Here is a 122,716-nt window from a genome sequence, read left to right as displayed (position 1 = left end):
GTCTCCTTTCCCGGTTTGCTCTCTCGTTCGCGGAACCCCGAGCAAGCAGGTCTCCTTCCCTGCGGTTTGCTGGGTGGCTCCGGGAACGCGAGAGCAAACCGCGGCGAAGCTGGTCTCCTTTCCCGGTTTGCTCTCTCGTTCGCGGAACCCCGAGCAAGCAGGTCTCCTTCCCTGCGGTTTGCTGGGCGGCTCCGGGAACGCGAGAGCAAACCGCGGCGAAGCTGGTCTCCTTTCCCGGTTTGCTCTCTCGTTCGCGGAACCCCGAGCAAGCAGGTCTCCTTCCCTGTGGTTTGCTGGGTGGCTCCGGGAACGCGAGAGCAAACCGCGGCGAAGCTGGTCTCCTTTCCCGGTTTGCTCTCTCGTTCGCGGAACCCCGAGCAAGCAGGTCTCCTTCCCTGCGGTTTGCTGGGTGGCTCCGGGAACGCGAGAGCAAACCGCGGCGAAGCTGGTCTCCTTTCCCGGTTTGCTCTCTCATTCGCGGAACCCCGAGCAAGCAGGTCTCCTTCCCTGCGGTTTGCTGGGTGGCTCCGGGAACGCGAGAGCAAACCGCGGCGAAGCTGGTCTCCTTTCCCGGTTTGCTCTCGCGTTCCCGGAACCCCCCTTGAAGCCGCCCAACAGCGCTGCAGTGTGGCCACATCTAACACCACTTGCAGCGCTGGTTGCTGTAAGTGTGGCCACTCTGCAGCGCTGGCCCTATACAGCTGTACTAATACAGCTGTAACAACCAGCGCTGCAAAATTTTAGATGTAGACATGGATCCTCTGTTTCTCGCCCTGAGCTTTTATGCAGTGTTTCTGTGCTGTGTCAAAGAGCTGCTGTGTTCCACCCCAGAGAGGGCTGCAGATGTGCAATTTGTAGAGTGCTTTAGGACCATTCCAGGGGAACGGTGCTCTAGAAATGGAGGCTCCAGAGCCTTGAACTCAGGTATTTGTAGGGCAGGGAAGGAGGAGCTCAGTTAAGCTCCACATCTGCCCTGTTAATTGTTTGGGGCTTAAACAAGCCACTGCCACTCCTGCGTTTCAGTTCTCATGGAGGAGATGGGGAGGGAGGGGTTTACTGCTGTGGGGCTGAGCCTACTGCCTAGAGCCCTGATCCTGATAAGGGGCAGTATGTAGAGGGCAGGGGACCCAGGTGTTGGAGGGTGAGAGCCAGTGAGATTACCCAGTCAATGTGATTCCAGCAGCCTGGGGGCTAACAAGGATCTCCTCATCTCCACTCACTCCTCTTTCCTCCTTCCCGTTCTCTCCATCCCATATTCCATGGGCACAGGCAAGGAAGGTCCTAGGTCCTCGCATCCGGCCCCTGCTGTCTTTGGCAATCCATCTTACAGCCCCATTCAGAAACTTACCAAGCTCTGTCTTCAAACTAGTCAGGCTGTTTGTCCCCACAGCTCCTCATGGGAGGCTTGGCCGATAGTTAGAAACTGTGACACTTTTTGCTTCTCTCCCCTCATCTCTCTTTCCTCCCTTGCTATCCCATCAAACTGTGTCGGCACTGGAGGCTGCACTAGTTAACTGTATTTGTACCAAAGCTGTGCGTGGCGCAGCCATGCACATACACTACATTCCTATCATAACCTCCGGGTCTGTCTATCCCCCTCTTGGTGTAGGGAGACCCCTGTGACGGGGTCTGAACCCAGTGTAGGGTCCTGCTCTGTTTTCCAATAGCTTCTCCTTCTGCTCAGCCCTGCAGGAAGCAAGTATGGAGGGGCAGAGGTGCTGGGAGTCCCCCCAGGCCAATGCCAGATGTAGCAACATGCTACCCGCACTGTCCCAAGGACAGAACCCGTGCCACCTACCCTCAAGATGTCCTCCAGTGGTCTAAACCCATCTCCAGCATCATCTTTGCTCAGTAGCGTCCCGAGCTTCTGCTTCTCCTAGAAGAACCAGGGCCGTTTGCTTGGTGTTTATTGGGTCTCTCTTGCTGGATGGACTGGACCTGAGTTTCTCATTGCACTGCCTCTGGCGGGGGCAGGTGGTGCGCTATGGACACCAGGGGCCATGCAGGAATAAGGAGCTGCTCACCATGGATCTCCAACCCTCTGGGGAATTCTGAGTCCCAGTTCTCCCAGGCTGGAGCCTTTACCCTCCCTCCCCCCACACAGAAACAAATCATGTCCCTGGACTGCACTGGACCTGGATCTTAGCAGGATCAAAGCAATAGAAAACTGGATGTGGGATCCACTGCTTGGTACGGTTCTTCCCTTCCCACCTGTTTCCAGAAGCTGCGTCCCTCCTGCATCCTGTCTGGGAGCGGGGCTGGGCCATGCCGCAGGAGCACAGCTCGGGGACAGGACCTGCTTGGAGTATCTGTGGTTCTGAAGGTCGGTTATGGCTTGTGAGCCTCAGTGTGGGACCCTGGCTGCTGAGGTTCAGATTGTGTCTGCCTGGGCTCACTAACTCTGACCCACAGGGCGGGGACAAGCATTGCTTACTGACTCCTGAATTCAGAGCACAAGGGGTCCCCGGATGGAGCCAGCCAGACTTGCTGAGTGAGCTTTGGGGCAAGGCTAATTGCTGGGCAAAGACTCTCAAGCCCCAATTCCCTGGTAACTAGATAATCCGTGACCCCATGGGGGAATATGGAAGGGGAGACAACAGCAAACCAGCCTCTGTGACAGGGTCATGGGCTGACCCTCGGGACTGATGAAAGCAAGGGTGTGCTGGCAGGGGAGGGGCTGTTGCCTAGGCTGCCCCTTTTCTGTAGCTACCTCCAGAGCTCTGGAGGTGTCCAGCCAGCACTTTTCCTAGATTCGTACAGGCCGTCAGCCTCCCATCCCAGCCGCCCTCCTGGGCACTGTGCCTCACTCAGCCTGCTCTAGCTGGCTTCATTCTCCAGATGGTCAGATGCTGTCCCAAGTCTTACAGACGTGGTGCGGGACAGACCCCCTGGCTTGCGGGGTGGGGGGCAAGAATGGCTGGCTGGGGTGCCCCCTTTCCCGTGCCCATGATGGCAGTTGTCCCGATTGGCACTGAACACACAATGCTGTTGATTGTATGGACTGAAAGGGGCACTGGCACTTCAAACCTACCATGTGCTGGATCGATGCAAGGTGCAGAGCTCGTCTCTTGGAAGCCACCTGCCCTCAGCCCTTTTGGTATCGTGGCTGCTGTCAACCAGGGATGGAAGGAGACTGGGCAAACGCCCTCCCAGCTGGCTGCTTTAGTGACCATGTGCCTTCGCTCGCATGTCGCAGTGTGTGTGAGAGAGATGGGGCCCATGGTCCAGTACGCGAGATTAGCAGCATTAACAGTATTCGGAGGTGAGGAAATGCTCCGCCTGTCTGAGTGGGATTAGCAGAGTGCCGCTTTGTAGGCATAAGGGATTGTCGCCTCCTCCCGGTGTTAATGCAGGGTCCCACAGGGATGTCACTGGCAGCAGCCACCTGGCACAGTTCAGACAGTGAGCTGCTGTGGCCATGCAGCTGGAGGAAGGCCCGTCTGCTCCAACCTGCTTGGAAGTGGAGTCTTCTCTGTGACACGCTGCCTGAGGCAGCTGTAGACTCCAGGCATGCTGCTGCTTCGGGTCAGGGACAGCCATGTCACCCAGAGGATGCCCATCCCTCTGATCTCCCCTGCCTTCTCTGCCTACCTACTTCCCCACCGCCTACCTCTCCGTGCCCTGGGGAGATGAGGCAGGGCAGCTTTCCCTCCTGTCTCCCCTAGCATCACAGTGTGCTAGCCACATGGGGTGCGCAGGATGGGGAAAGGTCGGGCAGTTGTGACCCGCCACTCATAGTAATAATTCCAGTTGCGGGTTGGTGCAATCCTGTCTCTTCCTTCTCGTTCCTTAAACGGGTTCAGAAAAAGCAACCAAAGGGCCTCCTCCCATGCTGGGGAGTTTGACATGAAACTCCTGTCCGCATGGGTGTCCGTGGCAGGGCTTGCTCCAAAGAGAGCAGCTGGGCATGCCAGAGTCTTATCCTAAGATTGTAACAAGTGACGACAGTGCACTTTAATAGAGCATGCTTCTTGGGGCGCTTTAACATTACCAGTCACTTTGGGGGGCACTAGGTTGCTTCTGGATGCCAGTTTGTGTGGCACCAGGGCTTGGCGCCCCCTCTCTGGGTAAGAAAGTCCTGTGTGTCTCTTTGGAATAATCAGGAGGTGAGTGTTACGGGCGAGGAACGGTTCTCCAGTCCTCTCTCTTCCTGTAATGTTCCCAAACGCTGGGTCATGGGAAGATTTTAGATAGGTCGCCACATCCAGGGCTGGACCCTAGGTGAACATATCCTTCTCCCTGCCCGGTGCAGAGGGGGGCCCTGTGGAGGGGGTAGGTGTCACAGACAAACCTTCCCTGCCCTCACCCCACAGAGGCAGCTCCTGTCACATGGGTCTGGGCCTGGCTCTCTACTCCAGGCACTGTGACCCTGTGCACTAGCTCGCAACACTTGGAGTGGGGAGCAAGACCCAACCCTGTGGGACAGGAGCCACTGCTGGGGAGAGGGAGTGCAGGGCAGACTTGGTCTCCGGCCCCTCCCCCAGGACCTTCCCACACACAAGGCTGGGATTCCAGTTGCGGTGCTGGGGCAGAGGGTGTATAAATGTGCCGGTACGTCACCAAAAAAAAAGAAACTACAGTTGGTGGATCACCCCAGGGAAGAGTTTAGGAACCATGGCTGTAATGCACTTTTAATGGACAACAAGTCCTTGTTCAGGCTGCTAATTAGGGTTTGTGTCCTTTGCAACATAACCTGGATGTTACTACATGGTTAGCCTCTCTTTAAAACTGCTCCACCCACCGGGAGAGCTGCTCCAGTCCAAAGGCATGAATGCAACACATGCAGCTTCTCTCTCTGCGCACTCACGTAAGCACATACACACACTCTGAAACAGTCTGGCACACTCTTGCATGCATACTCTTATTCACACACACAAGCAAAGCAGATTCGCAATCAAACCACTGGTGCTAAGGCTTGCAAAGGGAGGAGGCTGGGCCATGAGGGCGGGGAGCATTTCCAGGGCTCCACTTTCTCCTCGAATCAGGCAATAAACATGTTTTGTTTCGTTCTGTGTGGACAAAGTTTGTGTTGTCCAGCCACCAAGTGAACTCCTGGGCCAGAAAGCATCACATGGCTATCTCGACTGCTCCACGTTTCCCATCGATATCTCAACATGGCTAGCGTGTGTGTGTTCGTTAATCTCTTTTCGAGTGTTCTTCGTGTTGTATAACCAGATGGGTTTGTATAGGGAGTGCGTGTGTGTACGTGTGTAGCATAGAGAGGTCTGGCCAGTAGAATCTGTCACGGGCCACCTAATCATAAGAGGTGTGCCTGTTTAACTGGGACAATGTCCCAGGACCAATGCATTTCAAACCATGGCTAAAAGTCAGTGAGTCTGTGGAAATGGCATCATGTTTAAACCCTTTGCTACAGCTGCCAGATGTGACATGCTGTCAACCAGCATTCAGGACACAGTCTGCGATCTCTTTGTTCCCTGAAGGTGGCTTCCTGGATCCAAATGACCGTGCTATCATTTCCCCAAGCCCGACCTTCTGGGTATCTTTTCAAAACAAGAGGTGAAAGGGAAGCAGATCTCTCCCAGCCTGAGAGCTCCCCTTGGGAAGCTGGCATGTCTCTTTCCTGACGAGGGTCAGTTCCAGTGAAGAGGATTCTGCTGTATGCACACACGCACATGCAAGTATAGTCTGGCTGTAGCTCCTGACTTCATGATGGTGTCTTTGCAGAGACATTGCTAGTTTAATCTCGACCACCATCCAGATTCACAGGGTGACAGGAGTCAGCAGCCAGGCAGATATTTTGCAATTTAATTAAGTGTTCCTGAGATGCCAGCTGTACTCGTTGGATTTCACACCCTTAATAAAACCTATATTTATACATGTCAGAGTGCCTCTTCCATCTCTGGGGGCCTGAAGGGCATGTGGACAGGTATGTAGGGGGTCTAGGCAGTGAATTTGTTTGCCAGTGTGTACATGCCGCTCTGGGAATGTGTGTTTATGTGGGATGGGTGTGGGCACATGGTTTTGGGTTGTTAGAAAAGCAGGCGTATGTTTATACGGGGGGGGTGCAGTTGTGTATTGTGTGTAGGGTCAGGGGTATGAGTGTGTGGAGTGTGTTGCTTTGTGTGTGGAACTGCAGGTGCACATGCTCTGAGTAGAGCTGTGAGTGTGTGCAGGGGTGTGAGTGTGGTGGTGAATGTTTGGGGCCGAGAGTGCGTGGGGATCATCTTGGCACTGTGCCTACCCAGGAGTGTGGCTGACGGAGGAGGAACCTGACTGCATGTGAAACAGATCCAGCATACGGCTGGGGGTTAACCCTGCTCTGCGGGGTCCAGGTCAGATGCTGTTTAATGATCCAGCTTTGTCTTCATTGGGGGGAGGGGGGAGGATGATTCCTACAGGCATTTCCCAGGGCAGGACGCAGGAGGCTCCCTCCTGTCCCTGGTAAGACCCAGGGGCTTCTCGTGTCCAGTTTACAAGCAGGTCTCCCAGTTATTCGTTGCCAGTGTAAGTAATTTAGGACTCGACTTCTGCTCTCGCCCAGTGAAAACAGACACATGAGAGAGTACCTACGACACGGCTGACACTGCTCCTGTTAGGGGAGACTGGGATGGGCATGTCTGGGAGCTGCCCCAGTCTTTTCCCCATAGCACTTCACCTGGGCCTGGGAGAGCAGGGCTCTCCCTAGGCCACTTCCTTCTGGGAGAGGTTGGGACTGGAGCACCTGGGAGCTTCCCCTGTCCAGTGCGCCACAGTGTTGTTGCAGTAACCACCATCTGTGCAAAGCCCGAGGCACTGGCAGGATTGGCTGTTGCATTTTTTACCCTTCTCATTCAGCGCCTGGGCTGACAGGAAAAGCCAGAAAAGCTCTGAGTCACCTCCCAGGGCGAATCCTTCCCTAGAGACAGATGGTTCCTGGGTCCAAACCCCAAAAGATAGTTGTGCCTGTAATACCAATGGAGGAAGTGGAGAATGACTCCACCCCACCCATCTTCCTGCTTGCTGGGAGCTGCTCCCTGCAGCTGCAAGAGCGGAACCACAGTCTGTAACAGGAGAGTTGTAAAATCCCTGCTAGGGCCTTTTCCCTGCTCTTTAGGTTTTGCCCCATAGCTGTGATGGTCACTGTTTATGAATGATGTTATCTTAGCTCCTAGCACCCATCGTAAGGGATCAGATCGTCACTCTGCGCGGTGCTGGGTGTACATGACAAAAAGATGGTCCCTACTTCAAACAGGACCTTCCAAACATAAAGATTGCCGAGAAGCCATATTTCCTGCCCCTTGGCCTGTCCCCCCACCCCCCCGAATCCACCACTGTCGGTCGTCACTGCTCGTTTTGTTAAGCATCTTAACAATTCACCAGCTCCAGAGGGCAGGAACCTTGCTTGTGTAGGTCTGTGAAGCCCAATGCACCCTCTTACGGTGCTGTCGTGATACCGATGATCGCTGTGGCCATGAGGAAATAGCAGGAGGGCCTCGCAGATAGCTGGCCCTGCTGATCCGTGCAGACTCTCCAATTTATGCTTAATGGTGCCATATGATTTTGTGATATGCCACCAGCCTGCACAGCACAGGCATGTTAGTAAAGTTCTTTCAGCAAGTGTCTGAGCCTCATCCAGTGGCGTGAAACTGGCAGGCAATCAGAATCAGCCTCTCTGGCCCAGATCCTCCAAGGGATTTAGGTTCCTAACAGCCGTAGATTTCCATTGACTTTGAGGCTCTGGGCCTTTTTGCACAGGAGTAACTTTTGCAGTGCTAATGGAGCAGCTGTCTCTTGCTTTCCTCTCCCTCTCCTTCTCTGTGGTTTCACCATCCCAGCTTGTTTTTGGCAGCTTGCCCAGCTGTAGGGGCGGTGGGATGGGCCAGAGCTGCAGGAAGTTGCAGCTGCAACGAAACAGCCAGAGAGAAGCTGTCAGAGAGCGAACTAAAACCACGGAAAGGAAAGGGCACAGGGCAACATTTAACAGCTGCCAGGGACAGCAGAGATACAACGGCATGCAGTGACAGGTGGGGAAGAGCAATTCCAAATGGACCCAAGGCTGTGGGACTAATACACAGCAGCCGCCTGAGAAATCACTGTAGGTAACTTTTGACCTTCCAGAATCTCGTTTTTCCTCAGTCCCCATTCTCTGAGCTGGCCTGGTCCCTGCTCCCGCTAGTCCCAGCACAGAGCGGCTCAGAAGCCAGAGCCCTGATTTCCTGCATCTGCGGCTTTCCCTGGTGCGCTGGGTTCTGAGCAAGGGGCTGGTTTTGAGCGGAAGTGACTGCTGTGTTTCTGCTCTGGTGGCAGGACCGAGCACGACAGGATGAGCAGGAAGTTGGTTCGTCTCTCCTAGGCGATGACAATGGGGTCTGTGGGGTTCATGGCAGCAGTGACCTCTGTGCTGATCCTCGTGGGGTTGCCCTGAGCAGAGGCTGACAGAGAAAGTCCCCAAGCCGGTGGATCTGGGACATTGTTGACCCCGTTTGGGTTTCATCCCAAACATACCCCTCCCAGAGCAGCATCCCTGCTCAGCTGTTGATAAACAGCCGGGACCCCCGGCAGTGGGCTTCACAGCACCCTGCCTTTAAATTCAGTGGGTCCACTGAGCTACAGGAGCATAGGGGACAGGAAAATGTGTCCGTGAAGTGGGGTGGGCTTGGAGCACTGGCCCTGGAGTCCGGACTCCTGGGTTCTAGTCCCAGCTTTGCTAATAAGTGTCTAGTGGTTACCATAAGGGACTTGAAAGCCAGACCTTCTGGGTTCTATTTCAGCTCTGTTATGGGCCTGCTCTGTGCCTCAGTTTCCCCAGCAATAAAATTGGGATAATCAATGAGACAGACTCTCTTTCACCAAGGGCTCTGGGATGGATACATGAAAAGTATCCGGAAGGGCTAGGTGAGTCGTTACAGCTCTGGCCATGCTCAAGGGCATGGCACAGAGACCACAGAGCCCAGGGAGGTTCCATAAGCTTCCCTGGGACCAGAGTTTTCCTGTTGTTTGGTTTGGAAATTATCAGGGTGCTGGAAACACAAGCTAGATAGGATGCAATTCTGAGGCTGCGTCACCGACTCAGCAGCTGGGGATTCTAGCCCAAGTAATGACAGGTTGGGGAGGGAAGGACACCCTGCCAGCATGTCCCCTGTTAACCCTTCAGTGTCCTCCCTACATCTACCAGTGATCTAATGCCCCCAGACTCAGCCACAACCACAGTACAACCGCCAAACCCAGATGCAATGACTGACTCCTTTTCTCACACTGGGCAGGAGTCTCTAAGTCTTGCAGCGCAGATGGAAAAGGACAGGGGCTGGCACCCCTCTCCCAATGGAGGCAATGCTCACAGCCTGCTGCCCTGGAGACAGTCAGATGTGGCCTGGAGCAGAGATTGGTGCTAGTCAGTTGAGAGACGATGAACCATGGTTCCCTGGACACAAATGTTCTTCTGTTCCGGCTGCTCACACAGATTGTGGATTCAGCAATTGGCAGCAGCTGTCTGGGCTGGAAACAAGCTTGTTCTGCTTTAAATGTGACTCCTGCTCCAGTTACCCTTGCCTTAAAGATGCTAAATTCCTGCTGCATTCAACAGGTGTGCAGAGCAAGGTGCCCCATGACTGCTCGGTGGGGATCCATTCAGCCCTGACAAATGTAGATGGCAGTGGCACCCCCTCTCCCGACTGTTTTTGGCCCAGTCTCTCCAAGGCAGCCCCTGGCAGGGTGCTCCTGAGCGCTGCTCTCTGCAAGGCCTGACAGCAGCAGGCCAGCTTTCAGCTTGACAGCTGGAGTCTCTGGCTCCTGTTGCTTTAAGGGGAGGAGGCTACGGGTTTGCCCTGAGCTTGTGTCTTATTCTTCCAGCCAGCACAGGCTGCCAGGCCCAGTATGGAGGGCTCTGTGCTGGCTGCCACTGCTGCACTGGAGAGAGACATGAATGCAGCAGGAGACAGTCTTCTCTCCATGCCAAGGTGGGGAGGGCACCCGGCAGTGGGGCCCCTGGGATCCATCTGGTAGAGAAGGAGTCACCGGCCTGTCCTTCCCCTGACTGCCACTGACAGGCCAAGGGGAAAAGCCTGTAACCACTCAGGTATTTGGAGGGGGGCGGGCATAAGGGGGAAGAGTTTGGATCTTTCTTTCTCTCTAAGGCTACAGAGTTGTCAGCTCTCCCCATGTCAGCAACTCTCACCTTTAGAGGGGGGCGGGCATAAGGGGGCAGAGGATGGATCTTTCTTTCTCTCTAAGGCTACAGAGCTGCCAGCTCTCCCCATGTCAGTAAGACTCACTTTTGGTCTCTTTCTTAAAGCCCCCATCCCTGGAGTCATCTGATTGTGGGAGACTCTCTAAAGGACACCAGCCCCAAAGTAAATGTGTAGCTTTTTGGCAGGGGAGAGAAGCCTGGCTCCCTAAGAAGGCAAAGAAAGACTCAAATGTCATTATTGAATAAGTAGTATGATCTTCAGAGGGGAAGGGTCTGACTCATGATTTTGAATGGGGGCGGGGCGCGACACTGCTCCTTCACCTCCTCCTCTGCCTCTTTCTTCCCCCTCCCATAAATGAACTGAATGAGAGCCGCTGCAGCCCCATGTTTGGTTGATTGGTTAAGAGCCATAGGTGCTTAGAACTATTCTTTTACCTCACCCAGATACCCTCCTTTGCCTGTGACAAAAAACTCCCACCAGTACAGTGGGCTTGAGTCTCCTCTTACTCATACCAGTTCCCTCTGTGAATCCATTTAAACAAGTGTGAGAAAAGAGTCAGGCCCTAAAAGTGCAGTAAAGCTGCAGGACACCAGCTGATCGCTGCAGGGGTCAGGAAGGGATCTCCCCAATGCTGCAGACAGGGTAGAGGACAGAGCAGATGGCCTGATACTATGGGTTTGTGTTGGGGGGAGCTGTACTGAGGACACCTTTTCTGCTCCAAGATCTCTAATCTCTCTGTTTGGCGGGGAAGGCACTGTTTACCCTTGCTCCTTGGTGTAAGAACCCAAGGAGGAAGGGTGCATGAAGCAAGCTTTGGGATTCTGCTCATGCAAGATGATGCTGGTTCCTCAGCCCTCAGGTGTGTCCTAGAGTAGGCTGGGCTTCGATAGGCTGGCCCTCAGAGCACACAGCTGAGTGATAGGACGGAAGACACCATCCTGTCCAGCTGGGGCACCACAGTGGGTGGTCTGCGTCCTCAAGTGATCACTGTCTGCATTTCATCTGAAGCAGGACCCTGCCATGCAGTGCCCAAGATGTCTGCCCCAGGTTGGGACCAGCTGGAGCAGGATCCAGGGACCCAAGCTGGGAGGCCCAGCGATTATGCGCATGCTGCTGTCACCCAGCTCTGCACCAGGTAAGCAGCTGTTAGAACTGGCTGAAGTGAGAAGCCTCTTACCTGGCTTCCCCCAGTCTCTCTGGGATGAAATTCACAGCTCCCTGTTACGGCTGCAGGTGCAATTGATGGATTCTACATTCTGGGGCAGGGGACTCAGGATGCCTGGGTTCTATTCCTGGCTCTGAGAGCGTGGGAGGGTCTAGAGACTACAGCAAGGGGCTGGGAGCCCAGTTCTACTCCTGGCGCTGCCCCAACTCACCTGGTGACCACGGCCAAGTCACAGCCACGTCCTGTGTATGAATTCCCTACTGATGAAATTGCGTTAAGACAAAAGCACTGTGGGCCTAAGGGAGAGTTCTGGGGGCTTGGGATGGCATCAGTTCTGCCTAGGCCCAGCTCACACTGCAGCCAGTCTGTGCTGCTTTATCAGAGGAGACTTGCTGGCCTACTTATGTCACGTCTAATTGCACGGTTACCGGCGGGGAGGTGATGTTCATACGAAGTGTTTCCTTCTGGTTTACACAGAGGCAGTGCAGGGCAGGGGTCTGAGAGATGGACCTCCTGGGTTCTATTCCCAGCTGTGCCACTGACTCCCTGGGTGACCTTGGGCAAGTCACTCTACTACTTTGTGCCTCGGTTTCCCCATCTGTAAAATGGAGTTAATGATACTAACCTCCTTAGTGAAGTGCTTTGAGATCCGTGGATGGACAGTGCTAGAGAAGAGCTAAATGCTGGGGCAATAAGTGGAAAATCCAGTCCTACGTGGATGAGTGCGAGGAGATAGTCCCATGTGCCCTAGCTCTGGCCCTGGACCAGGAGGCAGAGATCTCAGTGGGAAATTTCCTGGCAGGACAGGCTGTACCGCTGCTTGGGACAAATTCCCCGCTTATGTGATGGGATGCCCTCAACGCTTGCTCATAACTTAGCGCTTATAAAGAACCTGCTTTTTACAAGTGCTGAGCACCTGCAGCTACGGCTGGAGTCAGTAGGATCTGCACCAAAGCAGGCCCAGGATGCTTCCCATCTGCAAAGCATTGCATCCTGTATTAACAAGAATGTTGTATGTAAGACACAAAGATCATTGTCCCGCTCTGGTGAGACCCCAGCTGGAGTACCCGCGGCCAGTTCTGGGGGCCAGGCTTTAGGAAAGATGTGGAGAAATCAGAGACAGTCCAGAGAAGAGCAACAAAAATGATCAAAGTTTGGAAAACCTGACCTCTGAGGATAGGCTGAAAGACTTGGGCATGTTTAGTCAAGAGAAGGCTGAGGGGGCAGCTGATAAGTCTGCCAATATGTAAAAGGTTTTTGTGAAGAGGAGGGTGATCAGTTGTTCTCCTTGGCAGGACGACAAGGAATCAGCTGAGTTTGCAACAAGGGAGAGTTAGGTTGGACATTAGGGAAAACTTTCTGTCTCTCTAGGGATAGTTGAGCACTGGCACAGGTTACCTAGAGAGGTTGAAGAGTCCCTGTCATTGGCAGGTTTTAATTGCAGGTCAGACAAACACCTGTCAGGGATGGTCTAGGTTTACTTGGTCCTGCCTTAGCACAGGTGGTTGGACTAGCTGACCTCTCAAGGTCCCTTCCAGCCTGACACTTCTATGATTTCTGTGATATTAGCTAATCAATCCCTCAGCCCCCTGGGAGAGGGGGCATTGTCCCTCACAGGGAGGCACAGACAGGGGAAATGCCAAGGCCACGGGGTAAGGCAGTGGCAGAGCCAGGATTTGAACGGTGGAGCTCCTGTCTCCCAAGCCTGTGCTCTGAACGTGAGCCCAGGACTGTGCAGGCAGGTGTCTCCCTGGGGCTCAAATCCAGCATCGCTGCCTTAGCAACCTGTTCCCTGGCCATGCACAGCTGCACACTATATGGAGCATGCTCCAGTCCAGGCCACGTGGATCCAGAACCCCATCAGAATGCTGGGGAAGGTGCCTGGCTGTCTGGGCCTCAGTTGCTGCTGGTGCAAGGCTCCTTCCTTCACCTTCTTGGTGTGCAGAGGAGGAAGGGCACTGAGGGGCAGCCAGTTCCCTGGGGAGGGGGATGGCAGGCGATGGGCATCATCCTGCATCTCTCTCAATCCTGCTCTCTCAGACCTCCTTTGTTCCTTCCTTCCAGGTGCCAGGAGCATCTTCATCTTTGGGAGGATGCTTCACCCAGCTGGCAGGCTGTGCTCCAAAACGTCCCTTCTCAGGTAGGGCCTGGAGCCCCTGCGGCAGCTGACAGAGGCTTGAAGGAAAGGGGACCTAAGTGGAAGGGGTGGGGTGGCTAAGGCAGTTCCTCTCACATAAAGTGATTGGTCTAATTTGTCGGTGTGGGTGTTAAAGTTGATTGTGCTCCTACCCCAGGACGCATGGCTTTGGTGGGGAGACGAAGAGGAAGGCTGCTGAGGCCCTCTCAGCTGGGCTTTTACTGATCTTTCAGAAGGACTGACTCACTTGGGAGGCTGGGAACAGGCTATGGGGCCTGTTGCCTCTAGGCCACCCATTCAAACCCACCCCAGCTGATGACTGAAGGTTATGTGCAGGGAGCTGTTCAGCATAGAAAAGAGACAACTGAGGGGGGAGATGATCGAGATCTATGAAATCATGACAGGGGTGGAGAAAGTGCATAAGGAAGTGTTGTTGTTTACTCCTTCACATAACACAAGCAGGGGGTCACCCAATGCAATTCATAGGCAGCCAGTTTAAAAGAACAAGGAAGGACTACTTCCCACAACGCACAGTCAACCTGTGGAACTCGTAGCCAGGGGATGTTGTGCAGGCCAATAGTATAAATGGGTTCAAAAAAGAACTAGATAAGTTCATGGAGGGTAGGTTCATCAGTGGCTAGTAGCCAAGATGGTCAGGGATGCAACCCCATGCTCTGAGTGTCCCTAAACCTCTGACTGCCAGAAGTTGCGTGTGGATGACAGGGGATGGCTCACTCGATAATTGCCCTGTTCTGCTCATCACCTCTAAAGCATCTGGCCCCAGCCACTGTTGGAGACAGGATACTGGGCTAGATGGACCATTGGGCTGACCCAGTCTGGCCATTCTTATATAAGGTGGCTTGTTGCTATTTGGTGGCCCTTGTGAAATGAGTTTGGCCTCAGCAGCCCAGTTCCCACTGGACAAGTTTCCACATAACAAACACCCCCACCCCTTGTTCTCTGGCTCAGAGGAGAGGTCAAAGGTGAGTGCAGACTGAACTCCTGCATGAGTCCCTTGATGGCAGATCTGAGGCAGATGGGTTGGGGGATGCTTTCCTGGCTCCTGCTGGAACCAGACCTGGTCTCAGGATAAATTGGGCATGTTTTGCAGCTCAGAATTCAAACAAGGAAGGGGCGGGGGAGTTCTTTGGGCTTGAGTTGGAAGGAACAGGTCTTGGTTTGTTTCCTCAGGTTCCCCATTTCCCACAATGCCCTTGGTGCCGCCATGGGTCCCACTGCAATTGTGCTTTCCCCAGTTCTGTTTGCACCGCTGTGTTTGCACACACACTGCTCCTCTCCGTCATTTCGGAAGCGTTTTGTCAATGGCAGGAAGGCAGTTTCCATGTGGCCGGGGCTGAGAGGTTGGCGGGTGAGCTAACCATGTCTTCGGCTTGGCAGTCCAGGTTCACTCAAGCTGCAGCCTGCCCCAGCTCTGGGCCATTGGGACAGATGCTGCTGTCCCACTCTGGTATTTGCTCTCTCAACAGTTCCTTGTCCCTGCTTTGCAGGAGCTTTGCTCGCTACCAAGGAGGATTTCAGGAGAGTGCGTCTCAGCCGAGCTCCACCCGGCCTGGCCAGATGACCCTGAGGAATGTGGCCTCTTCCGGTAAGACCCCATGCTGCTGCCGGGCTGCTGGAGCCCTTCCCAGAGGAGCACTGCTGAGGTGGTGGGGTGTGCTCGGGACTGGGAGTCAGGTGAGCAGGCTGGGATGCAGTTACTGACCCGGGCGAGGTGCAGTGGTCAGAAAAGGAGAAAGAGAGTCAGGACTCCTGGGTTCTATTCCCTGTTCTGTCGCTGACTCACTGCAGGGCCCTGGGGCTAGTGGGCTCCTCACTCTGTTTGAAACAGGGAGGGTCAACCTGCCCCTCCAACCCTTCGTAGTGTGCTGCAAGGGGGTCTTTGGATGGGGAAATGCTACCTCTGTACAAAGCACTATTAAAGGCATCTTATTGGCAGGTCAGGTTGGGCTGTGGGGAGTGGAGAGTGGACAGCACCAGCCCTGGAGCCCCTGGGTGGCAGAGCACAGTGCTATGACACCCTGCTGGTGCATGAGCGCTGCTCCAATACAGGAACTAAGGGGGGAGCTAGCTGGTTCTGGAGGTTCCTGGGCTTTGTTAGTGCTTGGAGTAGCCGGTGCCTGGGACTGCCCTGAGGGACTTGAGTACTGGAGGGGTTCCTGCAATTTGAAAACTTGAGACAACCTTTTCCCCTCCCCTGTTTGTGACCATCTCTGTACTCCCCACTACTCCTCAGATGCCATCCAGAAGCACCGGAAGAGCCTGTCTGTCTGGTTCAGCCACCAGCCCAATGAGGAGAGGCAGTTTGGCCCGTCCTTTTCACTGGACACCATCCACGTGGACCCGGTCATCAGGGAGAGCTCCCTGGAGGAGATCTTGAAGCCCTCCCCTGACCTGACCATCCTGAACCAGCTCCAGTCCCCTTGCAGCCAGACCATCAGCCTCCAGAACCTGTTCGACGCGGATGCCTGTGGGCAGCAGGTGAAGAACGTGGTGCTGTATGGCACGGTAGGCACAGGGAAAAGTACCCTCATCAAAAAGATGGTGGTGGACTGGTGCCACGGGCGCCTGCCCCGCTTCGAGTTGGTCATCCCCTTCTCCTGTGAGGACTTGTCACAGAGCAACGTGCCTATCTCGCTACGACGCCTCATCACCAAAAAGTACCTGCACCTCAAGAACGTGGTGCCACTGCTGGGCTCCACCAACCTCAAGATGCTCATCATCCTCAACGGCATGGAGCGGCTCAACTTGGACTTCCGGCTGTCTGGCACCGAGCTGTGCTGCGACCCCAGTGAGGCCGTGCCTCCCTCTGCCATTGTGGTCAACCTGCTGAGGAAGTACCTGCTGCCAGAGGTTGGTATCCCTCCCCACCTGGTGCTGTGAGCCTGTGGGGGGGCTGCGGGTAGAAATGGGGATCCCTGAAGCATTGCCCCAAACCCAGTCCTTGGTGTGGCCTCTACCGGCCCTGACTGGCTGGTAAAAGGTACAGCAAGGAGCTTCCCCATACCCCTGTGCTGAAAGGACACCCCCGCCCCGCAGCCCTTAGGAGGGAGAAGGGTGTCCAGTCTCCATGGCTCATTCAGTCTTTGGCCTCTCTGCACAGGCTGGGAACAAAGAGGCTGATCAGTGCCAGCCGGGAGGGTGGTTTCTTTGACAGCCTACAATTATTGGTGTAACATCTGCCCATGGCACATAGCAAATGCGACCCCAGGGTGGTTCCTGACTCGAAGAACAGACAGCCTAAATGGAAGCTGGCAACTCCAGAAGGCTTGGGGGAATGGATGTCGGTGGACGGGTGAGGCAAGAAAATGGAGGGGGTTGCTAAGGTGGCATGACATGCCCCATGCTAGTGCCACTGCTTCTTACCTGTTGTGCCCTCAGTATGGGCTGCGACATGTGGAAGTCCATCATCCAGACTGAGATCCCCCAAATTCCCTTCACACCCACCCTCAGGTAGCAATGATGTTAAATCACTGCTGTCCTGGGCTGGATGTGAACCAGCAGCCTTGAGGTCATCATCACCTTAATCCCATCCAGTCCTTGCCCTTCCTCCTCAACTGATTTCGTCATATAGGGCCTAACCCAATGCAGTCTGACACCGGTGAGAGGTTTTCCATTGAGGCTCTGGACCAGGCCAGTAATGGTTTGACAGAGAAAGAGAGGGACTACATTAAATCCCAGCTCTGTTCATCTGGTTGCAGGCCAGCATCATTGTCACCACGCGCCCGTCCGCCGTGCGCCGGATCCCCAGCAAGTACGTGGGCCGCTATGCCGAGATCTGCGGCTTCTCCAACACCAACCTCCAGAAGCAGTATTTCCAGATGCGCCTGAGCCAGCCCGGCTGCGACGGCAGCGGGAGCAGCAGCAACTCAGATGAGCGGGACAATCTGGTGGAGATGCTCTCGAGGAATCTGGAGCGCCACAACCAGATCGCGGCTGCTTGCTTCCTGCCCTCTTACTGCTGGCTGGTCTGCACCACCCTGCACTTCCTCTACTTCACCAAGTCGGTGCCTCCCAGCCAGACCCTGACGGGCATCTACACCAGCTTCCTGCGGCTCAACTTCAGCGGGGAGATCCTGGACAGCACCGACACCACCAAAGTCTCCATGATGAAATACGTGGCCAAGACGGTGGGCAAACTGGCCCACGAGGGGGTGATGTCCCGCCAGACCAGTTTCTCGGATGAAGACCTGCAGAAGTGCTTTGAGGTGGAGATGAAGACAGAGGGTGAGCTTAACCTCCTCAACGTCTTCCGCACTGACGTCTTCCGCTTCTTTCTCACGCCCTGCGTCCAGACGGGCAAGGAGCACACCTTCGTCTTCACCATCCCTGCCATGCAGGAGTACCTGGCAGCCCTCTATGTGGTGCTGGGCGAGAAGAAGACCCTGATGCAGCGGGTGGGGAAAGAGGTGTCCGAGGTCATCAGCAAGGTAAGCGAGGATGTGACTCTGGTGCTGAGCGTCGTCTCCAAAGTCCTGCCCCTGCGCATCCTGCCGCTGCTCTTTGGCCTACTCAAGATGTTCCCCCGCTTTTTCAACCGGCTCAGTGGCAAGGATCGCGACACCATCGCCCGCACCATGGCGGTGGAGATGTTCAAGGAGGAGGACTACTTCAATGACGATGTGCTAGACCAGATAAACTCCAGTATTTTGGGGGTGGAGGGCCCCCTGCACCACCCTGACGAGGCCCCGGATGATGAAGTCTTTGAGCTCTTCCCTATCTTCATGGGTGGGCTCCTGTCGCACCGCAATCGGGCCCTCCTGGAGCAGCTTGGCTGCTCCATCAAGAACCTGGCAGCCTTTGAGATTGCCAATGCTATGAAGAAGACCATGATCAGGAACAGCCGCAAGTGGCTGCCCCCGTCTGAGCTGATGGACTACTTCGTCTTCCTGCATGAATTCCAGAGTGAGCGCTTCACGGCTGAGGCAATCCGCTCCCTCAGGGCGATCAACCTCTCCTCCATCAAGATGACCCCACTCAAGTGCTCCATCCTGGCATCTGTCATGGGCACCACCAGCCATGAGGTGGAGGAGCTTAACCTGAGCTCGTGCCATCTTGATGTTAGCAGCCTGCAAACTCTTTTCCCTGTCCTGCTGCGATGCCGAAAGCTCCAGTGAGTGCCTCCTTCTCTGATTTGGCCCGGGGTCTAAGTTATCCATTTATATCCGTGGATGCCTTGATTGTTCTCCCATCGGCAGTTTGCCTGGAGCCTGAGTGCTGCATACAATGGTGTAAACCAGTGGTTCTCAAATGGTGGGTCAGGAACCCAAAGTGGGTCACGAACGTGTTTTAATGGGGCCACCCGGGCTGGCGTTAGACTTGCTAGGGCCTGGGGCTGAAGTCAAAAGTTTGAGCCCTATGGTCCAGGGATGAAACTTCCAAGCTTCAGTTTCACACTCCTGCAGGGGGGCAGGGCTCAGGCTGCGGCTTTGGGCCGCCCTGCCCGGGGCAGAGGGTTCGTGTTTCGGTCCCCCTTCCTGGGATTGTGTAGTAATTTTTGTTGATAGAAAGGGGTCGTGATGCAATCAATTTGAGAAACGCTGGTGTAAACAGTTGCTGCCTTTGTCTGTTTTAGATACAAAGATACAGACCATGGAGACTATAAGTCAGTGTATGATGCTCCTTGATCTAAGCAGCCATGCTAGATTATTGCATGCTGGGACTAGTAGTTTCAATGGATAGTAACTCTTTATAGACAATGGGTCCTTTATAGGACTCTGTGGGCTGCTGTTTAGCTGTTCTTTGAACCCTGCTTGGCATCAAGGCTCTTCTAGTGGTTTTCATCTCCATGTTTCAGCTGTCAGTTCCCAAACCCCTGTTGCTTTCCAAGTCCCTTGCTTTTGTGTTGTTCTATCTAAAGGCACCAGAAATCCATTCAAGTCATTTTTAGATTATATTGCCAGCTCTGCTAACTTTTTATTAAACAAGCAGAGCAGGGAGAGAGGGAGAAAACCCTGATGTAAAGTAAAATCTTATGGGCAAATGGCTAAGATGATCAGAGTATATTAGTCCCACTGTCTCACTTGGTACCAGAGCAATAACATAAGAATGGCCAGACTGAGTCAGACCAAAGGTCCTCTAGCCCAGTATCCTGTCTTCCGACCATGACTAATGCCAGGTGCACCACAGAGGGAATGAACAGCACAGGTAATCATCAAATGATCCATTCCCTGTATGATATATTCCATCTCTACTCTGTGCAGAGTCTTTGGTACATCCCTCTAATTGTTTCCCCCTCCGTGAATCCTGTCCGGCTGCAGAAAAGGTGGAATCTAGAGCTGGAAAAGACCTATCTAGTCCAGGTCCTGGCCAGTTGCAAGATACTCTGCGTGTCACTTTGCTTCTTTTTTGTCCTAGTCTCGTTTTTAAATATGCCTGGTATTGCAATCTCACCCTCTACCAGAAGACGGCAAGCTGCAATCAGGAAAGAAAGAGAGGAAAAAAATATAGAGGGACTGAAAAAATGTCCCATCCCTTTGGCCAGAGAAAAATCAATACAAAGACAATCTGGGAGGGAATCCATGGTGGAGCCTTCTCTCTCTCTCTCTCTCCTCCAACATCTGAATTTCCCATCCTGCCGGAGACTGTTCTCCCATATACATGTCTCTGGGATTCTGTCCGAGAGCTCAAGTTGTTTAGTCTTCTGGCTGGTACTGCCCCACTTCTGGTCTGTGCATGAAAATGGGGAGCATTTTCTCCCTGTTTGGGAGAAAATACTGTATTATCTTCCAGGCAGAGGCGCTGGCTGCCTTATGGCTGATCCATAGCTCGGTGGGCCTGCCAGGAGTAATACTGAGCGTTTACACAGACACTAATTGGGGTGGGAAGGTCAGTGTTGTTCATACTGATGGGGAAATGACTCACTCAAGGCTGCTTAGTAGTAGAGCAGGGAACAACCCCGAGAGTCCAGGTCTGTGCTTCTGGCCACAAGACGCAGGCCGCCTCTCCCATTGGGTTGCCTCAGGAGAGACCTCATTCCTTGTGGTTCTCACTTCCTAGTTCTGGGGAGTCTGGCAGGCTAGGAGAGGTGGAGGGGGTGTTAGTGGGTGTGAGTCACTGCAATACAGGCCTTCCACGTAGAGCAGTAACCTCTACTCCGCCCTCTAGGGCCAGAGTGCTGGGGAGGAGGTAGGTGTTGGGCCCCATAACATGGAGGGTTGACTGCTGCTACTGACCTTTTGCTCTCGCCCTGTCTCAGTTTGCAGCTCAACAGCTTGGGCCCTGAAGCCTGCAGGGAGATCCGGGACCTGCTGCTGCATGACAAATGTGTGGTGAGCACCCTGCGGTGAGTGTGCTCAGGAAACCCAGAGCCTGTTCCCCAGAGCAGGACTCTTTCTGAGACCTACCCCAGCCGGTGTGGTCACTTCCTTAGTGTGTTAGTCTGACCTGTGACCCTGGCTTTCTGGATCTCCTGGTCAGGGGTTCAAGTTCCATATTGGGCCCCGCTGTTACTGGCCTGAGTCTGGGGGATCCTGGGAGGGGAGGTATTAGAGGGTAAACATATGGCTGAGAGGAAAGGTTGGGGGCAGAGTCTGCTGGTTGTTACTTTTGCCCTTATTAAGCAGGCTCTACACTCAGCTCAGGGCTAGCTGAAGCTACTGGCCCCCATGGTCTGTATATTGGGCAGGATCCTTTAAAGGGCTGTCAGAGGTGCCTGAACCAGCTTGGACCTAGCTCTGCCAATAGGGACTGGATCAAGATGATTTTCTGGGCACCTGCCTATGGAGCCAATATCTGGTGTGCTCCATCATCTTTCTGTTTTCCCTTTCGCATTCTCTGCTGCATCCCTTCCCCTCTCGGCTCTGCACCCCTGCTCAGCCTGTGGGTCTCTCTAGCACTGGTTCAGGCAGATCTGAAGCTCCCTGCAGCACCATGGCAGGGCTGAGGGGAGCTGATTGCCAGGCCAAAGCCGTGTGGGACTGCAGAACGCTGCCTGACTCAGATATCTTTCCTATGTTGCTGCAGGACGGTGGTGTCAGTTCTATGTGATGGGTGAGGGGATGATGAGGGAAATATATCCAGAGCTGAGGAAGGCGTTTGAGGGAAGAGTAGGGGGAGATTTCCTGTTAAGCAGGAGCACAGAAAGGAACCTGTGACATGCCCCCGCCAAGGCTGCGATAAAGGGAAAGCTAGGACTAGTTGAAAATTTTCTGTCAAATCTGTTTTTCAACGGCAAACTGGGTTTTCAGCTAGATGAAGTATTTCGCAAAAAGTGTCTACTTTCCGTAGAAAATGATAGATTTGCTTTTTAACCGAACAATCATGTCTCGAAACCCCAAAATATTTCCAATTTCGACATGCTGCTGTGGTGCCTCATGGCAGCTGTAGTTCAGTTGCTTCATGTCTTCATTCTTGTCTATGTACCAGGCTCCTCAGCTAGACTACATCTACCATGATGCACCATAGCCAGGGACTCCCATGAAGTACCACCTCCCCCTCCAAAAAGGGCAACCATACTGCATCATAGGAGATGTAGTCCAACCAGGGAGCCCAGCTTATAGTGGAAAATGGAAGCACGAGGCACCTGAACTACAACTCCCATGAAGCACTGCAGAGCATTTCCAAATTGAAATATTTTGGTAATCAAATTTCTGCCCCAAATCAAAAAATTTCCAGTGAAAACTTATACAAAACTTTTTTAAAAAATGCTGAAATTATCTGTGTGTGTGGGGGACCCCCTCTCTTTTTTCAACCAGCTCTAAAGGGGACAAGCTATTCTCTCCCTAGAGTCTTTTGTTATCCCATGTCCTGCAGCACTAACGCATGGGCAGTAAACACCTCTGGCTGCTTCCTCTCCCTCTGTGACCTTCCTGTGTTGTTTTCAGGCTCTCGGACAACCCCGTGACAGAGCAGGGGGCCATGTACTTGGCTGAGGCCATCGCAGGTAACCGCTCCCTGACACACCTGTCCTTGCTGCACACCTCCTTGGGGAACCAAGGTTTGGAAGTGATCACTCAGCACCTGGCCCAGAACCAGCACCTGAAGGAGCTCGACGTGGGCTACAATTCGGTGACGGACGAGGCAGCCCTAGGGCTGGTGGAGGTGGCTAAGAGGCATGCGACACTGAAGGAAGTGCAGTGAGTCCCCAAGCCCCTTCCCCTCCCCATACAGCCTGGTCAATCCCTTCCCTGCCCTATCCATGACCCCAGACGAGGGAGCCACAGCTCAGGCATCCAGCCTGGCATCCCTTTATGGGCACCAGTTGCCCTCGTTGGCAGCGTTCCCAGCCCATGAGACCTGGCCCCTCTCCCTCTAGGAGCTACCCCCACCCCATATTGGCTTCTTGCTGGTGGCTGCTCTAGCAGCCTCTCTGACTACTGCCCCTTGTCAATGGCAGCTGAGCTTGTCTTTCATTGGCCAACCCCTCATGGCGGTAAGAGTCCTTGTCTCTCATTGGTCACTGTGCCTCCACTCATCTCTCATAGGCCACTGCTCCCCTGAGCCATCACTCATGCTTCTCTCTGATTGGTCGCTGTGCCTGTGCTTTGCTTTAGTGGCTTCTGTCCCATATGGCTGCATGAGTCCTTGTCCCTCATTGGTCACTGCCTTGTCCTATGTATGCTCCCATGCTTGTCTCTCATTGGCCACTGCATCATGTGGCTGCTTGAGGCCTTGTGCCTCACTGGCCACCGTTCATCCACTCATTTCCCACAGGCCGTGGCTCTTCTTTGAGCCTGCTCTCATTGGCTACTGCCCTTTGGGGCTGCTCCTGTCCTTTCATTTCATTGGTCACTTCCCCCCATGCTCCTTTCTCATTGGTCACCAAGGGATGCCTGGTGCACCCCTAACCCTGCTTCTCCCTTCCCCAGCCTGTATTTCAATGACATCAGTGATGAAGGCAAGCGAGCACTGCATGCACTGCGCAGGGACCGCGACGGCGTCCAGGTGCTGGTGTTCCTTACAGTGGGCACTGACGTCTCCGACTACTGGGCCTTCATCCTGAGCGTAGTGAAGAAGAACCTGCCCAACTGGGACCGCGAGCGGGTCCAGCAGCACCTCAGCCTGCTGCTGCAGGACCTGGAGTGCAGCAGCCGGCAGACCAGCAACCCCTGGAAGAAAGCCAAGTTCCTGCGGGTGGAGAACGAGGTCAAGAAGATGCTGGTTAAAATCCAGCAGGGAACCCTCTAACACAGCCCCCCCTCACCTCTCCCCATGGGTCTGCACCAGCAGGATGGGAGAATGCAATGGACATAAGGGCTTAACAGGGTCTGAGGGAGTCACTCTGTTAACCATTTCCTCCACCGCCACTCCAAGAGCAGGGCTCGCTTGTGTGGCTGGGGACACCAGGGAAATGAAGCTGAAGAGTCTCTGCTGGGAGCAGAGAGTTACTTGCAGCATTACAGAGTGTGAGGGTCTGGGCGGGAGAAGCCCCAGTGCCGGGACAGCAGGAGGCACTGTTTTAGGCCTAGAGGGAGGTGTGTTGGCCATGCTGGGCAGTAGAAAAGGAGGAGGTGGGGTCTGGTCAGAGCAGCTGGGCAGAGTGGGACGGGGAAGCTTGCACAGCACTGTTCCTGGCTTTAGATGGCACCATCGCTCCCTCACTTGTATCCCATCTTCACAGCCACAGCCACAGCCACACGTACCTCAGGGACACGCCCAGTTCACTGGGCTATTTCCCAAGCAGCTCCTGGCCTCCCTTCCTGGAGTGCACTGAGGCCATGAACGCTGCACTCTCATCTGCTGTCTGAGCCATGCCCAAGTAGAACTGCAGCGAAAGCATCGGCAAGAGCCTGGAGCCACCTGGGGAAAAAGCCACGGGGCATTGCCCCTTGGGAGCTGCCCCGTGCCTCCGCCTGGGAACCATCTGCCATTCCCAGACAGCAAGCGGCCATTGCCAAGGCTGGTGAGACCCCGGCTCTGTTCCAAGGGAGAGGGGATGGCAGCCTGAACACCACAAGGCCTGAGAATGGTGCAGCCATTGGTCATGTCAAGAACAGGACAGGGTTGCTTGGTAGCAATGGAGGCAAGACTCTTAAGGGCACCAGAGGAGGCTGAGAGCCAGTGATCAATCAAGGACCTGAGTCTCCTGGACCTTGTGGAGCCATTTCTTCTAGGGCTCAGTGGCTGCCGACTGCTCCCATTCTGATCTGGGAGCATTTGACACCCACCGTGCGCTGGTGTGAATGACGGTGCTGGGGAATCGGGGGCCCTGGGAGTCCATCCTGGGAGGGAGGGTTGTGTGGATTGGGACAGCGTGAGGCCCAACGTTGTGGGGAGCGACTGAAGGGCGGAGCAGCTCTGGGGGTTGTTCCCAATATTGGATGCTGTTGTGCAGTTCTATGTATCATTGAAACTAAACCACTTTTCTTTCTACAAACGTGAGATGTTACCAAACTGGTCTGTTCTTCTGTGGCCAGAGCCTTCCCAAACCCATGCTACATCTCTCATGCCATCTGCCTGGGGAGTGCTACCTGCTCCCATCCCTGTGGTACTTCTGTACAGGGAGGGGCACATTTCCTTGGCACTTCATGGGCTGGTTGGGGACAAGGAGAGGGGCTTGGAGATTGGCCATAGCCAGGCTATGTGGGCATGGTGTGGGGAAGCAATCCAGGGATGAGGAAGGAACCCACCTCATGGCCCGTTGGTAACAGAGAAGGATTGGGGGTTGCAGGGCCTTAACCTGGTGAAGCAGCTTCGGGCACGGGGCCACTTGGGGGTTGGCTTTGTGGCTGGCCTGGCTGCCTCAGCTGGGTTGTGGGGTGGACCGTGGAGCTGTTCCCCTCCAGGGTCCCTTCTCCACACTGGCCTGGGACCACAGTGACTAGAGTAATTCCTCTGGACAGCTGTTTGGTGTCCGGTGTGAACTGGGTCAGGGGGTGCTGATCCGTAGAAGCCACCAAGCACCATTGACCACCTCAGCAGAGGGCAAGGATTGAATAGGCCATGGAGACTGAGAGAGAAGCCTGAACTAGGCAGCCCGGATTCCCAGCTTCTCTTTATGTCCTGAGGAGGGTGTGTGTTTTAATAGTTGGAACTGGGAGCCTGATCTCCTGGGTTCCATTCCCAGCTCCGCCACTGACTTGCTGCGTGACCTTGGCCAAGTCCATTCACCCCACGGCCCCCTACTGCTGGGCTGGCTGAGGTGTGACCTGGAGGAGTCAGCGGAGGGGAGCTGTTCGCTCTTGCTGAGACTCATGGGTGCAGGGGAAGACTCCTGCCTTGTTTAAATATTAAACCAGTGCAGTCTTGGAGGAGGCGGGGACACCAGCTTCACCTGCCACTTCACGCTGTACCTTGCACCGTCGCCACAGCCATGAAGCAAAAGCAAGGTAAGGAGCTGAGGCTTATGGACGGGGTGGGAAGCAGCAGGGGGAGAAGGGGGTTGATTCTGAGGAACCTGCCCACCACCTCCCGCACCCCCCAACACACAACCAAGGACCTGTGGCTTTCTTCACAGACCTCTGGTGGGGGTGGGTGGCTGCAAGGATTCTTGGGGGTCCTGGTGACATCTGGAGAGACAGATGACTCATCATTTGGGGTTCTAGGTAGCCCCCCAGTTCCATGGGATTGTGGGTTCTCTAGGGCTGGCTCTCTCGGGCTGGTATTTTGGGGGCTTAGGGCATTTTCCCTGAGGAATTACTCTCTGCCCTTGTCCCTAAACCCCATTGCCCTCTTGTCCTGCCTCCCGCAAAGGCCCAGACCTGACCCCTACTGACCCTGAGGACAGTGTGTCCCTGGCTATGAGCACCACAGCTCAGGCCTTGTTTCATTCCTTCCTTGCTTCCCGGCCAGCTTCCTGCAGCAGCAGGCCAGGGTGGGTGGGGTAGTAAGTACCCAGTTAAGTGGAGGTGAAGGCTGTGAGATGGGTTCTGCTGCTCGGAAATGCAGAGGTAAGTGCCACTGGCTAGAACAGGTCCAGACTGCACCCCCAGAGCTGCCTCCGTGCTGGTTGGACTCCTTACACTGAGCCTCAGTTAGCCAGCGAGCAATGGCAGCACTTCAGCTATTTCTTGGGGCAGGATCAGCGGGTCAAATTCCAGTCACTGACAGCCCCTCCACCCGCAGATGCTCCAGATCTCCTGTATCCCCTCTCTTCCCCACACAGTGCGTGAGCCAGGGCTGCCAGAAGTCACGTTCTTGGCAGGCTCCCCTCTGCTATGCCATACGGGAACAGAGGAGTAATATCTGATGCTACAGGGGAAGGCCGTTCAGCACCCTCTGCCCCTCTATCTGGACAGTCTGGTTGGAGGGCTGGCCCAGTCAAATTTCAGTGACATGAGATGTCACAATTGGAGCAATGCTGACTAAGTTGAGAGGAACGCTGCTTAACCCTCTCTCCCCCGCTGGCTCCATGGCCTATGCAACTTTGAGCAAATACAAAAACCTTGCAAGAGGTGGGAGGGAAGTGTTCACACATGCCCCTGACTCCCTTCCCCCCGCCATCTCCTGCGCGCACAGCTGGCTCCACAGCAGAGAGCTGCTGCTTAGGAGGCTGTGGTCCTCCAAAATGCATCTGATTCATTGATCCCAGCTTAGGGTTCCTGCTCCCCCCATCCCCATTTCACCTGGTGCTTGTGCTTCCCCAGGGCATCCACCTCACACGAGCAAGAAGCAGGCAGGAGGGTGCACAAGGACAAGGCTCCCTCCCTTCCTGACAAGCCCAGGAACTGGCGTCCACCTGAAATGGGCGCTGGGTCCAGCCTGTGGGAAAGGAGGCACCTGAGCTGTGTTTGTGCCCATCTAGTCTGGGCTCTGCTTACAGCCCCTGGAAGGGGACTAGCCATAAGAGGCTGGGTTGGTGTCCCTGTGGGGCCCTTCCTTGGTGAGTGCAGGGAAGTGTCTTGGGGCATGTGCTGGAGCAGGGTCTGCTAGCCCCAGGCAGGGGGTGGGCATGTGAATGCAGCCCAGGCTAGGGAAATGTCACGGCTACTAGGGAGACCAGGGAAATGTCACGGCTACTAGAGAGACCGTCTGACCTCAGAGCCTTTTCTTCTGCAGGACTTGAGGATACCAAGGAGCTAACCCTGTAAGTGCTGAGCTACTCCTGTATACTTGGGTATTGCTGGTCTCCTAAGGGTGGCTTCGTGGTGTCATGCCAACTGCTTCCTGGGCCTGTGTGTGGGAGTGTGACAATTCCACGAGCATGTGGGACTTCACAGTTCCCAGGGGCTCCTGGGAACTTCTCGGGCACAGTGAGGACCCCCCTTGCTCCAAAAGCTCGGGCCAAAGGCGAATGTCCCCTAGCTGTTAGCCGTATAGGGGCCATGACATGCAGCTGAGCAGTTCTGATTCAGAGGGGGATAGTGTACAGACACACCAGTCACCCATTGCAATAGGAAGAGAGTGATTTTTATGCAGGACTGGACTTGTGGTCTGCTGCCTCTGGCTGCAGCCAATATTGGATGCTACAAGGGAAGGCAGCACAGTACCTGGCTGGTTGTGCCATGCTGCATGGAAGGGGTGTGAGGAGATTCCTTCCTGACCCCTGAGAAGATCATCTCATACCCTGAAGCGTCCTACTGCCTTGCCTTCCAGGGTCCCTCTCCCTCCCCTCCATTTCTATATGATCACTGGAAACTGGGGGCAAGATTCTCCCAAGGAAGAAGATAGCAAATGGATCTCCCTCCTGACTGCTCCCCTAGAAATTTTGGGCTCCCAGCAGGATGGGGCTGGGATTCCCTGCAGCAGGGGCCCAGGCCAGCTGCTGCCCATGTGGCTGGGGTGTGATGTCATGGCACACTGAGCTGGAGTGGGCCCAATGGGTCTGGCTGCTGTAGATTGACTTTCTTTCTTCTCGTATCATTTCAGGAAATTTGAATTCAACCCCAAAGATGGGATTGATAACCCAGCCCTGTCACTGGCAGAGGACTCCGGTAAGCAGCAGCCCTGCGCTTGCTGTGGGGTGGGGTTGTTCCTCTTCATGAGCAAACAGAAGAAACTAAGCCCAGCAGCATCCCTTCCCTCCAGGGCCAGGCTGGGCGCTGTGTTCATGGGGGAGCGGGGTAGGCGGCGGGTGGACAAGACCTGTAGAGTGAGACCGCCCACCAGCAGGTCATCTTGCAGCCCCATGGGTGACCAGAACTGTTCATAGCTGATGCTTCTTGGGCACTTAGATTCCATGTAGAAGGAGAAGTCCCCTCTCCTGAACACTCCATGTTTGAGACACCTGCCAACAGCCCCCCACCCCCCACACACTTGGACTGGAGACCCTTGCCTGCACTACACCCACACCCCTCTGTAAGGGGGGGCAGAGACCTGGACTGAGGCCAGCTTGCATGCAGTCTTTTTGTTGGGTGAGAGGTTCAGTAAGTCTCTTCTCTGCTTCTGGCAAAACCAAACGGAGGGAGCCCTGACCCCAGTGACCCTCCCCCCACATGTAGAAGGATGAGGAGAAACCAGAGAGGGGACAAGTCCCTGCTGCGAGGCAATCACATGCAAGTGCAGCGGGATGTGCATTCACATGCAGGGAGGTGTGCATGTGGGTGCATATGCACCCACTGTGTGATACGAATACCTGCGGGCGCAGACACATGAGACTCGTATGTGTCTGCATGTACACAGCGGTTCAGGCAGGTGCATAAGCACAGGCAGACGTGTATGCAGATATATGTGTCCTGACACTATCCATATGATATGAATATGCAGAAGTGCCTGAGATAGGTGCACAAAGACACAGGCCGGTACACACACAGGCTCGTGAGTGTCCAACTGGTACAAGACTGAGTAGAGACTAGAATCCCACCTGGCCCGGAGGAGGCGGAATCCTGCTTCTCTCTAGTAAACCTGAATGGCTAAGACTCCCCAGAGGGGGTGTGCATGGGAAGGGAGGGTACCCCAGTTCGTTAATAGCTCTACACACTTACTGATTCCCCACATACTGCCTACCCATGTCCCCCTCCAAGGTGGCAGCCTGGGTACCACGTGGCGCTCACAGGCTCTGTTCTCCCCTCAGATACAGAAGGTGCAGAGAAGCCACGGTTCTACCTGCTCACCAAGGGCAATGGGGAGAGCTTTGGGTTCTGCCTATGTGAGGAGGTGGGGTACAAGGGGCACATCATCCGGCAAGTTGTGTGCGGGGGGATGGCCCAGCGCAGGGGCCTGCAGGATGGGGACCGGATCCTGGAGGTGAACGGTGAATATGTGGACAACATGGAGCACTTCAGGGTAAGGCGTGGGCTGGTGGGCAGGGCTGAGCGTCGAGGTCTGTGACTAGCACTATCAACTCAGCCTGGTTAACGGGGTGAACTGCCATGAGGCACTGGCTGCCCCACACCATACCCTTCTGATTGTCCATGGTAGGAGCCAGCAGAGACCTGGCATGGGCCTGAGCCGTAACATCTGGCTCCAGAACCGAACTCCCCTGGAGCTCCAATGTATTGGGACCTGGGCTTTGGTTCATGTTTGTCTCCCAAGAGCGGTTGGTGGCTCCCGTGAAATGAGTTTCGTGGGTCTCAGCTCAATTCCTAATGTCCACAGCATGAAAATGATCACTCCACCTGGCCCCTTGCTGGCAGCATTAGCCCAAAGCTTGAGCAGGCTGTGAAGGCAGAACCCCCTTCACTATCCTAGCAGGGGGAGTCATGTTGGCAGGGCAGGGTTGGGAAGCTTGTCTTGCTGCAGCCCAGGTTCTCCCTGTCCTGTGGCCAAACAGAGGACTTGTCTCCAGGACTGTCCGTTTAGTTCTGCCTGCCAGCATGACAACCCTCCCAAGACCTGTGTTTGGAGCCCCTGGCCCTGGGCCCATGTGTGTGGACCCTCTTGCAGGTGGTGCAGAAGATCAAGGCCAGTGGTAACCAGGTGGCTATTGCAGTCCTGGATGGCAATGCCTACGAAGTCGCAAAAGCCCTCGACAAGAACCTGGCAGAGCTGCTGCCAGGCCACACCAGGCCACGGCTCTGCCACGTCGTGAAGGACAAAAGTGGCTTCGGCTTCAGTGTTTCAGCTCCAGAAGGTAAAAGAAAACATCAAAACCCTGCCAGTGCTTCCTGTGTGTATTCCACTGCCTGCTTCCCATGGCAGGGCCAGCTGGGCCTCCCGGTGCGGGACGCCTCCCCGCCCCAGGGACAGCTGAGCCTCCCAGCACTGTCCTATTTTCTTTGCTCTGCTCTCCATGCAGGTGTGAAGGGCACGTTCCGGCTGTCCATCACGAGCGACAGCCCAGCGGATAAAGCAGGTGTCCCTTCTGACTCCTGGCTGCTCGAGCTCAACGGGACCAGCGTGAGGAACTACACTTATGCACGGCTCACCAGGAAGGTACACGCCCAGGCATAGCGTCCCACTGCCAGGCTGTGATGTGGGGGGCCGCCTGGTTGCGGACTGGCCCAAGTCTCCCCTCACATCCTTGGAACGTGTCTGTCAGACACTTGCTGCCTTTTGCCTTACTAGATCCCAATTCCCTCCCTCCCTTCCATCCACCCACCCATCACTGAACTCCTCTCTGCCCTGCATCAGGCCCCCTTCATCTGCCTCTCTACTCCCACTCACCATTCCTCAGTCACTGTCCCTCTGCCCTTCCTTCACCGCTGTTCTCCTGTCCCTGCCTTCCCTCTTCATCTGCCTGTCACTCCCCCATGGCCTTCATCCTCTTCTCCACCCCGCTCCCCCTCACAATCACGCCTCATCTAAGGCAGGCAGTGTCTGTCTGTCTAAAGCAGGGGTAGGCACCTATGGCACGCGTACCAAAGGCGGCACGTGAACTGATTTTTCAGTGGCACTCTCACTGCCTGGGTCCTGGCCACTGGTCCCGGGGGGCTCTGCATTTTAATTGAATTTTAAATGAAGCTTCTTAAACATTTTACTTTACTTTTACTTAAACATTATTTACTTGACATACAACAATAGTTTAGTTCTATATTATAGACTTATACAAAGAGACCTTTTAAAAATGTTTAAATGTATTACTGGCACACAAAACCTTTAAATTAGAGTGAATAAATGAAACTCGGCACAGCACTTCTGAAAGGTTGCCGACCCCTGGTCTAAAGTCACAGATCCAGTCACCTTCTGGTTCCACACTCAGCAGATGGTAGTGGACAATTCCCAGGGGACAAAGGGCCCATCACCCTGGAGATTCCCCACCAGGTCAATGCCTGGTTCTCCCCACACTCCGTGCTCTGAGATATGGCTCCACAAGTTCTGATGGGCATGGTAAAGGCACAATGCCCAGGGCTGTCCCTGCCCCTGGTCTCCAGGCTTTACCATGGCTTACGCCCTGCAAGAGGGTGGCGGGGGGCCCTGTGCTGATTCTAACCGGGCCCACGTGGCTCTCTGCGCACATGTGTTTCTTTCGGAGCCAGCTCAAGCAGAGTGGCAGCAAAGTGACCCTGCTGGTGATAGATGCCAAGTCGGAGGAGTTCTACCGGCTGCAGGGTGTCAGGGTCATAGCTGCCATGGCCGATGCCACCACGCTGCCCTTCAAGGCCAGGAAGCTGCACATGGTGAAAGGTCCAGACGGCTATGGGTTCCTGCTGAAGGAAGAGAAGTGCAGTTCAGGGATGATGGGTAAGGCGGCCTGGGATGGGGAGCTAGGACTATCAGTGTGTATTCCAGAGGCCTGAGCACAGGCCTGGGAGCCATGATTTCTGTCCCGGATGCTGACCCTGACTCCTTAGGGACTTGCCCAAGGTCACTCATCTGCCTCAGTTTATCCATCTGTAAAAGGGGGACGTTGTCCCTAATCACCTCCTGCCCATGAGGATCAATGCATTAGCGGGAGAGGGCCAGCCCCACAGTATGGACCCTGTCAGTAAAGAAATTTTAACTTCTCTCTCTCTCTCTCTCTCTGTCACACTCACAAATTTCCTTTTCTCTCCTCTCTGCTTTCTTTTTTCTTCCTCCCTCTCTCTCTGGGTCTGTTCCCCACACGTGCAGGCCAGTTCCTGACTGAGGTGGATACTGGGCTGCCAGCTGACAGGGCGGGGATGAGGGATGGAGACCGGCTCCTGGCTGTGAACGGTGAGGGCGTGGAGGGGCTATGCCACCAGGAGGTGGTGGACATGATCCGTGCCGGCAGCAACCAGGTGACATTGCTGGTCATCGATCCGGATGGAGACAAATTCTACAGCTCGGTACGTCCCGACAGGATCGTGGCACAGTGTGAGGGCTGGTGGGCAGCAGGGAGAGATGCCAACCCTGCCCCCTTTGAGGGCAGCAGCCCCACAGAAATTCCCCCCTGGGCACCCTCTGCCATTCAGTGTTGGGGCTGGGTCACTGTATGCTCATAGCCATGTGGGATGTCAAGACAGAGGCCTTGGTGATGCTCTCCTCTGGCTCAGGACCCCAGGAGCTGTGAGGCTCAGCCTGCTTGGTTTTCCAGATTGGGTTGTCCCCACTACTCTTCTCTGAAGATGGGCACCCATCATCGGGCACTCACACCACCCCAGGATCCCATCCCAGCATGCCTCAGGGAAATGGGGCACCTGACGGCACTCCCCGCCTCTGCCACCTTGACATAGGGTCAGAAGGGTACGGATTCCAGCTGCAGACTGTCGCTGACAAGCCAGGGGTCTTCATCACGCAGGTAACTCCTCTCAGTGCCCTTCGCCTCAGTGCCAGGGTGGGCCAAATGATCCCCGTCAGCCTCAGTCCCCCACATACGGAGCCCAGAAGCTCCAGATGGCACTGTCCTCTGGCATGGGTAGCTCACAGAGCTCAGGCTCCCTGCCCAGCACCCCTCTCCCCCAAGTCAGTGACTGAGCAGGGAACAGGCCTCTCTGTGTCCCTGGCTGTCCATGTCTGGCATCCTGAGCTGCCTCTCCACAAGTGATTTCATTCCCAGCTGGAGGCAATGTTTAGTTGGGGTGGGAGTCAGAACTCCTGGGTTCTCTTCCCAGTTCTGGGACGGGAATGGAGTCAGGGGTTATAGCAGAGCTGTAGGCTGGGAGCCAGGACTCCCGGGTTCTCTTCCTAGCTCTGGGAGGGGAAGGGAGTAGTTACAGCAGGGGGCTGGGAACCAAGGCTCCTGGCTTCTAGTCCCATTGCATTCACTAACTCGCCCGTGTGGCCATGTGTAAAGTGCTGTGGGATCTTCAGTTGGCTGGTGCTGGGCAGAACCACCTAGTGTGGTTATTAGAAGGATTAACCGGAAAAGCTTTGCCGCCCAAGGCTGCAGTATAGCCTGCCCACCTTGGACAATGGGCATAGGAGGCCCTGAACAGACAAAACCCCATGCTGGTGGTTGGACAGGTAGAGCCAGTGACTCCCACGCCACACTCACAGCATGGGCAGGGGCAGGGGTCTCTGACCCAGCTCTGTGGCCTGCCCGTTGGATTGCACGGCTGAGAAGCCGGAGGGGCGGTGAAGGCTGAGTATCACCTGAGCGGCATGGCTGCTGTCTCCCAGGTGGCCGCAGGCAGCGGTGGGAAGCGAGCAGGCCTGAAGGAGGGGGACGTGATTATTGAGGTCAATGGGAGGAACGTGGAGCAGGCGAGCTATGAAGAGGTGCTGGGGAGGATAAAGGAGAGTGGCCAGAAGCTGACGTTGCTGGTGGTGGAGCAGGAGCAACTCAGGAGCTACGGGGAGATGGACTTCACTGTCACGGCTGATATGGCAGAGGGCGGCGATGCTTCTGCTGCCAGGGCCAAGGCCCTGCTGGGTTCTAGGCAGGTGAGTGTGACTAAGGCTGGTCTTGCACCTGCCTTCTATGTATCTCCTCAGGCTCCACATCATCCTGCCAGTGCATTCACCTGGGGTCAAGACTCTATGAAGAAGCCAGAGCAGGAGTTGTCGTATTAGCCCAGGCAGGCCCAAGAGCCAGGCCAGGATGGTTCGCTGTGGGGTTTAGTCTCAAGCAATGGGGCTCCCTCCCCTGCCTGTGGGGAGATGGTTCAGGGGAGCCCCTTCCTAAGGTTCCGCTTTCCTTTCCTTAGGGCTTCCCTGCACTGGGGTCTGTAGCCGCTGGCAGAGCTGAAGTGCTACGAACGGCCCTGCACTGGTGTGACTCATGTTTGCACCAGCCCAGCTATGCTCAGGGCTAAAACCTCCAGTGCAGATAAGGTCTCAGTTGCTCCTCCGGGCCCAGGGCTTGCTAACTCTTCTCCCTACCAGGCGTTTGCGCCCTTCCCATGGCAGGAGCTCTCAACAGCCATGCTCTTCCCTCCGCACCTGGGATGGTTTTTCATTGCTCGCTCCTCTCCAGCCTCCCTCCAGCTCATCAGTGACTCGTTAATCAGAACAAATGCAACAGGCCCGACTCTGCTCTGTTGCCTGGCTGTAATTGCCTAGAAGTCAGTGTAGTTGCTCCAACCTACACCATTGTACATGGGAGCAGAACCTGGGCCGGGAACACCGAGTGCACTTGCTGCACCTCCTAGCCCCTGGTGTAGATCTGAAGTCACTCCATTATCTTCAGTTGCTCTGGATTTACATGGTTGTTAGACTGAAATCAGAGTCCCTGTCTTGCTATCTGGCCCCCAAGCCACATGGGGGGATGCCAGGGGTGACAGAAGTAACCAAACTGTGCTTGACTCACCCCTGCAAACTGACTGAGACTGGGCAGGTGAGAGCAAAGGGGGAGGAGCCTCCATGCAGGTCATGCCATGGTTTTAAAAACCTCTTCACTGTCCCACGTGCCACCTGGAACCCCCAGCTCTGCTGCTTCCCCAGTCTCCCTTTGGATGGCCCGTATGCTCAGGGTCTCCAGAAGGACCATGTAACTGACCTGTACTAACCCTTCTCCGTTCCATGCAGGGGCCACGGTGTGAGGAATGGAAGGGACTGAGCCAGTCATTCTAGCCACTCTGGGCTGGACCCAGGGGCTCAGTGCAATCCCAGCTCTGGAGCAGCTTCAAACCACTGCCCAGACCAACCCTGGATACGCGATTTTGCACGCACGATAACTTGCACTTTGATTCTTCCCCTGATCTGATTTCCTGGTGAGCCGCTGCACCAATCAGCTGATCTTGGGACTTTAAAGCTGCCATTTCTCTTGAGATTGGTCTCACAGATGAAGGGCAGGCGCAGCATGGGAGCAGGGACCAGAACAGGTGAGGTCAGTGAAACAAGGAGGCCCAGGGGCCTGCACCTCAGGGAAACCAATTACCCACCTGGCTGAGGCATCACATCAACTTTTTATTAACAGACACAGTGGCACCATGTGTAACTGAAGGACAATTGTGTCTCTTCACCCCTTTTGCTGCTAGCACTGGCTCTGCCAAGGAGCTGTACCTGGGGGCGCTGCAACAAAGCATGGAGGTTTGGAGACAGTAAAGCTGCTGCATTGCATCCTAATTGTGGCATTTACAAGTTAACCTCCCCAGCTGCATAGTTTGGAGAGATGCTGAGGTTAGGGGCAGTGAAACCCTGCCTGCCTGCTGAGAGGTTGTGGCCCAAGAGATGCAAGGGGCCAGGCTGTCCATTAAGAGTGAAGAATTATCTGGGGGAGGAATGGCAGCAGGTTATGTGCTGGGGGCCCAAACCTTTGCTGGTGTAAAGTGGAGTCAGTTGCATTGTGGGGCTGGCTCTACGGACTTGTGGGGCTGGTGGAAAAATTCCTGGGAGAAGATGTGGGAGCATTTGGCGATGTTTAACCAGAGGCAGTGAGTTATTGCAGGCATTCCTTTTGCTGGGGCCTGGAGATGACTGTGCCTGGCTGGGCGGTTATTTTTATTCTAACTCTTGTGCAGCTGCTAGCAGCCTCCTCATCTCCCCTGCCAGGCGGAGCTGGGCAGGAGAGGACCTTTCGGTGGGTCAGAGACTTGAATTCCACCCAGGTACCTCTCTGCCGTGGGCTTTAGATGCCTGTTGATCCCAGCTCCTTGGCAATGGGGGAGAATCTAGGCTTGCCCCTCAGTCTGCAGGGGACTGGGCCACACGTGCCCTCCACTGCTGTTAGAGCACAGCCCGCCTCTCCGGGGCACTGTGTATGCTGGGGGTTGGGGGAGCAGAGTGTGGGGTCAGCAGTTGCATGGCATGCAGGAGGCAGGGCCCCAAATGGTTACTCCCTTTGCCTGGGGCCTGACCTCCATTGTCTAAGTTCCCAACTAGCTTGTTGAGTGTCTGGGCCCATGTGTTGTGCTGTGCTCAGCCCCCCACCCCTCCTCGGCCTTTCCTTCTGCGAGTCCCAGCCTAGCTGCTGCCGTCCATCCTTCTTGCTGCACCGGAGCTGGCTTCCACTTCCTCCTTCTATTCTCATTTTACACAATTAAAACCATTCTAAAAATTTACCTCAGCTACTCTGAGAAACAGTGAACCTGATGGGACTCTTGGGAAAGGGACAGGAGCTTGGGGGCAGTGGGAAGGGCCGGTCTCAGCAGAGAAGCCAAGGAGCAAAGGGGGCAGGGAGACTGAACAGTTCTCTCCCTGCTAGTTGAGGGGCCCAGGTCAAAGTGAGCTGGGCATGGTGTGGAGAGAGCTGCACTGGGGCTGGAGGATACCAGTCTCCAGGGCTGTTGATTCAGCTCCTTCCCCTGGAGCTAAGTCCCCCTTCCCCCCGCACTCCCCGCAGTTAGGAGAATACCTGCTGGCCCTGTCAGGCAAAACATCCCAGCTGCCACAGCTGAAGGGTTAGTGGTTGGCCATGGTGGGGCGTCTACATGGCCCCTTGCCCCAGCATAAACCAGGGCCCTAGATTTCCAGGGGATTGAGCCCAAACTCTCGCAGTCTCTCCTTGTGTTCTATGTGCATGGCTGTGGCTTCCTTCTCCCAGCAGTCCTGGGTGGCTGCCAGTTTGGAAAGGACTCGGTCCAGGCTGCCCTGGAAGGAGAGAGCAGAGAAGCAACAGGTGAACAACAGCTGCTAAGCAGGCACCTTGTCTGGGGCAGGGGGTTAGGGGTCTAGTGGGGAGGCTTGGGAGCTGGGTGCCTAGATGCTGCAGAGGGGCACACCCTGGGAACACCCGGAGTAGATACCAGCAGGTAGCCACTCTTCCTCTGTGTCTTTGGTTAACTGGAAATAAGACCCCCCACCTTTGTGGAGCAAGGCTGGCAGGTTCCTCTAAGAAGAGGAAGAATCTTCCAGCCCAATCCCTGGCCTGGTCCGACTGGGCTATCCCACTCTCCAGGCATTGTGTCGGACCCCTGGCACAGTGACTCACGTGCAGGATCTTTTCATACTCTGCCTCCATGGCATTGATTTTGCCCTGCAGTTCGGCGATGGTCTGGTCCTTCTCCCCCAGCACCTGCTCTCTCTCCACCCGGGCCTGCTGGATATCCTCACGGCACGTTGCTGCCAGGGAGAGACGCTAGACAGTGAGAGGAGGAGGGCAGTGGAGTGGGAATGCTGAATAGCTGCAGGAGATGGCAGGCAGCAAAGCCCAGCACAGGAGCCTGGACATCTCAGCTGCAGGGGGTAGGAGGTGAAGAATCAGGACTGGAGCTGGGGCTGGCCTGACCTTGTGGGCAGATGAGCAAGTGAATGCACCACAGCGATTGTGTCAATGACAAAGTGCTCTCTGCCCTGGGCACAGGGTGCTGGGCATCAGCATCACATTTTTGGCAGAGTGTGGAGAGAAGGCATTCCCTAAACAGCACCAGGACAAGCCCAGGGGCGAGGAGCTCACCCAGGTGAGGCCCAGCAGTGGGGAGACCAGTGCACACCTTGGGAAGGGGTTGAGAGGCTTTTCCCAAAGGGGGAGAGGAACTGGCATGAGACAGTTTTGGGGAGGGAGCAGTGGGGGAGTTCCAACCCCTAGGAACCACAAGGTCAAAGGCTCCATTGCTATCTGACTGCAGCAGGGGGTGCCTGAGCAGAGAGCCCTGGGCAGAGGTGGTTTGTCTCTCAGTGGGGAAGGGGGGTTCTGCATGCGGGATTTCCCTATAGCTGATGCATGAGGCAGAGCAGAATCAGCTTGCTCTCCTAGCACTGCAGGGGCTATGAGGGTTTGGGGAGGGTGGAGAAGAGCTCTTCTCCCACTGATGTCAACAGAGAGTACAGGGCTGAGAGGCACCCAGGCTATGAGATCAAAGATGGGATCCCGCTGTTTACTGTTCCTTTTGGATAGAAGAGGTCCCAGTCTGGATTCCAGGGGCGCAACTAAGCCTGCAAGGGAAATGACGCCGGTCCCAGAGAGAAGCACATTCCCAGAATTGCCATTCAGCAGGTGACAACGTGTCTCAGAAATTCCCTGCTGGCCAATGCGTGTGTCCCCACCGGCCTCGGTCACCTCCCTCCATCCCAGAGTGTCAGGATGCCCTACCAAGCTGCTTCTGTAGCTGCTTTGTCTCGATCTCCAGTTGCTGTATGCGGGTCTCTGTCTGCTGCTGGAGCTCCTGGTACTGCCGGATCATCTCTGCGGGTCCCAGGGCACAAGGAGGGGGAGAGGAAGGTGCCAAACGTGGTGACTCTTCAAGAGGGACAAAACTGCACCCCAGCAGGCACACTCCCCTCCTGTCTATTACAGGCTTTTCTCAGGGCCCATGACTGCCCCCTTCTGTAATGTTTCGATCCTCACCCTGGGAGGCAGAGCATGGCTATTATCCCATTTTGGGGGTGGGGAGAGTAAGGGACAGGCCCATGGTCTCACAGGGAGGCTGTGGCAAAGCAGGGGATCACACCCAGGTCTCAGGTTAACCACTGAACCATCTGTCCCTCTTGGCCTTGCAGAATGCCTCCTTGTGAGAGACATCAGCTCCTCCCATGAGCACCAAAGGGCAGGGGGGCTTTTTGTGCAGAAGAGAGCCCCAGCGGGGCATTTTGCCCATAAGGCCAGCTGCAGGGAGCCAAATCAGTGTAGGGTTTAGGTACTGCTCAGACTACCCCCCCCACTGGCTGAGCGTTACCTTCAAGAAAAGGCCCTGGCAGGGGTTAGAGCTATTGAAGAGGGAAGCGTTTGCTAATGGAAAAGGCCAGCGGAGGCCCTCCACGTGATGGGAGCCTAGAGTCCAGACCTGGGGACAAAGGTTAAGGCTCTTCAGCCCACCGCTGGGGGCGCGTCAGCTCCCGACTCACAGGGTGCGTACGGCCAATAGAACCAGGGGGGCGCTGCTCTGCGGGGATGGGCAGCATGGGATGGGAGGGGCCTCCAAGGAACAATGCAGCCCCAGGTAGGGATGGCTGTGGGGGAGCAATGGGAGTTTGTCCACAAGGCCAGCTGTGTTCCATTTCTTTGGGACAACTGAGGGGCAGCCACGGGTCTGGAGGGAATGGAACACATGGCCTTTGGCTGCAGCTGCCTCTGCCTGCCTAGGAAGAACTTTGGGGGTTCAGGCAGCCCTCAAGCTTTGGCCAGCAGCCAGCTGTAGCCACCCGCTATCATCTCCCAGCCGCTTCCCCACCAGGCGGTGCTGAAGAAGCATAGAGGGGTTCCCTCTTAAAGCAGCAGGATGCCACACCCCGCAAGCACTAGGCAACAGTGCCCCACCCCCTCACCTTCGTAAATGTCTTTCTTGTCGTCCCGCGACATCTCCAGCTCCTGCTCCAGCTCCACCAGCCTCTGCTTGAGTCCTTCGCTGTCAGCCTTTGCCTGCCTGGCCACGTCCCTCCGGAGGGCTGCCAGCCGCGGAGATGCATAGCTCAACAGAGAGGATGGAACCTCCTTCCCTCCCCTGACGCACTGCCCCCCAAGTGGATATCTGGCAATGTTGCCCCTGGAGTCTGTGAATTTCAGGAAGGGATACCCCTACACACTTCCATGTGAGAGCAGGACTGGATCCATAGGGAGTGCGAAGGGCCATAATACCTGGCACTTCTCTACCATCTTCCTTGCCGCGTGCTCAGAGGGCCGCTGCTAACGGTTAAGAGCTGAGCTTCACAGCACTTGCATTGAGCCCTACTGGAGCTGCCTGGGATGGTGGTGATTCAGTGCAAGTTATCAGTTGTGATCACAACATCATGGGGCAGGCAGGCAGGCGGGCGGGGGGGGGGGGAGCGATGTACTGCTGGATGTGTCATCTTCCAGCACTGATGGAGAACCAAGGTCCTGACCACCTGTGGTCATCAACCGCTCTTTGCACTGTCCCCGAGCACTAGGGCTCAGATAGTCAAAGGAATTTAAGCACCAAACATCCACCAATTTCAATGGGAGTTAGACACTTAAATACCTCTGAGGATCTGGGCCCAGGTTACTAACCCTGCTTGATTGGCCAAATTCACAGATTCAGTCATAGATTGTAAGGCCAGCAGGGCCCACTGTGATCACTACGTCTGAGCTCCTGGCTAGATGGGCCACACGACTTCCCTGAATTAACACCAGTTTTGAACTAGAGTACATTGTTTGTACATCAAGACTGAATGTTTTTCTAAAATTCTGGCGGTGGAAAAGCAGCCACCACAACCCTTAATAAGTTGTTCCCATGGTTAATTATCCTTGGCCGAGTACATCCTGCTTCCCTAAAATTCTCCCTTGCAGTTTCAATAGCAATGGGAAAATTTCTTCACTTCCTGTCCTAAGCTGTTGCACAGCATTACTGCACCTCGTGAAACAGAGGCTGGGTTCCACCCCAGGGGTGGCTGCATTCCAGGGGTGGGGGAGGGACTCCTAGGCATAATCTATAAAACAGTTTGGAAGGCCTTTAAGTGGAAAGGGGCTGGGGAGATACAAATCAATAGGCCTGACTCTGGTCTAACGTACAGCGGCAGAAACCTTGCTGGTGTTACTGCTGATTTACACTGGTGTAACTGAAAGCAGCACTGGGCTCGTTACCATGAAAGCAGGCAGTTCTGCAGAGGGATAGTGATTGATCCTATATGGGAAACTCGATAGCTCCCAGCAGCTGTCTCTCCTCCGAAGGAAGAAAACTCCCCTCAGTCCAGTCCTCCACCTGTTACCTGTCCCCGCTGTAGCAGGACACATGTCCCAAAGAAAGAGATGAGGCTTTTACCTAGGTGCTCTTTGAGGATGTCGACCTCCAGGGCTGCTTTCCTGTATTTCTCCTCCACTTCATTTTCTGCAGCAAGCAAGCGAAAGAGAGACTGTTATTGCCAATCTGACGCAGAGGATAAGACAAGCTCCAGATAAGCATGGCCATGCACGGGACTGGAATCCTGGCTTCTCACCCACCCTGCAGCTGGATTTTCAAGGGTTCAGGAACAGCAAACGGCCAGATTTTCCAAAGATCTCCACTCCCATTTAAGCATCTAAATAAGAGCCAGATTTTCAACAGCACTCAGCCTCCAGTGACTCCTGCTATGACGCTTAGGACCAGATTTTCAAAACGGCAAGGGCCTGATTCGTGCTAGGCAGGGGAGGGTGCTCTTTGGACAGTCTGGCCCATAGCACTCGCCTACCTTCCTGCCATGTGAAAGCTAGGAACAGTTTTGCATTTGAATCAGACTTGCCTCAGTGTAGGAACCAGGGTCTGTGAACCATCCCTTGGGTCATCAATTGGAAAAAAAGCCAGGGCAATGCTCTGACCGTTCCTATGCCACTTTTGGATACTCCCTTTGTGGCAGCCATAGGGAATGCATGCCTGGGACTACCCCGACCATTTCCCTTGGAATCGGGCGGTTATATTTCACGGACATTGGCTAAAGCGGGGTCTCCTGGACGTGTACGTGCTGAGGAGGTCCCTCCACAAATGTGTGCCTAGCAGTCTTCCGGCATCCTGTCCCTACCGCACAATGCCATGTGGTTCCATTTTAAAGGCCCAGTGGGAGAAGTAGGGGCCTGGGAGGGCCATTCTCTTTGATTCCTAGCTTCTGCCTGGCTTGGGAGGTTATTAAACCACTTAGGAAAGGCCCTCAGATGTTGCTGCCTTCTGTTTCTCATCAGAATGTAGGAGCGGCTCCAACAGTGAGGGCACAGGGGGAGAGAGGATGAGACTGCAGTAGAGCTGGACTGACACATTTCATCAACAGCATTCCCAGCTTGGGCTTCCTGGAGCTAGCAGCAAAGCCAGCCTCTGGCATTGGGCGTGGAACACTGGAGTACAGAAACAGGGATGGGGGACTCTCCTCCACACTCACCTGCCACATTCTTCTTCTTTTTCTTCTGTTTCCCTCCTTTTTTCCCTTTCCCTCTGGTCTTGGGGGCCATTGTTTGCGTTTTTTCTGCAAATAGAAATTGACAAGCCATACTGACGCCTGTGCTGCGTGGTCTTCCCCAAGGGCAGCTCAGTGTAGAATTGTCTATGCTGGCCGCAGTTGGAGATGAGGTAGTGGACTAGAGAAGCAATCCAATCTGGCAAGTCCACATAGCAAACTTAAATGTACGTTGTGCCTGGGATCCAGGCCTGGTGAGACCATATCATGCACCCTGATCTTGAGCTGCACCTTCAGGGAGTGGGAATGGGGGTCTAGGAACAGCTAAAAGACTACCCAAAATAAAGGAAAAGTAACTGTGCAGTGACCGTTCTGCACTGGTTAAAAGAGGCAATTACAGAACAGGTCGCTGATGTTCCTTCTGTAGTGCAACCGATCTAGCACTCAGAGGCAGGGTAGTGAACCAGTACAACAGTCCTACCCTAGCCTCAAGCATTTGCTTCTGAGCAGCTGTCTCTGCATTAAGCCTCCCCAGCTCCTGGTATCAGTGTAATTATCCCAGCTCTCAGCCCCAGTGCACCAGCTCCAAGGCAGTGCAGGTCTCCTCCGTCCCACTTTTAGGCTCTGATTATGATCTGTCTTGTGTAAAGTGAAATAACTCCACTGAAGTCAATGGATATATTCCAGATCAGCACAGCTGTTAACACAGCTCAGAATCCAGCCCTCAGGGCTCAGCCCAAGCTCTGTTACACAAATTCAGCTTAAGACTTTAGAATTGCGCAGCTTCCACAAATGTGGCCTCCACAACACCTTGCAGCCTTCACAGTGGTCTCTCTGCAATGCTGCAGCACCCTTGAGCCCCGGATCTCAAACCACTTGTTATCAGCTGGGGCCAGCGGAAACACAGACAAGGGAAGTGACTCACATTGGGCCACAAAGGAAATCAGTCTGGACTAAAATTAGAGTCCTGACTCCCAGACCCTGGCTCTGATCGTTAGGATCCACTCCTCCTGCTCGTCACATGCAACCACTTTTTCCATTTGCTGCATTAAAAGCATCAGTATTTTGCTTCTGTTTTTGCTTACGTAGATCTCAGCAGAGCTCCAAAGGGGGAAAGGCTTTTAAACAGTAATTTCCGTTCAAGATACAATTAACTCCCCCTGAATACCTGGAAGTGAAGAGCTTATTATTTCTTGAGATGCCGCAGTTATCCAACAGGAAATGTAACCAACTCTGTGTGAGTAGCACTGGGCAAGCCAATCTGCTGTGAGGAAAACCAGTGGCTTGGTGTCTGGGAGCCTATCCTGGCAGCGCAAGACAGGCGCTTTACATTGCTAGGCAGCAGGCCCGTTTGCTGCTATGGTGACTAAGGGAAGCTTGGCAGAGATGAGCTCCAGCAGGAGGGTTAAAGCACAATCAGGAACTGGCAGATTCGCAGCCAGGCTGCCTGTGAGCAGTCAGAGAAAATGTGTCCTTTACAGCTAAGGTGGTGAAATGGGAGAAGACATGGCAAACACAGTGTCGCTCCATGTCTCGTACACACATACAGATACAAACAATCCAACAATGGCATACTGTGACATGCACCGTCACACGAATGCACAGAGTCATGCTCAGTCTTGCTCATACACAGTTTCTCCAATTCAACATGCGGCATTGGCTGGGAAAAAGCTGACGGTTCTTGGGGCCTTTTGTCAATGCAGAAATCTCAGAGTGATATTGTGGAGCAGCATTAATGGGATACAGCCGAATCCCATAGACCAGAAAGGTAACAGAGCTTGAAAACCACAAAGAGGAACGGCCCTAATATCAAAGACTAGAGCGATTTTTTTTTTCCAAACTGATCTTTCTTGTGCTAAAGGTGGTGACACTTGCTTTAGGTCTTACACGTAAACACAGCATTGCACCCAGGAGTGTGGTTCCACAAGGGGTGAACGTGTTTTGTTTTCCGTGCAATATGGCCTTGGTCAGGTCACTTCCCCTCTCTACAGTTTCTCCATGTGTCAAATGAAGATCAAAGTCATCCACCACCCAGGGGAAGTGTTAATGTCCACAGCGCACGTAGAAGATACAAAGTTTGATGCAATCTGAGCCAGTTCTTTGGCTGGAGTAAGAGCTAGGCGGACTGATGCTGCCTGAAGCTCTAGCTCTAAGTGTTTTACTCTCAATAGGTCAAATCCTAAGCCTTTACTCTAGTATGAAATCACAGGAGTTTTGCCTGAGTAGGGGCTTCAGTACTGAGCCTCACATTTGTTAACTCTGGATGTATTACTTTTGGCAGTGCCCCCTGAGCCGCAGCGTCGTCACTGCCCCAGAGAATGCAGGAACACTCCAGTTCTCAGCTCATTTCCTCCAATCTGTTTGTCTTGCTTTTACACATTAAGCCCCTAGCTCTCCTCTCTCGTCCATTGGGGTCAAGCAGAGTAACTCCATGGACATGAATGAAGCTACAGCAGGGTAAAGCCAGGGTGAGATCAGAATCTGTCTAATCAATGGGCCAGATCCTCAGCTGCTGTAGAATGGCCGAGCTGGGCTGATGATTTTTCCCTTGTTGAGGATCTGGCCCAATATATTCCGATCTCACGCTGATTTTGTATCAGTGTAACTCCATTCACGTCAGTGAAGTAATGCCTGATTTACAGTGGTCTAACTGAGAAAGGAACTAGAACCTAACTATTGAATGTATTCCAACTATTGTATCTAAATCTATCCACTGCTCCTGTCCTTCTGGAGAGCTCCTTCAAACAGGCTCCACCTTTCTCTCCAGCCAAACCCTATTCTCATTAAAACATACTCCTTCCCTTGACTTTTCCTCCTTCTCACCAATATCCTCTTCTCACCCTCCCGTTCCTGGACTGTTATCCTGAGTCTTGGGTTGTTTAGCTTTCATAAACTTTCTGGGGCAAGGAACATATAATAGGCCATGTCTCCAAAGCACCATATAAATCCATGGCACTATATCAATAGTTGATAATACATACAGTGGATGAATATATATATATATTGACACTGTATTGAATGCTACTGTAAAGTACTGCAGCAGTTTAATAACTGTACCTAGTGCTTATGTAGTCCTTTTCAGATGTAGATCCCCAGCATTTTAAAAGCATCATTACCCCTATTCTATAAATTGGGAAACTGAGGCACAGATGAGTGAAGTGACCAAGCTCACAAAGTAGGTCAGTGACAAAGCTCTACTGTTACCAGATTTGCCCATTACCTTGGGATATGCTCATTTATTTGGGTTACTTTTCTGGGGAAGGGGATTCTGTAATTCTATCAATCTTGTGTCACTTGTCTGTTTATATGGAGCTCTACTTCTCCCTTCTACCAGTCCCCTCCCAATGGAGCTATCTTGCAGGACCTAGGTTCCCTAGGGCTGGGTTTCTTCAGCCCAAGAAGCGGATGAACACACACCCACCCACACATTCATTAACAGAGCAAGTCTGAGCGGACCGGGTCAATTAGCACTGTCAAGCTGTTACCCTTATGTGTCCCAGATTCAGCACGTACCTATCCCCACCTTTAAAACACAATTGTACTGGCAGTGACCTACTTGATGAGCAAACCCCACAGTATTTTGGGTACTGCAGGGATCTTTAGCTTAGGTAAAAGAAGCGTTGCTGCAGAGTGAATAGGAGAAGCTAAAAACACAAAAGAGTGAGGTTCAGCCAGAGAGAGAGAAGCACCCAGCTTAACCATACAAGTTATTTATTAAATACAGGTGATAACTACACAAGGAGGCTAAACCAACATAACCTACATTATTAAAGGTTAATACCCAAGGTAGAAAGGAAAAATGAAGAGAGAAAGAGAGAGAAAGAAGGGGATCTCACCACTTCCTGAAGCTTGGACTGGTCGGGGTTCCTAGATGATGCTGGTAGCTGAGGGTCCTGAGGGCAGGAGGCAGGCAGAGTCCTCAGCACGATCAGTCAGGAGAGTATGGAGTCCTAGTGGAACTGATGCAGAGTTTGGATCTGAGCATCAGAACGCTGACTGGAGGGTGAGTAGGGATTTTTGTAGAGAAAATACAGTTGTTCAAGGGAGAGCAATAGACTTGTTTATAGGTAAGGCTGATAACTCAAGGGTTTTCTTTAGACTAGACAAAAGGAGCTGATCACTCCTGGCTATGGGTGGTGTTTTCTTCCAGGGAGCTCACAATGCAACTAGGTGGCTTCACTATTTGGATATCAATTAAGGATTCATTACTAGAATTGGTCTGATAATTGCTGAGCTGGGTGTATGCAGACATAGGTTCATTAGCATCCGGAGCAGAGATTCCCATGATGCAGTGCTTCCCTGCTTTTTCTGGTCCCAGAATTCAGTGTGATTCTTGGTTCTCCAGTCTGTTTGCAAATTGAGATGTCTTCCTGTCCCATCTTTCGTGCAGATGAGGCTAAGGGAGTTGTCTCTGCTCTCCATTCTGTATGCTAATAGGGATGTCTTAAATCCTGTCACTCTCGTCAGGAGGGGTCTAGGTGTGTCGCCCAACGCCCTTCACTGCTCTCTGCAAGTTCTTTTCTCTGATGGGTTTTGGTTTAAGCAGAGGCTGAGGGGTAGGGGGAGAGTCTTTCATGAGTCAGGCTGGATACTGCACCCTGGTTCCCCAAGAACACAGAGGTGTCGGGTATCACTACCCTTACTTTAATTCTGGTTTAATGATAAGACCCTTATTGGAGATCTGAATGATGCCAGAGGCAGATGTCCCAGTAACACAATCACTCCATGTCTGCAGGGTTTGGCCTTTTTGAGTTAGATCTAAAACCCATTCCAGTTCACAGGAGTCTTTCTATGGATCTGAATGGGGTTTGGATCAGGTCCATAGTGGTGGCTATGTTTTGCCCAACAAAGAGAGCCTAACCCCCACAAGTTCTGTCCCTGGGGAGTGGTGGCATCATTGGGTTGCCCGTGACACCCTGTGGTGGTCACATGGGTTTGAATATTAGCTAGAATGCATCAGGATCTAAGGGGAAAAGCCTCAAGAACGTGGCATTCAATTGATGTGGAAATATTTGAGGTCAGTATAATCCTTAGGAAAATTCTCCCAGGTACTTAAAGCCAGGCAGGGAGTTGCCTGTTACAGAAATATTTACTAGCCCACGAAGGGCAATGGAATAGTTTGTGAGTTTTATGTTAATGTGCATTGATTTATAGGAGGTGAGCTGGCATATCCCTCCGGCAACTGCAATGTTTGAAAGCAGTCCATTGGCCTGTTGGTACAACGTGTCGGATCGGGGAATGAAATGAAATCTTTACAAGGAATGAACATCCCCAGAGCCGAAGGTCAACCTGAGGTTAGTGAGAATGAAGTGGTGCTTAGACCGTGAGCTGATCTCCTGGGCAGGGGGAATTTCACTTTCCGCAATGAAACCGTTGTACCCAGGACCAGTGCCAGGGTTTCTCGCGCCCTAGGCGCACGGCCATTTCGCCGCCCCCCGCGCTGATCCCGCAGCTCTGGTGGAGCTGCCGCAGTCATTCCTGTGGAGGGTCCGTTGGTCCATGGCTCCGGTGGAGCTGCCGCAGGCACGCCTGCGGGCGGTTCATCAGAGCCACGCGAGCAGCCGACCATCCGCAGGCGTGCCTGCGCCAGCTCCACTGGAGCCGTGGACCAACGGACCCTCCGCAAGCATGCCTGCGGCAGGTCAACCGGAGCCGCCTGCCACCCCCCCAGCAAAATGCCACTCCCCAAATAGTCCTGGTGCCCTTGGCGATTGCCTAGGCTGCCTAAATGGTAGCGCTGGCCCTGGTTGTAGCTCCAGGTTTGGTGGAAGAAATTACACAATACATTGTTGCTAGATAAGCAGTGCACCATTATGCAATGTGTATGCAACATCTGTGGCAATATAAGGCAACGCACCACAACGTAGAGCATGCCTTTGAAACGTTACTGTGGCATAAGGCAAGGGCGACACAATGTGGGCACACAGCACAGTGTTGTGGTATGACCAAACAGCAGGGAAGTTGAAACCTGTCCTGTAATGGGCTGGCTTGCTCCTTTAAGGGCCAGGAGAGCTGCAACCACTCAACCCTGTTCAGGTAGCACTGTCCAGCTATATGTGTGTGGGGTGTTGGTCTGAGGGACAAAGCCCGCCCAGCAGCTGGGGAGGGGAGGGAAGTAGATAGACTGTGCCTGGGGGGTTAGAGAGCCTCTAGGAGCTGTCTTCAGACTGTAGCCTGCCACAGCTCTTTGTAGGCGGGGTGGGGGTAGACTAGATCCAGAGCCCTGGGATCCTTAAGAGGGGTTCTTGCAGCTGAGCCCTGCTGGTAAGGAAGAGGGCAGGGGGCTGGGCTGAACAGTCCTTTGGTTTGTGCTTTTTCCTAAGGACTCTGTTACCCTGGAAGGGGTTGATCTCTCTAGAGGGGCTCCTCTGGAGCCAAGATATCTACTGTGGGAGTAGGTTGAAGAGCGTGGTGGAAAAGCTGGGGTATAGTAGCTCCAATTTCACACTATGACATGAAGGGGTGCTCTGAGACAGTGTGTCTTGAACATGTTCCTTGTACAAACTATGCAGCAGTATATGTCCTTTCTGTCCTGCAGGAAAGTTGCCACTGCTGCTAACTTGCAAGCAATTTCCAATGTTGCCATGGAATAGTTGAACTTCCAAGTGGAGAGAGGAGAAAGGAAGGTGCTGCTCTGAGTCATTTTTCCAGAACACTCCAAAAGTGGACTTTACAAAGACAGAAGAGATCCACATCCCCAGAAAGGACACAATTTAATGTAAGCAAGTACTAGGATGTAAATAAATTATTTATTCACTAAGCTGCAAAAACTGCATTGCCCAGTTTGCAGTATTTGGTGGGCTTTCCCCCTTAAAGCCTCAGCTCCTGGAGTCATGTTATTTTCTGAGAGTCTCAGTTGTTATTTAAAAGTAAAAACTAAACTTTTAGCCTTCATAGCTATGGAGAAAAACTTCCTAATGTTCCCTTAATGTTCAAAAAGCAGAAGGCAAAGAAAAGAACCCAACTTTTAAAACAAACCCATTATTTATGTATTCTTTTAGCCAATTTCATGATTTTTGATTGCTTGCAATACTGCCAAAAAGTCACAGTTCTACCAGCTTTGCTCTTCTCCCCTCATAACTCCCTCTGTAATCTCCCTTGATTGTTTTCAGTTCTGTTTTGCACGTATTCAAACCTGCTCTGACCCATTGCAGAAGCAGGTGGGGGAATGAAGAAAGAATTTATATTAATTCCAGAGGAGGTTTTGCTTTAGGTGCCATTGTGAAATAGACCATCCTAAAAGAAACCAGTAACAGACTCCAGTATGTTGGTTTTAGAACACTTTATTAACTGGCCATGTTTATTACAGGTGGCATCACTCAGGAGCCATCAGTTTCACATCTCCACAGCTGGCTTTTTTTTGCCACAGGAGGATTTATTCTTTGGATATAGGTTTGGGAAGCAATTAGCTTGATTCTCATTCTCAGTGGTGCTGCTGCAAATCAGAAGTGGTAACGCTATGGAAGTAAACTCCATGATTGTGTTTTTTTGTTGTTATTTTTTTTTCTGGTCGAAAACTGCTGTGAGATGAAACTCAGGCCTGTGTGCTGTTTCCCAGATATACCTGATGGGATGGGGGGCAGAGGCAATCACCGAGTTTGTCCTCTGTGGAATTCAGTAATGCACCCAGTGCAGGATTTATTTATTTCTTGTTTAAATTTTTATACTACTGTTTAAGTGTAAAGATACACATTTTGTGATATCAATGAGGACCATAGTGTGAAACCTCCAACCCCTAGTGACAAGAGTGATCTCATTAGCTTCATTGGGACTACTTGTCCTAATAAGGGCTCACACATAGGACTTAAATAGTCACAACTTGACCTGGAGTAGGACAGACTTCACTCATTTACACAAAGATGGGTGAATTTAGAGGGGCCTGATCCAAAGCTGTTCGACTGCATCAGACTATGGATTACGCATGACGATCCCGATCCCAATCCTGCAAACCTACCTAACTTTGCTCGCATGTGCCGTCCCACTCACACTAATGGGAATTCTTCTTGGGAGCAAAGTTCAGCACCTGTCAGGAGAGGAGCCATGGTCTCTTGGGACATGTGTGTTTTACAGCTTGTCACAAAGTAAACCCAAGTGTGTTCACGAAGGCTTCTGGTGTCAACACACTGAAGGCTAGTTTCTATTTTTATACAACGTGTGGGAGGGGTGGGAGAGAAACCTCATGAGAACAGGGAAGTGTATGACTTTGACAAGAAAGTCTGAGTATGCTGGTACCATGATCTTTATTCTTTACAGAGGAATGGACAGAGATAAACACACCAGCAATGCCTGGGGGCCTCAAGGCATGGGTTCAATTTAAGAGGAGGTAGCTTCTCTAGTCAACAGTTTCCCAAAGCAAAGTCAACCTGCAAGCCTTGCATTTCCCATACTCAGTGAGAGACTGCAATCTGCTTGCTCCATTTCCTGACTTTTCTTTATGTATTTGTGCTGAAAATTCTCGATTTGAAGAAAAGGGAACCTGGCTTTTTGAAAAAGGGAAATGCTGCTCTTGTGCGATGGCTGTACAATAATTCTGCTCACTGCAAAGGAAGATGGGGGTAGGTTGCTAATTGGGGAGGAGCTGTGGGGTCAACAAAAAAACAAGCAAATCCTTTCTGGGTTGTTTCCTTCATAACACAAGTAGGAATGTGTCTTGGAGCCATAAGCATCAGGGTTTAAACCCTGATTCCCTGGAATGTGCAGGTTCCGAGGTTGGAGCCACTTCAGAAGTAGATGTATTGGGAGCCAAGTGGTAATAGTGCAAGCCTCCTGTCTGCTCTGCATGGATATTAATTATCCCATGCAGCACTTTTTGGGACAGGCATTTGCTGTGGAGTTCTTGGCCAAAATTTCCCCTCCTCCTCCTTCTGGCTTGTAGGGTTCTATGTGTTGACTGCTGCCCTCCACCCCAAGGTCACTGCATTGCAGTGGTGCTGATTATATGGGCCTCATGAGATGCTGTGATGGCGTGAAAGGTGCATTACATGGTGGGGGATCAGCCATTTGTCCCTTGCCAGGGTTCAGGGTATGTCCCCCACACAGGCTGGGCTGGGTGGATAAAAACCAGGATTATTATTTTCAAATTTAAATCAGTGTTTTTATTTACATGTTGCTAGTTCTCTACTTTCCATTCACTTTGTAGTCAAATTGCTAACATGGATGTCTTGTACGTGTTCCTTTCATTTTTCTAATTGTTAATACAAATTCAGGTTTTACATAAATTTATTTTCCTACTAAGAAGTTTCACAGTTAAAATACTCATCAGTGCTGAAAAAGACAAGTCTGGGCCCTCTAACATCTGTGAGACTCCCAAATAAGAAAATAGCCTAGGCTATATTTGCAACCAATATTACCTTCTAATGTATTAAACGTCCCCAGAAAAACTAAGCTGAAATGCATTGACCAGTTTATGCTCCTCCATCATAGATTGTAGTTTAAAATCAACAGGGCATGTGCTCCCAAGTCACACAAGCACACTTGAAAATACTATTCTTGTGTACTTAAATAGGTCTTAGCCATCAGCAAGAGACTCCTGGTGCTTAGGCTGGGTTAGCCCTAATGTGGAGCTTGCTTATTATAGAAGCTTCTATTACTTTTCGAAACTTAACATTGTAACTCATTTGTGTGTGTATGTTCAACCTTGTAAATACCTCTCCTTTTCCTACTTCATAAATCTTTATTATGGGACTGGTTACAAGCCTCGGTGCTGGAGTTAGGGGTGCTGCTGCATCCCCTGGCTTGAGGTGGTTTCCATTACAGACAGGGTTTACAGTTCAGTTCAATGGCTTTCTGCACCCCAGCCGACAGGCATTGTCTTGGGTGTGAGCTGAAGTGCAATTGACCTGGGGTAAGTGGCTGGCTGTAATCTGAGCATTGCTGTGGTTCTGGGTGCCAGGGCCCATTCCAGGCTCAGCTGGGGGGTAAGAGAGTAGGTGGGGCACTCTCTGGGCTGTCATAGGGCCGAAGGAGGTTACACTCCATGACGGGTTGGTGGAAGGTCACTGCAGAAGTCACCACCGCTTTGGGGTTTGTGTCCTGAGCTGGTACCCACTCCTGAGCTGCTGTGGGCACCACTACAGCATTATTTAAATCACCCTCTTCTAAAGTGCTCCACCATGGTGCGGGGGGGTATGTCTGTCTGTCTGTCCCTGCTCCCCAGAGCTCCCCAGCCCCAGCCCTCCCACTTCCTTCTTTCCCCTCCCCCTCCTCAGGGCTCCTGCCCACACTAATCATGGCCTCCTGTTTGCCTCAGTCACCACAGTGCGCATGCTAGCAAGGTGGGCGCACGCGCAGTACAAAGCACCGGGAAACAGGGGTGGAGTCAGGGCTAATGAGCTGCCGGCTGGGCGGCTCGCGAGAGGGACGTTCCCTCCACCCCCCGGGCGGTAGCGGAGTGAGCCCGTCCCTCTATGCGCGCTGGGCAGGCCGGGGCATCCAATCAGCGCGGGTGCCTCCTTAGCGAGGGCGCGCGCCGGGGCTGTATCCCAGCCTCCAATTGGCGCGCGTGCTCTCTTCACGGGGGCGCGAGCCGGGCCCCCTCCCGCGGCAGCCAATCAGCACGCGGCATTGCGAACCTCTTGGGGCCGGGTCGCGCGCGTCTTCCTTCCGCCCTCCCCCCCCAGGCGCGTCCCCGCTGTAGCCCCAGCTCCTGGTCCGGAGCTACCGCCTCCTCAGTCCCGTTCTCTCCGCCCGGCCGGGGAGGGAGCGGCCCGGGGGGCTCAGCCAGGGGCCCTCGGAGCCAGCGGGCGGGGGGGCCCTGACCCCCAGCGCGCCCCGCAGCCCCCCGCCCATGGCGGCCCCTCTGAAGAAGGGGCCCGGCGGGCTGATCGGGCTGATGAAGGACGCGTTCCAGCCGCATCACCACCTGGGCCCGCACCAGCCCGGCGCCGTGGACAAGAAGATGGTGGAGAAGTGCTGGAAACTCATGGACAAGGTTGGGGGAAGGGAGGGCAGGAGTGGGCTTGTGGTGGGGAGGGGGCCGGGGAGGAAGTAGTAACCGGGGTGGGAGGGGGAGACAGGATTGGGCTGGGGATGGGGGAGGGGCTAGAGGTGGGGGCAGGATTGGGCTGGGGATGGGGGATGGGGCTCAAGATGGGGAGGGGCAGGATTGGGCTGGAGAGGAAGTGGGAGGGTTGATTGGGTTGGAGATGGGGGGGCGAGAGGTGAGGACAAGAATGGGCAGGGGAGTGGGTGAGAGATTAGGGGCAGGACTGGGCCAGAGATGGGGGCAGGATTGGGTTGGAGATTGGGGATGGGGCTCAAGATGGGGAGAGGCAGGATTGGGCTGGAGAGGAAGTGGGAGGGTTGATTGGGTTGGAGATGGGGGGGGGCGAGAGGTGAGGACAAGAATGGGCAGGGGAGTGGGTAAGAGATTAGGGGCAGGACTGGGCTGGAGTTGGAGGATAGGGCCAGAGATGGGGGCAGGATTGGGTTGGAGTTGGAGGATTGGGCTAGAGATGGGGGAGAGGAAATTAGACTTTGGAGAGGTATGTGCTGTTGGGAGAGGCTGGGGCAGATGGTAGTGGTGTTCAGGAGAGGAACAGTATGTCAGAGAGAAGGCTGGACTTCAAGGGGGTAGTGGTTAGGGGGGAAGATAGAGAGCTTATTGAGTGGTGGGGGGCTGGAGTGGTGGTCAGTACTGTGGCAAACATACATTGCAGACATGTTCTTGACTCTGACCTATTTGTGGTAAACGGTACCTGTGTAACGAGAGGATGGGTTTTGCTGAGGTTGGCCCACTTGCTTGCGAGTTCCAGCCCACGGTTGAGCATGGTCTGCTCTCTTGATGGCAAGACAGAGGTCTGGGGTACCTTGGCTGTTTAGAGAGCTCTATTGAATGCGTAGTGACAATGCACAGGGATGCAGCATAGAGGCTTTTTATTAAAACAGAGTTTCGAGAACCAGTCATGAGACCCTGTATAATTCCCTCTGTAATAAACTTGCGGAGTTATGCTAAAATAAGGGAAGTGAAATCTCATGCTTCATAGCATAAAATGATTGCTGCAGGAATCAAAGGAATCACTCCCACAACTTCCAGCACTACATGTCCAGGTTCATTAATTTCTTTTGGCCCCAAGCATCAGGGAGGTGGCATGCTGGACTAGTTGGCTTGATGGTCTGACAGAATGTGGTAAATTAAGTCCTAGTACTGATGGGTATATCAGTAGAGGAGCCACTGCTCTAGATAGCCCCAGTCAGTGCTTAATTTCAATTCTAGAGAAATGTGCCATCCTAGTTTATACCTAGATGAGTGATACTGGTGCTATTCTTCATGCCACAAATAGGCGCAGTAATCCAGGAGGTAGGCTTAATGGGAATATATTTTCTTTATTATACAGTATGTGGTTTTCTGTAATCTTAGTTGTGACATTTTACTTTTCTCTTGTTAATTTCCATGGATAAGTGATGAGACTAAATTTGTGTAGGATTGAGATATATTCATGTCTAAAATGAGCGACATACTTCATAATGCTAGGTTCAGTTGAAAGAGTAGATTAGTGTACAATGAATGCAGTTAGAAAGCAGGTGGCAGTACTTTGGGGAGTGCTACACCATCCAGCTTCCCCTCCAGGACAGGATGGGTAGGTCTGATGGGCAATCCTGCTGACCCATACATTTCATCTTTCTCCCTTTTTTTAACAGACTGCATTTGTGCATATTAAACCCTGGATCTCCTGCAGCAAATGTTGTAGTTCTGTTCATCCTGAAAGGAAAAACAGACTATCTTTTTTAAAAGACCACTAAGAAACATTCATGCCAAAAAATTTCCTTTAAGTGTGACAGACTATACAGGGTTGATTGTGACTTTCTTTTGCTATGTATGTGATGAGCTTTCCTATACATGGAGAAATGGGAGATAAGAAGGTAATACAGGTTCTTGAAAGGTGCTTATGCACTGAGAGCGAACAGATGAGAGACTAAAAGTGATAACCAAAATGTTGGAAAGGTGTTAAATTTGCATATTGCTGCATATACAGATGTGTTGTCAATGCCTGGATGTGACATGTTCTAATGTCAGTTTCCATTCCCATGTATATACCATGCACATTCATACATTCATGCTCAACTACATAGACTAGTCAGGCAAATAAAAAAAGCTTAAAAAAAAGTTGGAATTGGAAAGATTGAGATTACCTTGGTATGTCATCTTCCTGTACAAAAGCAGCATTTTCTGGGTGTCTATGCAGTTCAGTAGAGGTACTGGTAACCAAAGTCAGTTCTTGGCCACACACATTTTCCTTCCCATAAAACTGTGATCCTTGAAGTAAAGCGAAGAGTGGTGTAGTTGCTTCAAAAATATATAGAGGAATTTATTTTGCCTGAATTTCATTGGCTTCCGATTCTATAACCTCATTATGAAATATCTGTTAAATAGTGGCGGAAAGCTCTAGTTGTGTGCTTAATAATAGTTAAAATATTAAAATCAGACTAAGATCCTAATCTTGCAGTCTGACCTACATGCCCATTAACTTCAGCAGTTCTGTATAGACATAACAGTCTGTTTAACACACATTCTGTTACAGGATTGGGCCGGAAATATACTAACTGCTTCTTAACACAACTAATTGCCAACTGTTAACTAGGAATTGGTTGGGGAAGGTGCGAGGAGGTGGGGAGAACTTGTGAAAAATTTTGTGAAACTTTGTTTCTGTTGTCAGTTATCTGGCCATTTCAAATATGCACAAACTCAAATAGGCTTATAAAAATAATTGGGTGCACATATGATAAGGGATCTTGTAGATCAGACACATATGCTATGTTTGTATCTGTACAGTGACCTAAATTCGTTAACCCATAAAATTAGTTGGTATCCTGCAAAAGCATTCAGGCATTGCTGTTCTTCAGGTGTGGCTAATGAATTTCCTATACAAGGTAACAGTTGTCCAAGAGCTCTAGTCCATTCTCTCCACACATTTTAACATAGTGCCCAACTTCCATCTGAAGAAGTTCTATTTTTGTTTCATATTAATTTTGTCCCATGTTCTTCCCACAGTTGCCTTCGGTGACACATAATGAGGCCAAAGCTCCAGTGTTGGGCAGCACTCCTTCGTATGTGCAGTGGGATGTTCCTCTTCAGTTACCTCCTTTTACTCATTATTTTTGCCTTGGCTGTTGGTGTGCGCTTCCATATTAAGGCTTGCACTGGGTTTCTTGACTTGTGACAAGGGCTCCGTCAACATGGTAGATGAACTAGGATTCTCAAATTTTAACGAATAGCATTCTTATCTGTTAACATTTGAAATAAATGCTGTAGTTGTAGAGCTAATTATTTGACTCGTTACTGAACAGGCCACAAGCATATAATCCAAATATTCAGAAAGCTCTGTTTTCAGTAAATCTCAAAATTTGACAGTTGCAAGAATAAATAAGCATGCCACTTTAAACAAAAATTGGACACTGGATAATCTCTTTCCAGTTGTTTAGATGGATCTCATTCATGGTATTCTGAGTGCATCTAGTATGTCAGTGTTAGACCTTGTCTACACTGGCGTGTTACAGTGCTGAAACTTTCACACTCGGGGTGTGAAAAAACACCCCCCTGAGGGATGCAAGTTTCAGCGATGTAAAGTGCCAATGTAGACAGTGCTGCACTCCCAGTGTTGGGAGTTAGTCCCCTCGTGGGGGTGTCTTTTTTACAGCCATGGCAATGCTTTAACTTTGGTAGTGAAGACATACCCTTAGTTGTCAGTGAAATCTTATGTTGGTTTGCCATCTGCACCCTCATAGCTTTTTTGGAATTTACTTCTGCAGCCCACTGCCCTATGCGAAAGCAGCCATTTAAATAACAAATGAAATCACTGGCCAGATAAATGGTTGGTTTGGGTGTGGTGTTCAAAGTTTAGTTCACACTTTCGGGGAAAGTATACTCATACATTCCTTTTCAACCTTTGGCAGGTCATTTTGACACTTGAGTGCAAGCTGTGGCTTGTCTGAGTTGTGTGGCCTGGTGCACCTTGTTTAGGAGCTAAAATAGTGTTTGAGCTGTGCTAGGCCTCTTTACCCCTTCCAAAAAAAAAAACCAAAAATGACTTTGTCCTGACATAGAGTATCACTGATTGGAATAATTTTGTTCCCCACTGAGGCCCACCTCCGTTCTATTTCATGAGGATAAAACAATCCTTTTGACAGCTCATGTATCTTCAAATATTTGGCCACTTTGTCGATAAATATTTATATATTAATTGCAGCTGGAGTCCCTGATCAGACCCCTGCCATGCTAGGTTCCGTACAGATACAGAAGTAGGTCCAGTCCATGTCCCAAAGAGTTTACAGTATGTAGGTCAGACTCTTTAGGGCCACGCCACCTACAGTTTTGTTAGAATATCTGCCCCACTTTGGCAAACATTGAAATAAGGAAACCTTGTACCTTTAATATGTTTCCATGCCTTTTGATGTTATTAAATAGGATACAGGAATATGAGGTTGTAGTACAGTTTCTGAAACTTTGCTAAAGTAGGACAGGAAACCTTTTAAGTTCTTTAGGCAAGTATTTTGTCTTTGTTCTATAAGACAAGAACTAGAGTATGATTGATTAACACGGTTATAAACACAGTTTGCCTATTCAAGTATGCAAGATTACACATGCTGCTGTATTATATGCAGTTCTGCCATATAGCATCTGTTATATTGCACATCTGGATATTACCAGCCGCCTTGAAATTTCACTCCTTTGTATATTCTAGATGTTCAATGGCAACTTATGAACTTCATCTAAATTCAGCAGTTTGCTTTCTTATCTAGAGGTTGAATTGTGTCTTTGAGGCTCTGCTGTTAGATGTCTTATGAGCCTTCAAAGTGCAGCGACAAATAGCACACTAAGCATCTCAATCATTTCTTCACACTGCCTGTAGCCATCCTATACATTTTTACTAGGCTAAAGTGGGAGGAACTGATTTCAGTCTCATTTATCCTATTTCCTCATCTTTTCACTGTGTTAAGCCATTAAAGCAGGGCTTAATATCAGAAAATTTATTAATGTAGTAAAGTAACTTGTTGGTGCTGCATCTTGGCAGGAGGGAGTTGCTTCATATATTTTTGTCGATAATGCAATTGATAATTTATCTTCAGAACCTAATCTAGGCAGCAGAATAATACAAATAACATCCAGGGTATGTCTACATTGTACCTCAGAGTGAGCCTCTCACCCCAGGCAGACAGACCCATGCTAGCAGGGATCATGCCGGCACACTAAAAATAGCTGTGTGGAGGTTGCTGCATTGGCAGAGGATTGGGCTAGGGTTGGCTTGCGCTAACATGGCTAATCCAAGACTCTGCCGATACCACGATGTCCACACAACTATTTTTAGTGTGCAATCGCAAGTCTTCCTACCCACGCTGGGAGGCTTGCTCCCTTCCGCGATGAAGACATAACCTAACGCTGTTCTTGGGCATTTGAGGAACTGGTTGTGGAAATTCTAAAATACTTAGAGGGGTTTTGTAACTGGATGGGACGGAAGAATAGTAGATTTCACATTACAGGATGGAAAAGAAATCGGTGGTGGCTGAGCTAAAATGATAAACATCTCTCTAACCTAAGTATGGATGTAATTCCGCACATTTTTATAATTAACATCTGGAAATTTTGTTGCAAGTCACCCCTAATAGTAGTGATGTGGTCAGGCGTGACTTTGGCGGAGGCTGAGAAGTTGATAGATACTGAGTTGCTGATGTCTCAAGGAAAGAGTAGATTCTTGACTTAGGGGGAAAGTGCAGCTATATAGCTTTGTTTTTTAAAAGGAAGAAAACATCAAACTCCTCATAGGTCTGTTTAGGAAAACAGCATTGGAAGGGAAACAGGAGTTGGGAAGTCAATAGAGAGAGATCTATCACTCCTAGGTTGTTTGGGTTTCTTTTGTTTTTGTTTCAGGGTTACTGTCAAACCATAACTTGCAAACAAATTTTTGCACCTATGTTGTTAACATCCTGAGCTCTTTTTACTTACCCTTGTTACAAGTCCTAAAGAATAGAGAAGAAATTATTTTTTAAGTTTTTTTTTTTTTTACTTAGTGCTTTTGACAGCACTTTGTGAAGTCAGTTTCACTGTTGCCTCATTCTAGTCATAGTTCCCTTATTTTTGTGAGTCTTTAACATAGCAACAAGAAAGAGAAAAAAACTTTTTAAAAAAATAGGAAATGTGATAGTAAAATGACAGTGTCCCTTTTACAAGGCTAGAGGAAAATTTAGAAATCCAGTATACTGGTAGTTATTTATGCTCTTTGTTAACGTTTTTCATTTGTTTCAGTTTGGAAATGGAAAATCAATTTCAGTACACTTTGTAGTCAGTTTAATTTTCAGGTGCTCCATGCTTAGAGTTTAAAACATTGCAAGGGAATGTGTTTGTTCACAAACAACTGTTTTCATTTAAATGATGAAAAATATAGAAACATTTTTGTGGGTAAAAGCTTTAGTTTTAAAATAGTTTTACAGAGAGGCCAAATTTCAGTTGACAGTGTCCATTTAAGACCACAGCTATTTTTAAGTCACTTAAAAAAACAGAAATGACTTCTCTTTACTCTGAGCACACCTAATGTAAGGTATTTGCTGTCTTTCTGGATTCACTGTGGTAGCAGCCAATCATGGGGAGAGAATGAATGGAGTGCATGGTAACTTGCTGATAGGCTGCTGGTTTCCCAGAGCTGTGAACATTCCTTTTAACATTGTCATGATGCTGCAAGTGCACAAGTAGAGAAGTAAACAAAGTACAACTTCTTTTTTTTTTTCTTCCCCTGATGTATTAAGAAAAGTCAGTTTGCTAAATGACAGTTTGTAGGCAAATAACTTTATATTTGAGTGCTAATATTGGTTGCTTTTAAAACCACGTATGGAGAGTTGTGAACTTCAGCTGTTGAAATAGGTGTCCATTTGGTGAATAATTAAACTTATTTAAAATTCATCAGGTCATAAAACCAAAGTTTTTCAGCTTTTCTTGTCTGTAAACCATTTACTTTGGATATTCATATGGGGTATTTTAATGAAAAAGTTTTATAGAGGTTGTGAGAATATGACCTGTCTGCAGAATTTGTTGCTTTTCTGCGAAAACATGTCGGATAGAATATCAATATCAAACAAGTCTGTATAGTTACTGACATGCAGTAGGTCTGCCTCCTACATAGCTGGATAGTTTCAAGAGATAACAGCCTGTGCCATTTCCTATTGTAGCTGACCCAGAGAAATGACTGTCCTGTGTTTTTGACTTGTCTGCTTCCTTCATGTGGTTTCCCTACAACTCACCAAGAATAGTTTTAAACCCAATTGTTTAAATAACAAACTAGATCTGTAGGAGCAGTAATGATGCTATCTGTAGCTTGCTTTGGAGACATGTTTAGGATCCTTCCATGCTGCCAAGTGAAACTATGGTCTCAGAAGACAGTTGTTCTTGTAGCTTGGTTCCCTGATAAGGTTCATTTTACAATGTATGAAAGAAGCACCCTAAAGAAGCACCAACTGCAGCACCAATCTTGTGATAACTCCTCTCCTTGTTTAGATCTCCTAGTATTTGTCAGTTCAGAATGGAGAGGACATTTATTTGGCTAGATTATTTCCCACCTGTACATTTGGTGCTCCTCCAGAGTATAATTGCTTGTCATTATGAGAATCATATTCACCGGTCTGAGACTCGATGCAGTCAGTCAGTCCGTCATTCCCTTGTTGGAAATTGAAGTCTCTCAGTGAAGCTATGCATTATTGGAAGACATGTAACTTCTCCACACTGTGTTTCTTGCACATATCCTAAAAGGCTGAGTGAAATGCTAGTGCTCCTTTTCAGACTAAATTAGTTATTTTGTTTAAATATTTACTATTCAGTCACAGCTTGTGAGGCAAAAGTAATGGAATAAGTGTTTAAATGTGTAATATAGAGAGCCAGTTAACTTTTTCAGAACGTTACCTAATAGCGCATAGTAGTTTTTTACCAGATTTTGTGTAGGTGATGTACTGCATAGTGGCACCGGGTTGTTCTTAGGGCTTTCTTATCTACCTTCCTAAAGCCTTCTGAAGAAAGCGATCTTCTGCAGCATTTTGATGAGATCTGCTTTGTAATATTCTTTTTCACATCACTGGTGCCATTTTAGACCTCAGTCATGCCTTCTGGTATTAGGAAGTCAAAACAGTGTTTTTACACTTCAGTAGAAAGCTTTAGGAAATGATTACACCAGCCTTATTTTATGTTTGAGGTAAACGCACCAAAGACTAGAGCTGTTAGTTGAGTTTTATTCCCAATTGCCTGTTTTTGTCTTTTCAAGAAGATGGCTTTAGAACTAAAGCACTGAATATTGCTTTGTCATGCTAAGTCAGTATTTCAGCACTTCGCTGGAGCTCAGAGAGCCCTAATAATTTCAAAAGTTACATTATGTCTTCTGTAGCTAGCTTTCTCTCTCCCTTGACTGGGTAATAGAGAATCTTGGCTGTTCTGGATACATACAAGACCTTTCTCTGTGAGGTGTATGATCCTTCTTGAATACTATTTTTCCTATTGATTAAACTTGTTTTCATGAGCTTTGTTATGTAGTTGCTCTATTGCAGACCACTAATGTTCAGAGAGCTGTCTGGTCATATATGTCAAGTATCAGAGGGTAGCCGTGTTAGTCTGGATGCATCTGAGGAAGTGGGTATTCACCCACGAAAGCTCATGCTCCAAAACGTCTGTTAGTCTATAAGGTGCCACAGGATTCTTTGCTGGTCATATATGGTTACAGCATCAGCATTCTCTTTGAAGGCCGAGTGAAATTTTTGAGTTCAGTTATGGTGCCTAACCTGTTATATAGAAGCAAGAATAGGTGCATCTAAAATGCAAAAAGTTTCCTTACTGATAAGCCTATTAATTTGTTTTGCACAGTGTACTTGTGGAATAATTGACTCAAATTCTTACTAGCTAGGAATGTGTAGATAATCTTACTGCTGTAATACAAATTAGAAAACCTTTCCATTAGAAAGAGTAGGTATTAAGGTAGTAAGAAAAAATTAATCTCCAAGACATGCAAGGTAATTTGCTAGAAAGTAGGTTACCACTGTCTAATTAACTTTCATTTCATCACTGACAAGTAAAACTAGAGCAGCAAGTGCTTTTGTGAACAGATTCACACAAGGGAGAGAAATAACTGCAGAGGGTCAAATTCTGCTCTCACATTTGCATGCAACTTATTAAAGTCAATGGAGATGCATATCTGGGGACCCAGAACTATGTTCCTGCCAGTAAGCTGTTAACCGCTAAAGTTAATAGAGTGTTTCAAATGAGATTTGGGTGCCTCTGCTTTCTGTATAGAAAACCTTTTTTGTATTCACTGTTGATAGCTGTATAGTTGCTTTTATGCTTGTCATTCATTGTAAATGTAGACAGGGTCAAGTTTTTTATTCAAGTGGACCCCAGTAGTACTGTATTCTCCATTATAGGGCTTGTGTACACAGGGAAATTAACTGGAATGGTTACATTTATGTCACATATAAAATAAACTGGAAAGAGACACTGTTATTCTGGAGCAAGAGTGCCCACATGGGGAGTTATATCAGTATAGCTACAATGGTATCATTATACCAGTACATTTCCCCATGTAGACAAGCCACAAGTCTGGATCATATCTTTTTGGCAAGACAGCAGCTTTGTCACCAAAGACTACCTAAATCAGTGGCTCTCAAATGTTTGTACTGGTGACCCCTTTCACACAGCAAGTCTCTGAGTGTGACCCCCCCCCCCTTATAAATTAAAAACACTTTTTTATATATTTAACACCATTATAAATGCTGGAGGCAAAGCAGGGTTTGGGGTGGAGGATGACAGCTCGCGACCCCCCTTGTAATAACCTCGTGACCCCCTGGGGGGTTCCAACCCCCAGTTTGAGAACCCCTGACCTAAATGATATAATGAAATATTATTGCATCAAATATTTTAAGATTAATTTTGTGAGAGATGTAACCTTCTGGAACCTAGACATCAGTGCTCATGAAAACATGTTAGTCTGTAGATAGCAATTTTTATAATGGGTGGAAATCTGTTCAGGGATTAGTGCGTTTGGGCAGATGCAGTATTATGTGAAATTATTTATATTTCAGCGTATCTTATTTTGCATTTCAAGCAATGTCACTGATCCTCTATTTAAACGATATTTATTTGTAATTTTTAAATAGTCTTAAAATCTCAAAATGGTGATTTTTTTCCATTATTCATGTATTGCAGGTGGTGCGTTTATGTCAGAACCCAAAACTGGCACTGAAGAACAGCCCACCCTATATTCTAGATCTGCTTCCTGATACGTATCAGCATCTACGAACCATCCTGTCACGCTATGAGGGGAAGATGGAGACCCTAGGAGAAAATGAGTACTTCAGGGTCTTCATGGAGAACCTGATGAAGAAGACCAAACAGACCATCAGCCTCTTTAAGGAAGGGAAGGAGAGGATGTATGAGGAGAACTCTCAGCCTCGGTAATGGGGACAAGTTACTACAAATACTTGTAGCACAAGTCTAGCTGAGTGGTTGAGACCTTGAACTGAACAGCTTGGTAGTTCATAGAATATCAGGGTTGGAAGGGACCTCAGGAGGTCATCTAGTCCAACCCCCTGCTCAAAGCAGGACCAATTCCCAACTAAATCATCCCAGCCAGGATGATTGTTGGTATGTGGGAAGGAAGAAATCAGTGGTGAAGAGATTTAAGGTTAGCTGAAGAGGGTAAAGTGTGAAGTAAAATATTATTCTGTGCTGGAATGAAGGCAATGAGAGGACATGAGTATGAAGAGACATTCATATTCCAGATCTGATCATTCCTGGCTGTGACTTAGCTCTCATTTGAGTCACACTAATATAAAGAATACGATTATTTATGTTCTGAATCAGCTTTCAAAGATGTACCTGAGTACAGCTCCATGCCAAATTAAAAAGCACCAGTAAGGTTCTTTTGTATGTAAATCCATAAAGACTTCAGAATAGCTTGTTCTGTGGTTTAAAACTAAGTATTTAATATTGAAAGACTAAATTTTACAAACTTTAATTGTTAGAGTTGTGACCTCTCTCTCTGTTAGTTTGATTGTAGTTCTGGAGGTTTGATGAAGAAAAAAAGAATACCCTGAAGTGTAGGAGGCAGAGGAAAGGAAATCAAGAGATTGTCCTAAAAATCTCTTACTTCTTTTCATACCATACTAGAATTTGAAGTTAAGGTGAAGTTCCCTTTTGCACTTAATTGATCTATTTTGAAATTAAAGGAAACTGAGCATATTCAGAGATCTCAGAGGGAGAGGCGTGTTCTTTTGGCAAGTCACTTTATCAATGGCTTAGCGATATCCTGTTACTAAAAGTAGTATGCCTATATGGCTGCTACTTAAGCTGTTTGATACAACTGAGAGCAAGGTTTTGTTGACTAACATCAACAAAGCAGAGATAGACAGGGCTGCTCTTGGGTGCCTCCATTTCTTTTTCGTTGAAGATTCTCAAAGTGTACTGGTGGGGAATTTTTCTCCTCCCTTAGAGTGCTGTACCAGGTTCCGTAGATTTCCATCTTGTCACCCTTCTCATTTAATCTGCATACTTGGGTGTTGCAGAGTTTATTGGGGAATCATGGTGTTTTTGGCATGCTGATACTTTACATCTCATCTGGCCGAGCTGTAGTAGTTCAGTTTGCTGCCTTACCTAGTGACTTCTTGAGATTGGAGAAAAGGATGGAGGGCTAGACTCTGTCTGATAAAACATATGGCGGTGTCTGGTTGGCTTGGAAAACAACCAGAAAATGTGATGAGGTTATTTGCTCCTTTGTCGGTGAGGATATGTCTGTTTGCAGTCTAGGTGTCTAGTTAGACTCCTAGCTGCTTTTACGTGGTCAAATGTCGGTAACAGCGAGAGTGACTTTTTTGGTCTATAGATGACCATGAGTTTGACTGTTTTGGATTCAAATGTTACACCTGTCATCCATGCCTTCATTACCTCAATTTAAACTACTTCATTACTGAAGCTGGTGCAGAATTTGGCAGACCGCTAATTAAGGAGGTATCTCACCATAAGCACGTTACGCCAGTGCTCTGTGATCTGCATTGGCTGCCTGTTGGTTTCTGGGTGGATTTTATGTGGTTGGTTTTGAATGATAAACTCTAAGTAGACTGAGACCTGCCTATGTGTGAGGTACCTCCTCCTTCCTTGTGCCCAGCTGTCACAGCTGAGATCAGCAGACACTTGAGCTGGAGTCCTCTAAGTATAAGAATTGGGAGCTGAGGATGGGGGTGGAAAGGTTACCAGCAGGAGGTCCTCTTTGTGGGCACCTTGACATTGGAGCTTGCTCCCCAGTTGGACCAAAATAGCCTGAATGTGAAGGGCATTGCAGCATGCTCTGGAGGTTATCTGTTTTCTCTGGCTTTTAGGGAGGGAAGAGAATTATGGTCACTTTAAGTGGCAAGAGGTTGATGGAGGGAGGGAGGGGGAAGGGTTAATACTAATTTATATTTATTTAGCCACTGGTGGTACAAGATAATGGAGGGAGTGGTAGAAAGTGTATATTTGTATTGAACTATTTTCAAAGGGTGCCTACTGTACTGGAATAGGTACAGTTTATTTTTTATGGTCAAACTGAAGTAAGTAGAAAAATGTGGAACTAGCTGGATCAGTTGAGTTTAGTTGCAACTGAATGACTTAAGTGGATGAAGCCTTTGCAGCTATTTGCTTCTAATATTTTGAAACCAAAATGGGAAGTGATGGAGCCACTTTGCATAAATGTTTCTTGATGATTTTTTATTTTAATATATTCATGTAATATGGCTTCATTGTTACTATTTTGATTTCCCCCTTTCTGTGACTACTCAGAGGTTTAAGTATTATTCTGTTAAGTTATTTTACTTTTAGTTGGTGCTTCACTAAAAATCCTTCATAGTGATTTGAAGTTTTCAGGTAATTTCTTGAATGTGGGAGAAGAAAATGGAACTAAAGTTGCTGTTTAGCGTTACTTTTTGACAAATTTGTGATTTTGATTAGCAAGGATTATGCTACACTTCAGAGTTAGCTTCAAAGCTGTAAATCTATCTGCCTTTAAAATTTAATTCCAATTTTCTGAGGAAGGATTTCAGGGTTTGGGGCCAGTATAATGAGTGAAGCCAAATTAAACTACTGGGTTGTCCCTTAAGGGAAAATTGCTGCTTCTATAGACTCTGACTCTTCATAGATATCAGAATGGAAACGAAGGGTAGGGCAGGGAAGACTTCTCAACTAGAAGCACTTGAATATGTATGATAAGTTTAAAAAAAAAAAAGTGGATGTAATGGGGAGAGGGCTTGAGGACGCACGCCTATGGGATAACACACTTTTAGCTTGACATATTATATGAGTGAGAAAGTTTAATGTAAAACTGCAGTCATTTTGGCTTAGCTCAAATAAAAATGTGAATGATATAAGAAGCATTTGTCACCATGGATTAACTGTGTAAACAATATTTTAATTAAAACAGGCCTTTGGGTCTTTTGCTGGAGTTTTCTATCTTGCTGGAAAACCTTTTTTGACACTGGCAACCTGGGAACCCAACGTAAGACTGTAAAATGCTCTGCTGTGTAGTGAACTGCAGAAACACTTCAATGTAAGGTTAATTTTAAACCTTTTGTTACGAGCTGTTTGGTTGGAAACTAGCTTGCTTTGGGCTCCTGTGCCATCACAAATGACCTTGTCCAGATAAATCCACCTCCAGTACTAGGCTCAGAAGTAGTACAGTACTGAACATACACTAGAGTACACTAACCTGTTGATTGTTTCAGTACTCTGATCCATCATCTGAGCATATGCCAACTGACAGACAACATCAATTGTTAAGTCCAAAATTTTAGCCACAAGAATTGATCTTCTGACTTCTGTTCCCCAGATAGTTCCATAGCGTTGACATGAGAGAAGCAAAGAAGAAAAAAATGACTGTACAGAGTTAAAACAAAAATGCATATTTCAGCTAATATTCAAAGCACATTAATTGACAAGGTAGGGATATTCCAGATTGGTACATATGAACTGCAAAATGAGTGCTTTTGCAGGCGCTTTTACCGTCTACCAGATGAGATCCGACTAGCAGTCCCTCTCTAGAGTCATGCTTCTGATGGATTGACAATCAGACACTGCGTCCGCAGAAGTGAAAATTTTTGGCCAGTCAGAATAGGTAAGCATGCTGGTATAATTAAATCACAGCCCTGCTACTTTCACCTTCTCCTTCCCTACTCTCCATTTATCTCTCAACCCAGAAAGAAGTAGTCACTGATGTTTGGATTATGCAGGTTTCCTCAGCCTACACTTTAGGTATGTGTTATCCCAGGGGCTGGCAACCTTTCAGAAGTGGTGTGCCAAGTCTTCATTCGTTCACTCTAATTTAAGGTTTCGTCTGCCAATAATACATTAATGTTTTTAGAAGGTCTCTTTCTAAAAGTCTATAATATATAACTAAACTATTGTTGTATGTAAAGTAAATAAGGTTTTTAAAATGTTTGAGAAGCTTTATTTAAAATTACATTAAAAGATCTTATCAGTTTACTGTGATCCTCGCCCTTGCTTTTCCTTGCTGAGTTTTCCAATGTCTAGCACGTATTTGGATAATTTAAGCTGCGCACAGGCTTCTGAGTGATCAATTGTTAACTGGCTCTGAGAGGGACAGAGAACAGATTTCGTGTGTGAAAATACCTGTTCACACAGGTATGTGGATCCGAATGCTGAAAGCATTTAAAACACAATTTTCTTCAAACAGTTAAATTTCACTGGCAGAGACGTCCAGCAGGTCAGAATAGAGGCCCCATGATCTCTCTCGGTAGCTTCAAGTGCACTCTGCACATCTCCAAATTTTGATGCCCACAATTCTGAGGTTTTTTTAACTGAATGAGCTGCATTTTGAAATCTTCAACAGTCATCCACTGAAATACAGACAAATCCAAGTCACTTTTTTTGAACTTTTCAGGTTTAACTAGAAAAGAAAGCATTGGGCCAAATAGCTGGAAATCTTGAAATCTGTCAGAAAATTCTGATTCCTGTTCTTTCATGTACATTCTAATCTCAACATCAAACGCAGTGCACTGTTCCATGTGGTGTGATAGTGATGTAAGCAGCAAATCAGGACTTAAAAATTGTTCGAGCACCACCGTGCTGGGATATTTTTATGCTGAGCTGCACCCCCTCCTTCCCCTGTCTGTACCTCTCACTGCCCCAGGCTGGGGCCAGCTGCAGAGCCCGAGGCTGTCAGCAGAGCTGCCTGGACCGGTGGCTGGGACTCGGGGCCAGCAGCAGGCTGAACGGGGCTGGCAGACAGAACCCCGGCTGGCAGGGGGCCGGCGGCTGGTACTCCAGGCCAACAGTGGAGCCCCTGGGACCAATGACCAGGACCCAGGCAATGTGAGTGCCACTGAAAATCAGCTCGTGTGCCGCAGGTTGCATACCCCTGGTTTGGCCAGTGGGCAGTCATGTGCATGGTAGCTGTCTCACTCTTCCCATATTTCTTCAATGGATAAAAAGGCATGGTTGGTTAGAATAGTCTATAACATATGAATGATTCAGGCACTAACTCAGGATATCACATGTTTACAGAATAGTGATTCTCTGGTTCAGATGGGAACGCTTCCAGATGTTTTCGTTGAACCTTCCATTTTCAGCAGTGTGCTCCAGTCAGGCCATTATTGTGTTCTAGCTTGCTGTCAGGTGTCATTTAGGAACTGATTACTGTAAATTTTGGAAATCAACTGCAAAATTGTAGGACATTTAAGGTAAACTGATTGATTGTGCTTTAAAAATAAGCTGAGCTTCCCAAATTGTTCTAAAGTTTGTTGTCAGCTGTTTTAGAACAAGCCAAGAACTCTGAACAAGAGTCTGGCATTCTTGTTCGTACTTCTTGAATTGAGGTGGTATTATATACATCCTCTTGGCAAGGAAAGAGGTTTTTTATTTGTTTGTTTGCCCTGGCCAGTTATAACATGTTTGAAAACATTGTGTTTTTTCCTATCTCAGTTTTGCTGTCGTTCAGTCTATTAAATGTTGTTGCTTTCCAAATTCTCTTTTACCCTGGTTTGCATGTTTCCTGTAGTCGTCAATTTAAACATTTATTTTCCTTCCCATCTTCTGAATTTAGCTATCACTTTGTTTCGTTCCCCAAAATTTCTCGTGGTTTAGAACAAATGAATGATTTGGACATTTGTATAACTAGTGTGCAAACTGTGCAGATGTCCCTTACCAATAAATGCAACACTAAGTGACAAATGACAAAATAAGTCACTCTTTTCGATGAGAGAACTAGGTTGTTTTTAATCTTTCTGAATTCAGACTATTTTTGATCTCCAAACCAAGGAACAGGGTTCTACCCCCAAGCCACTTAAAATGATCCCTAATGCATTCTTCCAAGAGCTGGACTGAGGCAGAAATGAAAAAAGCCTATCTGGTTGGTCATGTGGCATTCAGTAGAGTTACAGTGGCTACAGATGTGTGCCGCATTATGACTTTGTGCGTATCATGGAGTGTAATGCTTGGCTTTCTCGGCCAGATGGGCATTTTCCCTTTTGTTTGTTAGACCTTTTGCTGACACTCTACAGAGCAACTCTATTGTGTGTCATCTAGCACAGAGTCACGTTGCATTTCATGGTACACTGTACAATATATGATGCTTACAACAGAGTTGTGTAGAAGCAGAATATGGCTGCCAATTGTTACATGTTTACTGTAAAATGAAAACTTGGCTCAGTTTGAAATGTAGGAACAGGAAGTGAGATTAAATTTACATTTTAAGGGTTTAGAAAATTAAGTTTCAAAGATCAGAGCATGAACCCTTGATGTGTTTATTACATCTAACCTTTTTCTTTGATGCACCTGTTCCTCTGTTGTGTTCAGGAAATCATAATAGACTTGTAGAAACACTCTGTTTAGGGATGGGGGCTGAATGTCTGGGCTCCATTAGATGTGATCAGAAAATCAATCAAATGGAATTTAACCTTTTCACCCTATATACTAACAATTGTTATGCAGAAAGTATCCTCCTTTGGTGGCTAAAATCAAGGTGAGGCTTAGCTGACTTCCAGTGCTCACTGTTCAAAGCACTTCCTTTTCTTAGGACTATAACGGCTCTTCTGTAGCGTGCAGCAGTGTGGTTTGGTTTAAAGTGCTTCAGTGGAAATTGTTGGCTTCCATAAACTGTTGTACAGTATTTATATATTTGGTGTCATTTTTTTAACTCAGCTATTTCATTCTGACATCTTTAAAGATGTCATCTAAATTCTGCTTCAATTTACGTCTGTTTAAAGATTACAGCAAAATCATGGCTGCTTTTTAAACTATGCAAGCACTACTTGTGTATATCTTATAGAGCTGGAAGGGACCCCAAAAGCTCATTGAGTCCAGCCCCCTGCCTTCACTAGCAGGACCAAGGACTGATTTTGCCCCAGATCCCTAGATGGCCCCCACAAGGACTGAACTCACAACCCTGGGTTTAGCAGGCCAATGCTCAAACTACTGAGGTATTCCCCCGCTGCCCCCCCTGTGGTGTATATACAAAGTCGTGAATATTTTTGAATTGGTGCTGATCATGAAAGCAATGAACGATAGTTTGTGCTTCAATTTAGAAATGAGAAATCCCTAAGTATACTTCTGATCGATGGGGGTGTTACATCTTCATGCATATAGTCAATCAGTTGTGGGAAGTGAGGCCTATGTGGGTTAAGTTTGTACTTGCTAGTCAGGAACCAGGTTTCTAAATACAAATTATGTATTTTGGAGTGGAATAAAACATAGTTGCAGTATCTGCTGGCCTCTGATTTTGGAAACAACTCGTCTTTGAAGGTATACTTACTCTGGATTTTTTGGTCATATTAAGCCCATGGGAAAATAAGGGCGGATTGCTAGATTCTTGTGGTTAATATTTGTTCTTTGTGTTCTGACCAACAAAAAGTTTCCTGGTATGGGAGTTGATCATTTTTTAGAAAAAAGTCAGTTCCTATTCTGTCTGAATATACAATATCTCCTGGTCATAGATGGGGGGAAGTTGGAGTCTTGTAGGGGGGCATTTCAGTTATAGTGCACTGTTGTGTGGAATGGCATACTTTTCTGATTATATTTGTTTTCAGTAGCACTCACAAAGAAAAAGGCAAAGCTTAATCTAAAATTTGAAAATAGAGTAGTGGGTGGAGTGTGTCGTACAAGTAACATGATCACAAGGTGACTGGCCACATTTTAATATATTTCTAGAAATGTAGCCTGTCCTAGGTACCCCACAATGTTGCTGTAATCAGCCTGTTAGTCTCATGTTTCACAGTAGAAGTGGGTCTCCATAAGGGATATGAGTAGGACAGGTTTTGTGGCTGAGTTCAGAAAGGTTGTTCCATGCATAGAGGGGATGTAGAAGAAAACTCAGATGATTGTAGAAGAAGCAACTCGAGGTATCAAGGTTGGTATAATTGGAGCAGAAGAGCTAAGGGCAATGTGAAGAGAGCTATCTGCAGATGAGTAGGGATGGGCAGGTCCTGAAAGCAGCTCACAAGGAGCTTAAACTTAACATGGTAGAGGGTGAGAAGCCAGTATTGAGATTCAGAGAGTGAACTGTAGATCAGAATCAAGCAAGGAAGATAATTTTAGAAGTTGTATTTTGTGAGGACTGGAGGGGGTCCATTAGGGGTGACAAGGAGGCCAAAACAGAAGTTTATAGTAGTTAAGTGGAAGAGGAGTTTGAATGAGAATTTTAGTTGTAGTAATAGAAGAAAAAAGGGCATATCAGTTGTACCATCCTGCAGTGTGTTTTCCCATATGTCATTATTAGATTTCAGCCCTTATTTTGTGTGTGTGGAATCCTCTTGAAGTGACTGTGTTTGAAATAGACTAAATTGTGTAATGAACATCTAGTGGGTTGCATGTTATATGTCTGGACATATGGGACCCAGAAGAGTAAAGAAAAGTGGGGTATGTTACATCTGTGTTAACAACTTTAACCCTAAAAAGAACAGAAGTACTTGTGGCATCTTAGAGACTAGCAAATTTATTTGAGCATAAGCTTTTGTGTTAGTCTCTGAGGTGCCTCAAGTACTCCTGTTCTTTTTGTGGATACAGACTAACATGGCTGTTACTATGAAACTTTAACCCTGAATGCCTAATTTGTATATACCATAGGAAATGTACTGCTTCTCTGGGGGCTAGACAAGCATGAAAACGCACACCAAAACATTCATGTTCCGTTTATTTGGAAGGTGGTAACAAAAAAAAAGTGCATTTCCTGCAGCAATGCAAGGTTTAGTGGTTCCAGTTAATCTGATACAATAGTACCTCTTCATGGTAGTGCTGAACTTGCTTAACTCTTCGTGGTATAGTTTTTAACTCAAGTTAATTGCAGTTCATGTTGGAATGCTTTTATTTTTATCACAGAAAGTTACAGCTACCTGTTGTAGAAATGAAAGCTATAGTTTACGCAAGACTTGCTATTCATAAATTCTCCTTGCTGTGTAAACTAGAAATGTCTGTTAATGAACTATCTTTTTGCAGTTACCTAATATCTTGCTTGGTTGAGAATATAGGAAAGGCAAATAATTTACTCATCCATAAATATATATATGAAGTGTCTCAATTTTCTTGGTATTAATATCCTCTCTAATTGGTGGAAATGGGCTACTTCTATCCTCTGAATCAGTTGGTAGGACAGTCTACTGCGGATATAATTTCCATTTTATCTTTTTAAACAAAATTCAGCCTTCAAACCATGTATAATACAAGTGCCACACTGTAGCGTAGACAGAAGGGGGTTTTCCATCACTGTAGTCAGGAGGTGATAGCTAGATGGACAAAAATATCTTCCTCTGACCTGGCGATGCCTGCACCAGGGATTAAGTCAGTTTAATTATGTCTCTTGGGGTTGACCTAAACTTCAGGTGTGCATGAGACCATAGTCTCTCCGTGGCTGAGGATGGAGATAAATATAGACTCTGTGGTGAAAGGGAACGTTAGAAGTTGAGAAGGAGGCTGTGTGGTGGAAGGGAAGCATTAGAAGTTGAGAAGGCGACTGTAGATGAGATGTTAAATAACTTCAAGTATTATCTGCTCTCTTTTTGCTGTTTGCATAGGTAGGCTATATGGTTAAGGTACGTTAACTAAAAAAAAACCCCTGCTCTTCTGTATGAGAATATATATTGACAGATCATGTGCTGACAGTGCTAAAATTCTCTGAATTTAACATCAAGTTGCTGACTTGAGAAGTTGGAACATGTTTAATTGTCATGCCATCTGACAGCAAGACTTAAGTGATGCTGCCTCAGTAGGATTTCATACTCTACACTTGCTCCAAGGTATAGAATTACTAATCCATGCAAGAACAAAGCTGTAGATATGTACTGTCTTTTGTAAAGGAGAGTACATGTGTCTAAAAGGGGAAGGAAACAGATCCCACAGAAAGATATGTAAAATCTTTGTTTGCTTTAAACCATTGATTCTTAGATTCTGACCCACGAAAAGTCCAACAAAAAAACTTCCGACTGGACCAATGGACTTGTCTCCTAACACTCAGGGGGGATGGGAAAGAATGGGGTAGGGGGGACAGCTAATGAATGAGATGTGAAAGAGCCCCTCTCCTGTCACTTCCTTCTGATGCAGCTAACACTTCAAAAGAAAGAAAAAGTGAAAAAAGAAAAACAAGAAAACCCACAACACTACAATACTTGTGGAGCCTACATCTGCATTTAAATGAGAACATCTTAAAGACAAGAACAGGCTCAAAGGCTGTCCACAAGAAAGGCTTCCTTGCCAAGCTGCAGCATATAAGCCCTAGTTGCCTGCTTGCAAGGAGAAACCATTACCATTTACATTTCTGGGGAAAATATGAATCTGTTCCTTATATTTGGGCTTTAATAGAGAGATTACGTGTTGAATTTCATATTCAAAACTGTAACCAATTGCAGCTATTGCCAATGGAATAGCATAAACTTCCATTATTTTTCTTTCCTCCCATTATAAATAATAATTTCCTGCAGATGCAATTTTATAAGTGAAATTGAGCTTTTGGACTATTGCACAGTAATAAATGGGATTTTGATCTCTCTGGATGTGTTTCCTCTGTGTATCTGAATCTAAAATAAGTTTTCTAGGAAATTAGTTTACCTCATGGACTCTAGTTTTATGGCTGCCACTGCAGACACAATCATCTGGTTTATCACAAATCATTGGTTAAAAGATTGTTCCATTTCTTGGGGTTTGAACCTGTGCAGTTAGCTGTCTGACATCTGTATTCTGTACATCTGAACTACTTGTGTGGGGCATTGTATCATGTTTTGGTACTTCGCAGTTTGACAACAGATTGTGCCTTTGCTAAGTGAAGTTTACTTCAGTCTGATAGGATGCTGCTGAAGAATTGGCTGAGCTTCCTGAAAGGTGGTAAGCTGAACTAGAACAGCTCCTTTCTAACATTTTGAAACACTACCTTGTGAGCTATAGAACACATTCATAAACCTGCAGACATTTGCTTTCTTCATGAAATGGGGATATGGTTGCATTTTTGGTTAGCATACCATTGATTTGGCTGTGTGATTCATTGACCACTGGCTGTCTCTAAAAAGTGTGGCTAGAAGTGTAGTGGTGGTGTTGGCAAAGTTTTTTTTTTTTGAAAAGTATGAAGAATAAAAATGGATTGTTGATTCCAAACCTAGTGCAGGGGGAGGACTGTAGGTTGACACAGGCGCTAGGTTTCTGTGCTATCTTGATTCTGTCTCCAAGTTTTCAGAGCTTTCCATTCAAAGACATAAAGTAGATTTAAATTCTTTGGGATTTTTTATCCTTGTTGCAAAATGTTTTGTCTTAAGTTATTTGGAGGTTTTGAGAGTAGAGTTGGGCAAAGAAACTTTTCAATGAATGGATGATGCTTGCATCCCTCAGGCAGTCTGTTAATGGTATCGTGCAAGAACAAGGAGATTCTACCCATCCTCAAGTTCAAGAGAGGGCAGAAAAGATTGGAAATCTGGAGAAGCTTTGGGCAGGATATAGGAGAACCCTATTTGAATTGAAAGTGGAGGGGTTTGGGTGAGATGGGAGAAGATGATCCAGAATTGATTTTAGCTATAATGACTTAGTCACTACTAATCTGTTGTGGTATGGTTCCAACTGTAATCCAGAGGGTAAGTGGCCTAAAATAGGTATAATGAGGAGTGTTGCTGTTAAGAGATAATACAAGTGTCAGAGGTCAAATCTTGCTATTATAATTCAGAGATCACCACAAAGGAATACCATTTGTTAACTAGATATGCTATTGTCCTTTATCCTTGCAGATCCTCTGAGGAAGTGCTGAACTCCCTAGTCTAGTCTCTCATTTAATCTTTTTAAACATTGGCTCTTCAGCGCTTGTATAATTAAGCATTTTAAATGTCCAAATCCAGCAGAAATGAACTGGTGATGTATTTTTTTCTCTTCACCACAGAAAGAGCAAAGTGGCCTCTTAAAAGTGATCTAAACATCAGGATCAGAATATCAGGATCTGAGTTTGTTATTCCAGGCAAAGCCAACACAACATTATGGTTAGAATACTGGGTTGTTCAGGAGTCATTAAAAGCTGATGTCCTGTGTAGGCTTCAGATATCTCATGTCCTTATGCATAAACATAATGCGTGAGACAAAGTTCTTTCACCTCCATCATTTCACAGTATTTTGTGTGTAATATGTTATGGGAGTTGTTGCCCTGTACCCCAATGGAGAGTTGCATTTCAGTGTTGCTGTTTATACAGTTCATTGGATTGCTTTAGGAGACTGTGAATTGAAGGGGTGCATGCATGTATAGGGATAAATGTATTTAATATGCGTTTCTCCAGAAAGTTTATTTTATTGCAGATATGTAAAATTAAAGGATTAGTCTGTTTAAGCTTTTGTAGTCTTTTGAAACACAACTTAGGAAGCTATAATTAAACACTCAGTGGAGCTATCTGTAGCTTTTATTTTTGAGTGCTTTTTTCCAACCGCACTAAAACACATGCATTGTAGGTGTTAAGGTTTTGAATGCTGTGTGTAAAGACTAACTTTGAACTAGTAAACAGTCACTTTTTAGCCAGGGAACTGCAATTAAACTAAGATTTCTTACAGCTATGAAAATTGGTGACCCCAATGAAAAGGGGGTTGTATAAAAAGGGAATAGAAATATCAAGTGTTACGCTTGTTAAATGTCTCCCCTTCAAGTCTTGTCCGGCACAAAAAACGAGCACGTGACCAGAAGGAACAAACGCAGAACAAATTGTTACTAACTGCTTTCTATAACTGTGCAAAGAATGGAACAATGAATATTCAACTTAAAACGTATCTTCTATGAAAACTTTACAAGAAAGCGGAGAGGGTGTTTTGAGCTATACCTTTTCTTGATAGCAGGTTTATTGCGTCTGATTAACATGCCAGATCCTCTTTTTTTCCTATTGGTGCCTTAATGAATCAATCCACAAAATCAGTGCAATGCTAGATAACTCCTTCAAAATGGTATAACATGGGCATATAATCTGCTGGTTCTAAGGCCATGGCTTCACTACAAGGTTTCTAGCAACACAGCTATACCGCTAAAGCTGCGCCGCTAAAAGGCGCGCAGTGTAGCTGCTGTTGTCCTGCCGACAAAGAACTTCCACCCCCCAAGAGTGGCAGCGGCTTTGTTAGCAGGAGACTGCTTCTGCCGACAAAGTGTTGTTCCCACTGGCACTTTTCATCACTAAAACTTTTGTCCTTCGGGGGGCTGTGTGTGTTTTTTTTAACATCCCTGAATGACAGAAGTTTTGCTGACAAAGTGCCAGTGTAGACAAACCCTTAAATGTCTGTCTTGGTAGATAGTAGTAGTAATACAGCAGCCTGTGCAAGTACTTCTAATTTTAAAGATCAGTGGCTCAACATTACTCTGGAGGTGACTTTTGCTGTTGAGTCAGTAGTAGTTAAATGGAATGTCATTCACTTCCTGCTCTGGAAGCTATGTTGAAAGTAGTTCCGTCGTATCTATTTTTAAAACTGATTACTGTGTGCAGAGGACTCTGAAGCTGCCACTGAGTTACAAATGTCATCTCAGTCTCTCTTTAAGCATTCCTAGTCAGCATTTGTGTGTACGGGTCAGTTATATTAACCCCTAAGAGCACAGTTGTTGGCTGACACAGTGGTAGGGGATGGCATACTGCTATTTTTTCTGTTTTATTTAAAAAAAAAAAAATCTTCCTGGAATTCTCTGCAGCCATTTATCTGAGTCAGACTGACACTTACTATCTGGCATATAAGAAGTAAAATCTGATAGGGTATGGGCTATGTGATAGCCTCTCATTTTGGTGGCATCTGTAAAGTGCATTTCACACCCTTGCATATTTAGAGGTTTAAAAAAAGCCATATCAAATGTTTGACTCCTTAAATTGTTAATATCAAATTGCAACATAGCTTAATTCCTAAAAATAAATATATATATATATATTTCAGACTAACTTTTCTATACTTGTCCAAACATATTAGGGTCTTGAACCCACAAGTGTTAACAGAGGACTGGAAGTTAGGGAGATGTGAATTCTATTTTTCTCCTTGTGTAACTTGAGTCAAGTCACTTAACCTCTGTGTGCCTCAGTTTCCCCTAGCTATAGAAGAAAAACACTTACCTTACTGGGGTGTTATAAAGCTCAGCTGCTGCAGTTAGGGTTTTTTAAAAAAAATGTTGGGATCCTCTGATAAGTTTCTGTAATTGCAAGGTATTTATTAAACATTTGGGGAGAAAGCAAAGTTTTACTAATATAAATCTTCAATACTCTGTTCTTGTCACAGGAAAATGCAATTAAGTCTTAATTTTTCTGTAAAGAGTAGCTTTCTCTCAAGCTGTGGCAGATCAAAGCGGTCAACTGATCCACCAACTATGACTGCTTAAAATTGCTGTGCATGATATTAAGCACAGCAGAGTATGAGTTAATAGCATATGTAGGCAGTGTTTACAGCATCCAAAAAGATAGAGTACTTCTTGGATGTGGCAGTTCTAAACCTGAGTGTGTGCTGCTGCATACCCATATTACTTGCTGAGACTTCTTTGTATAAATGCCATCTAGTGTTCATTGTGTGGCGCTGATCTAAATCCCTTGAGAACTGCAGGGTTTCTTGCATTACTTGCCAGAAGTAACTCGTACTCTGGAGGAATGAACATGCAATTAGGAATTGAAGAGAGTTGTGATTGTATTCAACCACTAACTTGCTGTGTGGCCTTTGCCAGGTCACTTCATCTCTGCCTTAGCTTTCCCATCTGTAAAATGGGAAAAACACCACCGTGTCTCACCGGAGTATTGAGGATAAGTTAACTAATAGTTCTTTGGACATGTAAAGTGATGAATAAATTCTTACCAAGGAAAACTGTGAAAGAACAGGCAAGAACTTCTCAACCAGTGAAATAATTACCAATGAACTTGAACCTGACCTATTCTTCTGTGGAAGCAGGGAAAATGTCACACATTCAGTACTTGTTTAGCAGTGTTTCACAACTGAGCAGGAGTCTCTGGGCTGCAAGAAACTGTTTAAAATACAAATCTTTAGTGATACTGGGGAATAGCACAATCCATGGGAAGTGCTGTTTCCTTTTTGTCTGGCTAAGGGTATGTCTACATCTACAATTTTGCAGCGCTGGTTGTTACAGCTGTATTAGTACAGCTGTATAAAGCCAGCGCTGCAGAGTGGCCACACTTACAGCAACCAGCGCTGCAAGTGGTGTTAGATGTGGCCACACTGCAGCGCTGTTGGGCGGCTTCAAGGGGGGTTCAGGGAACGCGAGAGCAAACCGGGGAAGGAGACCAGCTTCGCCGCGGTTTGCTCTCGCGTTCCCCGAACCCCCCTGCAAACCGCAGGGAAGGAGACCTGCTTGCTCGGAGGTTCGGGGAACGCGAGAGCAAACCGCAGGGAAGGAGACCTGCTTGCACTGGGGTTCGGGGAACGTGAGAGCAAACCGCGGAACGCGAGAGCAAACCGGGAAAGGAGACCAGCTTCCCCGCGGTTTGCTCTCGCGTTCCCCGAACCCCCCTGCAAACCGCAGGGAAGGAGACCTGCTTGCTCGGGGGTTCGGGGAACGCGAGAGCAAACCGGGGAAGGAGACCAGCTTGATTACCAGAGAGGCTTCCTCAGGTATGCTGGGATACCTGCTTATTCCACGGAGGTCAAGAAAAGCGCTGGTAAGTGTCTACACTTGATTACCAGCGCTGGATCACCAGCGCTGGATCCTCTACACCCGAGACAAAATGGGAGTACGGCCAGCGCTGCAAACAGGGAGTTACAGCGCTGGTGATGCCCTGCAGATGTGTACACCTCCTCAGTTGCAGCGCTGTAATCCCCTCACCAGCGCTGCAACTTTGTGATGTAGACAAGCCCGCAGTGTTCTGCTTTTCTAGCCATCCTTTTTGATGATGGACCCTTGTACTGTGTAAACAAAATGCTTGCAGGAAGGAAATCAACTAGATGGGCTGTCTCCAGTACATATATCCAAGTCTTCCTCATAATATAAATAAGGAGCCAATAAAGGTTTGTTTTAGAATTGCATCAGATTTGTTTTTCAAGAACCTTCGTTGCCTTTAAAAATACATTAAAGAACTTGGTTTTTAGAGCTCAGACTCTTCCAGCATGTTGTCAGGCTTCTTTTCTTCACCTTTCATTAGAGTAAAAATGAATTCTTCTCAAGTCTCATTTCTTCTTTTCTGGAGCTTTTTCAAAAGCACCTCTTTGCTCATTGCTTCTAATTTGTTGTCATGAGTCACCTTTCCAGGTCATGCCCCTTTTTAATGTTCCACTTAAAATATGGAGCCTCCCCTTTCCCTTTCAGTTTTGTATAGACAGGAGTTGTACAATAACTTGGTTTTACTCCTCACAATTGTTTCCCTCCATAGAACCACACTCTCAGGTCAGAATTATTGACTTATGATCTCTGTGAGCCTTAAACTTGGTTGCCAATTTCATGAAATGACTTTAAAGAGCATTTTATCCTAAAATATGTTGTAATTATGATGTTAATCAAGTTATTTTTAGTTTAGATTTGACAGCCAGCGTTGTTGTTGTAAGTACATATTCAATTTTTATGTGAACATAAACATTGCTACATGTGAAAATGCACTCTGTTTATTGAAGCTCCTGAACTTGGTAAGTATTTTAATATCCCTTGGTGGGTACTCAGAGTGCAATTTTCAGAGGTGCTGAGAACTCTCAACCCAAGTGTCCCTCAGTGTAGGCTGCAGGTGCTTAAGAACTTCTGAAAATCAGGCTGTAAGCAACTGTTTAGTCTACAAGAAAATTTCAAAAAGGAGAAATGAAGAGCTCTGGAATTGCCTAACCTTATGCTAAAAGAACCGTCAGTACTTGTGGCACCTTAGAGACGAACACATTTATTTGAGCATAAGCTTTCATGGGCTAAAGCCCACTTCATCGGATGCATGCAGTGGAAAATACAGTAGGAAGATGTGCATATATACACAGAGAACATGAAAAAATGGGTGTTGCCATACCAACTCTGAGACTAATCAACTAAGGTGCTTAACCTTATACTGCATCCTTTAACTCCTTTCATGCTGCAGGAACTTTGGTGCACTTTCAATGCAGTAAGCTTCCCAGGATGATAGTAATGTATGCCCACTTCAAACTATTATAGCATTAATGCTATGCGTGGCAGTGCGAACTGTATAAATCGTCCTCTGGAACAGTCTTTCTGATGCAGACTGCTGCACAGAAACATAATGTTACACCAGTGCCAGGCTCTTGTTAGCATTGAGGGAGTATTGGAATAAATTAGCAAGAGGATAGTGATATCCTAGTTTTAGGAAGGTTTGTATAAAAGGCAGTTTATGAACTGCAGCAGTCATTGGCTATTTGTGCAGAGAGGTGGGTTTTGTTTTGTAACTCTGTGGAATTTAAATAAGCGTAAAATGTAACTTTAAAGAACTACTTAGATTAAAGTCTGCCTCTATTGCTGTTCTGCAAGACTGAGCTCTTATAGTGGAAAAGTGCTTTCATCCAACAAACAGGAAACCGGAAAGGACGAGCCTGCTACAGGTCAGAGGGGACCAGCATCAGCAAACCAAACTGGGAGACGCTGAGGCCCATAGAGAGGCCACTGTGAAGGATTTCAGTAGGACTGGAAGTATTTGATTGACCTGTTGACTTCCTGTGAGACATGTGGAGCAGAAACAATCATTAAGTGGGAAGGAAGTAGCATAACCATAGGGGAGGGGGAGGAGAAGGAGAATCAAGCGAAGTATCTGTTCAGTCTTCAAAACCTTCCACGGGGCTTAAAACTGGCTCAGCACATATTAGTTGTCTGACTTACTCAGTTATCTGATCGAACTGTAGTTCACTATGCTATTTCTTTTTAGTCTCTCTATAAAAGTTACTTGAGGCTGCCCCCTGGGAGAGTAGACGCTATTAAAGGGAACAAAGCTAAAAGCACAATTCACACTGCAGCTACCCAGCCTGCATTTAGTAATACTTAAGTGTAATTGTATGCATTATTAAACTATCTTTAAACATTCTGCTCATACCTAAAGAATAGAGGCTCCAGGCTACAGCTGCAGAAGTTTATTAGCTAATAAAATACTTGGAGTTTTTTTAGTAAGTGCAGAAGTTATTAGTTCTTTGAATCTTTCTTCCTTCAGTCTCTAGATTGCTTAATTTCCCAGCAGTAAACTGTTCTCTCCTTCTTTTTCTGGGTAAAATCTCACTAACAGAAGTATAGAGTCCTATCTAAGGCCATGTCTACATCTAAAATTTTGCAGCGCTGGTTGTTACAGCTGTATTAGTACAGCTGTATAGGGCCAGCGCTGCAGAGTGGCCACACTTACAGCAACCAGCGCTGCAAGTGGTGTTAGATGTGGCCACATTGCAGCGCTGTTGGGCGGCTTCAAGGGGGGTTCGGGGAACGCGAGAGCAAACCGGGGAAGGAGACCAGCTTCGCCGCGGTTTGCTCTCGCGTTCCCCGAACCACCCTGCAAACCGCAGGGAAGGAGACCTGCTTGCTCGGGGGTTCGGGGAACGCGAGAGCAAACCGCAGGGAAGGAGACCTGCTTGTTCGGGGAACGCGAGAGCAAACCGGGAAAGGAGACCAGCTTCGCTGCGGTTTGCTCTCGCGTTCCCCGAACCCCCCTGCAAACCGCAGGGAAGGAGACCCGCTTGCACGGGGGTTCGGGGAACACGAGAGCAAACCGGGAAAGGAGACCAGCTTCGCCGCGGTTTGCTCTCGCGTTCTCCGAACCACCCTGCAAACCGCAGGGAAGGAGACCTGCTTGTTCGGGGAACGAGAGAGCAAACCGGAAAAGGAGACCAGCTTCGCCGCGGTTTGCTCTCGCGTTCCCGGAACCACCCAACAAACCTCAGGGAAGGAGACCTGCTTGCTCGGGGTTCGGGGAACGCGAGAGCAAGCCGGGGAAGGAGACCAGCTTGATTACCAGAGGCTTCCTCAGGTATGCTGGGATACCTGCTTATTCCACGGAGGTCAAGAAAAGCGCTGGTAAGTGTCTATACTTGATTACCAGCGCTGGATCACCAGCGCTGGATCCTCTACACCCGAGACAAAACGGGAGTACGGCCAGCGCTGCAAACAGGGAGTTGCAGCGCTGGTGGTGCCCTGCAGATGTGTACACCTCCTAAGTTGCAGCGCTGTAACTCCCTCACCAGCGCTGCAACTTTCTGATGTAGACAAGCCCTAAATTGCAGACACTTCTGTTTGAACCTGATGGTAACCACTGAATAGAAGCATCATGCAAATTTACTTCTGAAGCTTTGTTTTACTGTTGCAACTGAATCTACTACAAGTAGTGGAGAGATCTAACTTCTGCAATGTTTGCAGGCTTTGGGTGCGGTTTTCTAAAATGCCTGAGTGAGATACCTAAATCCCATTGACTTTCAATGGGACTTAAACACTTTAGTCGCTTAGGTGTTTTTGAAAATTGTACTCTTTATCAGCGGAATCAAAGTTGCTGCCCTCATTTCCATTTGTTTTGGATGAATATTTTGTATTTGGTTTTGTGTTTGAAGCAGCAGTGAGGGTGAGAGTTGCCAGTGTTACCAATACTAAAAATAAATTATAACCATTACAACCAAATCTTTGATAGGCTGTAAACTGCTAACACATATTTGGGCCATTATTTCTTTACAAAGATGATGTAACTTTTAATTTCTTTCCGTAACTGCTTTGTGGAATTGCCAAGCGCTGGCAGTTGATACATTTCAGCAGTTGGTCACCACATATCAAAGAATGGCAAGTTTCAGTACGGTGTTCAGAGAAGCTGTTAGAAGGGCTCCCCCTCCCTTCTTTCATTTTGATTATTTAAATGATGCTTGTCTGAAAGTGACAATAACTTCAACTGCAGCTGAAATTATAAATCCCTAGACCTTGGTAGAATTGTTTTGGAAACAATTTGTAGATCAGCATTTGAGAGTAGAATTGAAAAGTGTTGAAACTTAACTTTGTTCAGCTCCAACGTCAGGATACTGTGTTCCTTTTCAAACATTCATAACCCTGCCTGCCAGCCACAGGGAGGTCAACAGTCTTTCAGGACATAAATTTTCCCCCAACCCTTCATAAACTGCAGTGTGTATGTCCTGAGTCATACTTACAAACTACGCGGCTTCAGAAGCAGAAATCTAACCTTACCAAGCTAGCTCAACTAATCATCTTGCTCAACTTTATGGTGTTACTTTCCTGGAAACTCTTTCCATCAGTGATGTGCAGTGAGGTGAGATACCACTTTTCCTGTTACGATTTACACTTCAACTTTACAAGAAGGTTCCCTGTATTTGCTGATGGTTTGAGTTAGTTTGGTCACTTCTTCCATGTCAGGCTGTGGCGAAACTGACCATGTTGTTGGTTCAGTCCTTCACTTTCCATTTGCTTTTATTTGTTCCGTTGGTTACATGCTCTTCTTCTTCAGCAGCTAGGCATATCCTCGATTAAAATGCAGATTCACACTGAACAGTACAAGCACCCCTTTCCTCCACACGCTGCTCCTATGTATGATGTAAACAGACACGTCTTTAATCATGCATTTGTTTTATTAAAAAGATGCTGTATACAATCTGAAGAAGATCAGTAAACTCAGTGGGCAGTCGGAGGGAACAGGTTGCGTGACTGGGCCCCCTTAACTCATTATGTCCCATGTCTGATTACAGTCAATGTGTTTTTAGGGTCTGTCAACAAAAAAACTCGTCATGATCGTTAGTAGAGATCCAAATCCCAAACCATACTGTTTTTTATGGACTCAAACCAAGTCCATTGCCCCTGGTAGCATATAGGAAGGCATCTGGTTTACAGAGTCCAGCTATACTTAGTTCTTCTGGCCTGCTTTAGAAAGCATAAAAACTTTTGTAGGAGTTTGTCTTTTTTTTTTTTACTCAATGGAAATGAGGAAATTTTTCAAAAGCACCTGAGCGATTTAGAAGCTTAAGTCCCAGGCACCTGAGTTACTTTGGTGCTTCTGAAAATTTTATACGTTGTGGGGGCTATGACGTACTTTTCACTATCTTTTGAGTACTTGTAACCTAACACTTTTACAGTTTCATGTATGTTGTTGAATACAGTAGGTGAAACTGTCAGACAGCTGAAAGGAGAAACACATTGCATTAAGTATCAGAGGGGTAGCCGTGTTAGTCTGGATCTGTAAAAGCAGCAAAGAATCCTGTGGCACCTTTTAGACTAACAGACGTTTTGGAGCATGAGCTTTCGTGGGTGAATACCCATTTCGTCAGATGCGTGCATTAAAAATCTTCAGAACTTTTTTTTTGTATATCACTTAATACTTGTAACTTGATTTCAATTATATGAAACTTCCATTGTTTACTTTGTTACAAACGTGATTCAACCAGTGAGCAGTATCTCATCAGTTAATATCTTTATGTACTGCCACAACATTTGGCATATGTTCCAGACTTTCACTGACAATTTTCCTTTCTTAGAAATGCTGCCAGTAAAATTCTCACTTTCGCAGAGGCAGCCCGGCTTTCTGAAAATGCAGGGTTGAGTTACTGACACTGCTGAATGTTAATGTAAGTTCCCTGCACTTGCCCCGACTTCTGAAATCATACTGCACCACTAAAGCAAGATGCACACACTAACATTCTTCACTTTAATAAGTAAATCTGTATTCCCCTCTATTTGTATGCTTGTTCAGGTATCCTTTATCTGACCTCTGTACAATAAAGAAAACTGTACAGAGACTTGCAAGTTTCTAGAACCATGTGGTCAGTGTATTTGTGCTACTTTAACATAACTCTTGGGTGTTGTAATATTAAATAAGACTGTAAACTTGTGAGACTACTATTAAAGAGAGAGCTGCTTCCTGCAGACCATCTGAGTGCGCCTTCTAGCTGGTACTTGTGTTCAGGCTGAGCATCTGCTGGGGATCACCCATGAAAAAAGATGGAAGAAAGTGGATTCCTTTAATCCCAAACTAGCATGTTCCATACATGTGCCAAATAACTTCATTGGCAAAGGCAGAAAATGAAATGTTTCGGAATGAGAACAGTACAAAGTGGCAAAAAATGACTCTTTCAAATGGACTCAACATTTTTACTCTTTATGGCTATGTGGAAAGTGAAATACTCTTTCCAGACTTTACAAACCTCCAAAATATTGGGGATTAAAAAAAACAGGTGAGTGAATGTGGGGGTAATTCAGTGAGCACAGATTGGCTCCAGTTTGTGTTTGAATTCTGGGAATATTAGAGGAAAAGAAAACTCTAACTCGTGTTGAAATCTTCTCATTCTAAATTTTGAGGCACAGGTTTGAAAATGATATTAGGTGGGAAAGTAAAGAAGTAACTGGCTCTCTTTACGGGCTGAAGCTGGAGTCCAGTTCTGAAGTTAGCCAGGATGGCAGAGCTTGCACTTGAATGAGTTTAGTTGGTCTAGGAGGGCAACATGAGCAGAGCTGGGACATCTGGCTGAAAACTGTAGTTCCAATTTAGTGACCACAGATGGCATCATTCACAGAACTAATCAAAACAATGAGTATTAGAAATTAGTGAAGAAATAGCAGGTGCATCCAGTGTACATCCAAACTAACACTGCATTCAGGGATGTATTACCCTACAATAATGTCTTTAAAGATAACATGTTTAAAAAATTGTTCCATGTGAGTGAATCCCACTCCCACGGTGGTTCAGTAGTCAAGGCATTTTTAGTGTTGAGGTGGAGGAGCTTGTTGTGCCACCTACTGTGGTGGCTAAGCAGCTCTTCTGCTACTGAAACCCACTGATCGTTAGTGATCTGCCTATATTATCTTTAGAAAAAGCATTAATCAAAGCAGCACTCTCTCTGTTCTTTCTGACACCAGCATTCATGCCAGTAGTTCTTTCCTGTCTCCCATGTGGAGGGGGACAGAAACTACTGGAATTCCCCCATTCCTAGTCTGAAGCTCTGGCCTTCCCAACACCCGGTGGTGGGGAGGAGGAAGAGAAAAGGAGCCTTCCTTCATAAAGGGTGGGTGAGGGAAGAAAGCAAATAAACACACCTTCCATCCAGGAGCGGAGAACCATCTCTCATGTTTCTATTGTGCCATCACAATCAGTTTCTTCTAGGCTCTTGCTCTCAGCCAGGAAGAGTGTTATTTTGACTCCTGTGGGGGTTGGAGGAGAGGGTGTGCTGTCCTATAAGACTTATGACTTTGGTGGTAAGTCTGTGCCTAAGTTTAGTTTTGCCTAACTAAAAAGTAGGATTCCTTACAGGCAACATGGTGTAAGGACTTGAGCACGAGACATGAAGTCAAGGCCTATTGACATAAATCTCTGTAAGTGCTATGTGTTGGACAAAATGTGCTGAGAACTATAAATGCATGTTTGAAAAGTCCCCTGTTTGGGAGCATTTTTCAATCGGAGGATAGTGTTTCTGGATTCCTTCAAGCTACTTCTGCATCTGTCTGACTTACCCACAAACAGTGTAAAGTCACATTTTTCTTTTTAAAAAGAAACTGCTTTTGTAATTGTTTGCAGGCGTAACCTGACAAAATTGTCCCTGATATTCAGCCATATGCTGGCAGAACTGAAAGGCATTTTCCCAAGTGGCCTATTCCAAGGAGATACGTTCCGGATCACCAAGGCAGATGCTGCAGAGTTCTGGAGAAAAGCTTTTGGGGAAAAGTAAGTTTCTAAATGTGCTTAATATGAGAGATGCAAGAACAAAATTCATAGGTGAACTGTTTTTAAATTTGACTTCTGATTTATGGAGTATGATGATCTTTTGTCAAATTAACCATAAAATTAGTGATGGGAAAGACCTATTAGATCATCTAGTCTATTCTCCAAGGTCCAGTGCAGGATTGTTCCCTACGTTATATTTTCCAGTTCCTTGTCCAGTCTTTATTTAAATATGTCAAGTGATGGGACTTTCCCCACTTTCTCTGGGGGATTAATTTTACTGTTATGAAGTTTCCCTTGACATTCAGCTTCAACTTTCCCTTTCTTAATTAATCCCATAACTTCCAGACATCCTAAATAATTCCTCTTTCTTCCTGCCTGCAAATGGTTATCGTGTTTCCCACATTAGTTGTCTGTTAGCCAGGCTGTTCATATTAAGTTCTTTTAGCTTTTCCTTCAATTAGTCTTTCCAGTCTCCTAATCCTTTTTTTCTTTCTAATAATATTTTAGCATTTATGTATTGCTTGTCTTGCTCAGTTTGCAAAATGGCCAAGTTAAGATGGAATAAAGGAGAAAGTTAAGTGTAATGTATATTTAGGTACAGGCCAATGAAATGTCAGGTTTATTTTTTAAATCTAATAAAACACCGACTGTATTAATTTTAGAAATAACTATATTAGAGGAGAAGGCTTAATGGAATGGGACAGTGACTTCTGACTAAGACACACCATGTAAACAGTGTGATTAGTACATCACATATAATAAATTAATAGATTAACAGCTGGGAGTCAAAAAATGAAACCAATTGGACTTGAGCAAGAGATAGGAGTCTGAAAATTGGTAAACTCTTCTCAGGGATCTTTTTAATAGGCTTCCACTATGTATTTCTAAAGGAAAAAACACTCAGTTATATAGAAGGTTCAAGTTTTGGTCTCCAGCTGCAGTCAGGCAAATCATCTCTCTAGATACCTGTGTGTTGTCGTTTGACTATCTAGGTCTCTGCTCAAGGGAGACTTAAATTAACTCTTCCTGTACCTGCTTCTGAAAGATGAAATGGATCAAATAATGACATCATATAGCAAGTGCTGCATGTGCTGTTTTTCAGTGTGAACTGTCGGCAGCACAGGCGTTAAAGGGATGGGGGGAAGGGAGATCAGAGCTGGGCTTGCAATTCCAAGATTTTACTTGGTGCAGAGCAGTGAACGGAAAGATGGCTGTTTGGCTGCTGTTTGCTGGTGATGCAGGGAAGTTTCTCCCTCATGCTTTACAAGAGTAATTTTCTCTCTGAGTTCAGTTGGATTTGTCTTTCTTTCCTTTTGTAACTGAGGGTGCCTGTGTGTGTATATATAATATATAGAGTGTAACACTGTGGCATTGCATGACGATGTTTCTGAGCTCCTTTCACATTTGCCGATTTTTCCCCTCCTCCTCCTCCCCCACCAGGACTATTGTTCCATGGAAGACCTTCCGCCAGGCCTTGCATGAGGTGCATCCAATCAGTTCAGGACTAGAGGCCATGGCCCTGAAGTCGACTATTGACTTGACATGCAATGACTACATTTCAGTGTTTGAATTTGATATCTTTACCCGACTCTTTCAGGTAAGGGCAGAGGAACGTGAGTCACTTGAAACACATTTGAAATATATGTAGCCTACTGCGTAGACCTTCATACTAGAGTAAGCCAGGCCTTAAATAACGCTGTTAATATTAGACTGACTTTTCTTTTCCCCTTTAAGATTTAGAGCTCTGCTGTTTGGTAGCGTTGTGTGATATTTCTTGCCAAAGGGAGGGGGCGAGGGGAAGCTTTCCAAAAATAAATTGTAATTGTAGCACACTTTCAATATCCCTCTTGGAATCAATTTTTTCCAACTTTAAACGTCAGTTTTAAACTGAAGTTGTGACAAACTTCCGTGAGCCAGGAAATGTGAAGCTCACTCCATCAGTCCATCCCTAACTCTCCCTTGTGCCCTTCTATTGGATTTTTTTTCTATGGGGGTGTATTTAGGTCAGAATGACACTATGGAACTTCAGATTTCTTGGCTCTTGAGTTGCCACAACCACAATGTTGTATAAACATATTGTGTTTTCTATACGAAATAAACATCTGTATTGTTGAATGGAATCAATATTAATTTTGGGTGAAAACCTAAAAAAAGAGAGTCACCAGTAGTACTTGGATAAAGAGTGTAGCTTCTGATGGTGCAACTGGATATTTACAAGAACAAACCTTTACTTCTTTGGCTCTAACATGATTTTTCCCATGTGATAGGGTGGATTGTAATTAAGATGTTTAACTGAAAAATTCCCATATGCAGCCTTGTAGTGCAGCTGCTCACACTGTGTACTTCTTTCTACTCTAGTATGTGAAAAGTGGGTTAGGAGGAGTTATAGTTATTAGTATTGGAAACTGCTAAGCTTATTCTCTTGACTTTATGTACTTTAATCACACTTAGCGTTTGTATATTGCTTTATCCATTCACAGCATTGTACAGACAATATTCTCACCACACCCGTGTGAGATTAGGTATCACTCTCCATATTTTACAGACAGAAGTTAAGTCACTTTCTTGAGGCCAGGCAACATGTCAGTGGCAGAGCCGAGTCATAGTTTCTAGTTTGTAATTCTTTGCTTAATCTTCTGGATTCCTGTCTCTATCCCTGTCTCACCTCTCAGTTTCCCAAGAATGGTTGTGGGAGTGGTAGCCATTCCTGAGCTGCCTTCCTTGTGAGCAGAATTGCTAATCCCTTGGTATTCGTTAAAGGTATATTGACTGGGATTTCTTTCCCAAGGGTGTTCTGACTACTACGTTGATAAATGTCTCAGTGGGTTCTTCCCCGTTTTTTTTCCTACCTGTTAAACGTTCTGAATTATCTATTCTTCCTCACCTTTAAGGATGCCTATCCTTCCACTTATCTAAAGGGGATGCGGAAAATGTTCTTTGATTTTGTGTTTTGGTCTGGTAGCTAGTTGAACTGAGTACACAGAGTTGCACAGTTTGCTTTCTGTTAGTACTAGTAAAGAACAGCAATATTTATACCTCATTCCTTCCCTGCCACTGCCCCCCCCCCCCCCGAATGGCCACCAATCGTAGCCTTGCACGGGCAGACTAGAAAACTGTTATCCCCAAGCATCGTGATACTTTCTGTTGTTCCATCACCGTACAGGCAACTCCACTGTAGCCTCTCTGACTGAACTATCATGGAGGTGTGGGGGAAAGGGGTCCTTGGGATGCCAAGACTTGGCTAAGGGCATTTTTCCTGTGTGGTTAAGGGGAAAGGGCCAATGTCTCTACGACTGAAACACCTTGCTTTCTATGTTTCTGGCTTTCACTGCTTCCTTTTTGTTGCTGCTACACTTTGCATGTTGGCAGTGTTCGTCACCCTCCTGTTGCTATTTTGTGTTGTCTCCATGGGGTGGTATTCAAATCCTATTGCTGCTTGATTGTAAATCGAAGTTTTAGCTCCTGCAATAAGAACTACAGTTTACTGACGAACTGACCTCTTCAGATGAAGGACAATCGTGCATGAGTACACCTTGGAAGTGCATGGTTAATGATATTTCTTATGTTGTTTCTTTAGCCATGGTCCTCTTTGCTCAGGAACTGGAATAGCCTAGCAGTGACTCATCCTGGTTACATGGCATTCCTAACTTACGATGAAGTGAAAGCACGGCTTCAGAAATTCATCCACAAACCTGGCAGGTTAGTGCTTGATAACAGTTGCCTTTTTGAGGGCTCTTGCTAACTCCTCTAGTTAGTTACTTTTGCAGCACCTGCTGTGTCAGTGGAGGTTTGGCCTGACAGAAGGACCTTACTCAGTGTTTTGCTGGTTGCTATTATAGTGCGCTGTAGTAGAGGAGAGGATTACTGCATCTTGCCTCTGGAGACTACTGGTTGCAAGCTCCTTTTAAAAATGAAGACCTTGTATAATCTTTTAAAAAACTTCAATTTGAAACAGCAAGCGAGTGTGAGGACACTCATCCTTATCACTGTGCATTCTGTGTTTAATAGCATACACACACACACACGAGTTTTTAGATGCTTCATTCACCTGTATCAGACTGCAGGGTTCTCCCTTTGAGCTACAAGTGAGTAAAGTGGTAAAAGCTGGTAGAAATGCTCCGGCTACTTCAGCTCATCTTTATCTTCCATCTTGAGATAGCTGAATGGAGGCTACCTACTTGGCACTTAACTTTTTTTGGTTGATCGAGCCCAGACTTGGAGTTTCTGTTCTTTTGTCTCTTTTTAGTTATATATTCCGATTGAGCTGTACGCGACTTGGTCAATGGGCCATTGGTTACGTCACTGCAGATGGGAACATCCTCCAGACTATCCCCCACAACAAACCTCTTTTTCAAGCGCTGATAGATGGCTTCAGGGAAGGCTTGTAAGTAACTTCGCTTCAGCCTGTAGCGTGTTGTGCTTGTTGAGTCTGTGGTGAGTGTACAAGGCACCCTGTTGCTGTGCATCCTATGATTTAGCTGTCTTAATCCTGTCACTGGTTAATGTACCTTTTGAAATGAGTGGGAAGATAGAACATATCTAGTGGATTCTGTAATGTGTCATTCTGTCTGGTGGCAAGTGCAGCATTTTGCAGCACTCATGCCATTGATAGTGACATTGTGTGGGTGGACATTGCGGAGTTCTTCCTCTTTATTTAAGCCTTGAATCAGCAAAGCCCTTTTTAAACATATTAGTTGTCTTGTTGAGATTGATGAAACTGCTCACAAGCTTAATTGCTTTACTGAACTACCTTCTAAAGGAGGGGATTTGACTCTCGAGAATATTCATAGAGAGCTCCATTTTTTTCATTGCTCGTCTCTACTTCCTAGTGCCACTGTTGAAGGTACATGTCTGGCTTGTAGTTTCCTGTCAGCCTAGCCTCTTCTTCGATTTAACCCTATACTTATGTCACAAAAATTAGGATTATGAGTTATGACGTCAGTTTTCTTTCTTCGGGCATTACAGTTTCATCATTAAGACATCACTGCAGGGTGGGTCTTATAAGAAGAGAAGATTGAGGGCTGGGAGTGCCATTTATTTAAAAAAAAACCTAATCATTTGATGATTGGCAAAAGGGAAACCATGAAATCTGGTATATTAGGGGGCTTTCCCTGGTTTGAACGTTCTTTTTCAAAACAAAGGACCTTGGATTCCAAAAGAACTGAGATGTTCAATCTTTGCATGGTAAAGTGCCCCTATGAGGTGATACCAAGCTGAATCTATAGGCAGACTTTTCTTTTGTTGAGTGATCAGTGTTCAAGCATAGTTGACTTCTGCATTTTTTAAAAGAGATAAAATAGGGTTTTAGGAAGAAAGAAAGGTGCCTTTCTTTAAAACTTATGTTTTGTTTACTTGTTGCAGTTACTTATTTCCTGATGGTCGAAATCAGAATCCTGACCTGACGGGCTTATGTGAGCCTACACCTCAGGACCACATTAAAGTTACACAGGTGAGCAGGAGGATTCTGTCCTGTCAAACTAGCACCACTTCTTCCATTTTCAGGCCTCCTCTTCTGCTTAATACACTGGTTCCTTGTGTACAAAGCAGCTATATTAGATCTTGTAAGACACTCAAAAATCTTTGAGTGGCTGGGTTGGGGAGGATAGATTGAAAATATCAAACAAAGCTTCATCTCCATCTAGGGCTGATAAGTTTTGGGTTTCTTATTTAGAGTAATATGCTGGCAGAAGGACACACTAACTTGTATGTCTTTTTATCCCTGACCTGTGTGTCCTTAAATTGAACTTGAAGATCTATACTGAAAGGCTTCCTGGCTCTTTTAGGATAGCTTCAAGTCCATTTTTTTCAGAGCTTGACAGAAGTCTCTAGCACATAAAATTGCAATGTACCCTTTGCGAACATCTGTTTCTGTTGAGCTGTGGTTTGATGCTGTGATATTGATTTTTTTTTTTCCTCTGTGTGAATATTTGGGTGAATTTCCTGTAGTTTTGACTAATGAGGCACATTATATTCCAGAGTGAATTATCTCTGTTCTTCTTCGAGTGATTGCTCACATCCATTCCAGTTAGGTGTGCGCGCCGCGCATGCACGTTCGTCGGAAACTTTTTACCCTAGCAACTCCAGTGGGCCGGCAGGTCGCCCCCTGGAGTGGCGCCGCCATGGCGCCCAATATATATCCCTGCCGGCCCGCCCGCTCCTCAGTTCCTTCTTACCGCCGTGTCGGTCGTTGGAACTGTGGAGCGCGGCATAGCTGTCCTCCACGTCCCTAGCTCTCCTAGTTATCTATCGTTATCTATCGTTTATCTCTAGTTCCATTGTAGTTGTTAATTAGTTTGTTAAGTTGATAGTTAAGTTAATTAGTTGTAAAGTAGTTCTTCGCCGGGGGCTTAGCCCTTCCCGGCACCCGGCACCGGGCTCATGCCTGGTTCGCCGGGCTTCAAGCAGTGTGCGGCCTGCAAGAAGCCCATGCCTACCAGCGATCCCCATGAAGCGTGCCTGAAGTGCCTCGGGGAATCGCACAGATCCGACAAGTGCCGCATCTGTAAGGCCTTTAAGCCGAGGACAAAGAAGGAGAGGGATCAAAGGCTCCGAACTCTCCTAATGGAGGCGGCACTTGACCCGACGGCTTCGCAGGCCGTGGTAGCGGCACCGGCACCGGATCGCTCCGGCACCGAGAAGACTCCTCGGCACCGACCCTCTCCGGCACCGGAATCAGAGCCAAGGCCGTCGAAGTCTAATACTCCGGCCAGGCAGACCCGGCTAGAGCGCCCGGCCTCGACATCGGCCGCGGCGCCGCCGGCACCATCAGCACCGTTGACTCCGGGCCCGGCGGGTCCGTTGAGTCCGGTGCCGCCGAGCTCCCCCATGAGATCTGGGGTTGAGATAGTGGTCCCATCCACACCGGAGACCTTCGCCTCGGCTCGGGACCTTATTGCCCTGACTGAGCCCACTCGGCTGCCACCCCCGGTACCTCCGGTGCGGGTCGTGTCCAGAGGCAAGCCCATGATGTCGGCACCGCCCAGAGACAGTCGTTCGCGATCCAGGTCCCGACGTCTTGGGCGCTCCAGATCCCGACGCCGCTCGCAGTTCCGGCACCGCTCCCCTCAGCGGTACCGGTCGCACTCGCGGCACCGGTCGGCATCGAGACGGTCGCGGTCAGGCTCCAGTCGACACCGGCACCGCGACTCCAGGAGCAGGTCCCGACGCTACTCGCCGCACCGGTCGACCTCCCGGCACCGAGCTGGTGGCAGGTCCCGGTCTCGGTCGACCTCCCGGCACCGAGCTGGTGGCAGGTCCCGGCACCGAAGCGGCGCCCGGCACCGATCAGGATCCCGGCACCGTGACAGATCCCGGTCCCGATCCCGATCCCGGCACCGATATGACTCCCGGCACCGGTCCCCGGCACCGAGACGATCCTCCGTGCCGGCCCGCGCAGACCCTTACCATCCAGGGTCGGCCCCACCGTGGCCCTCGAGACAGCCGTCCGTATCCTCCCAGACAGACAGCGGCTATGCGCTGGGCACCGACCGGCAGGCGGCGCTGTTCGGTGATCCGCCGCTGCAGGACCAAGGCCCACAACAGTGGGGATTCTGGACACCCTGGGCGTACCACCAGGCCCAGGGCCCCCAGCAGCTCCCTGCAAGGCCGGCGACTGCGGAGCGTAGAGCCCCTGAAGCCTCGTTGTCTCGCCCCCCTCCCTCCCCGGAAGGGGAGGAAGGGTCCAAGCAGCAGGACTCCGCTGTGGCTCCGGAGGCAGAGGCGACGGCTGAGGAAGACCCTCAGTTAGACGCTCTTGTGCCTGGGGTCTCATCATCCTCCTCCCCGGATGAGGCGGTGGCGGGTACCTCCTCCAACAGTCCCCCCCTGCTGGATCTCAGGGCGCACCAAGACCTCCTCAGACGATTGGCTCAAAATCTGAGTCTGCAGGCAGAGGAGGTCTCGGAGATAGAGGATCCAATTGTAACCATCCTCTCTTCTGATGCTCCCACCAGGGTCGCCCTGCCCTTTATACGAACCATCCAGGCTAACGCCAACACCATCTGGCAGTCTCCGGCCTCCATCCCTCCGACAGCGAAAGGCGTCGAGAGGAAGTACATGGCCCCTTCTAGGGGATACGAATATCTCCATGTCCACCCGACTCCGTGTTCACTGGTGGTTCAATCAGTGAACGATAGGGAGCGTCATGGCCAGGAGGCTCCAGCACCCAAATCAAGAGAGGCCAGGCGGATGGACCTCCTTGGCCGTAAGGTGTATTCGGCTGGGGCGCTGCAGCTCAGGGTCTCCAACCAGCAGGCCCTGCTGAGCAGATATGCCTTTGATTCCTGGGTGGCAGTGGACAAATTTAAGGAGCTGCTGCCACAGGATGCTCGTCAAGAGTTTACGGCCATCTTGGACGAAGGCAAGAAGGTCGCACGCACGGCCTTGCAAGCCTCCTTGGACGCTGCGGACTCGGCTGCCCGTACCCTCGCGTCAGGAGTTACGATGCGTCGCATCTCCTGGCTGCAGGTTTCCGGCCTTCCGCCGGAGCTCCAGCATACTATACAGGACCTTCCTTTCGAAGGCCAGGGCCTGTTTTCTGACAAAACAGACCCCAGACTCAAGAGTCTGAAAGATAACCGAGTCGTTATGCGGTCCCTCGGGATGCACGCTCCCGTGACGCAGCGCAGACCCTTCCGGCCACAACAACAACAACAACAACGCAGGCCGGTTTCCCAGTTCCGCCAGCGGCAGGACCTTTACAGGCGCCGCGGCAGGAACGGGAGGCGCAGGCAGTCGGGGAACCAAGGGGGGCAGAACCAAGGCTCCTCAAAACCCCCGCCTGGTCCTAAGCCTTCATTTTGAAGGTGCGCTCGAGGGCGCAGTAACAGTTTCCCCTATGGATCCTTCCCCCCCGTTTTCCAACCGCCTTTCGTTTTTCCTCCCGGCGTGGTCCCAAATAACATCGGACCGCTGGGTCTTAAGCGTGGTGCAGACGGGATACCGCCTGCAGTTTGTTTCATTTCCTCCTTCCCGCCCTCCTTCCTCGTCCCTCTTCAGGGACCCCTCTCACGAGCAATTCCTTCGGCAGGAGGTGCAGACGCTCCTCAGCAAAGGAGCTATAGAGGCGGTTCCGGAAAACGAGAAAGGCAAGGGGTTTTATTCCCGCTACTTTCTGATCCCCAAGGCCAAGGGGGGCCTCAGGCCTATCCTCGACCTGCGAGAGCTCAACAAATATCTCGTGAAGTTGAAGTTCCGCATGGTATCCCTGGGGACCATTATTCCATCCCTGGATCCGGGAGACTGGTACGCCGCCCTCGACATGCAGGACGCGTATTTCCACATTGCCATTTGGCCGTGCCACAGACGCTTTCTCCGCTTCGTTGTGGGGGCTCTTCATTATCAATTTGCAGTCCTCCCGTTCGGCCTGTCCACGGCCCCGAGGGTGTTTACAAAATGCATGGCAGTTGTCGTGGCGCATCTTCGGCGCAACCGTGTCCACGTGTTCCCTTATCTGGACGACTGGTTGATTCGGGGCACGTCGGAACAGCGGGTGAACAGCCATGTCCGCGTGATCACCGGCATGTTTGCGAGTCTGGGCCTCTTGATAAACACAGACAAGTCCACCCTGAGGCCCACTCAGAAGGTGGAATTTATCGGGGCCGTCCTGGACGCCACTGTGGGCAGGGCCTCGCTGCCTCTGCAGCGGTTCCAGACCATGGCGGCGATCATTCAACGTTTGCGGTCAGCCCCGTTGACGTCAGTGAGGACATGTCTAACCCTGTTAGGTCACATGGCGGCGTGCACCTTTGTGACCGACTACGCTCGGCTCCGCATGAGGCCTCTCCAGCTGTGGCTTATCAGTCATTACAGGCCGGCAAGGCAACCGTTAGACATGTTAATCACAATCCCCCAGAAGGTCTTAGATTCTCTCGGCTGGTGGTTGGACCAGTCCGTATTGTGTGCGGGTCTTCCCTTTCACCCGTCTCAGCCCTCGGTATCCCTGACAACGGATGCCTCAGATCTAGGCTGGGGGGCCCACCTAGGGACCCTGCGGACGCAGGGCCTGTGGTCCCAGGAGGAGGTGGGGCTACACATCAACATGAGGGAGTTGAGAGCGGTCCGCCTTGCTTGCCAAACGTTTTGTCATCAGCTTCAGGGTCGTTGTGTCGCCGTGTTCACGGACAACACGACGACCATGTACTATATCAACAAGCAGGGCGGCACCAGGTCCTCCTCCCTGTGCCTCGAGGCAATACGACTCTGGGACTTTTGCGTAGCCCACTCCATTCACCTCAGGGCTTCCTTCCTTCCCGGAGTACGGAACACGCTGGCGGATCGATTGAGCAGATCCTTCCTGTCACACGAGTGGTCCCTTCGCCCGGACGTCGCTCTCTCCATTTTCCGGAGGTGGGGTTATCCCCAGGTGGACCTCTTCGCGTCCAAGGGGAACAGGAAGTGCCAAGCGTTCTGCTCCTTTCAGGGCAGGGAGCCGGGGTCGATAGCGGATGCCTTCCTCATCCAGTGGTCGACCCACCTGTACTATGCGTTTCCTCCGTTCCCTCTGGTTCACAAGGTCCTCCTGAAGGTGCGCAGAGACAGGGCTCGTGTGATCATGGTGGCCCCGGCATGGCCCAGGCAGCACTGGTACACCATGCTGCTGGACTTGGCCGTAGCCGACCCAGTTCCCCTGCCCCTTCATCCGGACCTGATTACCCAGGACCACGGGTCTCTCTGTCACCCAGACCTGCAGTCGCTGCACCTAGCGGCGTGGCTCCTGCGTGGCTAACTGGTTCCGAGCTGCGCTGCTCCACGCCTGTGAGAGAGGTGCTCTTGAGCAGCAGGAAACCGTCCACAAGAGCCACGTATTCGGCGAAATGGAAACGCTTCTCCTGTTGGTGCGTAGAGAGAAATGTCCGCCCTATGGAAGTTTCCGTAACCGAAATCTTAGACTATGTTTGGTCCCTCAAAGAGCAAGGTCTGGCCTTATCGTCGTTGCGAGTCCATTTAGCAGCTATCTCCACCTTTCACCCGGGTGCGGACGGTCGCTCCGTTTTTTCTCACCCGACGGTGTCGAGATTCCTTAAAGGGCTGGAACGTTTATTCCCTAACGTCCGTCCCCCTGCTCCAACCTGGGATCTTAACCTGGTGTTGTCCCGGCTCATGGGGCCCCCCTTTGAGCCGTTAGCTACTTGCTCCCTGCTTTACCTCTCTTGGAAGGCTGCCTTTCTAGTAGCTATCACCTCAGCTAGACGGGTGTCAGAACTCCGAGCCCTTGTGGTAGACCCCCCATATACGGTCTTCCACAAAGACAAGGTGCAGCTTAGACCACACCCTGCCTTTCTACCCAAGGTGGTCTCAGCCTTCCACGTCAACCAAGAGATTTTCCTCCCGGTTTTTTTCCCGAAACCTCACTCCTCAGGCAGGGAGCAGCAGCTCCACTCGCTGGATGTCCGTAGAGCTCTCGCGTTCTACATAGAGAGGACCAAACCCTTCCGCAAATCCCCCCAGCTTTTCGTGGCGGTAGCGGACCGTATGAAAGGGCTTCCTATCTCCTCCCAGAGGTTATCCTCTTGGGTTACGTCCTGTATCAGGACCTGTTATGACTTGGCCCATGTCCCTACGGGCCGTGTGACTGCGCATTCTACCAGGGCGCAGGCGTCGTCGCTGGCTTTCCTTGCCCGTGTGCCCATCCAGGAAATCTGTCGGGCAGCGACCTGGTCATCGGTCCACACCTTCGCTTCCCACTACGCCCTGGTACAGCAGTCGAGAGAGGATGCGGCCTTCGGAACTGCAGTGCTCCATGCCGCGACTTCTCACTCCGACCCCACCGCCTAGGTATGGCTTGGGAGTCACCTAACTGGAATGGATGTGAGCAATCACTCGAAGAAGAAAAGACGGTTACTCACCTTTGTAACTGTTGTTCTTCGAGATGTGTTGCTCACATCCATTCCACACCCGCCCTCCTTCCCCACTGTCGGAGTAGCCGGCAAGAAGGAACTGAGGAGCGGGCGGGCCGGCAGGGATATATATTGGGCGCCATGGCGGCGCCACTCCAGGGGGCGACCTGCCGGCCCACTGGAGTTGCTAGGGTAAAAAGTTTCCGACGAATGTGCACGCGCGGCGCGCACACCTAACTGGAATGGATGTGAGCAACACATCTCGAAGAACAACAGTTACAAAGGTGAGTAACCGTCTTTTTTCCTTCCCTCAAGGAACAATATGAATTGTACTGCGAGATGGGCTCCACATTCCAGCTGTGTAAAATTTGTGCTGAAAATGACAAGGACGTGAAGATTGAGCCATGTGGACACCTGATGTGCACCTCCTGTCTCACTGCATGGCAGGTAGGGAATTGCCTCATTTGTGCACTCTTTTCGAACAAAGTTAGTCTGGGCCGGGGTGATTTAACTTTTCCTTCCTTCTTCTCAGAACTGTTTAGATCCTTATGGATACTGATAATTTGGTAGTGGAGCTGAAAGTCTAGCTTGAAATTCATATCAATATATCTATTTAACCTATTGTAAAGGATGCTCAAGTCTTGTCCCCATAGGATGCAGACTTTGGACTCTGTTTTCAAAACTGGTTCTACTCACTAGACTCTCCTACCTTTTCCTCCTTGTTTGTGACATAGCAACTACTTGCCTTAAGAATGGTGTGTGTGGGAGGACTTTCAAAAATCTGTGTTTTTGTTTTACTCCAAATAAGGATCATGTTGTATTTATAGTGCAGTCTTAATTTCTGTTTCCCTCCTTCCCTCCACCAAAATACACCTGCTGAACAGAGATACTAAACTCCTTTGTTTGATGAGTTACTGTCCATTTTACTTGTTTCCATAACAGTGGTGGTTTTAATAGGTTTTTTCCTCTTCCCCACCACTCCTTTCAGGAATCGGAAGGTCAGGGCTGTCCTTTCTGCCGTTGTGAAATCAAAGGCACAGAGCCCATTGTAGTCGACCCATTTGATCCCAGAGGAGGAGGAGGATTGTTGCGGCAATGTGCAGAGGGAGCTCCCTCCCCAAACTATGATGATGATGAAGACGACAGAGCGGATGATTCCCTCTTCATGATGAAAGAATTGGCTGGTGCTAAGGTAAAGGCCCCGTTAGGCACATACAGCTGGATGTGGCAATAGACACAGAGTAAGCTGGCTTTTGTCTTGTTGACTGTGCACAAAGGAATTGTTGAGCCCCAGAATGGAAACTGCCCTCTGTATTTCCAGGTTGTGGGCGGTACAGAGATGGTAAGTGCCATACTATTGAAACTTAAGTTCAGCCAGATCTTACCAGTTCAGTCAGGTGGTGTTGTTCTACATACCAATATCTCTGATATTATATATGTTGTCCTGGCTTTGTCCAAGCCATTAGCAGAGCGACATAACTCAATTCATCTACTGAAATGCAAGAAGTATCTTTATAATGCTTCTCTGCATGCTGAGTAATGCTGCTTTTGATTTATGATCTGTAATCAGCCGTATCAGCAGAAACTGAGTCATTTTCCTCAGGGCTTGAGTATAAGCAACCAGCTAGAAAAGGAGTTTTTCCAAGGTGCTGATGAATGAATTAAGTAGAGGGCAGTCTGTTTTGCTGAGCAAGTCAATTGGACTGTCGTCTTTGAATATGTTGTCTGATTAATCTGTGTAATAAAGGTCTGATGACTGCCTTCCATCAGTGCTGCTTCCTGCTAGGGAAATGTGTGCAAGTAAGGCATTCTTTCTGAATCGCTGCACAGTGGAGTGTTGTTTTTTTCTTTTTTTTGTTGGCTCATTGCTGCCCGTTGCCCATCAGCAATTAGTTGTTCTGGTGCCTAGGGAAAAAGATTTTGAATCTGATTTTTTTTAATAGTTTCACTTTATATAAAACAGGGCCTTCTAATAAAGAATCCTCTGTTCCGATTTAATGATAATCCACATGGATTCATCCCTGTTGCAAATTCTTTTGTCGTCAGCATTTGAAGTTCTAAGGCACCATTTTGGAGATGAGTGAAGTACAGCTTGTCATTTCTTGGGGTCAGAATACAGTTCCCTTGACATGACATGACTCCCATTATAGTTTGCAGTAGGCAAGTGCTCCGGATGTGCCAGCAGCAGATGCTTACAAATTCTGTCAAGCTGTTCAAGGTTACCATGCTCTAGCCTGTATCATAAAGCAACTCTTATAAAGATAAGGAAAAAAGGAGTGACTGTTCTAATTTGTCAGGTGGTGAAACAGTTCTCCAAGGACAAGAAGGAAGGTTTTGACACCGCTCCTGGTGCACGCTAATGATTGCAGTAAGTGCCATCATGGCAAAGGGACAACTTGCACACCTCTATAATAACAATGCTCACTCACCGTGCTCTGCCATTAAGATAGTAGAGCATGCCCTCTGGTGATGAAAAGAAAATGTCTGGTGCAAATCCAGTACCAGTATTAAAGATAGTTGGTCCAACCAAACAATTTATAAGCCTTTTAGAGTGAGGTTTTTAGGTATGTGCTCATGTGACTGAGGGCCAGAGTTGGGCCTGTTGGTGATTCACAAGGTTTGTTCCAGACAAATGCTGCAATGCTATGAAACAAACATGACCTCTTATTGCATGCTTGGTGTTAATGTAGTAATTTCATTACAAGCTGCAGCAAGGGAACATGAGGTGCAGAGCTTGAAGGCAGGAGGGATGTGGTGCTTTAGATAGGATGGCTTCTCTATGGGTTGACACTTGTTCATTTTCTTAATTTTCTCTTTCCAGGTTGAGCGCCCTCCTTCTCCATTCTCTGTGGCTCCACAAGCCTCACTTCCCCCAGTACCCCCACGACTTGATCTTCTGCAGCAACGTGTATCCATCCCTTCTGGAGCTTCCAGCCCTGGGACCACTTCGAAGGTGAAGTCTTCTTTTCACACTCCTCCAAGGTCATTTATTGAGTTCAGGGGAGCTATGGGAAAAGTGATGGACTGTCCTGACTCTCTCTTCAGACTCTACCTTTTCTTCCTTCCTCTCCACAAGTCATCTCAGACCAGCTCTTTTCTTCCATCCAAGGAGGGCCCACAGTTCCCCCAGGAAGCAGTTTGTCCTTCTCGGTCTTCAACCAGTACACCTCTGACTACTCCACGTGGAGCTGCATTTGTGGAACTGTTTATTCCAGCTAGTAGCCTAGCTATGCAAAGTTGGTTCTTGTATTCCCTTTACAGTTTTCCCCTGCTTTCCCAGTTTTTCCAGCAAGCATTTTTTTTCCAGAGAGAAAACTAAGGAAGGGGAAGGGAGTTAAAAGAAAGAGATGGTGATATTTCCTTAAGGACCAGTAGAAGGAGGAAACGCAGTATTGGTAACATTTCTAGATGGGGTGTAATGGTGGTGGTTGAGTTTTTTTGGAGTGGGTGGGAGAAGCTCTGGGTTGGTGCTGAAAGGTCAGGTGGGAAAATAACCAATCTTATTATTTCGTGCTTGATAAAAATTGACTTGTGAAATCAATTTGTACAAGAAGTTTGATGAAATAATATGATTTCTGGTAGGGATCCTGTATGGTGCCGTGGTAGGCAGCAAGAAAGCAAACCTGGGACTTAGTGTATATTCCTAGCCATAAATGGTTAAATGTTGTATCTAAAGGTCTGTGGAGGATATAGCTGGGAGTTATTTCATGTTCTTCAGCTGCCCTAGAATTAATTTCATGTAAGAAGCCTCCGAACTGGGATATGTGCAGTGAGCTGGACTTCCTGCTTGTTAAGCTGTGGTTTTAAATGTCTGATGTTGTCTTACAGGCTGCTCCTGGTCCCCTCCATAAAGATAAACCTTTGCCGGTACCTCCAACACTCAGAGATCTCCCACCACCACCCCCACCAGACAGGCCATATTCCATTGGAGCAGAAAGTCGACCTCAGAGACGTCCTTTACCCTGTACACCAGGAGACTGTCCTTCCAGAGACAAATTACCCCCTGTACTCTCCAGCCGTCAGGGGGAGCCCTGGCCATTGCGGCCAGTTCCAAAAGCGCCGTCTGTAGCTCTCAGTCCTAGTGACCCTTGGGCAGGAAGAGAGTTGACGAACCGGCACTCACTCCCATTCGCACTCCCATCTCAGATGGATTCCAGACCTGATGCTCCTAGGCATGGGAGTACTCTCAGCTTAGACGCCACAGCGGTAAGTCACCGGGTGTGGTGGCATCCTGCTTTCTAGTGCAGGACTGCTTCCTGTGAGTGAGTGAGACAGAATGCTGCTTGTGTGAGACTTCTCTGAAGTGATGAGAAAGCTGAGCTATCATTTTTGTTCACTTTTTTCATACAAATTCTAAGTGCTGGATCGAGAGCTGTGAGCAGTAAATCCTCCTGTGGGATGTCATTGCTCTGGGATTATGCATCACACCCAGCCCGGAGTTGTCTGTAGGAGAGGAGACTTCAGTCTTTTGGCCTCTCTTTTGAGACAGCCAGGAAGGTGATCAGGTAGTGCTGGTTGTGGTGGGCTTTTTCTTTGTCCATTGACAGCTGGACTAAGAGCCCAGCTCGTTTTAAATGGTTGCTATCAGTTGGTAACAATTTACAGTCACTATTGTCTTGGGATTTTTAACCAGTGATGATACTTTTATATTAGGAGGTAGTTTGGGGGAAATGCATGTTATTTTTATACATACACATATAAAAAAATAGAGACGTACCAAAGTCCTTGTTGAGTTTGGAGACTGATACCCCCCCCACACCACCTGTAACTCATTGTGATGCAGTATGTTTCAGTCCAGAAGAAATGCTTCCCAGAACATGCAGCAAAGAATCCTGTGGCACCTTATAGACTAACAGACGTTAAGGTGCCACAGGATTCTTTGCTGCTTTTACAGATCCAGACTAACACGGCTACCCTCTGATACTTCCCAGAACATGTTACTTTCTTTCATTCTTTAACCCTTATCAGTTGCTTCCTCCAACTCCAAGCTTCTTCAGAGTTTGAAAGCCAGTGTACTTTTAGATATCAACAGGTTCTTTTGCAGGTGCAAGGTTTCTTTAAACGGATGATTCGAAATGCCAAAGAAGCTCTCCTTTTTCAGACAAGAATTGGTGCTTCGGGTGATGGGACATTGATGTCTATTTGAATTTGCTAACAGTAGTGCTATTTCTAACCTATCGTTTTTTCTTTGCAGAACTTGAACAGTGGTCCCCCAACAGGCTCAGACTATGAGCACCCCAAAATAAAACCCTCTTCATCTGCCAATGCGATCTACTCTCTAGCGATCAGGTGCGTTACTTTCGAATGAAGGCTCTTTCCTTGTAGTAGAGATCATTCATTTCAGGACTGCTGTAGAGAGGGCAGAAATGTACTTCTGGGTCTGTAGTCACATTTTGGTACCAGGGTTAGAATTTGACATTATATAGATGGCCTGAGTTTAGGATTCAAGCTCTGGATTCTTAAAAACATATGAACAAGAAAAAGTAAATCTCTCAGCAAGTATCCTTTGTATAGATCTGTAACTGGTAATTTCATGTGGTGATGGAATGGTAATTACTCAGAACTGTTGCCGTCTCAGACAACTGGTGTGCAGTGTCCTGTGCATTAGAAACAGCAGTACGTATGGTATGAGGGAGCATATATGTAGAGAGGCAGCATGAGGTTGAAATGTGAGGTCCTCCGGTGGCTAGGATATCTGTATGTCACTGTTACCATGCCCCTTGGACAAGACTTTTGCTAATGATTTCACCGGCAAGTCGGGTCTCACAATTACATAGCTCAGAATTCCAGTAAGCCAGGTTGTTGCTTCAGTCAGAATCAGTTTGGAAAGCCTTGCTTGAAGCTTGGGCTTTCAGCACTTGAGCTGGTGGGTACTATTTTGTTGTTTGGATTAACTGCTTTTCAAACTGATTTTGTTGTTTGGATTAACCGTTGTTTGTTTTTATTTTCATTAACTATTTTCAAACTGATTGCGTGTGGTGTTTGGGTTAACTGTTTTTCAAATGCTCTTGATCCTCTTCCTGCCCCCAGACCACTGCCTGTGCCAAAACTGCAACCCGGGGAACAGGCTGAAAGCGATGAGGATACTGAATACATGTCACCATCCTCTCTGCCTCTGGTGCCACCTGGTCCTGCCCTACAAAAAACAGAGATCAAACTGCCTTTGGAAATGACTCATGGTTTACGGTGAGACTACAGTTGTCTCTGCTGCATTTACAACCCCACCTGTCCAAGGAGGCTTGTTCATTTATTGTGGCTGAGGTTCTATTCCTGTGGTTTACCTGCTGTCTGTTTCCCACTGGTATTGACCAGATCCAGATTAGAGTACTGGGGTTAATGAAATGTGAACATTGCTCTGTTCTCAGAACCCTTTATAGTGGAATCAGTTCACCCCTCCCTCAGGCCATTTTTGTTGCTGGTCCTTTCACACCAGCAGACATAGAAATGTGACATTCCATGTACAGCTTTGTTCCCTCACTTTCCAGTTACACCAGTTAAATTTTGATCTGTTATGTAGCAATGGAGACAATGTCAGAATGTGCATGAGAGCAAATATTCTCTGAAAGAAAGTAGGTAGCAGGGCTGTGCTTCATATCCCGGCATGCATCTGAGAGGAATCGAAATAGCAGATTTTAGGTGAGGAGGAAACTACTGTTGCATGTCTGAAGGGAACATTTTTTTCCCACCTTTCATACAGAGAGTTGGAGTGTGACCAGCCAAATAATATCTGTATGTATGAAGCTATGTACAACATTCAGTCCCAGGCAACATCCTCTGACTTGGAGACCACCAACACTTCTGGTGAGTGGGCATGAATGCGTGTTATAAAGCACCCAGGAGAGAAATTGGGTAGGAGTGAATTGATAAGATTCCCAGTTTAAATAACAGTTAAGCTATCATTTAACAGAAGTGTCACTTGCTGTTCAAGGTAAATAGTTTGTCATATGCGTAAGTGATCAATTGGCATTGCCTACAGACTGTGAACTGGGATGTCAGTAAAGAGAACCTAATCTAACATGGGTTTTAAGACACTCATCAGTTGCTTAAAATAAATCATTGTTGTTCTTCGAGTGATTGCTCATATCCATTCCAATTAGGTGTGTGTGCGCCGCGTGCACGTTCGTCGGAAGATTTTTACCCTAGCAACACTCGGTGGGTCGGCTGGGGGCCCCCTGGAGTGGTGCCGCTATGGCGCCGGATATATACCCCTGCCGACCCAACCACCCCTCAGTTCCTTCTGACCTCCACCTCCCTATCTACTTGTAGTTCTCTAGTTACTTTTTTGTGTATATAGTTCAAAGTTCTATAGTTACAGTTAATTGTTATCGTTCATAGTTAGTGTATAGTTAAGAGGGGTTCGGGGATTAGCCCCTTCCCCGCACCCGGTGCCGGGGCCCATGCCTGGTTCACAGGGTTTCAAACCGTGCTTGGCCTGTCATAAGCCGATGCCGACAGGAAATCCACATGACTCCTGCCTTAAGTGCCTCGGGGAATCTCACCTGACAGAGAAGTGTCGCATTTGCAAGGTTTTTAAGCCGAGAACAAAAGAAGGAGCCGGACTTTCGGCTAAAGCAGCTCCTCATGGAAGCAGCTCTTACCCCTCCACCTTTGGCACTGAGCGCTGGTTAATCGGCGGGCAGAAGCGCCTCCTCGGCACCTGACCGCACCGGTACTACCAAGGCCTCTCGGCACCAGCCATCGCCGGCACCGAAGTCGACTCGGCACCGCTCCCTCTCCCTGAGGTTGAGAAAGCCTAAGACTCCTGCTGCTCTGGGCCACCTGCACCGCAGCCAGAGAGCTCGTCTAAGTCGGATTGCCCGGCACCGACGATGTCGGCGCCATTGAGTCCGGTGCCTGTCAGCTCCCCGGCGTGAGCTGTGATTGAGCTTACTATTCCATCCATGCCGGAGACATTCTCAACAGTGAGGGATCTGATTGCCATGACAGTCGACGCTGCCTCAACCACCGGCACCACAGGTGCAGGTAATACAGTCTATCGGCAAGCCTGCCTTGATAAGACCATCCTCTGTCGGCACAGCGGAGCAGCCCTGTTCACAATCACGGTCCCGCAGACGTTCTAGGTCCCGTCGGCGCGCCTGCTCCCGATGCTGCTCGCAGTCCCAGCACCGTTCTCCTCCTTGTTACCGGTCGCACTCGTGGCACCGTTCAGTATCCCGTTCGCCAGCCCGCTACTCTCGGCACCATTCCAGCTCCCAGCATTGCTCCAGGCACCGTGACTCCCGTAGCCGCTCCCGACATCGAGCCTTGAGATCTTGGTTGACCTCCCGGCACCGCTCTGGTCGCAGGTTCCGATCTCGTTCCCGGTACCGGTATGACTCCCGGTACCAGTCCCTGGTGCCAAGTAGAGCAAGGTCCGCTAGAGACAGAGATTCTGCCCAGGGCTTTTCAGCCCCTCCATGGCCATACAGACAAGCATCAGTGTTGTCCCACGCGGACAGCTCTTATGCACAGGACCGCGATTCTGATGTGCCTGACAGAGTCTTCCAAGAGACCCAAGACCAAGGACCCCATCAGTGGTCTTTCTGGACACCTTGGGCATACCACCAGGCCAAAGGTGTACCAGTAGTTCCGTCCCGTTCTGTCCCATCAGAGCATCGAGTGCCAGAGGTGACAGTTAGCCGTCCTCCTCCAACTGCTATGGAGGAAGCCCCAGTTCACCCACCGGACTTCCAGGTTCCACTGGAGCAGGAGGTCGTCCAAGAGCAAGAGGCCACACAGGACCTGCTCGTCCCCGGCATCTCCTCTTCCTCTTCTCCAGATGAGGCGATGGCAGGAAAAAATCCTCCTTGGGCCCTCCTCCAATCGACCTGAGAGCCCATCAGGGCCTCCTAAGGAGGGTAACACTCAATATGAACCTCCAGGTGGAGGAGGTCCCGGAGGTAGAGGACCCGGTAGTGGACATTCTGTCGGCAAATGCCCCCACTAGAGTGGCCCTACCGTTTATTCGGACCATCTAGGCCAATGCTGATACTATATGGCAGTCTCCAGCCTCTATCCCTCCTGCGGCCAGGGGAGTCGAGCTTAAATATATGGTGCCCTCTAAAGGATACAAGTACTTATATGTCCATCCTCCTCCCTGCTCATTAGTCGTCCAGTCCATTAATGAGAGGGAACGCCATGGCCAGCAGGCACCAGCCCCGAAATCGAAGGAGGCTAGGCGAATGGACTTACGCGGTCGCAAAGTGTACTCGGCAGGTGCCCTACAGCTCCGGGTGGCAAATAACAAGCCTTGCTTAGCCGCTATAATTATAACACCTGGGCGGCGGTGGGTAAGTTTACGGAGCTTCTCCCTCAAGACTCCCGCCAAGAGTTTGCTGCCCTCTTGGAGGAAGGGAAAAAGGTGGCCAGAACTTCCCTCCAGGCCTCGTTGGATGCAGCCGACTCAGCAGCCAGGACTCTGGCCTCGGGTGTTTGCCATGAGGCGCATCTCATGGCTTCAGGTTTCAAGCCTCCCACCGGAGCTGCAGTATACCATTCAGGACTTGCCATTTGATGGTAAAGGCCTCTTCTCGGAAAAGACTGACCCCAGGCTGCAAAGCCTGAAGTACAACAGGGTCATAATGCGTTCTCTCGGCATGCATACGCTGGTGACCCAACGCAGGCCTTTCTGTCCCCAGCCTCACTGCCCATACTCTATGCCTAGACAAAGACAGGACTTTGGCAGGCGGTGTGGCCGAGGTGGTCGCAGACGACCATCAGGACCCCAAGGGTGTCCACAATCAAGGTCCCTTGAAACCACCACTGGGACCGAAGACGAACTTTTGAAGGTGTACCCGAGGGCGGCGTACCAGTTACAGGCCAGGATCCCTCTCCTTCCTTCTCCAACCATCTCTCCTACTTCCTCCCGGCGTGGTCCCAGTTAACTTCAGATCGCTAGGTCCTATGCACGGTGGAGTATGGGTATCACCTCCAATTTATTTCAACCTCGCCCTCCCACCCTCCAACCCTGTCCCTCTTCAGGGACCCCTCTCACGAGCAATTCCTCTTAGAAGAGGTGCGGACGCTCCTCGCCATAGGAGCTATAGAGGAGGTACCGATGGACGAAAGGGGCAAGGGGTTTTACTCCCATTATTTCCTAATCCCCAAGTCGAAGGGACGTCTCAGACCTATCCTAGAACTGCGAGGACTCAACCAGTTTATGATAAAGTTGAAATTCCGCATGGTATCCCTGGGGACTATTATCCCGTCCTTGGATCCTGGAGACTGGTATGCCGCCCTCGATATGAAGGACGCGTACTTTCACATCGCCATCTTTCCTCCGCACAGGAGATACCTCCACTTTGTAGCCAACTGTCAGCACTTCCAGTTTACGGTCCTGCCATTTGGCCTTTCTACAGCCCCAAGGGTATTTACAAAGTGTATGGCCGTAGTCGCTGCCTACGTCGGATACACGTTTTTCCGTATCTGGACGATTGGCTCATCCGAGGGGCCTTTGAGACACAAGTCACTCAGCATGTGGGCATTGTCAAGGACCTATTCACACGTCTAGGCCTGATGATCAATATAGAAAAATCCACTCTGGTTCCCACGAAGAGGTTAAACTTCATACGAGCTATCCTGGACTCCAGTCTAGCCAGAACCTGCTTACCATAGCCGCAGTTTCAGGCGATGGCAACAATCATCCGAGGTCTACAGAATTTCCCTAAGACCTCGGCTCACACTTGTCTCAGTCTCCTGGGTCACATGGCTGCCTGCACGTTTGTAACCAAACACGCCAGGCTCCGCCTCCGTCCTCTCCAAGTTTGGCTCAACTCTGTATACCGCCCCGGGCAGGGACCCAATAGACACGATAGTCACCATTCCCCCGAGCACCCTAGGCTCCCTAGAATGGTGGCAAACTCCCTCCCTGGTGTATGCAGGGATGCCGTTCCATCTGCCCCAACCCTCAATGTCCCTGATGATGGACGTATCATCTTTCGGCTGGAGTGCTCACCTTGGTCACCTCTGTACTCAAAGCCTTTGGTCATCTCAGGAGCTGGCATTACACATAAATGTCCGAGAACTGAGAGCAGTCCACCTGGTGTGCCAGGCGTTCCAGCAACGGTTGCAAGGCTGTTGTGTTTCAGTGTTTACGGACAACACAACGGCCATGTACTACATAAACAAACAGGGTGGGACATGATCCCCCCCCCTTTTGTCAGGAGGCTATCCAACTCTGGGACTTGTGCATAGCCCACTCGATAGATCTGGTAGCGTCCTTTCTCCCAGGCGTTAGGAACACTCGGGCGGATCAACTCAGCAGGGCTTTCCTGTCTCACGAGTGGTCGATCCGCCTGGACGTTATTCATTCTGTTTTCCAGAAGTGGGGATTTCCCCACATAGACCTGTTTGCTTCCCACGAGAACAGGAAATGCCAAATGTTCTGCTCCTTTCAAGGTCTCTGCCTGGGATCGATCTCGGACGCTTTCTTGATGCTGTGGAAGAGCCAGCTCCTTTATGCCTTCCCACCATTCCCGCTGGTTCACAAGGTCCTGCTGAAACTCCGCAGGGACAGAGCACGCATCATCATGATCGCTCCAGCATGGCCCAGGCAGCACTGGTTGCTCGACCTGTCGATAGCCAACCCAATTACCCTGCCACTCCACCCAGACCTCATAACTCAGGACCACGGCAGACTTCGCCACCTGCACCTGCAGACCCTTCACCTCACGGCGTGGCTGTTGCGTGGCTAAACCAGTCAAGAGTTACATTGCTCTGCAACAGTACGACAAATTCTCCTGGGTAGCAGGAAACCTTCCACCCAGTCAATGTATCTGGCCAAGTGGAAGCGTTTCTCCTGCTGGTGCGAAATGCTTAATCTTACTCCCACTGAGGTCTTGATCCCCTCTATTTTGGACTACCTCTGGTCTCTCAAACAGCAGGGCCTAGCAGTATCATCACTGAGGTTACACTTGGCAGCCATCTCTACCTTCCACCCAGGCAAAGGTGGCCGTTCTGTGTTCTCACGCCCTGTTGTTTTGAGGTTCTTCAAGGGCTTGGAGTGCTTATACCTCCAAGTATGCCACCCAGCCCTGACCTGGGACCTCAACCTGGTTTTAACCAGACTTATGTCTCCCCCATTCGAGCCGTTACAACCTGTTCACTACTATACCTGTCTTGGAAGACAGCTTTCCTCGTAGCCATTACATCAGCCAGACGAGTCTCCAAGCTTAGGACTCTTACGGTGGATCTGCCGTACACTGTTCCATGAGGACAAGGTGCAGTTGCTACCACACCCGGCATTCCTCCCTAAGGTGGTTTTGGCCTTTCATGTTAACCAGGACATCTTTCTCCCGGTCTTCTTCCCGAAGCCACACTCAATCTGACGGGAGCAACAGTTGCACTCCCTGGACGTCCGTAGGACGCCCGCATTTTATATTGAGCGGACAAAACCCTTTCATAAAACGCCCCAACTCTGTCATGGCAGCAGACCGAATGAAAGACCTACCTGTTTCCTCTCAGAGGATCTCATCTTGGGTGACAGCATGCATCCGCTCTTGTTATGATTTGGCTCATATTTCCCCAGGCCACATCACTGCACGTTCTACCAGAGCTAAGGCTTCAACTGCTGCCTTCCTGGCTCGTGTTCCTATCCAGGAGATATGTCGTGCAGCTACCTGGTCCTCGGTCCACACATTTGCTTCGCATTATGCTCTGGTTCAATAGTCCAGAGATGATGCAGCCTTTGGCTCAGCAGTTTTGCATTCTGCAACATCTCGCTTCGACCCCACCGCCTGGGTAAGGCTTGGGAATCACCTAATTGGAATGGATATGAGCAGGCACTCGAAGAAGAAAAGACGGTTACTCACCGTTGTAACTGTTGTTCTTCGAGATGTGTTGCTCATATCCATTCCAAACCCGTCGTCCTTCCCCACTGTCTGAGTAACCGGCAAGAAGGAACTGAGGGGCGGTTGGGTCGGCAGGGGTATATATCCGGTGCCATAGCGGCGCCACTTGAGGGGGCCCCCAGCCAACCCACCGAATGTTTTTAGGGTAAAAATCTTCCTACGAACGTGCATGTGGTGCTCACACACCTAATTGGAATGGATATGAGCAACACATCTCAAAGAACAACAGTTACAAAGGTGAGTAACCGTCTTTTATGAAGATTTTGTATGAAGTGGTAGTAGCTGTAGGTAGCTGTGATGGAAATTGTCAGCCCAGACTTGTCATCTTTCTATTTCCAGCTGTTCCCATTACTTCTCATCATTATTGGTAATTATTACTGAATTTATGAAATTCTTCCGTGTGTGTATATGACACACTTTTTCTGGTGTGATCCATTTCAAGTCGCTGATTGTCAATGGCGTAGGCAAAGGCTTATGCGCCAATGTGGCAGTTGTGATTAGTGCGGATATCACACAGCATGTGTCTAGGGCAAATTTTTTTGGCGTGTAGCATTCTCACTGATGTCCCAGACTGTGGAGTTTTATGCCATTGGGGATCAAGGTGAACCCAAATCTTGAGCCTTTTGGGGATTGATGCAAGACGTGTCTCTTTTCACAGCCCCTGCCCCACATTAACACAGCCTCCAAATGACTTTGCCATTGCTTCTTGGAAGGGAGTAGCCAAGAATGAACATGCTCAAGATAGTGTATGTATATTGAGAGAGAGATGGCATGTTGGTGACCTTTTCCTGGCAGAATGATGGATTCCATTTTGTATGTGATGCCTTGGATACTACTGTGATTGATGCATTAGAAATGCATCCTGTATAGAGCTAGATACCTAACTTGACTTGAAAGGTAAAGAGTAACCTGTAGCTGCACACACAGACCAGCCCGCAGGTTTGTGTTTGGTGGGACACAAAGTGTACGGTGTCTCTTGTGCCCCCTTTTGCTTTCTGCCTAGTTGAGTGCCAACTGCAGAAACTCAGGGAGTGCTCAGCCAAGGTGGATTTGATCTTAAAGGCATCTGCATTGCTCCGTAAGCACAGTGTAAAGTTTAAAATTAAGCAGGAAAGCTGAAGTGTGTGTGTTTGAGACACACATGGGCTTTTTAAAAATAATGTACCACTTGAGGCAGGGGTAGGCATTTACAATTCTTGCACTGTGAAACTTTTTACTCACTGCCTTCTGGAGAGAACTTCCTCTGGACTAGGGGTTTCAACAAGCAGGGGTGGCTCTATGTATTTTGCCACCCCGAGCAGGGCAGTCAGGCAGCTTTCGGCGGCGTTTCTGCGGGAAGCCTGCTGGTCCCACGCCTTCGGTGTACCTACCGCCGAAGCCGCGGGACTAGCGGACCTCCCGCAGGTATGCTGCCAAAGGCTCCCTGACTGCCCCCCTCCCGGCGACCAGCAGGTGCCCCCCTGTGGTTTGCCACCCCCATCAACAAGAGACCCGTAGCCATCTGCTCTGCGAAGGCATGTGGACTGATGTGAATGGACTGTACAGCCTGTCTCAAGAAAGAGAGGGCTCTGTTCAGCACTTGGAGCTAATTGTGTGTGTATTTTTCTAGATGAGGGGGATATGGCTGCAGCCAATGCCAGCAATGGCCCAGAAGAGTCTGAGAATGAAGAAGATGGATACGATATCCCCAAACCACCTTTACCAGTAGCCACAGCTCGTCGCACACTGTCTGATATCTCCAATGCCACGTCTGCCTTCAGCCGAATGTCTCTGGATTATGATCCCGTCACAGGTGAACACCCTTACCTCCTGGTTTTACAGTGGTATCTAATAATCTGGTACACATCTTTGAAGCTTCTGTCACTAACTCGTGTTTGCCTTTATACTACAGAAGAATCAGTTCTGTATTACAGAGGTGCTCCAGTCCTGAGGGGTTAGGACTGATTTAGATCTTAATATGCGCTGCACTAGTCATTTATACCATTTGTTGTTTGGATTAGCAGTTGGCAAAACCCACCGTATTCACCTGGTCATCAAGAATACTCCTCTGTGGAAATTAGCTTTACCTGTAGCACACACTGTCAGGGGAAGTAAGACACAGACTGTAGCTGGACTTTAAAACTGAGCTTTCTGATGTTGTTGCCCCTAAAGACATTGGTAAATCTGCAGGCAAAGACAGTAAGAAAGACCAATCTTTGATCTTCTGTGCTAGGTCAGACTCTTGGGTATAGTTCTTTGCCAGCAGATGGAGCTAGTGTTCTGAAACTGTTTGGTGATATCCACCCTGTAGCGCGAAGGGAATTGCTGGTTATTTCTGTCTCCAGCCAGTAGAGAATAGTGCTGTCCTGGCTAACACAGATTTGCGAAGTGAAAATCAAGGCTCACTCTGTCCAAGAATCCTGTTTGAGCCTGGGGCTTCTCATTCTGCAACTATCTAGTCACTTCTGATGGAGGTGCTGACCACCTTGGGGTTATTAGTCTTGCATCTTGTGGGGCTACTCTAGTGAGGATTTCAGGCTGCCTGATTCCCCCCTGGAATCAAAGGCTACTCCCAGAGGAAGAGGATGTGATAGCTGTGGCAAGGGGCTCAGGGGGAGAAGTAGGAAACGGTGCTTCCTGCTCCCAAGCCCTCTAACCTAGCAGAGACTCTAAGCAAAGAGCAGCATAAGGTAGTAGATTCTCCAGGCAGCACCTTCCAGAGGTGTCTTCCTTGCCTTGATCACTGCCTTCCAGGTCTTTGCGTGGAAGTTTCAGATTGCAGCTTTCCTTCCTGCAGAGCCTCCAAGAACTTTTTCCCTGAGCTGCTTTGCAGACTTCCAGCTCCCACTCCCTCAAGATGCTCTCCTCCAGCTCTGGGAAAAGCAGCAGGACTTTAATAGGTTTGCCACACATGCCCTTCCCTGCACCTCCTCTCATTACTCCACAGTGCTCATGGAACACCATGGGTGGGATAAAAGAGGAGCAGAATCTGCCATCTTTCCGTTTCCAGCTGTGCCACTGACTCACTGTGTAGCCATAGGGTTAAGGGACTTGTTGTCTCTGGGCCTCAGTTTTCCCATCTGTAAAGTGGAGATAATGGTACTGTCCTCCTTTTGTCAAGTGCCTGGAGATTTGCAGATGAAAAGTGCTTTAGGAGGGCTAAGTATTATGATTTGGGAGAGTTTTCGTTGCTGTCTGAATCGGGAGAATCATGGGGTATTGGCTCTTGTCAGAGGCTGGCTACTAGGTGAGAGAGACCATTATGGCAATGGCTATGCTCTATGTCCTGTGCCATAGAACGTAGCTTCCTTTACGCTTGTAACAAGGCTTCATACCGATGGCTACTGTTTCAGCATGACCTGCTGTCTCTGAAACATGATCCAGCTTATGGTGAACGACCTATTTCTAAGGCAAATTGTGGAGGGAGTTTCTCTTCACAATTGTACGAAAGGCTTTTTGGTTCTTTTTAAGCTGCTTGTTTTTCCTGGAAGATTAGTGGGTGAGCTGAACTGCATGTTGGTGGATGTGGCAGCTTCAGTGAATTTGTTGCCTGTTGTGCTTTTGATATGTTTTCTCCAGAGAGACTGCATCATGGTGACTGCTTCCTTCCTGACACCAGTGCTGCAGGGCTGGCTTCTTATAACTAGATTGTTTGGGGGTTCTTACTCTAAGGACTTGTAAACATTGCAGAAGTTCATTCTATTGGAAAACGCCATCTTCAGGCACCTGAGGGATTACCCTGAAAGGCAGATCAAACGTTAAGATGTTCAGCATTCATGTTGAAAAGTTTCCGGTGATTTGAAAAGCAGGACAAAATGTTTTCTACAGCTGTCAAAGGTTAAAATGAGAAGACAACTGTAAGGAACTTGGGATAGCAGACAGTGATATCTGAAGGGGTAGTGTTCCTAGACACTGGGCAGATTTCCCCTGGCAAATCAGTAACTGGTGGTGTTGTTACCTTTTATCAAGAGGATACAACATGTGGCCCTTGGGAAGGTAGACGCTGGAATAATTCATTGTGAGGAAAGGCCGAAGAGGCTGAGTTTGTTGATCTGCTATAGCAGGGTTACTGTTACTAGGTAGGGTACCCTTCCACTAGAACTATTGCAAAGGGAATGGAGGATGTGGTGCAGAAGTGCAAAAGCAAGAGCAAACCTGCCTGAGGCCAGAATGGCCAGGTCTCAGTAGAAAAGAGTGGTGCCTGATAAATTAGGTAATATGTGAGTGGTTAAACAGGGTTTTTTCCCAAGCCTTAGAAACACATTGGGATACATGGTGAAATCTTATGCATATTCCTTGTACTGCATTGTTTTTCCAGACCTCTACTCTCTCACTTTCATTTTGATATCTGAGGTTTGCTCACACAGGCTTACCCAAACAGCTCCCATTTGCTTGATCTTGTTTCTATAAGCAAAGCCAGTAGGGATGGCTAATAATTTGTTAAACCTCTTTAACCATTTTTGTGCACCAGGGAAGAGGAGATGAGATAAACTGAAGTTGAAGGGACAGGCTGGCTGAGAAAAGTGGCTTGTGGTCCAGTGCTTCTACAGAGTTCTAAAGCTGCCTGTTAATGCAACAAGCACTTGTCGTCTCGCAAAAATAACACAGTTGTTTCTCCCTCCAGGTTCTTCTGATGGCTCTCAAGTTCCAGAACGGCCGCCGAAGCCTTTACCTCGGAGGATAAACTCTGAACGGAAAGCCGGGAGTTGTCAGCAGGGTGGTGGTGGCACCAGCACATCGCCCCAGCTTTCCAGTGAGATTGAGAACCTTATGAGCCAGGGATACTCATATCAGGACATTCAGAAAGCACTGGTCATTGCACATAACAATATTGAAATGGCCAAGAATATTCTCCGGGAATTTGTCTCCATTTCCTCCCCTGCACACGTGGCCACATAGCACATCACCTCCCTGCCTACAACTTCAGTGGACCAACTGCCTGGGCAGCCCATGGCCCAGCTGCAACCGGAAAGAGGAAGGGGTTCCTTGAGAGACTTTGTGCTGAATTCAGCCCTGCCTCTTCAGAGAATCAGTTATCAGGTTTCTGTGGTTCCAGATTTCAAAGCAATGGAATGAAACCGAGCAGATAGATGTGTATACGGCGTGTGTATTGACATCGTTTTGGAGTCCTTCACCCCACCTCTTGTTTGGGAGTACAGATTTGTTTCAAAGAGCATTGGTAGAAATAGGGATCATGACAAGTGAATCCAGAGCTGATGCTCTGGGGGTGGGGGAGTGTTTTGTGCTGTGAATTCTAACTGAATGCTCTGAAGATGTCGCCAGGTTGATGTCGTGTGTCCTGTGGTTCATGGTACTAGACTGGGACCTGTTCACTGCTGTGTGTTTGGCTCAGGCTTTTTAGAGCAGTCTGCAGCTGGCCCTCTGCTGGGAATACATAGGAGATTGAGGAAGAAGTGATTAGATAGCTTCCCGTTCACTGTGGCATTGCTCCTGTCCCCATGATTATTGCTCACAATTGAAGTCCTCCCCTTTACCCGGGATGCAAGTGTGACTGGCAGCAGTCAGGTATTTTCAGCTCCTTAGTGCTGGGAGATGGATTTCTCTCCCCACGTATTGCATTGCCGGCACTGGATTCCAGGGAGTTGGATAGGTTGAACTTTGGAGGGGGGGCCTTTTGGGGGAGGCTAGGCATGGAGAACTGGCTGCTGCTTATCCTTTTAGCCCAGAGCATTCTGTGCTTCAGTGCTTCAACTTGCTTACAGCTGTGCTGGACTTCAGCAGCTACCACTGGATACTGCCATGCACTCTTTCTACAGGAATGTTGCATCTGGTAAATATGATGATTTATTTATCTAAATTGCATTGCGGCTATAGCACACTAATGGCCTTCACACACATTCCATCCTCTCCTTTAGAGAGCGCTTGTGGGAGCCACTCACTTGTGTGCCAGGTTTTGTGGAGTACGTAGGTGCAACCAATGTATCTCATCGGTATCGTGTCTAATTTGTAGCAAAAATGCAACAAAATTCTTGGAGGTTGTCTGCCACAATAATAGAGGGCTTGCTTTCCCTTTCTTACAGCAGGGAATTGTCAGAGCTTGTGTCACAGGAAATCAGAGGAAATTGTGTAGTTACGAAACAGTCAAACTGGACTTTAAAAGTTGTTGTTGAACTATTATTTTTGAAAAACCTGACTTGCTAGTAACCCGCTTAGTCAGTCCCTTTCAATTTGTGTGTCGTTGGGGTTCACGGAGTGACTGATTCTGTCAGAGAGGAATTAAATCGAATAGAGATACAGCGACCATAGTTGGACACGTGGACAAAATGTGCATGTATTCAGTGCACATTAACTTTTCAGATTGTGCCCGCAATTATTTGGCTCGCTGTTGAATGTCAGTAGTATGAATGAACAGCAGTCGTGACTAAACGAATATTTATGGCTTGAAATATCTTTAGGGGATGCAAGACTGTTTGATGTAGTTCATTCCTTTTACAGAATCTGCTAATCAGATCAGCACCTTGAAATTGACAGAGGGAATTTAACAAGCGTAATAGCAAATGTTACAGAAGGGAACAAAGTACTAGATTCTCATTTTATGTGGAACATAATGATTCTCTCTGAATCTACAGCCTTACCGTTGTAAGTGCAGTGGGATCTAGGTGACATAAACGCATGGACTGTCCTCTTTCTTCCTTTCTTGGTAAAGAAAATATTGTCTGGAATGCTAGGGAGAGCCACTCTCTGGGGGGGTACAGTCACTTCCCATCAGTCTTGCTTCTGTTTCAGTGCCAGAGGTATAATTTGCAAACACAGCCTGATGCTGTGGTTTGTGTTGGTGCAAGCTGTGGGAGATGCTGACTGTTCACTGTAATAGTGCAAAGTCAAGTCTTGTGACTTCAGCGTGAGTTGCATGTGCGTTGCTGAGGGCAGAGTCCAGCCCTAGTGAAGTTTTGAGCTGTGAAGAGAAGGGTGATGATCTGCCCTCCATGGAATATACCTTTTCTCCTCTTCCTCTGCCCATGCATGTCACAGACATGTCTTGTGTTTGTGTGAAATGCTGTGACGATACATAGCAGGCTGTGGTCAGCCTGTCTTTCCGCCCTTGTTGAAAAGCAGGTCTCGTGCAGGAACAGCTGAGGCTGGTACAAGGGCAGCTCTGTTCTCTTATTACATCTGCATGATGCAGTGGAAGTTTTGATCCTGACTAAGCAATTTCTGGAGTATCCGAATCATTTCCTGGTCTATGCTTGTCCAAAATGTGCTTCAGAAGCAAATAGCGACCCTTCTGACATAAAGGCTACTCTTTTCTACCCCTTCTTGGTATCTGTCTCCAAAGCTGCCACTAACGCTACATTGGTTTTGTAGCCACTTCGCTTAGAACTTTCTCTGCCAGGTCAGCCTGGGTGTTTCAGTGTGCATGGTGGTTGTATTTTAAAAAGGGTGGTAGTGCTCCTGCCCTTGCTGGAGAGCTGTTAAATTTAACCAACTAAAAAGCCTTAACCTCTTGTCCTGCCATGCAGAGCACATGTTGTTCAAAGCAGCCATGTCCTATTCCTTGTGGACAGTCCATTTTCACAGGCTCGTCCTGTTACTAATTAGATCATGCCTAGCAAACCTTTGACAGACCTCTTGTCAGGGGAGGTTCATTGCCTGTGGACATTGTTCCAGGATTAGAGATTTGAAGGCAATCCTTGTGGTGTGGATCTCTGACATTTTTATGCATGTGTCTTTTCTGCCCACTGTTTGTGTCTTAAACTTATTTGAGGAACTTAAGTGGCTTTTTCTCCTTGAACACATGAATGTTTGTTACAGTCTGCGAGTGTTGCTGAAGCATAGCCAAGCCAACGGCGCTTCCTGAGGTTCTCCTCTGTGGAGTAAAGTCAAGCACTTCGTGGTATGTTTTCCTTGCTGCTTTTCTTCTGCAAAGGTAACCTTATGATGGCCCCATCCCATTCCTGTGTCTTTATTCCAAAAGCTCAACTTCTGATTTTACTTTAAAAGAAAGAAATGGAAAGGGAAAAAAAGCCAAATGTCTAGTGCCTTTCTTAAGGGAATGCTGCATCTCCAGGCTGGATCTGAGGGCTTGTCTACATCAGAAAGTTGCAGCGCTGGTGAGGGAGTTACAGCGCTGCAACTTTGAGAGTGTCCACATCTGCAGGGCATCACCAGCGCTGCAACTCCCTGTTTGCAGCGCTGGCCGTACTCCCGTTTTGTCTCGGGTGTAGAGGATCCAGCGCTGGTGATCCAGCGCTGGTAATGCAATGTAGACACTCACCAGCGCTTTTCTTGACCTCCGTGGAAGGAGGAAGCCTCTGGTAATCAAGCTGGTTTCCTTTCCCGGTTTGCTCTCTCGGTCCCGGAGCCAGCCAGCAAACCGCAGGGAAGGAGACCTGCTTGCTCGGGGTTCCGGGACCGAGAGAGCAAACCGGGAACGCCGCGGTTTGCTCTCTCGGTCCCGGAGCCAGCCAGCAAACCGCGGGGAAGGAGACCTGCTTGCTCGGGGTTCCGGGACCGAGAGAGCAAACCGGGAACGCCGCGGTTTGCTCTCTCGGTCCCGGAGCCAGCCAGCAAACCGCGGGGAAGGAGACCTGCTTGCTCGGGGTTCCGGGACCGAGAGAGCAAACCGGGAAAGGAAACCAGCTTCGCCGCGGTTTGCTCTCTCGGTCCCGGAACCCCGAGCAAGCAGGTCTCCTTCCCCGCGGTTTGCTGGCTGGCTCCGGGACCGAGAGAGCAAACCGCGGCGTTCCCGGTTTGCTCTCTCGGTCCCGGAACCCCGAGCAAGCAGGTCTCCTTCCCCGCGGTTTGCTGGCTGGCTCCGGGACCGAGAGAGCAAACCGCGGCGTTCCCGGTTTGCTCTCTCGGTCCCGGAACCCCGAGCAAGCAGGTCTCCTTCCCCGCGGTTTGCTGGCTGGCTCCGGGACCGAGAGAGCAAACCGCGGCGTTCCCGGTTTGCTCTCTCGGTCCCGGAACCCCGAGCAAGCAGGTCTCCTTCCCCGCGGTTTGCTGGCTGGCTCCGGGACCGAGAGAGCAAACCGCGGCGTTCCCGGTTTGCTCTCTCGGTCCCGGAACCCCGAGCAAGCAGGTCTCCTTCCCTGCGGTTTGCTGGCTGGCTCCGGGACCGAGAGAGCAAACCGCGGCGTTCCCGGTTTGCTCTCTCGGTCCCGGAACCCCGAGCAAGCAGGTCTCCTTCCCTGCGGTTTGCTGGCTGGCTCCGGGACCGAGAGAGCAAACCGCGGCGAAGCTGGTTTCCTTTCCCGGTTTGCTCTCTCGGTCCCGGAACCCCCCTTGAAGCCGCCCAACAGCGCTGCAGTGTGGCCACATCTAACACCACTTGCAGCGCTGGTTGCTGTAAGTGTGGCCACTCTGCAGCGCTGGCCCTATACAGCTGTACTAATACAGCTGTAACAACCAGCGCTGCAAAATTTTAGATGTAGACATGGCCTGAGTCTCCTCTTGTGAAAACGTAGAGCCTCAACTAGACTAGCTTTACAGATGTCTGTGAGTGCAACTGCTTTGAAGGGGACGGAAGCGGGGGTGGGTGGGAGAAGAGAGAGAGATGGGCAGGAGTTACTTCAGAGATGACCCTGTGTTTTGTAGCGTTTCAACTGTGGAAGTTTCTTACCTTATCCCTGTTACTAATGGTGGCTTGTCTGGATTGGTGCTGTAATAAGCTTGGTGTGACGACAGTAGAATTGTAATACAGGGTTCTTTTTGCTTTTAACAAAACCAATCAGAGTTCTGGTCATAAAAATGCTGTTTGTCCCCCACCTCTCACCCCAGGAAACAAAGCAAGCAAAATACAGTGCAGTGAGAGAGGAGCTTCACCAAGTGACAGTCGGCAGGTAGCTGTGGCTGCAGATGTGTGTCTCCCCATTCCAAGTTTGCAGCCAATCCCTCTGGGTTGTATGGGAATCTACAAGACAGCCAATTCCCACAGGAGGGTGGTAACAGCTCTAGGTGGAGGAATCTGCCTGCTGACCTGCACTTGCCTTGTTCCACTCGACAGGTGCTGCAGATTCAAGCATTAAGCAGTTAGTGCCTCTCTGCTGGTTTGCAGTGGCTTTTGCTTTCTTTGTAAACACAGCTTTCCCCATGTGTCCCTAACTGCTACCCAGATCCCAGGGCAGCTGGATAGGTTCGGGGAACAGCACATTGCTTTATGCACTAAGACCCAATACATCTTTCCAGCTAATCTAGGGGCAGAGTCATTGCTGTACATGTGCATTTTAGCTGACTAAGGACAAAAATGCAAGTCTTATGGCTTTTTTTAATGTGCCCCGGTTTAAAATCAGAGCAGGAAACAAAATTATTATTTTTTAAATTCCTAATATAAATGTTTTTTCGAAATTCATGGTGGGGGAGGAAGAGTAGCTTTTTCTCTTGAATAATGAATACCAATTTATATAATATCAGTGTTAAAATGTTGAGATTTTCACAAAATATTTTAAGTATAATAGTGTCATTAATATAAAAAAAAATTTATATTAGCAGTATTTAATCCTTTCAGACCTGTAAAGAATAAGAAAAACAGAAGGTAAATATTCTTACAGAAGGTAGCTGAGCTTTAAGGTTCATTTGATTTTAAAGTCCTCATTTTGTTTTGCAAATACATTGTTAATGTTTAGAAGTTATACTAATGTTATTTATTAATTTTTTTCATTCTTGTATGCAGCCCACTAAAGAGCTTTTTTGTTTTGAATTTCATGCACCTGTGTCAGTAAAAAAAACAAAACAAAACAAAGTTTTATTTTTAAATAAACTTCCTTTGTTGTAGCATATCAGTGAGGTGGTCTTAATGTGATTCATGGAAAGTACTGTTCTTGAAACTAGCACAAGCATGT

At 48.7% G+C, this 122,716-nt stretch overlaps 4 protein-coding genes across 18 annotated transcripts; 3 read left to right on the top strand and 1 right to left on the bottom strand.

Moving 5' to 3' along the window:
* The first annotated feature begins 7,858 nt into the window (after positions 1-7,858).
* Positions 7,859-24,801, top strand: NLRX1 (NLR family member X1). 9 transcript variants are annotated; one of them, XM_030538359.1, is made up of 10 exons: positions 7,859-8,035; positions 8,712-8,835; positions 11,139-11,262; positions 13,357-13,432; positions 14,917-15,035; positions 15,684-16,300; positions 17,149-18,560; positions 20,646-20,732; positions 22,273-22,524; positions 23,257-24,796. In XM_030538359.1, exons 3-10 carry the CDS (start codon positions 11,148-11,150, stop codon positions 23,573-23,575), a joined length of 2,997 nt encoding a protein of 998 aa, XP_030394219.1. In that variant the 5' UTR covers positions 7,859-8,035; positions 8,712-8,835; positions 11,139-11,147; the 3' UTR covers positions 23,576-24,796. The 9 variants fall into 9 exon arrangements, with proteins under 9 accessions (XP_030394219.1, XP_030394225.1, XP_030394224.1 ...); XM_030538365.1 differs by lacking the exon at positions 8,712-8,835 and having other exon boundaries at positions 11,136-11,262; positions 14,938-15,035; positions 23,257-24,801; XM_030538364.1 differs by lacking the exon at positions 8,712-8,835 and having other exon boundaries at positions 7,859-7,964.
* Positions 24,802-24,948: 147 nt separating this feature from the next.
* On the top strand, positions 24,949-49,668 carry PDZD3 (PDZ domain containing 3). Of its 4 annotated transcripts, XR_003997218.1 has the most exons (13): positions 24,949-25,716; positions 27,386-27,413; positions 28,196-28,260; positions 29,340-29,551; positions 30,152-30,338; positions 30,504-30,640; positions 31,684-31,888; positions 32,258-32,454; positions 32,703-32,906; positions 33,728-33,991; positions 47,396-47,535; positions 48,780-48,959; positions 49,551-49,668. XR_003997218.1 is itself a non-coding variant. In XM_030538368.1 (11 exons), the coding sequence occupies exons 1-11, from the start codon at positions 25,701-25,703 to the stop codon at positions 35,117-35,119; spliced, it is 1,560 nt and encodes a 519-aa protein (XP_030394228.1). In that variant the 5' UTR covers positions 24,949-25,700; the 3' UTR covers positions 35,120-35,614. The 4 variants fall into 4 exon arrangements, 2 of the variants coding, with proteins under 2 accessions (XP_030394228.1, XP_030394227.1); XR_003997217.1 differs by having other exon boundaries at positions 24,949-27,413; XM_030538368.1 differs by lacking the exons at positions 47,396-47,535; positions 48,780-48,959; positions 49,551-49,668 and adding an exon at positions 35,075-35,614.
* On the bottom strand, positions 31,777-43,542 carry CCDC153 (coiled-coil domain containing 153). 4 transcript variants are annotated; one of them, XM_030538370.1, is made up of 8 exons: positions 43,410-43,542; positions 42,227-42,310; positions 41,143-41,208; positions 39,692-39,811; positions 38,520-38,612; positions 37,419-37,549; positions 36,843-37,078; positions 31,777-31,854 (listed from the first exon to the last, which is right to left on the bottom strand). In XM_030538370.1, exons 2-7 carry the CDS (start codon positions 42,294-42,296, stop codon positions 36,950-36,952), a joined length of 609 nt encoding a protein of 202 aa, XP_030394230.1. In that variant the 5' UTR covers positions 42,297-42,310; positions 43,410-43,542; the 3' UTR covers positions 31,777-31,854; positions 36,843-36,949. The 4 variants fall into 4 exon arrangements, with proteins under 4 accessions (XP_030394230.1, XP_030394231.1, XP_030394232.1 ...); XM_030538371.1 differs by lacking the exon at positions 43,410-43,542 and adding an exon at positions 43,327-43,395; XM_030538372.1 differs by lacking the exon at positions 43,410-43,542 and adding an exon at positions 43,167-43,315.
* A 3,296-nt stretch (positions 49,669-52,964) lies between the features above and the next one.
* Positions 52,965-119,889, top strand: CBL (Cbl proto-oncogene). Its single transcript, XM_030538054.1, has 16 exons — positions 52,965-53,171; positions 63,408-63,655; positions 87,104-87,250; positions 88,691-88,847; positions 90,828-90,949; positions 91,497-91,634; positions 92,612-92,699; positions 99,403-99,534; positions 100,076-100,279; positions 101,909-102,040; positions 102,916-103,293; positions 104,282-104,376; positions 105,118-105,273; positions 105,785-105,888; positions 113,545-113,727; positions 116,539-119,889. The coding sequence occupies exons 1-16, from the start codon at positions 53,028-53,030 to the stop codon at positions 116,811-116,813; spliced, it is 2,703 nt and encodes a 900-aa protein (XP_030393914.1). The 5' UTR covers positions 52,965-53,027; the 3' UTR covers positions 116,814-119,889.
* The last annotated feature ends 2,827 nt before the right edge of the window (positions 119,890-122,716 follow it).

This window comes from Gopherus evgoodei, chromosome 19, assembly GCF_007399415.2.
Source record: "Gopherus evgoodei ecotype Sinaloan lineage chromosome 19, rGopEvg1_v1.p, whole genome shotgun sequence".
Taxonomy (NCBI): domain Eukaryota; kingdom Metazoa; phylum Chordata; order Testudines; family Testudinidae; genus Gopherus; species Gopherus evgoodei.
This window is presented reverse-complemented; position numbering and strand designations above follow the sequence as displayed.

Excerpts from the sequence above, each read along its gene's own strand:
- NLRX1 (XM_030538364.1), top strand. The coding sequence starts at position 11,148 with ATGCAGTGCCCAAGATGTCTGCCCCAGGTTGGGACCAGCTGGAGCAGG. Across the intron at positions 16,301-17,148 it reads GGAAGTACCTGCTGCCAGAG|GCCAGCATCATTGTCACCAC; the intron begins GTTGGTATCCCT and ends ATCTGGTTGCAG. Across the intron at positions 18,561-20,645 it reads CTGCGATGCCGAAAGCTCCA|TTTGCAGCTCAACAGCTTGG; the intron begins GTGAGTGCCTCC and ends GCCCTGTCTCAG.
- CBL (XM_030538054.1), top strand. The coding sequence starts at position 53,028 with ATGGCGGCCCCTCTGAAGAAGGGGCCCGGCGGGCTGATCGGGCTGATG. Across the intron at positions 99,535-100,075 it reads CCTGTCTCACTGCATGGCAG|GAATCGGAAGGTCAGGGCTG; the intron begins GTAGGGAATTGC and ends CACTCCTTTCAG. Across the intron at positions 104,377-105,117 it reads ATCTACTCTCTAGCGATCAG|ACCACTGCCTGTGCCAAAAC; the intron begins GTGCGTTACTTT and ends TCCTGCCCCCAG.
- CCDC153 (XM_030538369.1), bottom strand. The coding sequence starts at position 42,335 with ATGGCTTGTCAATTTCTATTTGCAGAAAAAACGCAAACAATGGCCCCC. Across the intron at positions 41,209-42,226 it reads AAAGAAGAAGAATGTGGCAG|AAAATGAAGTGGAGGAGAAA; the intron begins GTGAGTGTGGAG and ends TGCTTGCTGCAG. Across the intron at positions 37,079-37,418 it reads AGTATGAAAAGATCCTGCAC|GGCAGCCTGGACCGAGTCCT; the intron begins GTGAGTCACTGT and ends CTCTCCTTCCAG.
- PDZD3 (XM_030538367.1), top strand. The coding sequence starts at position 27,334 with ATGTCACGGCTACTAGAGAGACCGTCTGACCTCAGAGCCTTTTCTTCT. Across the intron at positions 32,455-32,702 it reads GAGACAAATTCTACAGCTCG|ATTGGGTTGTCCCCACTACT; the intron begins GTACGTCCCGAC and ends TTGGTTTTCCAG. Across the intron at positions 33,992-35,074 it reads CCCTGCTGGGTTCTAGGCAG|GGGCCACGGTGTGAGGAATG; the intron begins GTGAGTGTGACT and ends CGTTCCATGCAG.